Here is a 141,885-nt window from a genome sequence, read left to right as displayed (position 1 = left end):
TATTGTTTCTGAGTGCTGACATTATTCAGAGGGGATCTGAGATTGAAGACCATCACATCCCCACATGTCAAGGTTTCAGCAGCAGGCTGACAAAGTGCTCTGTGCTTTACTGCTAAAACTTAGGTCTGCTTGGAAGGGACACCCAGACAGTCTTGTTTCTTGCAGAAGGTGCCCCAAAATTGTGTGAGCCAGGAGCTCCTGGCTCAGTGCAGGGGAGGGTTTAGGTACATCCTCTGCTTCCTCTTCCAAGGCTTGTACATATACAAATGTTTATTCCAGGATGGGGGCAGAAATCAGCAAGAAAATAAAATTGACAGGAGGTTGAGGCTTCAGAGCCTCCAAAATACTGCACCATTGCTGCTGCTCTCGCAGAAGCTGGGAACACGTACAGACACATTAACCTCATAGTGCAGCTTTTGGAGAGCACACCTCCTCTCCCCATTCCACAAATCCAGAGGATTTCCACAAAGAGCCATAACACAGCAGAGCACTGACAGCAAGCACTGCCACCCAGAGCAGGAGAGCAGGGAGCTGTATCCCACCCAGCTTTGGCAATCAGGAAAACACTGCTGCATCCCAGCAGTACAGGCATTTGTCATTCCTTTTATAAACAACCCTTTCTTACACCAGGTAAAAACCAAGGGCTCACTTGCTGCAGGTGTTACTGCAGCCTGAAAGCAGAGGATTTCTGATTTCTGTATTTTTCCAGCCTTGATAGGCAATGGATGCAATCAGCAAATTAAAGCAATCACAGAGTTCTTTGTATTTACTCTGAGTGGCACTGAGCAGCTCTCCAAACCACAACTCCAATAGCACATTGCTGTACACTTATACCCTGATCAGCCCAGACTTGGATTGTGTATCTTTAGAGAAGCTTTAGAAGATATGGCAATTGCCTTACTCTTTAGGAAGTCCTTTTCAAGAATACTAATTTCTAATCAGGTCTGGGTGCAGAAGAAAGGATCCTTCCAGAGGAAAGGGCCTTCAAAAAGGCTTCCAAAATGTTCAGCAGCAAGTTTGGGAGGAAGGTGAATGGTTCATAGAATCCTCAAATGATATGGGTTGGAAGGTACCTTAAAGATCATTGTGTTCCAAACCCCTGCCACAGGCAGGGACACCTTCTACTAGACCACATTGCTCCACCTGGTCTTGAGCACTTCCAGGAATGTGGCATTCACAGCTTCTCTCAGAAACTTGCAGAAGTGCCTCACAGTAAAGAACTTCTTTCTAATATCTAACCTAAATCTACTTTCCTTCAGCTCAAAACTATTCCCCCTTGTCCAGAGAATTGCTACAAGGTTTTCCTTTGTACTCATTTTCTCTTCTTATCTCCTAGAAAGCAGACAAGAAAAACAGAGAAAATATTAATTTCTCTAAAATGACAAAACAAACCCAAACATTTTTGTAAGAAAAATAGCAAAGAAAGAAACATGTACATGTAAATTTCATGTAACTGAAAACCCTACTTGAGGTAAAGATACTTCCATAAGTTCATTCCCATGGAAGAAAAAAAAAAAAAGCCAAACATAGAACATTTGTAACACTTTTGTCAGAATGTTTTTAAACAAATGCCTTTTGTTTAAAAGAAATTCAGCTGCATCTCGAGCAGTTTAGCACATGTAAAGAAAGTGTGCAGGCTGTTGGCAAAGTTATTTCTCTGTCAGAGCAGTTGCAAGGATTTCTTATTAAAGAGAGTAGCTATGGGCTCTTTTCCTCTCCCTTAGCGTCACCAGTGTGGATGATGAATCCATGAGCTGGGTCAGTGGAAAAATCTTCATTATGCTATGCATTAGCTAAAAAAAAATATGCAAAGACTGGTTTTGCTCAATGAATGACTTGTCTTCTGATACACTTACGCAAAGCTTTCAGGTCATGTCGGGAGATCAGTGAACAAACCCCCAAAAGCTGTATTTGTACACATGGATGCACTTTCATACACCTGGTGATAAAAGAACAAGCCCGTCTACACAGAACAGAGCCACTGGCACAGGAAGATACACGCTGTTGTACACAGCTGTGGAGCAGTGGAGTTTATCAAACCCCATTTACTACGTCCTCAGACATCTGGCTTAGCCTCTCTGGTATCTGATACAAGTTGTACTCACACAGTGTTCCCCTCGATTGTGCTTTTATTTTAACCTTTTTATAAGGTCACTCATTTTTTCCAAACCCTGAGAGAAGTGAAAAGCCTTGGGGTTTTCTCCCTCCCTGCCCTTAGCTCAGGCTGAAGCCAGCCAGCGGGGAAGACACATCAGATGCCTGTGCACAGAAGTGCTGCTGTCGTAGCTCACTTCATTTCTGCAAGAAGCTGACCAAACCCATCACCAGACACAACTGTGTGTAAATACCGAGTCCCTGCTCAATTCTGCACCTACATCCAGAGGCAGAGGGATATGAGTCACAGTAGAAAACACTACCTGGGGTGCAGGAGCACACACCTCTCTCACCATCAGCCTTCTCCTCGTATAGCACGGTATCTGCCACCCTAAAAATAGGCAGCCGTCCGACAGCTGATCCCCACACAAAGGGCCCTCCATATCCCAGGAATTCCACATGGCTGACAGGCAGGGGAGCAGCCCTGCTTTGCGCCCCGAATACCGCTGTCAGCCTGTCTGTCCCTGCCTAGCACTGCAGCATCCCCACAGCTGAGCTCGCTGCAAGCCCCAGCAGCCCCACACGCCCCCACAGATGCCTCTCCCCATGCCCTGCTGCCGAAAAAGCCAGCATGGATTTACACCAGCACATAAAAACCTGCGGTTTTCTTATTCTCACAGGCCAGGCTGATTTTCCATAGAAGAGGTCTTTCCACTCCTTTTCCTTCCTCAGCTAAAACTGTTCTTTTCACCAAGTCCATTGTAGTCCTTATGATGGTGCTTTACAGCATCCATGCAAACTACTCAGGGCAGGGCATGCTCATCATAGGAGCCAAAGCCTGCCGAGTCCAACAGCAAGTTAGGAGACAAACCCAGACCCCAAACGGCACAAAGCTGCCTGAAAGGCATCAAAGTGGTGCCACGGGCAATGTTATGAAAAGGTACGGTAGTTTTGAAAATAGCCAGCAAGCTTGGAAAGGACTTGCTGCCTGCTAGGTGCACCACTCTTAGTACTTGAAATATCCTTGTACTGCTAGTGCTGCTATGGCAAAACATTGCAACACCTCGTCATAGTCTTAGCATTGTTAGGTTGGTGGTTTTGTTCCTACTCTGAGAGCAGGTAGGAAATGGAACATCTGGAGACCTGAGGGGGAAGCACAGCCCAGCCAGAGAGGGAAACAGGGGAGGAAAAGCCTAGGTGAAGCTGTCCAGAATGACCAGTGGTCAGGAGGACAAGCCAGGACCACACAAAGAGCCCAGGCACTCTGCAAGAGCAGTGGATAAGGCTGGATAAGCCTCGACTTGGGGCAGCACATGGCAGGTATCACCATAAATTACAAGGGATAGAGCTGAGACTAGCAGGGCACCTTTTTAGGACAGCAACAGCCTTGTGTAGGAGCTGTCTGAGCAGTCAAGGCAGGAGCCAGCGGCTCCAGGCTCTGGCTGGGGGGTCCATCTAAGTGCCACCTGCTATGGCCAGTCAGCACCGCAGAGCAAGCCCACCGCAGATGGACAGAGGTCCATAACAGGCTGATAAATGCCTTATCTTGTCATTACGTTATCCACATGCACTTAAATCCCAGAGCAGATTTCACTGGCTCCCCAGCTGCATTTCCCCACTTGCGCCTGCCAGGCTGGGCAGCAGAAAGGTGCGGGAGCTGCTCTGACACCAAATCTCTTTGTTGTCTATTTATACCCTGCCCTCTGGAAGCAGCTCACTAGCGGCTGTCACTTGGTGTCTTATCTCCCCTCGCTTTGCAAACCGTCTCTTGGCAGCCCATGGCACCCCTGCCACTGCCTGGGAGGCTGCTCCCTTCCAACTCACTGAATTTTTGTTAAAAAGGAAAAAAAACCCGAAAAACATCACAAGGCACTGTTTGGTTAAAAGGCAAAAATCCAGGGCTTTATTCTTCTTTGTCAAAGGCATAAGGGTTTGCCAATGATCCCAAGATCCAAGCCCTTGCCTTCATTTCATTCTTGCATGCAGAAGTTGATGCCTCCTGCTGCAGAAGTGGATACCTAAGGCAGGGCACTGAATAAAATTAATCGCAATGAACTCCAGCAGTCCCTGCTTGCATAGCCTTAGATCTCAGAACCCTTTTAAAAGAATTTCAGTATCATTATTCTCGTTTTATAAAAGGCAAAACAGAGTCACAACAGAATCAAATGACTGCACATATGCACTCAAAAGCCATGATCCCAAAGCCTTTGAGCTTGTAAGAGCACCAGGTCAGCAGTGACTGACCCATGGTTTCACATAGCACCCACCTCCCTTCATGTCCCTCGCTGTCACCGTTTGAGGCCTATTCTGTTCACATCTACAGGGACTTCCAAAGAAGCCAAACCACGTTCAGCAACCATGACACAGTATTTGACTCAGCCCAGATAAATTTCCCATTAACCATCTCACCAGCAGTGGCTGATGACACAATCTCCCTCACACAGGAGGCCCACAGCGGCACTGGAGCCCAGCACCACATGGGGATGAGTCCCAGGGAAGGACCATGGTGCACCCTGCTGGGAACCAGCCCCCAGCCCTCTGGTTAATCCCCTTTTTCCCCAGTTCAGGCAGCAGACAGGCATCCAGGCACCAGGACTGACAGGGGATTTTATGAATAGCCCATGTCTTTGGACCCCAGGGAGCCTCCAGCTGTCTCTTGACCTGCTTGCAAAGCCACAAGGCCAGAAAGTGTCAGCTGGGGCTGGGGGAGCCCTCCCTCCCCAGGTCTTGTTGCACAGTCAACCGGTGGGGAGAGAGGAGGATGAGGAGGGCAGCCCCATAGGAAGCAACAGGGCTGTTGGTACCTGCTTGTCACAGAAGAGCAAAACAGCCAAAACAGGGAGTGAGTAGGAGCAAAGCAAAATTCGGGGCTGTGGCCCAGGTGAAAGGAAGGCAATGGGGTGCCAGAGATGAATGATCCCACCACAGCAGCAGGAACATGCACAGGAAGAGTGATTATCCCCCAGGAAGAGAGAATCATCACATCATGATCAGGGTTGGCAGAGACCTTAAATATCATCTGGTTCCACTCCCCAGCCACAGGCAGGGACACCTTCCACTAGACCAGTTCACAGCCCTGTCCAGCCTGACCTTGAACACTTCTGGGATGGGGCATTCTCGGTTTGTCTGAGCAACGTGTGCCAGCGCCTCACCACTCCCACAGGGAAGGATTTCTTCCTCATATCTAATCTAAATCTCTCCTTTCTTGGTTTAAATATGTTCCTCTTTGTTCTACCACTATTTGCTCATGCAAAAAGTCATTCTCCTTCTTTTTGTAAGCCCCCTTTAAGTACTGAAAGGCAGCACTGAACACCACTGGGGACAGGCTTGCCCATCAACCCAGGAGCCCCCGCTGTCACAACAGTCACTATTGCAGCTCCCTCTTCCTTTCACCCAGCCTGGTCTTCTCTCCCCACTATTCATTCATCTGGCCTCCCAGCTGCCTATCCTCAGAAACAGGCTGGAAATGCGGTCCCAGCTCCGAAAAGCTGCTGCCATCTCCTGGAAAGAGCCTTCTTCCCTGGAGAGTGGCGACAGCGTTCTGGGACCGCCAGGACGCATGCCAGAGTCAACCTGCAGCCACCGGCACCTGCTGCTCCAGGGATGGCCTGATCCTCCCACACAATGTCACACCTCTCAGCCTGATGACCGAGCGTGATGTCAGAGAACAGGATTACAGGCTTGTACCTCAGAGAGAACAGGTGCAGTCCGTGGGGACAAGGGCTGGGGCCACCCTTGATGTCAGCACAGGCTTCAGGAACACGCTCCTTCCAGTAACCTTTAACCAGTACAACCAAGACTGAAGGCACAAGGACTTCCTTCTCCCCCTCCCAAGTGCAAAATCAGAGCTTTTGAGGAAAGGAAACAGTGCAAGATGATTCCCCCCCCACCAGGAACCCCATCACTGCCAGAAGGCTGAGGGGGAAATCATTGTGCTGCCTGGGTCTTCTTTCCTCTGCAGCACCCCGTAGGCTATGCATAGCTGCCCAAAATATAACCTGCCACTTCCACAGCTCCACACAGAGATAACTGGCAGTCCCAGAAGCCTCTCTCTGGTACTGATAAGCATTTTCATAAACACATCTGGCAAACAGTGCTGGGATGGCCTTTTTTTTCCCCTTAAAATAAAAGAAATCTAAGCCTTGTCTTCCTGATGCTGCTAGACTGAGGAGCTCAAATTGCCTTTCCTGAAGAGTGGCGCCTGCCAAGGCACAGCTGATGGCCCCACAGCAGGCTGCTTGTGCCCAGGAGCCCTGAGCTGGCCCGAGTGAACGTCAGTGCTGTATTTTTATCCTTTTATTACACTTTAAACCACTGGGGAGAAACAGGTGCAGAGCTGTCTGTGAAAGAGTGGCCAGCAACTACCCCCCCCTCAAGCCTTGAGCTGTTATATACACCAGCACAGATACACGCATGAGGGAGGACAGAGCTGGACCTTTTAAATCCCTACTGAGTGCCAAAGTAATGGATGAAATTAGCCCAGGAGGAGGACACACACCAACTCACAGTAAAGATCTGATGGATAGATCAAACACAATTAATCTGACAAGGACACCCTGCTTCAGCCCATGCAGTGGTTCAGAGGGGTCACAGTCAGCTGGAGATACCCCCAAGTGCCTAAGGGAATCTTTTCTGGCTTCTTCAGCAAATAAATCACTGCTGCCCTTCCACTGCCACTCCAGGAGTGCAGTCTTAGGGGGACCTGCTCTCTCAAAGATGCCCAGAACAGGATGGAAAGGCCATTCATGGTGTACATAGGGCTTGGGCTGTACCTCTTACCATGTTTCTCAGCCAGCAGTCCTGTGGAGGGTTGCTGGGGTGAATATGTCATTCCTCTGCAGAGAGGTAGGGATGTCTCCTTCAGGATAAAACTCTTCTGGACACAGACCAGGCTCTGCCCATTTGAGATCCTCTGAAAGCTACCCATCTTCTACCTTAGAAGGAGGTTGGTTGGCACATTTCCTCGAGGAATCTCCAAGGAAATACCCTTTTACAAACCAGAGTGGAGCCACAGCATCCTCCAGGGAACCAGAACAGAAGCGTGGCCCAGGATGGGTAGGTTATCGCCCTCACCCCAGGCAGGATGTCACCATCTAACCTGAACTAAACCTGACCCAGACCTTCCCAAGGCAAAATTAAGGGACAACTGGAAGATACCAGTAGCTTTTTAGCCTGAAGTCAGCTGGAACAAGAGTCAAGTGTCCTCACTGAGCAAATCAGCCGTGCCACAATTTGAGTTGTATCTGGGGACACGTCCCAGCCCTTTCCAGCCAAAAGCACATTGAGAGGGAGCACCAGGTAATGTCTTCAGGTTCACAGCTGGCTGGCCAACACTCACCTTTCCTTAACACAGGTGAAGGGTGGTATTAGGATTAGCAATGTAATAGCCCAGTGCCTTGAGCCTGCCTGGCCTGGGGCAGTAGCAAGCTGGGCAGCAAAATTCAGTAGAAGCACATGGATTCAACTTGCCTGGTTTTCACCGGAACGACACAGGAAGCCTTGGACTAATTGATCCAGCATTAATACTTCACTGCTAGAAATAAAAGCTGAGTTTAGCTTTGAAACTCAGCTTTTATGGATAGAGACATTACCCGGTGCTGCACCATACTGTATTACCCCAGAGCAGGATAAATCCAGGTGCCACTGTGACAACTACTATACTGAAAATGAGCCCTTTTCCTTCCCTTTCTTCCCAAGCAGGGGAGGAGCAGGGGAGATCAATGTCACAGTCCCCTGCAGAGCCAAGCACCTCATAAATCTCCCCTCTGGAAAGCAGGGCAGCCCCACTCTGCTCCCAGGGAAGAAAGCGGGTATTGTTCAGCCCAGGCCTAGGTGCGCCACAGGGAATGTCTGTGCCGAAGCCCAAGCGTGTGTGCTGTGGGCCAGGCTGCTGCAACAGCCAGGGCTGACAAAGGACTGCAGGTTTCCTCCCCGCCAGGCTCCAGAGAATTGTGCTTCCGATTCTTGCATCACACAAGAATAACGATGCACTTTGTAATGTATGAAATGGAAATACTAGGATCAAGTTCACCTCCACCATTCCCCTCCTGCACATGTGATGGGGGTATCTCTTGCTGGACAAAGCTGGGGGGTTTCATTTCCCCCAGCACCATCCCCAGCAAGACAGAGCAAAGCTTTCATAGCCCACTTACCAGCATCCTTCTCCTGGACTTCAAGGCAAAGCTCAGGGCACCTTTCCACCCCAACGGCCTGGGTTTGCGGATCTATATAACATCTGGCTCAGCAAGGGGAGACCCCAGTCCTCTGTGTCACTGCCATGGGGAAAATGCTTCCTCTCCCTCCACACACCTCCCCTGGGAAACCAAAGGTCGGGGGAGCCAGAGGGAAATTTATGGGCTTCCCCTCCTAAAAGATTTCTCCAGATGGCTCTCCAGTGGTGGATTTTTTTTCCAGGTGAAGGGAGAGAGGAGGAAGGAAGGAGAGGTGGGGAGATGGGTAAGGACAAGACCACAGGTCACACTTTTCTTCTCACAGCAAGCACATCGGGCAGAAGGACCAGCAAGCAGCCAGGCTGCTATTCCCTCTCCAGCTGTGGTGGCAGCAGATGTCAGGCTCAACAGTGTGCACAAAGCCAGCCTAGGCTCTGCACTCTCAGCTCATACTAGACCAACAGCAGAAATCCCCATGACAGCAGCCAGCAGCTGGACTTGCCCCCTGGAAAAGTTCCTTGTGCACACAGCAATATTTTGGTGATTTGAAGCAATAGCCCACACTGGGAATAAGTGGTGTTTGAGTTGCACAGAGGCACTGCACTGTGCAACACTCTACCTCTATTTCAGCCAGACCTGCAAGCACCAGCCTCACCAAACCCCTTGGGCAGCAGGGCTAGGGGTGACATTATTTCAGTGCCCCTGCTCTTCATACCCATCACCTGCAGGCAGCCAGCACAGCAGGACTGCAAGCATCATCCAGCCTCCCTGGGTTGCCTGTCAGGAAGAGGAAATGCCAGGCATTTTCCAGCTGCTTGTACCTGTGCCAAGTCTAAGTGCCACCCCTAAAAATACCCACGGGAAGGGGAGACATGTAACCGGCCGCTCACCCACTGCAGCCACACGGATATTTTCAAATGAGGCAGCAAGACGAAGTAGCTGAGCGAGACCCAGCCTGGACTTTTGCTCCTCCCCACACGGGTCAGACGGTGACAGCCCAGCATTACCCGCCACAAGGCAGCAGCAGAGCCACGGTAACACATTCAAACTGGCAGGAGTCAACATCCCAGAAGCTGTTCTCGGCATCCACGGGGCACCCCAGGGACTTTGACCTGTGCTTCTAATTAAATTAAGCTCCTGAAATGCTCCTGTCTGACCAGTGGCCAGCCCTGCATTGCTTTAGCCCAAAAAATGTTGATCTCTCTGGCAAAAGACCCCAGGCACCTTGCTGGCTTCCCCAAAAACCACAGCCTCCACTCCTCAGTAGAGATGGGGCAGTGGCATCCACACAGAGCAAAGCTGCTCTGTTTGCATCAACATCCAGCCACAAAAAGCATTTCTCAGCCCCAGACAAGTGCACCCAGTAGACCACAGCCTGGCTGGAGCAGCTCTCCTGATTTTTATTTTTTTTTTAACTGAATAGTGGTTTATTTCCAGTTCTGACTTATTCTGAATAAATCAAGATGAAACCATGCAACTCACTAAGAGTTACCTTCTTGTTTTCAGCTGCTTTCCTGCCCCTAACAGGAAGAGATGCTTGGGACCATTCAGGGAGGCATTAGACACCCCACAGCCCTGGAGGGGCACATGGAAGGGCTAAGCTGGATGTCATCTCCCTGCAGCCTGAGCCACTCCTCTGGGAGAGTTGCACCTCTCAAAAACTGGCACAATCCAGGGCTATTGCATTGCTGGCACTGGGCAGGGAGAGCTCAGCAGTGCCTCTTGCCTCCCCTCCAAAACAGATCCCTGCAGCTGGAGGTACCCACATAATTCTCCCTGACATTGCTCTAAAATGAGGAGGAGCTTTGCCATTTGCTGTTGAAGCAGTGCCACCCTCTCACCCCGGCTCCTCAAAGATCACGGTGCAATCCTTCAAGAGCACCCACACACAGCAAGATGGACGAAACACCTTGGGAGCACCCAGGGGCAAGAAAGGCAACAGCTTCAGCTCAGCAGCCTTTTTGAGGGGGTCATCTGGAAAGGCAGCAGAGCCCACCTCTGCCTGCACCCAGGATATAGAATAGGCAAAACTTTCCTGCCCAATTAATATAGATAATTTAAGGGTTTTAACTTGCAGAGCTGAAATGTCAGGCTGGCTAGGCAGGACTCCGCAGTGCTTATTTAGAGCAAAATAATGTACTTTTTTCTATGCAATGCACTCCTGTCACCTCTTTGAAGCCACCTCAAGCCTTGCTTGAATGTCTGAACTCAGCAGGCCCACCTGATGCCTGTGAGCATCCCAGGACAAAAGGCTTCTGTGAGGATGAAGCGGGTGTCCAGGGGTGGGAGTGTAGAGGCCACCAGGGGCACATGTGCAGCTGCCCAAGATGCAAAGGGATGCACCAGCATGATGGGGAAAATTGATGATGATGAGGGAAGTCCATCAGGCTGCGTGCTGGCCCCACAGATTGATGGCCTCTGCAACGAGCCACACATAATGGCCAAGTTCAGGCTGCAGTGGCCAGGAGCTGAAAGGCAACAGCCATAAATAAGCTGGGAAAAAGAGGGAAGACAGAAAGCTGGCAGGGATAAATAAATACCCATGCTGCAGCAGGGCTGGGGGTAGGCATGGGAAGAAGGGCTGCAGCACCAGAATCGGATGCAGCCTACACTGGGATGGAGATGCTGCCACAGAAATGGCTGGTTTGGAGTGAGATCTCCCCATTCAATAACACTGAGTTGTTTCCTCCCCAAACCATCTTTTCACTCAAAACCACAGCCAGCTGCCAAGTGTGGGGAGGGAGGGTGTCACATGTCCTCCCCCCAAAATATAGTGCAGGGGGACAAAAGTAACCAAAGGGGCTTGGGACAAGGGATTTTAGGGTTATAATCCCACTATTACCAAAGCTCCAACTCACTCCAAGGCTTCCAAGACCTTGGCATCTCAGCAAGTTTCTCCCTGACTGACCTGGCCAGCTGGGCTTTCCTCATCACCTTCCTCAGCCAACAGTATCAACCTCAGACTGTTTCCCCTTTCAGTTATTGCCCAACAATGAATAGGGGAGATGGGGGTAGCGGAGGGATCGGAGATGGCGTTTCCCCTCATTGTCCCCCATCTGCTTCATTCAGGACAGCTACTCTTCTCCGGCGTAAATAAGCCCTTTGCATTTTGTTGTGGTCTTTTCTCTCTTTCGCTCGTCTCCGCCGTTTTGTCAGGAAAAACCTTGCCCAAAGAGCCACTGTGATTTACTGCTGCGTTAACAAATGTCAGAGCTCAGGAGCCTTGTAGGAACCGCTCGCTGGCAGCCTGCCTGGACAAACATACTAAAAGTCAACCCTGGCGTGGATACTTGAGGAATTAGTGTCCATACAAAGATGCATTAAATACAGGGAGAAAGATGGGGGATTTTTACAACAGAGGCTTGAAAGCTTCCTCTGGGCTATTTAACATATGGTGCTTCTTCCCTGCACCTGCCCCTCACTAGAGCAGCTCCTGGATTCCAGTCCTTGTCACTGGACCCAAATGCCACTCGAGTTACCGTTCCCAGTGGGTGCTGCGGGTCTGGCAGGGGCTGAGCCACCTGCAGGGTGGGGGTTTGCACATCCATGTGTTAACAGGTAATTTTGCCCCAACCCTCTTAACCAGATGAGCTTTGCTGATAGTGGACACATCATAGAGCCCTGCTCAGCCAGGCAAAGTTCCCCACTTGCTAACAAAAATATTTTTTTTTATAATTCAACACATAGAGAGAAAAATTTTTTTAAATCCATAAATCAAACATTCTGCTCATGAAATCCTTACATCCAGCTCAGCCATAGGGGAACACAGACCCAGGGTACAGGCAGGGAGAACCATCAGGAAAACAGAGACACAGTGGCAAAAATAACAATGTTTAAAAGCTGTCAGCATTTCCTCAGTGGCTGCCAGGAGCTCCTTAGCCCTGTCTGTGTTTGGCTGGACCCTTGTTGCCTTCAGCCCAGGCCAATCATGCATCCCACACACCCCCACCACTCTGTTATTGTCATTTGCTCAAATCCCAGGTGCTGCATTAGAGAGGACTATTTTGCGTGTGCGTTGTCTGTATGTTTTAAAAGTTAATTCCTCCTCTACCACCTTCTGCTCAACAGATTTTTCCAGCATCACTGTAGAAAGCAGCCCTGTGCCAGGAGAGATACACTCAGCCTTGCAAAGCATGGCCAGGCAATGTTCCTTGGCTGATGCCAAATTTCCAAAAAACCAAAAACAGAATATAGAAAAATATCACATCCTAAAATTAAAAAATGAAGTAAAATAAATACCCCATGGGGCTCTCAATTGCACAAAACATTTTTCCCAAGCAAGTCCATTCCCATATATGCACTGTCTGGGCAGTGCATGTATGGGAATGAATTTGCTTGGGAAGCAGAGGTGGATGGGGAAGGCTCTGGAAAGGCAGTCGTAAGAACCAATGTGCTGTAAATCTCCCGCATTAAGTGGGATATCATAACCCGTGGTAATTTGGCAACTTAGGAATCATCATGTTGACCCAGCTGACGTGATGTTACCTTAGCTTACCTCTACGTTCTGCCTCCAAAGCAGAACTCCTCACCCATCAGGCAAGACCCACAGGAGCATGCAAATAACTATCCCAGGAGTCCTGTCCCTGCTGGGGTTCATCTTTGGGGGCCTCACAGAGCTGTCTGCCCCTATGCTGTGCCCCTATCACCATGCCCTGGTTAATCCTACACCCAACCCCTCGGCACTGTTGGATCCAGTGCAGGATTAGTGCACACAGACTTTCCCATCTGCAAAGCTTAGTCCAAAGCCACCCTTGCTCTGCAGAGCATTCACTGGCTGAGCCTGCTGTGATCTGTAGGGCAAGGACTCAGGGCAAAAAGCCTATTTATTTGCCCTGCCAGGCCGACAAAGCTCAGCTCGGGCATGAGCCGAGCCCTGAAGCACAGGGAAAGCTCTGGCTGCACTTCCCGCCGCAGGAAGCCCCGGCACCTCTGCGGGGCCATTGGCTCTTCCCCCAGACACTGGCAACCCAGGTGCCAGCCACATCCGGCACATCCCAGCATCACCAAAGCCACCTCTCCAGCCAGCGCGGGCTGCAGCACCTCTGACAAAGCCCAGTCTGTTCCTCGCCTTTCCACCGGTGCCGCGTATATCACCAGGCTGCCCCTCGGCTTTTCCATGGGACACGGCTCCGCGATGAATGGGTCCCTGTTCCGCCCTTGCTATGGGACAAGCGGGAAGGTTTCAGCCTCCGCAGCACTTCCTAACTCGGGATTTTATTAGCCCCCGGCCTCTCCGATTCCGAGAAGCTCTAAAAAGAGACTTTGATTTCCATGGTCTGTTTTTTCATTGGGAGTTAAAATATCTTTCATCATCACGCACAGCAGAGCAGAGTTATAGAAGAGGGGAGGGGAGGGAAATTAAAGTAATTGGGAGAAATTACTGGTATGCACAAGGCCTCTCCAGAGTCATCCCTGCCACGGGAAAGGAGCTTCCATCCCATCTCACTGTGGCAGGAGGAGCTCTGACTGTCCAATAAGCATTTCTCAGCTCATTTGAAGGACACAGAGAAGCTCCTCTGCACAGACCCAAGGCAGAGGTGTGGTAGGGAGCCCTTAGCAGAGGCTTGGGGCTGCCTGCCATGGGCTGCTTGCTCCCAAAATCCAGCTTTTCAGAGCTTTTACAAGCCCCCAGACTCACACAGAGGAGGAGCACAGCCATTTAGTCCAGGTGAAAAAAGTTTTTCAGCTGAAAAGTAAGAAAAAGAAACTTAGGAATGCTGACTGGAGTTAATATTGTCATTAAAACCATATAAACAGTAATAAGTGTTGAGAAAGGGCTCTTTAACTTCTATTTTGATACAAATATTAAACCAAAAGTATGTTGCTGTGCCTTAGTGGTTGGAGTACACCCATCAGGTTGTTCTGACAGAGGTCGTGCAGTTTGGCTCTGGAGAGATAAGCCCCATGGCCAAGGTTTTTTATTGAAACGGAATTCTTTAAAAATCTTGTAGGTATATATAAAGATATAAAAAGAACTGGGAAAACAATCTGGCTTCTAGGAATATGAAAATGCTGGGCCAGTCCATACCTGGCTGATGCCCTTCCAAGGTGTCCTACAGGGCAGAGGTGTCTTGGAGGAGCACAGGGTTCCGAGGCTGAAAGCAGGGCTTTAATCCAAAATGCCCTGTAGCAAAAATGCAGCTCCCCAGCCCCGCTTCTGCCAACTCTGTTTCCACGGGTTAGATTATCCTGGGAGGGGTTACACCAACAGTAATCAAGAAGCCACAGGGTTCCCTTATCTGTGTTTTACAGGGCTGACCTTGCCGGGGTGAAAAGTACAGGGGGAGCAGTGGGAAAGGCAGCGCAGCCCCTTCCCCTCCCAGCTGCTTGGATTTTTAATTCACTTTCTGCAAATCCCCACTTCTGCAGCAAAGCCAATTCATTGCTGTGGCCTTACCAGGGCCAGCACTGCAGATGTGACAGCGGGAGATGGGATGGAGAAGAGCAGAGAACAGGAGCAGTGCCAGTGGCAGAGGGGACAGACATGCTGCCTTCCCACAGGAATGAGAGGTGGCAAGCATTTTCAGGGCACAAACTCAGGCCACAGAAACCAAAGCTGGCCAGCGCTATAAGAAACGCATGTTTTCCCCCCTCAGACACCTCCCCAACGTTTCTCCATGCACCATTAGCAGATCTTATTTCTGCCTGGGCCAGCCTGCTTGGGAATAGTGCAAATGCAAAAATTGAGCAGTTTGATGAAATAGTAAATAACTGACAAATAAGTAGATGAAGAAATATGTGGGGAGCTGCAAACGATCTCAGCCACTCCAGCAACGAGTCTGGACAGGACAGCCATAGCCATGCCATGGCACAGACCTTCAGGCCGGGAAATGGTCTAAATCAGGCTTCTTCCCTGCAGTATCCTGGGCTGCTTCCTGAGATATTGTTGTTGTTCTTCACCCTCTTGATGTATTGTCCTGCAGCATATTTGGGGGCTCCCAGTGTGTGCCAAGAAGCCTCTGGCTGTGACGCATCAGCCTGTTTTAGGCAGCCAGCAGCCTCTCCTTCCTGCAGGAGCCGGGAAGCCAGGGTTCCCCAGGGTTCCCCCACCCTCTGGTCCAGGGAACCTGATGCATTCATTTTTAACACCATCAAGGGCTGTGGAAAATGGCAATTTGAGGGAACGAGGACTATGAGCAGCATCTCTGTGGCCCTGTGAATTGTCTGGAGCTGTCTGAAAAGCAGGGCCCATTGCGCTGCTCCAAAATGTAAGCCATCCCCTGAGTTTTCCTGGATTTGGTCAAATAAAGATAGGGAAGGAAAAAAAAATAAAAACAAGCCACACCTTTCCTCAACGTGGTTCCCAGACAATAAAAATGTCTTGGAGCAGGAGCCCTGGCTTCACAGCTTGGCCAGTGACGCAACTGTGCTGTGAGCCAAGGCAGCGGGGAGCTCACCTACATTGCTTGGCTTTGCTTTTCCATAAGGTGGATTTTGAGGATCCCAGTTCCCAGGCAGCATTGGCAGAAGTCATTTGAGTAAGGAAATTAATGGTCTTCCCTTCCTAATGCTCCCACAGACCCCTTGTCCTCCTCCCTGTCCATCACCTGCTTGGAGCACTGGTGAACCCCTGCAAAATCCCATAGCTCTCTTGGGGACCATACACCCGGGGCACATTTTTCCAAGTGTCTCTCCAAATATATATGTCAGCTGCAGAGAGGGGAGGAGAGCAAGAAAAAAAGCATTTTGTGAGTATCCGTCTGTTTGCAGATCATTAATTCACCCTGGGGAGTCCCAGAGCTCTTTCATCTGCTTTTTGCTAAGTTTAGGTCACAGAGGTTTTTGGGTGCATGTGTGGTTCAGGGAAAGGCAAAGGCACTTTGGGCTTTAACAGATCACTGAGGAAGAATTTGGGCAGGCAACAGGAAAGCTCTTTCCCCGGCTGGGAGGCATCCAGTCAGGACAGAAACAATCCTGGCTGCTGGAGGCTTTTACAAAAGTAAGAATAGATGTTTACTCGCAGGAAAGCGAGGAACGGAAAAAGTTATCAACACCATTGTTTGCCACAAATAATTTCACCTTCTCTAGTCATACGGTGCATTCAAAAAAAGCCCTGCTGTTTCTTATTTAACATCTCATACCGGGGGCAATTACGTAGCCCTTACGTAGCTGGGCTCACCCCGGCCAGCCCTGAGGGCTCAGCTCGAGCCCACCCCACGGCAGAGCCCGTTTCCCATCACCTCTACATTGCTTTCTTGCTCCCCAGCGCCTGGTGGCCAAGACGACCTGACCTGAGATCCGGTTTTATGACGAGCTGCCCCTCTGCGGCTGCATTTAGGGGGCTGACAGCTCTGTAATTGCCTTTTATGAAACACCCTTGCACAACCCCGAGTGCAAGGAACTTCTCAGTGCTCAGCTAAGAAACCGTCTCTAACACATGCTGGCTGCAGCATCGTTTGCCTGGAGTCCCTTCCCCAGACTGCAGTGGGTTTTGGGGGTTCATGAGCGAGCTTAGGCAATGTCAGAGCCGCAGGGGACCAAAAACCTCCCCAAAATACTGCTCTTCAGGCAGAAGTTGTGGTCTGTCCTTCTCTGAGGCCTCCCCGGCATGTTCCTCCTGGGGAAAGGTCCTTCCCGGTCTGAACCACAGCTCCCTGCTTTTCCATCAGGACCTTGTGGAGGGCTCCTTCCTCTCCTGCCATGACCTCCCCCGTCCCCTCGCAGCCCGATGGCTCCCTGAAAAAGGCAGCGTGCCCAAAGCCCCTGTCCGGCCAAGGCCAAGGGCGCGGGATCCCAGCACCACCTCCTGGTAAGGCACAGCCATGCACGGCCCGCAAATCCCCCAGCAAGCCTGGGGACCACCTGGAGAGATAACCCGGAGCTGCGCAGACCCCTGTCTTCCGCGTGTCTGGCCAAGCATGGGCATCTTCCCCTTTGCCTAGCACCACGTCCGGCCCCGGGTGGCTGCGGGCGCAGGACCGCCGGTTGCATCCCCCGGTGAGCGGCAGCTGCCTGCTGTGGGGTGAATAGAGGCGCGGCTCTCCCGAGAGGGGACCGAATTTAATTTGAGATGAATGGGCACCTCCCTGCAGCCCATGACATTTTCATTGCGGGCTAACAAGGGTTGAAAAATCCAATTAGGTGACAAAGACGATCCCTAATCGGCCGTGCAGCCCGGCGTGGGGCAGCCAGGACAGCACAGCATCCCACAAGCGAGCAGGGACAGACCATGGGAAAACAACAAAACACTCCAAAAGATCCCTCTTGCAATAGTGCAGAGGCCATAGTGCAGGATGGCAAGTGCACTCAAAAAATGCATTTATAGCATTGCTATTTGCACCCCCAGGGTCCCAGCTGTAAGCCTCCCAGGTCACTGAGATAAAGTGCCCCAAAGTGAGCTCGGCAAGGCAGGGACATCTCTCAGCTAGAGATTCCAAGGGCAGGGGTAAGTAACCTGCAGCCAGAAGCACGCTGCTCCTCAAAGAAAATATTAATAAAATTTGGCAGACTCCTCCCATGGCACCCACCTGCCACCAAATGTTGAACAAAACCAAGTTCCAGGAGCAGGCAAGGATGAACCACATCTGGGTTTATTACCGCGGCAGCTTTTTCAAACCACAAAAGTTTTGGATAGCCTGGATTGCAGTTTTTTCCATCAACAGGTGCCTTTTGACAGTTTGAATGCATGCAGCCAGCAGTACCATTTATCTGCAAGCTCTGGTGCCTCAAGTGGGGAGGATTGATGGTGGGACCCCCACACATGCAAAGCCCCCTCCTGCCAAAATGTGGGGGCATTGGGGCATCACAGGATGCAGCAAGGGCATAGCAGAGCACTGGGAAAGGCAAGGGGGGCACGCGCATAAATAACAGCTGGGGTTTGGAGGAAGGGTGATAAATGGGAATGCCGCAATCCCTCGGGAATTATTAACGGTGGGGGAGGCTGAAACCTTGGCTTTGCCCCAGGAGTCGGGCTGTGTGGAGAAAGCCAATGGGTGGGAGCGGGCAGGGGGAACAGATGGCTGGGGGAGGCCTGGGGGTCCAGCCGGGAGCGGGGGCTCTCCACCAGCACAGTGCAAGGAGCTGTGGTGAGGTACGGCAGCTGCATCTACCCCAGGACACAACTGGGCTGCACTGGGGGAAGGACTCCTGTGCCCTCTCCTCCCTGGAGCCCCTCAGGTGGCTCCAGCCACAGCTCCAGGTGGCCACCGCTGAGTATTGACCCAGTGCTATCTCAGCTCCCACCTTATCAGGGCAAGAGCCAGCTCTGGGCACCAGCACCTGCCCCATTAATCTTCCCCCTGTCCCGCAGGCGTGAGGTCTTGGTGCCTGAAACAACCTGCCCAGGGGGGAGCAGCCGGGCTTGGGCCCTGGTGCCCGGCACCTGGGGATGATGGATTGGTACCTGGGAGATGACAGGGAGAGAGTTTCTCTTTTCCTCTTCAGCTCATGCTATTGTCCCTGCCCTAGAGAGGGGATCACCCTTTATACCAAGGCATATTGGTGGCAACTTTTTCCACTGAAATGTGTGTACTGAAGACTGGGGATGTGGTGCCTTGTGGAAGAGAGAAAATGAGCTCCACTTGTGAACACAGGGTGGGAAGGAGGGGAGAGATAATTCCCCTGCAGTTTCGATCTGAAATAACAAGCTGAAGCTGGGCGAGCAGCCCACATTTCACCCACAGCCTTTAGGCTTAAGGTGAAGATGTGCCAGAGCTGCACAAAGTCCAGGCAAAATCACATCTGAGGCCCCAGAAAAATGAGGTAAAGCCTCACAGCTCTGGCTGAAATGAAAACAAAAGGCAGTGATTCTTCATGGCTGCAGCTGCAGAACCACTGGCTTCAAGGGTTAAATGCACTCAGAAATATCAGTGGGGACCATTAAGCACAAAACTTCTGTGTGTCCCTCAGGGAGAGAAGCCCCATGCTTTGACCAGGCAGAATCCCCAGCGATGATGGGGGGCTGAGGTCTCATCCCCAGCATTCTGCTCTCGCCTGTGCCCCAGGAAACACTGCTATGGGGGTGTATGGAGCTTAGAGGAGCCAGAAATTTCCTAGTGGGAAAACTCATACTCCTGCTTGTCCCCACATGGGTTTTCTAAGGACATTCCAGGTGCAAGTATAACCAGGGAGGCAGGGTGACCCAAGGAAAGGCAACACTGAGCTTTTGCCATAAAACCCACCAAAGGACACTGTGTGTCCAGCAGTGGAGAAAGATGCTGGGGGTGTTACCACACACCTCCTCACTGCCTCCTCTGGGAAGGAAGAGCACCACTAAATGGTCTAAGCTGGGAAGGGTCCAACTAGCCAGCCAGGAACTTGGATTCACAGGCAGACAGGACCTGCTCAGAGATTAGTTAGCACAGTCTAGCCCAGTTCAAAATACAAGTGCACATTTATCTACCCTTCTCCTGTGCACTCTGAAGCCTACAGCTCCCAAAGGGCAATGCAGAGCAGTCTTGTTAGAAAGCAATGCCATCGCATCAGCGCTGCAAAGCCTTTGAGCAGAGCAGAGCAGAGGACACTGTGGCAGAGAGGCCGTGTCAGTGGCTGCTCCTCAGGGAGCTCACTGCTTGGTCAATGCTTTTGTCCTCTCTTTAAAAGCCCCTTAAACCCTCAGGTTGTGTTTCCTTTGACACAGGAAGGCCCAGCTCTTTTGGTGAGGGCACCACATGAAGGCCAGGCAAGGCTTAAGGTGGCTTAAGGGTACTGACACCCAGTACTATACCCTCTCGTGCCCTCCCTGTCTATGCCATGCAGACGAGATGGAGTTTCCCCCTTCCTTACACAAACTTGGGATCTCTTTTCAGCCATTGCTCTTTTTTTGTATTGATTTTTAAAAGGAGGCACTGCAGCTTTAAAGAGCTTCCCAGACTTGCCTTTGTGACCGGAGGAGAGGGTGGGGTGGTGGCGGAGGTGGGGACCCAGAAGAATGAAATAAAGAGAAGTACAACAAAAAGAAGTTAAAAGTGTGAGTGACAAGTTTTCGGCAACAGGCTTCAGCCCCTGTGGGGTCGTTTGGGCGAAGAATGGCTACAAATGAACAAATGAGCTGGATTTTCATGCTTGGTGGACGGTGAATGAATAAGCATCTTTTAAAACCCTATCAGGAACTCTTTGGATTGTCATTATGGCTGGGAGGAGCGGGGGAAAGGCAGACTTTTGAAGGCTGATCATGTGAAAGAATCCCAATTCTTCGCCTTTTTCTCTGCCGGCAAGCACGGCTACACTGAAACGTGAGGATAGTGCAGCCGCAGCCAAGCATCCTGCCATAGCCCAGCACAGAAGCACTTCTGGGGGACACTGGTGTGCCTCCATGCACTTTGGAAGAGGTGAGAGGGTCTGCTTTGCTTGCAGGAGCCCCCGCTGGTTCCCAGTGTCCTGGAGAGGACAGGCAGTGGTTTGCAACCTCCTCCTCCAAGAAACCTGACTGCAGTGTCAGCGGCAAACAATGTGAGAGGGCAGGAAGCAACTCACTTAAAGCCGTATTTAGAGCACAGAGTGGAGGCCTAAGGTCAAAGGAATTGCCCCGGGATTATGGGAATCACCTTCATTTTCTTGCCAGCCTTCAGACACGAGGGAGCCGACCAGGAGCAAGGAGGAGGGGGATGAGTCTGTTGCTGAGGGAAGGACCTGGGTGTTTCCCCTTCCCTGGCCCTGACAATGAGCCTGGCCTCTCTGAACCATGCAAATAATTTACAGCCTGCGTTTTCAGCTGTTTGTTATCCTCAATCCCCCATTTTAACCTAGACTAGAACAGAGCATTGATGAGACAGTTGCAGGAGGCTTCACAGCCAGAATTTGCTGAATACCTGCAAAGCCAGAGTTCAGCAGCCACAGAGGAGAGAGAAGATTCAGAGGGAGACAGGTATAAAGTCTCCTTATTTCTGCAATAAATGATAATACCGTGTATTCAAAAGCTCATAGAATTGTAGAATTGTTAAGGTTGGAAAAGACCTTTAAAATCATCAAGTCCAACTGATATTTAGACTTTCTTGTCTAAACAAAATGGGACCTAAAACTGAATATTGAGGGCATGAAAATATGAGGTTGTAGTGAAGCATTCTCCCCTGGCTGCAAAAATAGAAGTTGAGTTCACCTGGCAACCAAACCTGGCAGGGCCCAGGTTAAGTTGGTTTTCATCCTGTCGCCTGTAAATATGTGAGGGCACAAGCCTGTGCCTCTGAAATGGTCGTGGTCCCAGCAGCCACCTGTTTCTCCCACATCAAAAAGTCCAGAGGCCATTACAGCAGCCGTGGTTATAAAAGCCGGGCACTGGCGCTGGGACTGCCCCATCAAGAGAAATGAGACCATCATGCACTAAACATAGAGAAAAGATAAATGGAAAAGGAGTCTTTCAGTCTTCATTATCAAGTTTCCATGGGTTTGCCAAAACCATAGCAACCAGTTCAAGCAATGATTAACCTAATAATGTGGAGGCAAAGAAAAAAACCGCATTCAAGCCCCTAAAGAAGAAGTCACTAGTTCTCTAGAGGTAGTAAATTCGTCCACCACCACCCCCCCCCCCCCATCCACCCCCAACCTATAGCCCCACGGCTGGAAGACCAGACACATCCTAAGTCTCCAGAAAAAAAGAATCAGCAGCACAGTAAAACCCACTAAAGTGACCACTCTCAGAAAATATAGCAGTATAGACATCTTTGTGAACTTTTGTAATACCTGCTCTTCACTGGAGGACTGTCATGCTCTTCTTGCTCCTTTTCTTGCCCATGTCCACCCTGAGCTCTCTTTTGCCATTTTTCACAAAAATTATACTTTTGCAGATAAGTGAGTGTGTTGCGATACTCCTCAGTCCCACAGTACATGCAGATAGCAAGGGCAATATGATACCTCCTGTAGGGAGATATCAGAGTGGAGCTGCCCTAGCAGGGAAAAAACATTAAATGATTTTATCACCCAAATAATGACGGTGTTTCGCCTGTGGCCACACACAGAGGCCTTGGAGCACTTTGCAGACTGTTAGAGTACGAAAACAATACACAATTCAGCCAGAAAGGGGGGGGGGGGGGGGGGGGGAAGGGGCAGGAATACTATTAGGTCTTTCATTCTGCCTATCTGATCTACGACACAGATAGATCACGTTCGGGACTATAAGAGTACACACAGAGATAGGCACACACGGCCTTTTCCTAGTCCTCAGCCTTGCCCCGTGGCCTGTGTTTCTCCAGCAATGTGGGTATTTCTTCTCAAGCAGTGAATAGGCAAAAGAGGGGCACTCTGCATAGATGGGCAGGTCCCAGAAGGCAGCAGAAAGTGCAGATCTCCAAAAAAGCTCAAGTAGTAAGTGAGATCTGTTCACCTGGTCTGTCAACACTAGCACAGTGATGCCCTTGCTCCCTTCTCACGGGTGTGTGGGACACCTGGAGCTCCTCTCCGTGGGAGTTTGTTGACCGAGGCTGGATCAAGTGCACAAGTAGAGGTCACTGCTTCTCCAAAATCCACCAAGCCCCATGTGTTTTCTGATCTGCAAAATGTCTGTCTGGTTAACACCAGGGCCATGCCGGCCTCTCCCTTCACCGCAGGACTGGGTGATGTCCCCAAACAGCCCACCTGACAGCACCCCAGCAGCTCTCGGGAGAGACGCACGGGGAGCGGCTCTGTATCACCCCGTGTCGGCTCGGGCAGACCCCAAAGGCTGAGCCCCGTCGAGCGGACAACCGCGCCGTGCCCCCGGCCCGCCTTCAGCACCATGGCCAGAGCCCGCGGCGCCGGTGCGGGACGGGGCGCCGGGGCTGCTCCGCGCACCCACCACCACCACCCAGCCCTCCCTACGCCGCTGGGTCTGCCCCACGCCAGCGCGCCCCGTGGCCCTTAGGGAGCGGGAGCAGCGCGCAGGAAGGGCAAGGGGGGGAGGAAGGAGCTCCCCGCGGTTGCCCCCCCCATCGGGAGGGGGGGTGGCAAAGCGGCGAGACAAGACCGCCGGGATGCCGTACCCGGTCAGGTTCCACTCTCGCCTCTTTTGTTGCGGTGCGGGAGGGGGAGGTTGTTGGGGGGGGGGGGGGGGGAGTGTGTTTGTGCATCTTTGTTTCCAGTAACCAAATTTCTTTTGTTCTACAAATTGCCTCAATAGCGTCTCTTTGACGCGGGCAAACGGGCTCAGCTGAGAACAATTAGCATCACAATGGGCTTTTGGCCTCGCGGGCCGCTTTGTCTAGCGGCGGCCGCCCCGCCGGGGCAGCGCGGAGCGGGGAGGCGGCCCGGCCGTAAATCTACCAGCTACAAATTGAGTCCCGGCAGGAGAGGGCCGGGAAGGGCTTACGGAATTCATGCGGGTTCTCTTCTCACCGTGTCGGGGGAGGTAACGCCCTTCCCATCTCCTGCACTTTTAGCTGGCCTGACTCTCCCCCCGCCTCCCCGCTCCAGCCCCCGCTCACGGCTTCAGGTTCCGACTGATACTCCCGGTCCCGCGCCTGCCCCGGCTAAATTCACCCCTGGGGACGATGGGGTCGGCCTGAGGCGACGCTGCCCCGGGCACCCGCACCGCTCCAGATGCTGAAGCGCTGTGCCCCAGTGACGTCTTCAAAACAGCCCCGCAGCCGGGCACACCTCACCTGGAGACGGTGGAACGGGATCGGCCGCAGCTCTGCGGGAAAAGGCACCTGCAGAGAGAGGCCGGTTTTAAATCCGAACGTGGGCTGCGATGGGCACACGCCGGCGTGCGCACAGGCGCGGGACCCCGCTGCGCCGCTCGTCTCCCGCAAGGGAGCGACCCCGCACCGGGCACACCGCCCGGGATCCCGAGGAAGCCCCCGCGGGGCGGGCGCTGCCCTCCCCGGCATTGGTGCGCGCGATTTTGAAACTCCCGGAGAGCGCTCGTTGATAAAAACACGGCGTTGCACAGGTCTGGCCGCGACACGCTTTATTTTCCTCTTCTTCTTCAGAAAACCCAAAATACAGCTGCGGGTACAGACAGCTGGACCACCGCTGCTAAAAATACTCTTATATACAAAATACATATTTGTTACAAAATATAATCAATAAATACCGATAGCGACAAATTAATATAATTTACCGTTAACGAGTACAAAACCGTGATTTGTTTTTGTCCGCCCGCTCCCGCTGCGCTTTCCAGCCGAGCGGGACGGGACGGGGCGTGGGGGAGCGGGGCTCCCACCGCCCCCCGGGGCGCAGTGCCGGGAGTCCCCGCTCCGCCCCGCCGGCTCTTTGAAGGCCGCAAGCGGGGGGACATTGGCCGGGCGGCGGGCTCAGAGGAAGGCGGGGAAGGCGGCGGGGCCGCGGCGCAGAGCGGCGGGCGGCGGGGCCGCAGGGCAGGGCGAGTCCCAGGGCCCCGGGGAGGCGGTGGCAGGGGGTGGCGGCGGCGCGGGGGGCTCGGGCAGGTTCTGCTCGGCCAGGCGGAGGCTCTGTGTAAGCGCCCAAATGTAGTTGTGGGCGAAGCGGAGCGTCTCGATCTTGGTGAGCTTGGCGTCGTCGGGAAAGGTGGGCAGGACGCTGCGGAGCGCGTCCAGGGCGGAGTTGAGGTGATGCATGCGGTTTCTCTCCCGGTCGTTTGCCTTCATGCGCCGGCTCCTCTTCTGCTTGCTGAGCAAGCCCTCGTTGCGCGCCTTGCCGCGGCCCCGCCGCGTCTTCCCCTTCCTGCGGGCCGCCGTCTCCCGCGGGGCCAGGGCGGTGCGAGCCGGTGAAGCGCCCCGGCTGCCCGCGGAGCCCCCACCGGCCGCCGAGGAGGGGTCCTCGGCGCCACCGAAATACGGCTGCCCTTCGTCCGGCGAGCGGTCGCTCTGCGGGGCCATCCTGAGAAGCCAAATCCGCGTTGGCCGGCCCGGGAGAGCCCTCTCCCCCGTGGCTGTGTCTGCTGAGCCCAGCCGAGGCTGCAGGGCAGAAGAGCGGCTCTGGCTGCGCGCCCCGCGCAGCTCCCCCCTCCCCGCAGTCTCTCGAGTGCGGGCAGAAGTTGTGCCGCCGGCACACGACTGCCGTTAAGCCCCTATATATAGGGCCGGCAGACAATGGGGATTTCCCGGCCGGGTGGCGTGTGCGCCCCCCCGCACGCACCCACCCCTTGGCACGCTTTTATCTTATCAGCCCGACGGGAGCGTGCCGGGCCCGGCACCGCCCTCTGCCCCGGCCCCGCCACGCGAGACCCCGCTGGCTTCCACGCACCGTCGTGCCGCGCCGGGACCCCCCGCCCCCGCCCGCCCCTCTCCCCCGGCCCGGCCCCGCCCGCCAGCCCTTCCCTGGACGGGACCCCGGGGCCGAGCCGCCGACCCCGGGCGGGGGGGGCTGCACCACGGCCGGGGCGGCCGCACTTTCCGGGGCTCTGTTGGGGTGCAGTGGGGGTCGGAGCGGGGTACAGAGCCCCAGCGATGACAGGAGGCTCCCCAGCACTCGGCTGCGTAGCGCAGGGAAGCGCCGGGCCCCGGAATAGCCGGGCACGCACCGCCGCACCAGGCGGTGTCTCCCCCGGTGCCAGACGTGAAGGTCCAGATGGCACCATTCCAGCTCCGTTCCCCTCGGCACAGCTACAACCACTTCCCGCTGCTCTGGCGCCGCAGGGCACTCTCGGGACATCCCCTCCGATGCCGGAGGGGAACCCCGCCGCTTCTCGTCACCCTTCTCCTCTCCCCTGCAGCGCCGGGAACATCCTCGCGCATCGACCGGCGGAGCTGTGGGCGCTGCGCTGCGGGCGGCGAGCGCCAGCACCGGAGGGGACGGGACGCCATTCTCCAGCCCTCACCCGCGTCGTGACTTTGCTCCCACAAGGGAAATAGGGGCTGGATCCCGCGGGGGAAGGGCCCTCCCAAGGGCCGAGGCCACCCCAGCCCCGTCGGCCCGGCTCTGGGCCCGGGGACAGCCGCGCTGCTGCCGGAACTCAGTGCGCAAAACGTGCCGGGGACTTTTGCGCGCTGGCTTCGGCGGGCGGCGGGGAGCGGCCCGGGCCCGGGGCACCTTTCCCCGGCGGAGGACGAGGGATCGAGGGCAATGGGGCCGGGGTCCCCCTGCACGACACGATGCCCCCGGGGGTGCGGGCAGGGCCTCCGGGACGGCGCAGCCCCTGCGGGGCGGGAGTCCCCCCTCTCCTTCACCAAAGCGGCGCGGCGGATCCCGGTCCGGGATGCCTGTGCCGGGAGCAGCCGGAGCGGCCCCGTTGGGCCGCGGCGAGGCGGGGGGCAGCTCCCCCTGCCCGGCCTGGTCCCTGGCCCCGCGGGGTGGCCTTGGCCGGCGCGATGCGCGGCGGTGTGGGGCTGTGCGCTCTGCCTCTCCAGGAGCGCGGTACGGCGGGCGGACAGCCCCGTGGGGAGGGCGGGGGAGGGTGCCGAGGGGGGCCGTCCATCGCGGCGGCTCGGGCGCCCCTTCTCGAGGGGCGGCTTGGAGGGCAGCGGAGGATGAATAGGAAGGGCCCGGCGGGGTTGGGGGGTTTTTTTTGTGCCTCTGCAATTGGATGACAAAAAAATCTGGCGAGCGAGTTTCCAAGCCTCAGACTGCCCACTTCAAACGTCCTTCAAACAAAAGCTGAAGAGGAAAAGAAAGCCCCACCTGGTACCGCTGTTTGCTAAAATAATAATAAATAGATTTCGTTTAATAAATAATTACAAGAGATTGTAAAGTGGAGTGCTTTGGGAAGCATTAATCATGGGGCTAGGGGCAGACATCACCTGCTGGCAAACAAGACAACTTTATTGTTAAATCACCTTCCCACTGCCACTTTCCGATAACTCTCTCCCGTCGCCACAAAGCCCGGCCGGGGATGTTTACTCATAGTTAGCATAACAAGCACCATATTACCACGAACGTGATAAAAACCTGCGGGGGCACTGCTGCGGGCTCCTGCTCACACCTGGCCGGGCCGCCCGGTGCGGAGCTGGCACCCAACGGCCCTTCCTGGAGGGGCCCTGCTGCCGTTTACATTGGCCTGGTTTATGCTGCTTTATAACAGGTTTACTGCAATCCCTATCTCCCGGCCCTATTTGTCTTATTTTATTGAAAACATATGGTAACCAGAGCGGCCCCGGCGCATCCCTCGCCTGCCAGGCGTCGGGAACGTTTGGCGAGCCGGGGCTCGGCCGCAGTCCGCCTGCCCGCCGGGGGCTGTTTGCTCGGGAGAGGGGAGGGCAGATAAGGCTGGGCCCGCTCTCCGTCCTGGGGGTGATCTCAGGGTCCGGGGCAGCCGGCCGCTCCGTGCCCTCCACCCAGCCCGGGGCCACCGGTGCGCGCCGGCGGGGCCGGTGATGAGGCGGTGGCAGCGGCGGGCGCACGGCGGAGGCACCTGCCCCGGCGGCCTCCCCGTCCTCCCCCCGCTCCCCCCGGCCGGGCTGCTCAGGAGGTACCGTGATTTGCGGTGCCATATGTCGGGCGGGTCGGCGGAGCAGCTGCTGCCCCGGCCCTACCTACCCGGCGCATAATACCTGGGAGCCGCAGCCCCGCGTCCCCCTTTGAGAGGGCAGCGCGGCGGGGCCGGGCCCGCGCCGCTGTTTTGTGACTTTATTGTGGCGCCCAACAGATGCACGCCGGCCCCTCCTGCCCCTCGCCCCGGTGCGAGCGCGCTGCTCGGGACACAAGGAGCACAGATGCCAGGCGCAAGGTGCACCAGATGCCCCCCTTTGTGAATTCAAACAATATTTCTCCCTTCCTCCCCCCCTTCCTCCTTTTCCTACAAGAGTGAGAGAAGAAGAGGCGCAAAAAGAAATATATATATAAAAAACAAACTGGAGAGGAAAGGCGAGCCCCGGCAAGAGGCGGCTGGAGCGCGTCCCCGGAGCCGCCCGACGGAGCGCACGGGCGGGCGCAGCGGCGCGGCCCCGGGGAGGGAGTCGGCCACGGGCAGGGACCAGGAATGCTCGCCGGGATGGAAGGAGCCGCCTCGGGAAGTCCTTCATTACCTGGTGAGCGCTGAGCTGGGCACAACAGAGCACGGTCTGTCCGTTTAATGGGCAGCTGAGGGGTGGAAGTTCCAGAGCGAGCCACTGTGACCAGTCCTCAGCACTTGTTACATTATCATGCATCCAAATGCCCCTTGGGGCCACGAAAATGCCCCAAGAGCGGGAGAACCTCTGCTGTGAGACAATCTGAGAGACCTGGGGGTGTTCAGCCTGGAGAAGGGAAGGCTCTACGGAGACAATATGTTAAGAGCCCATTCTAGTGCCTAAAGGGGCTCCAAGAAAGCTGGAGAGGCCCAGGCACAGGTTGCCCAGAGAAGTTGTGGCTGTCCCATCCCTGCAATCATGCAGGGCCAAGTTGGACAGGGCTTGGAGCAACCTGGTCTACTGGATGGCATCCCTGCCCATGGCAGTGGGGAGTGGAACTAGATGATCTTTAATATTCCTTCCATCAAAACCATTCTATAATTCTGTGCAAGGAGAAATAAGCCCTGGGATAAGGAATGCTGTCACTTCACCAGAAGAGAAGCCCTGATAGAAAGCCCAAGAGTTTTCAGTGTGCCATCCCACTCTACAATAAACCTCTCTCCATACTTATGTGCCCTTAAAACAGCCTGAAAGGAGATGCCTTCATAAGGCTGCAAGAGCAGACAGCTGTTCTGAGACATTCTGGGTCAGAATGCAACAATCTTTAGCATAGAAAAAACCTGAATTATCTCTGGATAGGAGAGAGGAAGGGAAAAGAAATACCGTGGAGAGAAAAGGCAGGGAACCAATGCCAAGTACAAAAGGGTCAGTTAGGTTCTGGTCTGTGATGCCTACAGGTGAGTCCCGTGAAACCTGTTATCTTAAAATATTTACTCAACCATCCAAGCATCTACCCAGGTAGAGAAGGATGTTCCTCACTTCTCTGGGAGCCAGTCTCTGCCAGGCTTGCTCACCTCTCCATTGTGGGCAAGTGGCTCCTTGCCCAAGCCTGTCTCACCTGCCAGAAAAAAGGGTTTCTCCTCCACCCTGATGATAGCCTGAGCAGGCAGGGTGGGTTACACATCTCCCTCACTTAGGTGTTCCAAGTTCTTTAAACTTCACACCAAGTTTGTGGTGAGATCTGGCAGAATCCAACACCAGCAGCAGCAGCACTCAGACTTCACCAGCTGGCAGTGGTCCATTTACCAGCTACCAGCTGGACAACACAGGCTTGAGGCTTCAGTATATGCTTTCATCAACTCTCCTTTGGCCATCAGTGAATAATTACAGACCATGGATATGTTGAGCTCAAACTGCCACCTTCCTGACCAGCCCTTCATTCCCATAAGGATAAAAACATAACTTCTAGCATTTTGATGCATGGTGGGGTTATAAGCACAGCAGACTGGTCATATGGGCTCTCTGAAACTCCTCACTCTGCAGCTGCCCATCAAACAGACAGATGGTGCTTCCTGACCTCCAAAAATAAATAAAGATGTGCTTTCCTCTCTTGATTTAGAGGCTCCACCTGTCAGACTTTGAACATAGCAGAATGCACCAGAGCCGGCTTTAGAGAAGCAAACAAGTTGCTAAAAGCCAGGAGTTTGGAAGGAAATACTCTGTCCAATCTGGAAAAAAGGGCAGAGGTGCCCTGATGGACTCACACATCACTCACCCCTCTACAGAGCTTCATCGAAGCCCTCAGCATGAGGCAGAGCAAGATGGGGGGGCTTTAACCCTTTCTTTGCCAACTGAATTTGGTGCCAGGCCGCTGCCACCACAGAGAGATGTGCCCAGTGTGGTGCAGGGGTCACTGCTTAAGCCAAACCCCTGCTGCCAGGAGGGATGTGACTCAAAGTTGTGGTGTGGATATTTTCCCACTGGCCTCACGTACTTACTGGTAACCCCATCGCCATTCTCAGCTGTGCCAGCCACATCTTGTAGCCTACAGTGCTGTGATGACTGGCCCACAGGGCTGAATGTCCTTGCAGCCCCCACACCAATCCCAGCAACACCCACCCTCCCGGTGCATGACCCCATCCTCTCCCTGACCAGCCCTGTGCCAGCCTGGTCTTTTCCCATCTGCTCCCTTCTTTCAGTCTCAGGAAGCATCATCCCTTCCTCTGCTCCAGCTTTGCTCCCTTCCCCACATCTTTACTCCCCTGTTCTGGTACATCTTGCCCTGGTGTCCCTGTCAGGCAGCCATGGTGCTCCATCGCAGCTTTCCCCAGACATGCCTGCCCATCTGCACACACCCTGTGCTGGTACCCCTCTCCCAACCCTTCATCCAGCACTGGGCTGCCTCTACCAAATCCCTAACCTTTGAATTGGAGCCTTCTCGTGCCCTGCGCTTCTGCAGTGCTGAGAAGACAATTTTAGATCCAGATGGGACCATTTCCTTCCCAAGTCCAGGTGTATAAATGAACCTGGGGAGCCCATAAGTAGCAGAACCCCTCCTGCTAGCTCATGCCAGGACCTCTGCAAAGGTGAGCACCCAGCCTGACTCCTGGATCTCGGTAAGAAATTATGTATTTGCAACAAAAATTAAAAAGAAAAGATCCGTGTATTTTCACACAAAACACTGCAGTTGTAAACCAGTATTTTAGCTGCAGCCCAGCTCTGCAAGACAAGTTACCACCAGCCAGTGTGTGTGATTTTGGTGAGCCACAATCTAAACTCATGCCAATAGGTTGCAGCAGGAGAAAGGCAATGATCTCAAGGCAGGTAACAGCAGGGAAACCTCGAAGCACTCGCCACCTGCGTGCGGCCAGAGCACTGTCACCATCTGCCCCAGCTGCAGGGAGGGGAGCGCAGGACCAGCCCTTCCCGCGCAGCTGGGCTTGAGCACGAGCTGGGGGGGATGCTCCAGCCCTTGTCCTCAGGGGTCCCAGCAGCTTCCTGGGTTTTATCAGCAGCCTCATAATTTTCCTTCATTGTCAGGCGCCCAGCCCCAGCTACCCCCCGCAGCTCCCGGGTACCGGTGTTTCTCGGGGTCTCTGGCTCCAGCAAAGCCCCCGTGCTCAGGGACACATTATCTGACATCCCCTCATCATCTGACATCCCCTCTCTCCGGGGGCTACACCTCCCTCCCCCAGCTCTTCACCGCAATCCCCACCATTTTCCACCATCATTTAAGTTTCTGAAGTAATTTCTTTTTTCTTTTTTTGTCCTTTTTTTTTTTTTTTAAGCAAACCATCTACCATATGTTCTCCCCTGAAAGGGGCAATTGTTAACAGATCATTAAAACACCGTGGCGAGTGCTCTGAGATTCCTTCCCTCAGTCTTACGCATTATCCCGTCTCTGTCACCCTTTCAATGCGGCTTTGAGGGCTCTGCTTTTCTAACTTCCTTCTCGGGGGGGAAAAAAAAAAAGAAGAGAGAAAGAGCCACTAAAATGACCCTCTTCACAGCTCTCCTTGCTTTTCAATGTCTTTTGCGACACCCAACAATAATTGGGGTGGGGGGCTGGCGTGCCGCTGCTGCTGTCACCAGGCTGGGGGTGGCAGGGCCACATCCTGCCCTGTTCACAAGGTGCCAGGGTTGGGATAGCAGGATGAGGGGTAACAGGGGTGCTACAGGCACCCCGTGGGTGCTGACAACCTCTCCTTCCACTGCTGGGCAAGGGGACTGCTTGTCATGGGAGGCTCAAACAGCATATCCCACCCAGCCTGGTGCTGTCCCTGTGCCTGGGGTGGGGGCTGTGGAATGACCCCGTGACACACACGTGTACTGGGCTAAGACAGGCAGTATTCCTTAGACAGCTCATTCCCTCAGGTGCATTGGATGCTTTCAGCAGCACAAATACATTTCATATGGAAATAAGCTAACAGCTGGCTGGGAACTGAGCTAAGCCCAGAGATGGAGCTGTTTTGGGGGCTTGGATATTTCACCTCCCTTTCCTGGAGAACTAACACTATTTTAGGAAACGCCAAATGATGGGAAGCTGGGGACCATCAGGAGATGGACCACTTCTGCCTCAGCTTAGTGGAGCACGGGCACAACACAGGAACCTTCCCAGGGTTGTGCCCATGCACCTCCCAGCCCCACGTGCAGGGAGAGGGACCCTGGGAGTGCTCCTTGGATGAGCCAGGAGGACTTGCAGCTTCATGGCACCTCACCACCAAAGTGGGGCAAGGAGAAGACCCAGCAGGGGCAAAGGCACATCCCAACCGCAGCATTACACAGGCCCAATTCCAACGTGAGGGCTGCCAAACTCACCATGAGCACCAGCAGCATTTGGTTGAGGGGCACTTCCTGCAGGCTCTGTACTCTTGTGATCAGGAAGGACAAGGCTTTCAGAACTCACACAGCAGTTCCTTACCTGCATCTTCTCCCCTTCTGCCATGGATTTGGCCATTCCTCCAGAGGATCATGTTCCCTGACCCATCCAGCCAAGCTCTAGGCACGGTTTGTACCTCTGCTCTGGCACAGCCACCTTTCCCAGCAACCAGCATGAGGCCCTTTGAATTTGCACTTCCCTATCCCAGCAAAGGAGTGTGCTGCATGGGACCGGAGAGAGCACAACACCCCAGCTGGCAAAGAGGGGGAGAGGTAGCTGTCCCAGTCCACAAAATCCAGTTATGTTTGAAAAACCCAGAAACTTCAGAGCCCTGCACACAGACTTCTCCCAGAACCAGTATTCCACAGCAGCTCAGCAACTTTGCCAGTGCCTGCATGTAGCTCCAGGGACCTCAGAGGGCTCCCTTCCTCACCTGGCAGCCTAGTCCATTTCCCCCAGCTCTTGCCCTTCAGCCAGGAGGTTTTCCCCAGTACCCTCCAAACCCCTCAGGGTGTTACATTTATTTTAACCCAGGAAGGTGTAGCCTCAAGCTGGGGGAAATGGTGCTGCTCCTGCTTTGCTCCAGCCGAGGGTTCTGCCCTGAACAGATTCCACTGCAGAGTCCCTGAGCATCCTGGGAACACTGCAGCAAAGCGATGCTCAGCTGCTGCCAGGAGATCCTTGTGCTTGCCCAGGCAAAACTTCCCATCCCAGCACCCGCGGTGCTGACCCACAAGGAATTTCCAAGCAGGGCTGAGCACTGTGGTGGGGGTGGGATCAGTAACCAGTACCCAATGCCCGGAAGGATGAGGCAGCTTTGTCCTGGCGTGCACATCCCAAGCAGGTCGGCTCCTCTCCCCCCCTTTCCAGGATGGCAGCTTTTAGCTCTTCATCAAGGACAAAACTTTCTACAGGAAAAAAGTACCTCCTTCAAAGAAGCACACTGGAAACGCAGAGGACTCCCACTTTCCTGAGGGGATTTAACAGCTGCCTTTGCCGAGGGCTCTTAACACTGCTGTGGGGCAAAATGTTATCCCTTAGAGCTGCAGAGACAGACTTCAGGCCAGGAGCTGAATCCAAACCCAAGCAGTACTTTCATCCGAGTGCAAAAACAGATGGAGCTGTGTCAGTTTTAAGCAGCACGATGGACTGAATGTAATTTTGACAAAACAAACAGCAGCGTGGCTCTCCCACTACAGATGAAGACGCCGCTTTCTCGCCCCCTCTTCCCCAAAAGGCACAGACATTAAATGAGGATGTAAACCCAAAACACTCTTGTCCTTGTGGTCGAGGTGATCTCCCTGGCCCAGCACAGCCCACAGGGTCCCAGCAAGTGAGAGCACCTGCCCTCTGCAGTTGAACACCCACCACATTATTTCTTAGCGAAAAGCAATTCCTGAGCCCACACAGGAACCTTTGAATAATCAGCTGGTGCAGAAAAGTTGTGAACATTGGGAAGTCCTATTGAAAAAAAGAGATTCAGGAACACAAATCCACAAAACAACTTTTAGCTAAATGGGCTTTAGATCTTAAACACTGATATTTTTACCCATCGAGGGAAATTAGCTCAACCCACCTCCGAGGCATGTTTCCCGGGTGAAGTTGTAACCAGCAGCTGTATCCCAAGTGTCCCTCTCTGCCTCACAAACAGATGATAATCACTGCAGAGGTTTGGCCCTATCGAGGGATGTCCTTGGAAGCTGTGCCTGCACAAAGGGGCTCTTGAAGCAGAGCAGGGGAAAGGGCCACTGAAGAAACCCTGGTGCCGTATGGATGTAGAGATTTAATTCCCGGCGAGCAGAGATTTAATTAGTGCCTTGCGGTATGGCATATCCACACCACCAGAGGGAGATCTGCTTGGCCTGTCTCCTCTGGATCTGTGCTAGTTAAAAGTTTTTATTAAGTAGCGGCAGCAGCATATGCAGCAGACACTGCGCACGATGCTCCAGCCGGGCACGCAGCTCACCAGCGTGCATCGCCCAGGTGCTGTGCCAAGTCTGTGCCTCTGTGGCCTCTAGTTACTTGAAATAGAGAGGTAAATCTCTTTTTCTAGCTGAATGGTGATGGAAAGCAGGAACACATGGAGCATGAACCACTGGCAGCTCACAGTTGTCAGAGCGCTTTAAAATTATACTCACAGAATAATCCACAGTTCTGGGATTTTGTGGAGTCATCTCAGTCTTTTAAACAGCAGCCAAGGACCATTTTCTTAAATCAGGTTAAGGATGCATCTGTGAGGAGCAGCCCAGCTGTGGCTGCTCCTGCCAGGAGGACAGGGATTGAATTAGATCAGCATTCTTCACCCATCTGAAGTCAATTTTCTCATCAGCTCTCTGGAGAAGGCAGCTGAGCAGAGAACTGCTGCATCTCTCTCCTCCAGCCACCTCCCAAGAGGCATCATCCCTCTCTCCAGTCACCATGGGCATGTAAAGCGAAGAGTTAATTTCCTCAGATCCGAGGGAATGGGAAGGGTCAATAGTTTTTGAATCAATCCATTATTAAACAAAATCACACAGGGCTTACTTTGTGATTGTCAGGGTGACATCACTCCCACCCAAATACTGTGAATGACAGTGAGCACTGGGGATGGCTGAAAATTCAGCACAGCCCATAAATAAAGCAAGTTGCTCCCTTGTATCCCCAAATACTCTCCCCATTACATTTAAACCACCTAAAATTTAACTATGCTTCTGTCACCTCCTGCTTACCTGGATATCTCATATTTCACACCACCACCACATTTACAAGACACTATTAGGTAAAAAAAATACTTTTGATATTTGTCATTCCCACCTTCCCAGCCCACTCTCCCCAACAAACCAACTTCAGCTTCAATTTTCCCACCCTTCCCCAGCAGTCAGCTCCGTCCTCCCAAGATGCTCCTCCTTTTCTCCTTCCTCTCTTTGTACACAAATCCACCCTTAAAACATATCTCGCTTCTTAACTTACTGGAACACATTATCCAAGACCGAGACCAGGAAAATTTGGGTGACAAGGACATGGAGCAATTAAGTAAGTAGTAGCCATGTGCAGGGCTCAACGCTAGAGTGTGCTGTGTAGGAAACGACCTCGCACTGCCCGTGCTAGACTGGGATCTCTCTTCCTAGAAACCACCAGGAACACCAAAGAACTGGATGAGTCCTTTTTTGGTTCCTGGAAGCCCATGAAGTTTGCTCAGAAATTCTTGGTGAAGGCAGTGAGTTAAGCAGCAAACGCTGAGTTTTGAAAAAAGCAGAAAAAAATGTCCAGGACAAGAACATTTTTAAAAACAACAACAACAAAAAGCAGCAAGGAGAGAATAGTATCAGATATTGCCCTGTTTTTCTTAGTGGAGTGTTCAGAAAAGCAGAGATTTAGATTCAGGATATAAATCTGCTTTATTCTCATCCTGGCTTTGGGTTAATTGAAATATTATGATAATTAAGTTTTGCATTTTGCCTGCAGGCCTGGCTGGGGCTGGAGAGGCTGCAGAGAAATGCTCAGGACAAAAGAACACCAACAAAAACCCCAGAGCTCTTGGTAGACTTAGAGAAGCAAGGGAGGCACAGATGTTCAGTGACTCTCCAAAACCCCAGGCAGGCAGCACCCAGGCCAGAATCACAGCTCCTGCTATTTCTACCTTTTGATTTAGTGTTTGAGGGACAGGCTTAACTTATCTAAAAGAATAAAAAGCATTTTAAACAAAACCTATGTGCTTTTTTTTTTTTTTAAGAAAAACAACTCATTGTTTTTATTTTGACAGTAAATTTTAGAAACATCTGACATACAGAACTCCAAAAAAATAGAAGGTCATAAATCATCTAGTTAATTTACTAACGGGGAAAAATACAGTACATCCAAGACTCAAATATCCTGTAAGTTTATACAAAAGCCAGACAGTAATAAACTGCATTAAAAAATATATCAAGCATTACCTGACCGATTTGACATTGGCATTTGCCCCATTATTAAAAGGCACAGAGGACTGAGCAATGAAAGCGATCAGCATCACATCCATTATTGTCAGTAAATTCATCATGATTAGCATAAAACTCCATTATTAAACACATTTAATATTCACCATGTAGATCGGTAAGAAATCTCTCTTCAAAGGAGTAAGAAAATAAAGTTGGAAAAGGACAAACACTTAAATACGACATCCCAAGACGCAAAGACACTTCCTAGAAATCGACGTTCATATCTTCCCAGAACAGATTTTCTGGCTGTGTTATCACTCAGCAATCACTCAAGAGGAGATTTAATGATCCACAGACCCACCCTCCGGCAGCGCCGCGATCCCGTCGGCAGCGCAGGGCCCTTCCGGTGTGTCCTGGGTCGCACCCACCGCCGGCTGCTGGCTGGTTCACCTCCCCACAGTCTGCAACAGGCAGCACGAACCAAAGCTGGTGGGTTTGCCTGGGTTTAGCTGCGTTTTGGGTTCCCCAAGTCACCCCGGGTAACACATGCAGCAGCCAGCTCCAGCTAACTCGGGGGCAGATCTGTGCCGCACATCTTCGAACAGGCTCTCGCTCAGCTTGTGCTCTGTGATGATGTCCTCCACCCGAGTGATGTACAGCAAGGACAGCAGCACTCCCAGGAACTGCGAAAGGAAGGGGCAGCCCCAGTCAGACATCACACGCAGCTTATTCCATCAGAGCATTAGAAAGTCCCAGGTGTCACAGCTAGGGGAGGACTCAAAAAAAACCCCAAGCAAAAGCAAATTACCTCACCAAATCCTGCAAAATATCACAGTGATGCTACTAAATTACCAGCGTGCCACCTCAGCTTATCAGTTACATTAAATTCTAAAAGAAAATGACAATTACAGTCAAATGAGATTTCACATACCGTAGCAACAAATCAGATGTTCCCTCTCACAGTTAACGCAGTGGCCCTCTCTTACCTGGGGCAGCAATATGCCGAGCAGCACGCCAGCCATGATGCTGTAGTTGTCCAAAAACCAAATGAGCACAGCATTCGTGCACCCTCGGACGTAGATAACATGCTGAACACTCAAGCGCTGCAAAATATCAGAGTAAGGGTTCAACAGGCAGTTCCACTGGTATGTGATACATGTGGCAACTCAAAGTTCAGGGAGGCAGATTTGCCTTCCCACCTCTAAACCCACTGAGTTTAACAAAGACCTCATCACTGATTCTTCCATCTGTTGTTAAGCTGTTCCCCACCTCAACAAATTACTCTATTTTTTTTAAGTTATTCTACACTTGAATAAGTTATTTCATTGTCTTAAACCTGTTTGTTGCAGCTATTTTTCTACAAGAAATGCACCCAATTCTCATTTAAGACCACTTGGAAAGCAGAAAAGTCTCTCTTTTAGCTTTCATCTCTGCTTCCAAGTTGAAAGTACAGCAGAGGAAAAATATAAATTGTGGACCAAGTGCTTTGCAAAAAGACCCTAAAAAGGGCAGGAACAAGAGGATCTCGGATTCAGTCCTGCAAGCTGTGTTGCTCTGTGACCCCAACCCATAATATAGAAAGCACTTGAGGCTGCAGAGGATCCTAAGCAGATGAATGGAGTAAAGTTAAGCATATGCTTAAGTGCTCCGTGCTAGAGCCCGGCTGGAGCGTTCAGATGATTAAGCCATAAATCAATGAATCTAAATGAAGATAAATTGTATTTAAAGATAACCGGTAATCCCAAAAACCAACAACCGAGGCTGGCATTGTGCTCCAAGTGCCTCAAATGAGCCGGGGGAGAGGAGCTTTTTCAGACCAGCACCGCCCCCCCCCCGCCCTGCCCCGCCCCGCCCCGCCCCGCCCCGCCCCAGCACTCCAAAGCCAGGAGTGGAGAACTCAGGGCAGATCCAATTACTGATTTCCCTTCTTAATCACTCCGCAATTATTGCCTTGAGCTAGCAGTCTCTCCTCTGGAGTCACTGGGGCTATTCCCAAAAGGGAAGGCTGAAGGAGGAGGCCCCCATCCCACTCCTGGAGGGAGGAGAAGGCAGCCAACACAACCGGGGAAGTCCCACTTCTCTTCCAGGAATAACTATTATAGGCTTAAAAATAAAACACCCACTACTGGGATATAAAATACTTAAGACACAGCTAAATTGGCTTTATCAATGCCAATTTTACTGAGAAACTTTAGCTTTTAATACTAAGAGCTTTCCCCAACTCAAGTCACTGCTTAAAATTATGAAAGCAGCTTTTTGTGCATTAATTATGCAATTAACTTGGAGAAGTTGTCAACAAACAAGGAATCGTTGAAAATGCAAAAAAGGGAAGATACAAAAATCAAACAAGATTAGTTTTTTCTCATAGATAGAAATTATTCTGGGGAAAAAAAAAACATTTTAATTGTTGATTTAACTGCATGGCAGATTTAAGCACACAGAAGACAACTTTATAACAGACCAAAAAAAATGCAGAGAAGCAGCCCTCTCTGCCATGACGGAGTGGGCACTGGCTATGTTACCTCTTGGTCGATGGTTTTGTATCCGCACATAGTGTTGATAATGTCTGTCTGAAAAGAAAACAACAAATATTAACTGCAGCAGAAAACTAAAACCACAAAAATATTATTTTTACTCCTTTGTTCACCCAGCTCATGTAACAGCAATGGCAGGGTTATTTCCCAGTCTGATACCAGTTTATCCCAGCAGCCCCAGTGTCAGATTTAGTTAGAGCTCTACACGATTTTAGAGGAACGAGTATTGTCAGCGTGTCACAACACAAGACATTTGAACCATTTCTAGCCAACAAACCCAGGGTGGCACCAGCAACCAACACGAGCTATGACAGAGCTGTGACACAGCTGTTTCCACAGAATGAACAGCTGGATTTCATTTTAAAGCCTTAATAGCTAAATATATCTTATTACTAAAATCAGGGGTTAACACGGCCTTCATGCCAATACAATGACAAATTTAAGCTCGGAAATATCTTCAGTTTCAAATAATTTCCAATATTATGAATGCTTTTTACAAGACTAAATTCATTACAATATAATTTTATATGCCATTATATATATATGAATATAAAACTCATATATTTAAAAGAGACTGAGTGCTTGCATTCACCACATATTACTAATGCATTTTCTGTAGCCATGTAATGTCTTCCATGGGTTCTACCTTGAAAGCCTGGAAAAACAAACCTCAAAATATTGTCCACTTACAAATCATCCAACATAAAACCCACCAGCATAAAAGGAAGCAGCGAACAAAGCCAAAGACATGCAGGAAAATGAGAATATGTAAATGAGGAAAATAAAGCAGAACGAACCCTGCATTATTGATATACATTCCTAGAATCCTAGAATGGTTTAGGTTGGAAAGGACCTTAAAGACCATCTAGTTCCCACCCTCCTGCCATGGGCAGGGACACCTTCCAGTAGACCAGGTTGCTCCAAGCCCCGTCCAACCTGACCTTGGACACTGCCAGGGATGGGGCAGCCACAGCTTCTCTGGACAACCAAAAACAGTCCTTCAAAATTAAAACAAAATGTAAGAATGAAGATTTCTAAATGCTGGTAGCCTCTGAGCAGTAGCCTGGGGGTCCCAGGTCACCTTCCCAAGAAGGAAGAGGAATGTTTTCCAAAGATGGAAGACGGATGGTACAAAATGGCAGGAGTATCAGTCAGGGGCAAAGTTTTAAAGACCCCGAAAAAAGCTGAGCTCTCACCTTGAACGTGCAACTGTCTGACAAACAAGGTTCAGCACATTTCTAGAAGAAAAAGCTCAGACTGTTCCACGGGGCTGTTGGGAAACTGTGTGGGGTACCTATCTGCCAACCACAGGTAATAAATACACTTGGAAGTCAGTATCAGTATTAGGCACCAGCATGCTGCGTTGGCTGTGAGTGATTTCATGTTCCCAAAACTGCTGAAGCCTGACTGACTGCCACATGGTCACTCTGAAAATATGTGACCACAAGGAATGCAGTCCCACCATTTAATCTGAAACACAGAATTTGCTAATAGGACATTGTGGCATAAGCAACTGTATGCAGAGGAGATAAATGCATTGAGAACAGAGGATTATAGGCATTTGGGACTACCTTCTATCTGCTACACTAGTGTAAGTCTTTAATAAATAATTTGACTTAAACAGTTCCTTTAGAGTCCCCCCAGTATGAGCTGGCTCATGTTAGCAAAAGGCTTTTACAGAGGATCAGAATCCAGCCACCAACATTAGCGGGAGTTTTCCATGACTACAAAACCAATGAGTAATCACAAACCGTATCTGTAGCTTTGCAGGACAGAAACCAGCCTGTATTTGGACAGATTTGTCAAACATATAAGACTGATGCATCTTCTGGTTGTTTTTCCCCCAAGGCAGCCATGCACACAGCCCTGGTGCTGGTGTCACCGTGCTGCACTGCCCGGACTCCACATGGCACAGCAACAGCATCCCCCTGCTGCAGAGCCACTAGCCCTCACACACTGCAGCATCTGGAGGAACTACACTTCAATTTGGGGCTTCTCCTTGCCTTTCAATTAACTTCTCTGAGCTTAACACTTCATGGGCTACAAGCAGCCTAATCCCCCCATCCCCAGCTGTCAATGAAGCATATGGAGAATATACTCCCCCTTTTTCCTTGAAGAAGTTTTTATTTCAGTGCTTTCCCTTTTCTGAAGGCAAAATCCTGAGTTGTTCTGCTCCATGCAGCTGCAGATCAGCAGGTACTACTTTCACACACACACACTTCTTCCTCTCAAACACCTAAGACTCAAAGCATAACTGTTTAGCTTTGGTTTCTGAGAATAAATCAAAGCTCATTGCAGATTTAAACAGACCCATTCTCACACACCAAAAATGTGTAAGCATACGTAATAAACACCCTCCTGTGATACACATTTCTCAGCAACACCTAGCAGGGTTACTGACACAACCATTGCATTTATTTTTCCTTTTTAAAAATTAAACAGCCATGCTCAAGGCAGATGTTGAAAGGGCAGCCCAAACCAGGCAGCAGCAGGATACCCATCATGAGCTCTACTCTGACATACACCGAATCTCTCTGACTCGTGTTCAGACCAAAGCCCAAAACCCAGTGAGACAGGGACTGCCCGTACTGGAGTAGTTGAGGAACAGTTGTTTATCAAATTCAGCATTATATGCACCCCTCAAATGAAGAGCAGTGAATTACAAAATTTAATTAAAACACATTTACATTAAAATCAATGCCTGCTCCTAGGTGCTGTCAGCACCAGTTAGTACCAGTTCATCACAGACTGAGAAACTGGTCCAGACTCCAGTCCTTCCAGGATTTTAGAGGCAGGTAGTTCTCAAGGATGGGTTGGGGCAGACCTGTGCCCACAAGCATGCCCTGACTCTGAGGTCAGTTGCCCACATTTTTTGATTATTCTGGAGATGACAAGGTCATTCTGTTTGGTTTTTAATTCACACAGTAGCTGGAGCACATCACTCTGACCCGCACCCACAGCAGCAATCAGGTCCCAGGCTTCTTGGCAAAGCTGGAGCAGCAAACCCTGGGGAAAACACCAGCAAAACTGAATTTTAAGCAGCTTGGGTTCAGGCAAGCCATGAGATTAGAGGAGCACCCAATATCCCTTCTGGGGCTGGGAAGTGAGTCACTAAAATGGACCACAGCCAACACATCTAATCCATTATTTTCTCCTTTGCAAACTGTCAAGACCCACAGATCCACTAGGGGAGGGAAGGACCCATTTTCCTTCACTTCTTACCCCAGACTTCCTAAGTCAGGTACCTTCTTAAGTGAACACCAGCGATGCTGAGATGCTGGGATTTACCTTATTTCTGATGCAGCAAGTGTAGGGCACCCCACAGGCCAGTGGTCCTGGAGCTGCACAGTTGTGGTACACGTTTTGGGACCAATCTCTATAATCTTCCCCACCACAGCACTTAAACTGGATTTAAAAAAAAAAAAAGATACAAAACTCAATGATCTTAAAGGTCTTCTCCAACCTAAATGGTTCTATGGTTCCAAAAGGAAAAGGAAAAAAAACTTTTATCTTAAACTCTTTGAATAAGTAGAAAACAAAGTAAGAATAAAACAATTTTAAAAACCCTGAGCTACCAAAAACTTCTTTTGTTTTATCAGCAAGGCATGTATGAATGTATATCATAAATACAATTTAAAAGAATTAAAGATATAGGTAATATTCCTCTGTCAGTCATTGAACTATAACCCAGAGTGCCAGAGCAAAGTACTTGGTGCTAAGTTCCACCTTCCATATTTTCTGAGTTGAAAAATTATCTTTCCAGGTCTGGACATCATTAAGCAATGTTTTTACATTGACTCTATCTTGACCTGTAATCTACCTCTGCAGTTGTTTTCAGGATTATGACTACATTTCCAACTGGGCCTAAAAGACAAAAGCGTTGCTATAAGGCACAAATTAATCTCACCAAAACACTGTGGGTGTAATTTAGAAGAACTGAAATCCAGCAAACAAATACTGTAAAATTACACTGACTTAATATAAATATTCTCTTTATACTTTAAACGAAGGGAAAAGGAGGAATTCATTTAATCACTAACATGTACATTCGCTGTACGTATCCATAATTTTGGGCAGTGCATGGAAACTTTAAAGCGTTATGAAGTCTAATGACAAAATTTCCTCAGGATGGTCTGCTTTTGACAGACTTTCCATGCTAACTTTGTTTTTCAAAGCAGGCTGCCATCTCCATAATGATGTCCTAGAGTATATGTATCACTTCCTAAGTCAATTTTTTTTAATAATCACTACTTGGCACGGTCACAGACATCACATGGGCCCTGACATCACATTTCTGAACACGTTTTGCTTCTTCTATGGTCTCTGAACTGCATGGCAGAGCTCTTTAATAACCCAATAAACATTTCAACAGACTAGCCTTATTAAAAAAAAAAGGCTGTGAGCCAACGCCACGTGCCATTACGTAATGCTCAGCTGGGCTCACCACAATTCCTGAATTTTAATTACAGGTAGATACTCTTCCACTGGTATTTCCTCCCAATAACCACCTCGTCGAAGAGCTCTCTGCATGCCCTCAAGCAGCCACACAATGGCCCAGGCTGTAACAGCCTAAATGCCACCTCACCTCTCTTTATCCAATGCCTCCTGTTAACAAGAGGCTTCTCAATGTCTTGGACCAGCCAGAAATGCTTAGTGCAAGGCCGTGGGTGGACTTTAGACTGAATTTGTCTGAATCCAGCTGTGGGGCCCCTATAAACCTAGAGGTTTGTAGGATCTGACCTTGAGCATCTGAATTGCACCTGCCAAGGCAAAAGCTGCATTTTGGCCCTCTCTTTTTGCAGTGAGGTAAGAGGGTTTTTAATCCAGCTGGAATGCTGGATGAGCCCTGACCTCAGCAGCAACACCATAAGAGATGACACACGAGATCTCATCCCCCTCATCAGTAACAACTTGATTGTCACATCACTGGAAAAACTCAAAGCTGTGGCTGAGTTAGTCCAAGGAAAAAAAAAAAAACAGCAAACCTGCTTTTGAACAGAATCCATGATGTTCTTGAAGTCTAAATCATCATAGTAATTCTCAATTCCTCTTCTAATGTTATCGTTCAAAAATTTGATTGTCTAAAATGCAAAAGGAAAACAAGATTTATGCATTGCACAATGGGCACATGGGCTGGAACAAAATTAGAAGAGCATGATAAAGTCACAAGTGTAACTGATGAGCACAAAAGAAAAGGTGCTTTTTTGGCCTTTTTTTTAGAGGAAAAAACAAAACACTAGTTAAAAACAAACCTTAGCACAACCCTGCAGAGACCAACCATCTGTTCTCTTTTATAGAAGCAGCCTCCCTGCTGGGTTTGGGCTGGGAAGTGCCAGCAGTGCGACTCCTCTCATTGCTGAGACTCTCCAAGCATCTCCCAGAGATGGTCCCATTATCCCCAGGCATGATCCCTCCCACTGGGCACTGGGGACCCTCACCATCTTTTGGGTGACAGAGCAGTGGGTTTGGGTGCTGGATCTTGGCACTGTGGTCTGCACCACGCCCTGAGCGACAAGGCTTGACCGTGTCACCACCATGAATTTTATTTTCCATGAATTTTCCATTAATTTGATTTTCCAAAGAGTCCATAATTGCCAGATGGAGAGCTTTATTCCACATTAAGTGGAAAAAAAGGTGTATCTGTATGTTTTACAGTGGTTGTTTTGAGAAATATGGCAGTGGGGCGATGGCAGATATAAAATGGCATCTCCTCAGCATGGCATATTAGAAATTAAATCAACAAAGTGTTTTTAAAGTCCAGAAGATGAGTGAAAAGAAAAAAAAGAGCATTTAGTTTTTAAGATCCAGCACAATCTCAGCACAGCAAAACCAGGGACTAATCATAACCAGAATGTAACAACTTTTCTTTCAATCCAGCTGCTGAAATGGACAAAGTTAAAGCCTTACAGGTCAGAAAACCTGAAATACACCCACTCACCTTCTCAGTATTACAAACTGCAACACTTACAAACTAACCAGAACAAAAAGGATTATTGCATCAGTGACAAGAAATAACACAGGACCCTCCTAACTGGTCAAGAACCTCATTTAGTCTCTACAGATTTGAAAAGGAAGTAGAGAAAGGAATGGGAAAAATGGATGAGACATGCAAAACAAATAGAACTTAAATAGAGGCTACTACCCTAGCGTCCATAAATGCTTCCTTGCCCTCCCTACACTGACCCAAACTTCTCCATTAACCTTGAAAAACAAGGAGAGAAACCTGTCCCTAAGCACAGCTGTCCAGCTATAAATCAGAGCATAGCAATCTAGTACTTGCCATAGTGAATACATTTATGTTTTAAAGCATTTCTAACTTTAAAAAATAGTCTGCTGCTTTCTGTGCAGAAAAATCAAGGATTTAACACAGTTATAGCGTGCTTGTCAGTGATGGAGTCTCCTATATAAGTTAGTTATGTTGCTTATGGATGTGGGCAGGGAAGAGCTGTCCTTTAACTGAGGCAAAACATTTTGGCCACTAACAAACATCCATCCAAGTCCATCTGGAAACTTCCCAAATCAGCAGTCAGACCCAGACGGCAAAGCAGAAGAAAGCATTTTTTCATACACGAAGAGCTGGAAACTCATTTTGCCTGTATTACACATTTGTAGTTACCAGATTTTCTCCAAGTTCTTTAATCCAGAATTCATCTCCAGAATGGTGGCAAACCCCACCATTGCTGAACCCTGAAGACTCTGTCTGGAAAGTCTGGACCTGTCTTCAGACCTCTATCAATTAGTGCTCAGGTGACAACTTGAACAGCTGTTATTTAGCATAGCTGAATGACATCAAAACCTAAAGCAAGCAGCTCACCTGGTTCCTGAAGATCAGGGCCACCACTCCGCCTGTCAGCTCGATCAGCAAGCAGATACCAAGGACGTACATGAACTGCAGGAAAACAAGTGCAAGTGAGTCATTAGACAGAACAACTCCAATTACTCTTTCAATTAGTGCTCTTACATCTAGCATTCAATTGCCAACAGACTTGGCTTTCAGCATGGCATTTTAAAGGAAAATATAAAATTATGGGGTTGTTTTTATAAAACTGTCAGTGTCACAAGAAAGCCTTTTTTCCTCACTTAAACTGTTCTGGGCTTTGCCCAATTGGCAAGCACATTATTCTTCTGCTTTGAACAGACTCAAAACCATTAGATCTAATTACCCTGCCAAGATACTCCTTTCCACAACAGCATCCCAGAGAAACACATTGATGGACTGCTACAAACCACACCAAACTTCATGATTTTATGTCCCCTACAAAACCAGTACTTACCTGTTAGCTTCCAATTAGTGGATTAAGCAGCACCTTAGGATAATCCAAACCTACCACATTGCCAGTGCTAAATCAAAGCAAAATTCCAGGCTTTGTACCTTTTAGTGCTTCCCAAATTTATTTGCCTGTGTATATACACGTGCTCACAAATGCACTCACACACAACCATGTGTGCATCCATGAGTGCCCACCAAAGCGTGTGTAAAATGTGAAAAATATGAAGAAATCCACAGCACCGTGAGAGAGCTGCAACATGCCAGTACTTTAAACGTTTTTCCAACCCTTCAGGCATAAAAGTTGGGCATTATGTGAATTCAGGTCTGCTGTGCAACAGTGAACTGCATCAGGTGTGAAGTTTTATGATCCCTCATCTGAAAATAATCCCTAATTCTCCCCTCTGAAAGCTGCTTTAACTTCCGTGTGCTCAGTGTCAGTGTCAGGAATTCACCAGACAGGTATCTTTTCTCCTGCTAAATCTGGAATCAGCCTGGGAAGCTGGCACCAGGGACTTGCTTTGTTGAATACCCAGCTGGGTTTGCTACCAGAATGGGAACAGAAAATGTTCCCGGCATCTGACACACCACCACGCTCAGTGGGAAAGGAGCCTAAGGAGGGGCTCTCAGTAAAATTCCAGTATAACTTCAAAATCCATGGTTATTTCTGGCTTTGCCCTCCATAACAAACCACGTATTTAGCACTTTGTTAGACTGAACTGACATGACAAGGCCAGGCTGGGCTGTGTCTTGAGCAACCTGATCTAGTGGAAGACGTCCCTGCTCATTGCAAGGGGGTTGGACTAGGTGGCCTTTAAAAGGTCCATCCCTTCCAGCCCAAACTCTCTGTGATTCTATGCAGGTGAAAACGAAGTTTGCACACTTTAATTTTAATTAGTCACACATGCAGCTTCCATCTGCAACCACAGCGTTACCCAGGAATTTCCCTAAAATTCACCTTTTCAGAGGCACTGGGGAGAAAAACCACGTCCCTTTCATTTCACCCTCAGGGCTCTTCTTGCAAAGGCCCGAGCTGCACATCTAACTTTGAACACACATTTCTCCATCTCCCCACTCATTCCACTTCCCAGGGGAGGACAGACAGACTCCAGCTACACCGGCCTGCCGGACGTCAGCCTGAGCCAGGCTCTCTCTCTTGAGCTACTTCCTCTGGGTTGAAACAAGAAGCCAGCATCAACTGGTACGTCAACAGCTGAGTTTGCACAAGATACACACCGACTGATAATTCACATTCCTGATTATTTTCCATAAAACCTTAACTACTGGGAAGCTGCTTTTCTCAGCACTGGGCTCGGACTCTGGCTGGTTCTGTTGCTGGCAAGACTGAATGTTGCTGCTCCCTGATGGAGGGACCACGGCCACTAAATTCAGATTTAATTAAAATGTTTTAAAAAGCAACTTCAGTAAAATATTTTTCAATGCAGACACAGTTCTGGATATGAATTCAGAGGACAGTGAAAAGCAAAAGCAACAAGCCTCAGAAAGTAGGAACAAAAATCCCAACACTTACTGCTTGCAGAAGGCATAAATTGTCTCTTAGAGAAGCCAGTACACCCACAAAGGATACCAGGAACATTATAATGCCCAAAAGTATTAAAATAATTGCTGGGGCTAGAAAGGCACTTTCTAGAGTTTTGTACTTCTGTCTTTCAATTTCTGCATAAATCCCAACAGCAAGGACGAGGGCTCCGATCACCTGGAAGAGAAACAAAGGAGAGCACGGATGTTACTCTTTCTCACAGTAAACACAGAGGTGACAGGTTGTGAGTACACAGGAACCTGTCACTGCTCACTTCAGGATTCATTATAAACAATGAAACTCCCAAAGCAGAAGTTTGGATCAAAAAAATTTTAAAAACCTCAAAGACTAAAGCAGAAAAAGAGATGAGTTGGGAAAAAAATGAAACTTGCTCATTTCAAAAACATATTTCATCATGTTTTAACATTCTGGAAGTTAAACAAATCAAAATGTACATCACTGGCTGAAATGTAATTTATTGCCACCTGAGATCACATATATTACATATATGAGCAACTGCCATGGCATTAATGACCCTCCTCTGCGTGTCTGTCTGTCTTTCTCTGTGTGTGTGTATAAACATATAGAAATATATATGTGTCTCTAAAATAACACAGTTTCTAAGCTGGTCTGCAAGCAGCCTATCTGTCCCTTCGTATTATCTCCTATTGCATTTAGGCTCAGTAAATACAGTCAGGTATTTCCTATACCTCCACTCCTCCTGCCATCAGGGGAAAGGCACCAGATAAAAAACTAAAAAAAAAAAACCAACCCAGGTTTGAAATTATGTCACTTTCTTGAGCAACTACCAGATAAAGCTGACAAGTGAAATAGGAAGAGACATATTTCATTTAAAAAGGTAAAGCTATTTCAATCAAAATAATTAATTAAGTTAAAATCATTTGGTATTAAAACTACGGTGTGCTGCAAATCACTTTGAATTATGCTGAGTTAATTAAAATTAAAAATAGCCCACAATACTTAATCACAAAAATTGCAGTGGAAAAACTTTCCTGCCAACTCCAACAGCCAGACACATCCTCAGGGAAGAGACCAGACAAAAATCAATCATTTTGGCAACCTGATAAACAACATTCCCCTTTCCTGACCTGACATTTCCACAGGAAACATGAGTCTGCTCTCTGCACACCAATGCTTCTTAATTATGCTCCTTAATTTTTAATTTCACTTCTTAGTTTTGGGTACGACACACTATAACCCGGACAAAGGGCTAGAGGGACCCATAATGTGAGTTATAAGTTCATGAGCCAAAGAGGTGAAATACTTTTTAAATTATGAGATACGTTAAAATAAATAACAACTTACTGAAAGTTCTTGATTTTCTATGGGAATGAAAAATAACACCAAAGGACAATATGGAGGGAATGCCACCAGCTTGTCATTTAAAGAGAGAAAATTCTCAGAAGGGTTCATCCATTAAAAGTAAATATACTGAAGCTATTTTAAAAGCAACTGAAAATTTGACCAAATTGAGAGGAACCCCAAAACCAGATTCTCCTGCAAACACTAAAGTGCCACTAACAACAGTAACTCTTGCCTGGTAGATCCCTTGCTTAAAAAGTAAAAAAGCCAAACACTGGACATAAACCTCAAGTATTAAAGCTTGATAGGGATGGTCAGAATTTCAGGAGAAATTCTTGTTGTTTCAAGACGAGAACTTTTTACTGAAATGTCTTTTTCTTAACCTTAGTTTTCTCATCAAAGCATTAAATTTCAAGGGGTTTTTGACTGAAAGGTGCCTGTAAGTAAAATACAAGATACTTCCTACTTTAAGAGCTTAAGATACATAAATGCATCTTTATGTACACATATCTTCACCGCTTTTCACTTCCATTTTTGCCCCCACACCCTCCAAGATTTAGGCTTTCATTACCTCCTATTTTTTTAAGCATTTAATAAAAATCTTTTAAACCTTTAATATGGTCAAACCAGCAGCAGCAATTATTTATGGCAAGCAGATGTGCTAACCCAGAAGTCATCCCTCGAAGTCTCTTCTCCGATCTGTGCTCTCCCTTCCTGTGCCTGGAGGCGGGAACACAACTCTTACAACTCTTACCCACTGACACACAGACTGTTTACATCCTGCATCCTTCACAACAGCTCCCAGCTTGGCAATTCCAGCTGCGTACACCGGAAACATCAACCGCCCTTGACTCACATTAAATGAGCATCCACCAGCAAATACCAGGGGATTTCTCAGGGGCTTTTGCATGCACAGAAGCTGCTTTCCCAAGAGAAAAGAGAAGCATTTATTTATTTATAAGCAGAGGCATTAACCCTGTATTTACAGTTCTTTTTCTTAAATAAAGCTCAACAACAGCACCTTCTGTTTAAAATGCTGGATTTTGTTTCAGCTGGGCAAGTAAATTACATTACAGCCCCATTCACCAGCAAGAGTTGTCTGGAAAAGTTACAGTGACAACTAGTTTTTTAAAAAGCCCTGGGTGACAGGGGAAGACCACAAGGCCTGTAGCAAACATCCCCTCCAACACTCCCAGCAATCCTTTAATTTTCTTTCTGCTTTGGATAAGGCTGATCTTTAGTTCCTGGTGGTTTAAAGCCATCCTGGGGCCTCAAATCTGGGCGTTCATCACTCATAACGTACCAGAGGCACAGCAACAGCAGGGAGGGAATTGAATGAACTCAGCATCCAGCAGGTCAAAGCCCCAAACAGCAGCAGAACATCACAAACCACCCAATGTTCAAGCAAGCCAATACTCCCACAGCCAAGCTTTACTTCTATTTACACTAATCAAAGAAAAAGAAACAAAAAACAACAAACTCAGCAAGAATAACAGTGCTGAAAAGAGAACGAGGCGACTGACATTTACAGCTGATGAGATCTGCTTCGCTAAGCTGGAATAAAAGAAAATTCTGAGAGCGAAGCCCACACGCCTCACACAATCCAGCGTGTGCTCGGCCCCAGCGCCAGCAGGATGCTGCCCAGCGCCAGCCTTCCCAGGGAAATTCCCCGTCATTCCCCATCCTTCCTTTCCCCTCTCGCAGCCCCCATCCTCCCCCCTCCCAGAGCAAACCATCTCCCTGGCACAGCCAACAAATGGAAGCTCTTGCTTGTAAACGAAGGCAGAGCATTGAAAATCCAGAGCAAGCAACTACAAAGAGTAAATAAAATCCTCAGGCTGCCTGAAAGAGGCTTTGTCCTCCGAGGACACTCTGAGAATGGTTTCAGAAGGGCCCTTTCTCTGCCACCAGATGAATGTTTACATCCCACCACCAAGGGCCCTTGCTGTCGGCAGAAAATGCAGAGCAGACAACGCACACGGTCCTTCAAGAAGGACATGCTGCGAAAAAGGGGTTTGAAAAATAACAAATTTGAATTTCTCTTTTCTAAAACTCACAACTGCGAAATAGCTGTGGAGGAGCACAGGGAGCGCCAGGAGCCTAAACCTAAGGGTTGGTTTGTCTGCTAAGACAGACAAAAGATAGCCAAGATCCTGAAAAGCCTGAATTACACCTGAACACTTTGCATTTCAATCTTTGTTCATAAAATCATAGGTTGAATCTGACACTCACTATCAAACTTGCAAGATCTAAGCCTCTTCTCCCACGCAGCAAAGCAAAAGCCTTATGCTCCCAACTGGTAAATACCATGTCAGACAGAAACAGACCAGCCAAACTAGAACTTAAGCAACGTTTAAAGTGAAAATGCCAGAAAGAAAAAACCCTGCCTGAGCACCTCTGACATCAGCACCACCTGAAGCCAGCATGTTCCCAATACCCTAGAGACTGAAAAAAACCACCTTTTAAAATCACGGTGCTTACAGAGAGTACATGCAAAGAGCCCCAGGGGCTCCATCCAGCCCACGGGGTGCCTGGTGTGGATTTACCACATGTCAGAAGTCGGTGGTCACAGTCTGGACCCATCATCTGGGACTTTCTGGCTTTACCAAACATCTGGATGAGGACAGCAAGTGCCACACATCTGTAAACTCTGAAGCGTGGCAGCCTCACCCTGCGAAGGCTCAGGAGAGGACATACCCAACACACCGAGGAGTGACGTTGTAGGGCAAAGGCTCTATTTTCCCACCTCCCCTGCAGGAGAGAGCTGCATTTTAATACGCACATGAATGATTTTTACCTGCCAAACTTCCAACCTCTGCAAGTCCCCATCCGCCAAAACCAGTTTGTCAGTCCCTCGGGAAGGACGGGGCGCTGCACCCACAGCCACGGGTGTGACACCCGCGACCACGGGCGTGACAGCCGCCACCTCAGCCGCGGAAACATCCATCTATTGCTACACCCCGGAGCCTTGCGCAGGGCGGACCGCGCTCCCCGCGGCACCGGGGTGTGGGACTCCCCGCTCCGAGCCGCGCCCCCCGCACCCCCGGAGCGCCGCTCACCCAGAAGGTGGTGGAGTAGGTGATGAGGGTGAGCTTGAGGCAGAGGTAGGAGAGCCGCCCGCAGTACCGCGCCTGCTCGGGGTCCCCCGCCGCCATCCTCCCGCGGCACCTGCCGCTGCCGCCGCCCCGCCGGGCCCTCCGCCCCTTCCCGGCCGCCCGGGAGCGGCCGCCCCGACGGGCGGGCCCGGGGGCGCCGCCGCTTCCGGCAGCGGGGCCGGGGAGCGGCACGCACGGACAGCGCGGGGGAAACGTCGGGAGCGACTGACGAGCTCTGGCTGCGGCTTCTCCTTTCGTCTTTTTCTCCTCTTCGCTTTTTCTCTTCTTTTCAATTTCCTCGGCAACATCCCGGCCACTCGGTCGGGATTAGCCCCGCAGCTGAGGCGTCAGGAGAAATAGATCTGGCTGCTCCAACAGGAATGTCGCAGTGCTGCCAGAGCCCTGCACGCATCCCCACACCTCTGCCATCGCCATTAAAACAGCCGGGACAAAAATACAGCCATGGGAAGCTGCTGCATGGACGCTCAGATTTTTGGTCGAGCATCCAAAACCATGGCAAAGCAGAATCCCTACACCAGCACGAGGAGGCATTACCAGGGCATTTACCTCTCTTTATGTCACCCACGCGATTGCACATGCAAAGAGGGTCACGTCCTGCCAATAACAACAGCTACTGGGCATATTGCACCGGCCACGTTTTGTGCCTACACCGACGTTCATCCACGTCCCGCTGCTGTGACAGTGGGTCGGTGTTGGATCTGACACAGCGATCATGAACTGCAAACGCCATTCATGCCTCCGAGATGAAATAAGCCCTTTCAAGCCCGCAGTACTGCACTCCTGTCCCACAAAGGGCTATTTTCCCCCGGGGAAAAAAGTCTCATTCAAAGTGGCAGACAACTGTCACAGAGTTGGTTGTTTCATCCTGGCCCAGAGCAGAGACAGATGGCATTGAAAATCAGTGTCTGGTGTCAGAGGAGATGAAGTGGGGCAGCATTTATCCTTAAGTTACCTAGCAAACAGACTGGAAAACCTCTGAGCTGTGTATGAGAACTGTGTAAATGTTCAGTCACACATCATTTCTTTAGGTCATACAATACGCCAAAACCCCGTTTATAAAGGCTAAAAACAATCCTTGGATAATTCTATTATTAAAAGTACCATTGCTATTGCATGCAGTGCTACTACATTCTGCTTCTGGAAAACAATCCAGCCCAGGACACTCCCAGCAACAGAATAGCTCTTCACCGCTAATGTCTCTGACAGTAATACAATGTACTAAAGCATTCACCCTCTAAAATATCAACAACTTCCATTTTCAAAGAGATTTGCAAATATCCCTGACACTTAGCAATGGCAGGCTGGAAATCTCATCACATATAGTTGCTGGGAATTAGAGTCTGTCACATGGTCTTCATGTCTCATGGGCATCATTCATATCCAAGCATGTTCCTGTCAGGCATCTTCCTCGTTTGAGTATTTAACTAAATTCATTGTTCTGGTTTGACTTTTTTAATACCTTACCTTGTCATTTGTGCTGATTCCTGCACATGAAATTTCAGGACGTCCTACTGGATGGGGAAGCTGAGTAAAGCTGTGCCTGTTTTCATGTTGTTTTCCCTCTGAACTGAGCCAATGTATCAAAACAGGTTCCTGTTATGAAACTGCATGAAAAAAATTGAGTAATCCCTTTCTTTTCCTGAATCCCAGACTTCGTCTACACAAACGGCAAGATTTCTGGACACAATTATAGTTTAGCAGCAAATGCTGGTTAAACTAAGATGTTATGAACTGCCTGAGGGTCCGTCATGGCTGTGTTCTCTCTCCCTCAGCCCAGTGCAGCACAGGGCTGCAGTTTTCCAACCAAGAGCCTGGCAGATTGTGCATTACAGTATCTGCTCCTGGGACCATCCAACAGCTCAACTAGCGGTGGTTTTGTTTTGTTAATATTTGTGATATTAAAGATCAGTAACCCTCACATTTCCTCACTCATCTCCAGGGGTTGTCCTAAAGACAGTCACCTAAAGCTATGGACCTCAGAGCATTTGACCCAGGGCTTTAGGGGCTCTGCAGAAAGGAAGTGAACCACAGCTAGCCGTGCACCAAACCATGTCAGAAAGACCCAAAGCCTTTCAGTGCTACCAGAGGCATTTTTGCTGCTTCCTTCCATCCCACATCTGACTGATGAAGTTGCAGGCCAGCTGCACTTTGTCCCACCCAAGGTGGATGCTCATGGTCCTCACATCCTGCTCTCAGAGCTGTTCCCTGAACAAAGGTTCTTCCTCCAAAAGCAGAGTCCAACTTGCAAAACAATTAAAGCCTCTACTGCCTACATTACCTGGTATTATGTTTCCAAAACACCCCTTAATCACCCTTCCTGACCTTGCAGACCCGCATCTTTTGTTTGCATCTCTCACCCTTTGCTCAAACCTGGGATTGGTGACTCAGCACGGTAACTTTTGGCCTTGACAATCCTGCCCGTAATAAAAGCAACAGTGAAACCAGCCAAACCCAAACCCCCTGCTCTCAGACAGTCCCTTTCTCTGGTATAACTCCAAAACCACTGGTGAGGCAGGTTTACCCACTGTCTCAGGCAAATGCGACTTCCCTGAGAAATCTGGAGCCAGCCTGTGTCAAAAATTGCTCCAGTTTTCAAGTCAAAAGTCTGATAGCACACACTAAATGGCTGGCTGGGCTCCAGGATGATAACCTTGTCAATGCACAACCAGCAAACGAATAAAAGGTGTGGGTGTGGATACAGGAAAGCAAATCCCTCCTGACTCATATGATGAAATGTTGACCAAAGGGTGGCTGCTCTTCGATTATCACCTGAGTAACAGATCAGGGACCGGGGCAGATGGTTCAGAAGAAGGTTCCTAAGAAACCTGAGCACCTTGACCATCTTCAAAGTCAGCCGAGAAAGGTTGCAGCTTCACCAGTGAAGGGTAAATAAGTGCAGCCCTTTTTCTAAGTGATTGCTTGTGTTCTACTTTCCGTAACTGATAAAGCACTTTAGTGCACTCCCAGCTGAATGTACGGAGGTTTTGCTCCTATTCTCCTTCAAATTTGCAGAGATTTGAGAGAGAAGATAAAAAAAAAATCTGAAGAACACTATTAGCTGTTGAATTCGTATTGCAAGTCATGAAAGTCACATTTGCCCTCCTGAACTGTGTGGGGAAAGTGAAAGGTCCAAAGCTGTTTAGTGAGGTGTCAGTGTAAGACTTTGAAGAAGCACCCAGAACAGCTTTGCAATGCACATCAGAAGATAGGTACAAGTGCACCTTCTCAGTTTCTGGGTAGGGAAGTGAGAGGGATTACCTGCAGGGAAGTCTCTCATGAAGAGAAGGAGACATTACATGCAGGACTACAGGTATTAATTTCTTTAAAAACACCACTTGGGCAATATTGTATCAGAGAAAACCTGTTTGAAAGAGTTGGTTAGGTGATGGGTTAACTCAAGGCTGCCTCCAGAAATTAATGAAGCAAGGAAAGATTCCAGGCTGAGCTGGTGCAAAGGATCCTGAACTGATAAACACTGCCCTGTTACAGGAGAGCCTGGCACAAGCTGCAGCTCCAGCAGCTACAGGAGCTGGAAAACTACTGCCATCCCAGCACGGCAGGCACTTCTGAATCCTGAAGGCAGGTCTTCATACCTGAAACACCTTCAGCTTCCCATAGAGCAGGCATGAGTCAGTGCCAAGTACTCTTGGAAATCTCAGCCTCAGTGTGTCCCTTATGTTTATGTCCTTAGCTTCAAAGCTGACAGCAAGCAAGAGTGCTGTGCTCTGAGCAGAGTCAGCGGTTCCTCTTTCCTGCAAGAACCTGAAATTTCTGCATGTATGCGTTCCTACAGCAGACACTGGGAAAGGGGATGCAGCCATCCAAAAGGAAGGGTCTTGCTGAATTGCACTGAATATAATTTCTCTCTTACAATGGGAGCTCACAAGAGGTCAGGCAGGGTCCTGGAAACACGAGGATTGCAGGACTGGTAAGCCTGTAAAGCCCTGATAAAGCAGCATGGCCATTTCAGAGATTATTCAAAACTAACTGAGAGTGGGGATGTGGGGGGGAAGCTTCATGTACCACTTTGCCACATTTCTTTTGATGTCAAATTGATTGTTTAGTTTCCCCTGCAAGAGACTCCGCCTCCTTTCAAAGTCCCCTTAAAACCTGCAGAGATTTTATCCCAGTGCAACTCCTGCTTCGCGCTTAATAGTTACACAGGGAAAGAGCAGCAAATGTCCTCAGTCCCACTGCAGAGGATTCAGACACCCGGTGCTTTAGAAAACTGCTGCCCTGACAAAGAATTTCTACTTGCATTGAAGTGCTTTTTGGCTCCCATTTATGTTTTCTTGACTCTAAAAATAATCTAAAGGAAGGCATCGCTTGTTGCTGGCCTGGAAAACACCTTCCTTTCCCTTTTTTTTCTTCCTTTTTTAGAGGGAAAAGAAACCTGAAGAAGAGAGTTGTTCTTTAGTTTCTGCTCTTCAAGTGTAGGTTAAAATGCCAGGCAAGAAGGAGGAGGCCCTTGGCATCGCTCATCTCCTCCTGGAACTGCATTGCATCACTCGGAAAACAGGGCGAGAGGACATGAGACAGCTCATCCCGATGTCTTTTTAACAGCTCTTGGTTAAAGGCATGGAAATTCATACCACCAGCATCTACTGCAAGAAAATGAGCAGATGCCAGAAGATTTTCTGTTACAAGGAATGAAAAGCCATGGGTGTGTTTTCTGTTTTTAACACCAGCAACATTTCGCAGGCTGACTCCCTCGAGGACAGCGGCAACTGGACGGCAGCAACCCAGTTCACCCAGCCAGGATGGAGGATTGCTCTGTGGGCCATCACCTACTCCTTCATTGTTATCACATCCATCATTGGCAATGCCACCATCATCTGGATTATTCTGGCACACAGGAGAATGAGGACAGCTACCAATTACTTCATCGTTAACTTGGCTCTTTCAGACCTGCTGATGTCCACTTTCAACACCATCTTCAATTTTATCTATGCCAGTCACAATGTCTGGTATTTTGGTGAGGAATTCTGCAGGTTTCAGAATTGGTTCCCCATCACTGCAGTGTTTGTGAGCATTTACTCCATGACAGCCGTGGCTGCAGAGAGGTAAGAGGCGAATGAAGAAGAAAAGGTCCGAAAAGATCCCCTGCAAGTCATAAAAAAATCATTGCAATAGTTTGTGCAATTGGCCCCCACTCTGTCAGATGCCTTATCAGCAAAGTGGGAGGAGGGCCAGACTGTGGGGTTTGATGCCTATTATGGCATGATCTTCTGTTTTATCCCTGGTCTGAAATCACACCTAAATCTGTAAAGAGGGGAAGTGGCTGGTATTTTGTTGTTCCCACATTATTGACCATAAATTTTTTCCCAGTCATCCTGAACACTCTTTTGTGCGTTTGTTGGGTTTTTTTAAACTGTGAGACAGATATACCCGGAAAAAGGAGAATATGCTGCAGGCTGCTGAAACTATCAGCACCCCCAATCCTGCTGTGAGTCCAGCAAACCACTAGAAATAACGGGAGTTAGATCAGAAATGGCAGAATCTGCTCCCCTGGTTCACTAGAATGACTTATTCCAAGAGGGAGGGAAGTAATTACAGTGATCCTGTTTGACTTCTGGGGTAATTTGGTATTTTCATAAAATTCACTTCCATCTGCCAAGTCACTTTTACTTGAGCTTTCATTTCTGGAGTCTGACTGTGTTTACAGCTCATTGTTAAGTAGCATGAAGCTGTTTTGCTTTTTACGAGAAAGTGACCAAAAGTCTATGGAAATTTCCTCTCTTAAAAGCGATAGTGTGTGCAAGAAGCAGAGAAGGTTATTTCCCTTTAGGCTCTCTACCCTCCTTCCTTCCATCCCTCCATTACTTCCGCTCTCCCTGCTGCAGCCTCACGGTGAAGGACTTCCCTGGGGCAGCCTGACCCGGCACCCAGGAATACCGGCAGTCCTTTATCAAAGCCCTGCTCTTGACTTTGCAGTTTCCTTCAGGTTTCCTGTGATCCTTATCAAGCGCCCATATCCACAAGGGTCCTTCCAGCTCCCTCGGGAGGGGAGCCAGCGTCCCTCTGGAGCCATCCGAAAACTGAAAAGCATTGCTCCCTGAGCCATCAGGGTCACTTCCCCAACTCCCCCCACAGCTCGCTGCTCAGATCACCCCGGCACACCCAGCCTCAGGAAGCAATCACGGACCAATCACACCAGATAAACAGGCTAGGAGAGGGAAAAGGGCTTTTCCGCACGTGTAATGCCCGCTGACACCTGTGCAGGAGCTGGGGGCACGGCACAGTACAGGACAGCTCATGAGGACAGGGCTGAGGGACGTGTTTATCAGCCTGCAGTTGTCCAGATGAAAGCAAATCCCTATTTAGAATCAATGGCAGCTCACTTTTAGACTCAAATACTCTTTTGCTGCTCCTGGCTGTAAACCAAGGGTTGTTGATAACTGCTATTTTATACATGTTGTCTGCCAAAGAATACATTTAAAAAGCCTGTCCTCATAGCTTCCTACTCTTGTTCCTTGGGGATTTTTGGTGAAAGCACCTATATAGGCAAAATCTCTTTAGTCACATGTCACGGATCAGAAAGAAAACTTGGCACCTCACTGCAAACCATATTTAGCTATTCTTTGCTTAGCCTTAAAATAGATCCTGACACAGTCTCCTGGAAACTCAACGCTTCCATTTATTGTTATGAGAACCTGTGTTCACTCCAGCTCCAATGTTTAACTTTGATAAAACAACATCTTTTGAAGTGGTTTATTGTAAGGAAGGAGGCTAAGAAGTGACAGCTCCAAGTGATTTTTGTCTGCCATGGAGAAGACCCTGGTGATATTGCTCACCATTGGAGTTTCCCCATTACCAAAGCAGCTGTTTCCACTGCAGCACTCAAGGCAGAAATGGAGTCTTCTCAATCAGCTCAAGTTTCACATTCCAGTTAACAAAGTCCCCTATGACCTGTTTGGAAAGTGCACAGGAGTGTCCAAAATTCAGCTTGTTTCGTCTACATGGATGAGGACCAGAGAAAGCATGCTAAGATTGTGGTCCCAGCATCCTGGGATGTCACACTGAGAGAGGGCACAAGGAGCACAAGCAGCAGGGGGGCAAAGGCAGTGCTGCCACACAGCATGAGGGGCCAGGAGATCTCAGCAGGTTTGGTAAATCTCCCAACTTGCAGGAGCTTGCCTTGGGGGTGCATCCCTGGCAGAGTGGGAAAGCCTCCACCCAGCCCTGAAACACCTTTGATGTCTGCAACATGGGCTGCAGTGACAGCACAGTGGCTGGCATCATTTATTCCTGGGACTTGCCATTCATTGAGGGCCACAGATCATAGTTTCAGGCACTTCTGTGGGCAAATACTCGGGAGAATATCCACCAGTGGATTCCTCCCTGACCAGACTCGAGCACTGTGTAACACTGCCTGTGGCAAGCTAAAGAAAAGTGAGGTGACATGAAAATTTTATAGCTAAATAAGGCCCTGCTGCTGTGCAGCCCTGGACTGCTCACTGTGTTGCCTGTCCTGCAGCAGTGGCTGGGCCAGAGCTCCCTACCAACAGCCTGGCCAAGAGACAGCACAGTTTGTCAGATTTTTGCTATGAAAACCAGGAGGCAATGGGCATTTTCCACTCTATTTTGCCTTTGTAACATCCATGACAAAGAATAGGGAAAGCATGACAAGAAATGCATAATTGATTATGCACTCATTACAACACTGTGCATTTCCACGCAGGGAACTTAAAACCAGAGAGCGCCCCGGGCTCATGAGTAATCCAATAGTCAGATGTGCCGTGAGGGCTCAGAGCAGGTGTGGGATGGAAAGACAGCCCTTTCCTCTGCTGCAAGCACAAGTGCTCAGGCAGTCACAGACAGAGGTAGACAGCACAAGTTTTCCACAAAAATCAGCGGGGGAAAAAGTCGAGGTAAAGGATACTCGAGACCCCAGTCTGCTCTTGTGATAATATGAAGCATCAGAGATTGACATAATTAGGAGGAAAGAGCACTCTTGGGTGGGCAATTTTTGGTAAGGCACTTTAAAAAGTAATTAACAAAAAGAGCGAGAATACTTTTTACAAGGGCCTGAAGTGACAGGACAAGGCGGAATGGCTTCCTGCTGATAGAATGTGGGATTAGATAGGATACTGGGAAGAAATTCTTCCCTGTGGGGGTGGGGAGGCCCTGGAACAGGGTGCCCAGAAAAGCTGTGCCTGTCCCATCCCTGGAAATGTCCAAGGCCAGGCTGGATGGGACTATGAGCAATCTGGTCTAGTGGAAGGTGTCCCTGCCCACGGCAAGGGGATTGGAACAAGCTGATCTTTAATGTCCCTTCCAATCCAAACCATTCTGGTATTCTGTGAAGAATGCCATAAAGGGAATGCTTGCAAAGACTATATGCAGAAGACGTAAAGGACTGCTTCCTCCTCACACCAGAAGCATGCATCCATGTGGGTTTGATGTATCCTGCCCTAAGACTTGCTATCATTCTCTTCAGAAAGAATTTAGTTCCTTATTATTTATGGCCTGGAGCCTATCAAAATGTCTGTATTGATAAAGCCCACTATGCTGTCCTGTGAGTTTTTACACTTGCTGCATTTGTTGTAAAGATTGCCAATTTCACTGTAAAAGCACTACATGTTTCTTGCAGGTACATGGCCATAATTCACCCCTTCAAGCCCAGGCTCTCTGCTGGAAGCACCAGAGTCATCATTGGGATAATCTGGCTGGTGGCATTCGGGCTCGCCTTCCCGCAGTGCTTCTACGCCGAGATCATGATGGACAATGGAACCATGAAATGCATCGTGGTCTGGCCTGATGACGTTGGATCCAAGCACCAGCTGACGTAAGAGAAGTGATAAAACTCCCAATTCAGGCAAAAGTTAACCAGGAAAATAATTTCATCTCCAAACTGTTGGTTATGAGGAGTGCTGGGAGAGAGAGCAGGGGGATGTGGGGCTGGGGCAGCCCATCTAAGCTCAATTTAAGCCAGCTGTGGAAAAAGCTGCCAGGTGATCATGGGTCAGGGTAATCCTGAACCTGCCATCCTCCCCTGCTTTGAAAACTGGTTATATTATCTAGAACCCCTACATACAGGGCTCAGGGAATTGAAAAGAAACCAGGGCAAAAAGTCTCTAAACAAGCAATAAATCCTGGTTTCAGAGATTCTGGATTTTCGTCCTCCATCAAGCAGGAGGAAACTGGGTATCTTTAATGCTGAAAAGTCACATATTAGTTAAAAATTATGCTGTTCTTTGTGGGGGTAAAAGGAAAATAAAACCCGAGAGCCGCATGTTTCAAACATCCTAAGGTTTTATAGACAGATTTATCTGGGTACACATCTGCGCTCCCGAAAGCTCCTAAGCCTCACAGCTATTTCCTCCTGCTTGAAAGCAAGATTGTTCAAACAGATGAAACAAGCCATGCACCGCATTTAGGGGATCTGCTGTGATTACTCGTTATTCAAAGCACGCGATGCAGGGAGCAGTTTGACAGCTTTATCAAGCAAAATATATTTATACAAAGTAGCAATGGAAGAACTGAGGAACAGCAACAAATCGATTAACAAAGTGGAAAAAATTTTTCAAAACCAAAACCCGTTGTGAAGGCTTTTGCCCCGCTCCATGCACGTGGGACATTTTCCCACACTCAGTCTTCATCTCTGGCAGACAGCTGGATGCCTCCTCAACTTAGCTATTACCAAACTAACTGGTTTTCACACTAATATATGCCAGTTCCATGAGCTTTGTATAATTTTGGCCAAGCTGCAGCATATTCAGCCAGTGGTTGTCAGTTGTTCCCAGTTCAGCAAAGAGTAAAATCAGGCTCGAACCTCTCATGTTGGGTGATGCTCCTCCTGGGTGTCCTTGTTGGTACCCCTTGGCACAAGCTGGGGAACAGAGTGTGCCAGGCTCCTGTCAATTGAGGAGGAGGGAGAATAGATAAACACTAATATGTGAGTCACTGATGACTATTTCATTCAGATGAAAGGTGTGAGGTTTATTTCTCCCACATCCATGGCATGGAAAGGACTCAAATGAGTTCCCCAGCATGCTGACAAAATCCCTGTGGGCTGGAAAGGCTGGTCCTGAACATGGCAAATAGCAGGGCAGATTCTTTCTGGGATGTCCAGCTGAAGAGCAGCAGCTCCTGACCAGAATACATCACTCACTAGCTCTCTCTCTCTGAACAGCCTCAGATCCACAGGTTTTCATATCTTTCTAAGAAAGGAAGTTGGAAACATCGCTCCCCAGAAATCATACTGAGTGACAGGTTTGTTGGGACAGATGCCTGCAATACAGACCATGGAGAAAAATCCATGTGCAGCCATTCATATACTAGTCCAAATAACAAGGAAAAGAAGTATTAAGAAACTCAAAGAAAAACAAAAAAAAATTGAGAACTGGGTTCCTATGTTGACTGTGGGTCCTCTGAATCCTTTGCAGTTGACTAAAACCAACTTTCAAAATTTCTAGACTTCAGAACAAAGGAAGATCTTTTTCTGCAGGAAAAATGTGTTTAATTATGACAGAAACAAGTAAAAAAAAAATTTAAAAACCCAAAGAATGCACTACTGACTGCCAGTGCCTGAAAAATATTTGATATAAAGGATATAGAAGTTTAACCAGAGTAAAGAACCTTAATCACACAAGATTGTTTTTTTTTTTTTTCTGGTAACAGGTTAACTTTGCAGCAAAGTAGTAAAGCTACAAGACTAAAAGTTTCTTTTTACATGTGCTCAAGCTTAGGCTCCCATCCTCCCTTCCTCCTCCCAGGATGGGAACCCTAAAATGGCTTTGCTGCACTCCACACACAGTATTAGACCTTCAGAAGAGGCACCACTCTGCGGACAATAAGAAAAAGTGGAAGACGGGCAGGGACAAACTCACCACATTTCACAAATACAGTATTTTTCCTTATGCAGCCACCAGTCTGGTATTTGCAGCCACCCCGAGGAGCAGATACCCCTGTGGACCCAAACACTCATTCCAACAGTGCTCTGCAAAGCAGCTGACCCCCCTCACTAATGTCAGGAGTAACCCCAGAGCCTTGTCAGACTGAGAAAGACCACTTGCACCCACCCAGCCTTTTGGGGTCACTGCCAGCAGTGTATGCCACAGCCCTCCCGCCTAATCCTGCTTTTCACACTGTTTATGTTAATTTGACAGTTGCTGTAATGGAGTGAGCAGGTTGCTCCCTTCCCATAAATGGTGGTTGCTTAAACTAATCAGCCCCCAGCATGAGGGAACCGGCAGAAGTTTGTGGGGTGACATGGAAAACTGGAAAGGGCTGAGGTAAAATACAGCTGAAGGGGATGCCAGTGCTTTCAACTGGAGCAGTAACTGCGTAGCCTGTTGGTGATACATTAACCATGTGTGCTCACACAAATAAAAACAGCCAGCTACACAAATACAGGCAACATCCCTTCCTCACTGTCTGCATCTTTGTGCACCCTGTTAGCAGCCAGATACCTTCTGCAGTCCCTGATCCAGCTTTTTTCCACTCTTGCCACTACCACATTCATCAAGTTACTCTGTAGTTTTTGGACTATTCCTTTTCCATACCTGTGATTTAAGGGCTTGTACTTTTACAGCTGTCTCTCTCTCCCGACTGCAGTGGGATAGCAAAGCTCAGTGCAGGTGGCCATGGACTGCAACCCTCTGCTAAAAGATAGGTGATGTTACCCTGTCTTGAAAGAGCAGTGAATCCAGCCCAAGGACTCCTCATCACACCACAAGAGAGAGATGAGCTTTTGCTGCTTACAGAAGTCCCTGTAGCAATAATTATAGGCAAAATTTCTTCTTTGTGGTTTTGTTACTAGAAGCCAGCATATATATCCAAAAGACATTTCCTGAAAGAGCCCTCCAAGAGCCATACTGACTGTGAAAAACTGCTTGTTCTTCTCTTTCAGGTATCACATTGCCGTGATTGTCTTGATTTATTTACTGCCTTTAATGGTGATGTTTGTTGCATACAGCATTATAGGAATTACTCTGTGGAGCAGCACGGCTCTAGGCAACCACCTGAACAGAGTCTGCTATGAACACCAAATTAATGCCAAAAAAAAGGTCAGAAGTGAAGCTTAAATATAATTAACCCCAGCACACTAGCCCTGCTAGTTCCAGTTCCAAAATGGAGTTTGTGTTTGATATGAAATCTTGTGGGATTGGGCATGAAAGGTTAACAAAATATTTTGGGTCCAGGGTAAAGGGCATCACCCTGCAAGTTTGAAAAAAATGGTCATTGCATGCACCAGCCAGCCTTCAAGGAAGAAAGACTCACAGCAACACGCTGGCTGCCAGCAGCCCTTAGAGAGTAAAGTCTGGTGTCCAGCGAATCCACAGGTTGCAGGATAAACCAGGGTAAAACTCTGGACAGGGTGGAGCAGTCTCAGTATAACAGCTGATATCTCATTTCCCTGCACATCTCTCTGATGTAGCTACAAGCAGTTCCTCTACAGAGTCCACTCAGTGCACCAGGAAACATTTGCTTTAACCCCTCCCTGTTCCCATCACCAGGGCACTCCCTCCCTGTTCCCAGTTTTCATTACCAGGGCTGGTTTCTTTGCCACAACAGTCCGGGTCTACATTCTATACACTGCACTTTGGGAGGGCAAACCAGACTCAAAGTGAAACCAGCACTTCCCATTGCCCCAGCAAGCCCAGTCACCCAGAGCCCAGCAATAACCCCTTGCTTTTGTTTTCCTAGTTTGTGAAGACGATGGTGGTAGTGGTGATCATTTTTGCTGTCTGCTGGCTGCCCTATCACATATACTTCATCCTGGGGAGCTTCAAGGCAGACATCTACCAGCAGAAGTACATTCAGCAAGTGTATCTTGCAGTCTTCCTCCTTGCCATGAGCTCGACAATGTACAACCCCATCATATACTGCTGCCTGAACCAGAGGTGAGTAGTGTGCACACATATGCACAGAGAAAACTAAAATCTCAGCCTGAAAAAATGTGAATCTCTGGAGGTGAGAACAGCTGTGAATTTCAACTACAGTTCATAGGCCGAGTAGACAATTTATCCTCTGCTAATAACATGAGGTGGGATACCCTCTGAGTGAGGTTTTGACTCAGCCCTTAAGATTTTCTGTCTCAAAAAAAAAGCACAGACAGTAGGCATAGGATCAGCACAGCCACATTTTCACCCATTTCCACATGCAGACCATCCTACTTGCAAGGGAGGAATCTTTAATCCCTGCAATGCATCTGCTGAGCTAATGCTGGGCTGGCTCAGCCACCTGCTCCTCCCAGGTCGCCCCACCAGCACAGCCGTGAGCCCCCCATGCAGCCTTGGGCTCACCCCCATGGGAAGCAGGAGCAGCCCACGGGTGACCTATGAAGGTCCCATCGGGCCGTGTCACCATGAGGGAGCAGCTAGGGGAGCACAACCCCAGCGTGCCAAGAGATGTCCCTCTTGCGCTGCGCTGAGAGGGCTGCAGGATGCAGAGCGCAGGGAGCTGCTCTGGCTGCCCCGCGGATCTCCGTGCCAAATCCTGCATCCGTAACTCCCATCTCTCTTCAGCCTCGCTGCATGCAGTGAGCTCCAAAGGTAATAAATGCTTATCAGCACATTTCCTGCGCAGTTTCACTGGGATTGCACCAGCCAAGTTTAACTCCAGAGCGGTGCTGCAAGGCTCACTCCTTTGAGCGCTTCAAACAGCATCCTTGCCTGTGAGCTTGCAAAAGAAGACAGTTTTGCAGCCTATTCACCCAAACTGCATTTAACAAGAAACACACAAACGTGTCTTCCCCCTCCTCTCTCAGAAAGCAGACAGCTTCCTCATTTAATTATTCATCGTTTTTTAAAAAGCTCCCAGTGGGTAAACACATGTATTTTCCTCAGATGCTCTGTATCTCACAAATGCTGTTACCAGCATGGTCAGCACCATCTACTGAGCACATCAAAGATCCTGCCATTTCACTGATCTTATACGTTTACTTAAAATACATGGAAATCTGATCATAAACTCCCATTGCACCTCCCTCCACTGTTTTATGCATTTAGCTTTTCACTTCATTCCTTTGATTTCAGTAGAAATATTTATTTCCATAGTCATTCATAGGTAGAACCAAATAATGAGTTTGTTCATTCTCTGTGCAATTAGAAAGATCATTTCACCATTTAATTTCTTTTCTCACTTCTACAGGTTTCGGTCTGGCTTCAAGCTAGCCTTCCGGTGGTGTCCGTGCATAAAAGCAACAGAAAAAGACAAACTTAAACTTATGTCCCCATCTCTCTATCAGACAACTCACAGGAAGTCAAGAACAACAAGTTTCAACACAGAAACTCAGCTGAATGAGAAAGAGAAGACATCATTCACCCTCACCCGATTAACACTTTGATTTCCTGCTCCTGGTTCTGGTTCTATCCCCAAACACCATGCCAAGGCAGCAAATCTGCAGAAGCCTGAGCCTCTTTTTCTCTGGAGCAACTGTTTCCTACAGGACCTCTTTAGATGCCATCAGCATGAAAGGCAGTGTGTTGATAATACTTACATCCATGTAGGTCCAAATATCACCCAGCTATAAACTCATAAGTTTAGCCCTCCCTTACATCAACAGCTGCAATACAGAAAAGACATCATGCCCAGGAGGCCAAAAAATCAGTGGAGCAGATCTGAGGCAGGACCAATCAGTAGAATATAAATTATTCTCTTCTACACTGGGATCTCCTGATTTCTGTTCCACCAAGACACTTAAATTCAGAAAAGAGGCGATGAAGTAGAAAGGCTGGGGCTCACACGGCCCAGCAGGGATGGACCCCCGGGGCTGTGTGGGCAGCTAAGTCCCATGGCTCAGCAGCCCCAAGGCAGATAACATTGTGGACCAAAGCCTGTTTACAACAAAGGCAAATACTAACACATCCAGACTGAAAAACACAGCTTGCCCTCAAAATTTCCTGAATTCTGGGATTTTCATGCCTGCAATTTCACCAGCAGAGAGAAACAATTCCTTAAGACGTTGTCATTACATGGATTTCTACAACCTTGCCCCAAAATATGTTGTCCTATTAAACTGTGCTCAAGTGACTCCTCCTTCACATTAATTGTGGTGCCTAATTTGGAGAGCAAGGCTCTCAGAAGAGTCAGTAGCCAGGGATGCCCACTGGCTTGGTCAGGGCTCATGGATCCAATCAGAATCCACCTCCTTTACCTCCTTTTAGTACTAACAGCAGTGACCCATTGCTGTCTTTTTCCAGATAGTCCCTTCATCTTCCCAGACGTACCCCATATTTACCCTCACTGCTCTTCCTAGATACGAAAATAAAAGGCTGAAATCTGTCATCTTCCCAGCCTGAGGCATTATGTGCAGGCATGAAAAACAGGAGAAGCTGAAATATAAACATTATATGAGAGTAATACAGCATTCGATAGTGGTGTGATAAGTTAGCACCTCACAATCACCTTCACCTCTCATGACAGGGTTGTAAACAGTATCACAGAGCCATTAAAAAGCTCCTGTAATGTTGACAAGATCCAGTTATTTGAAATATTCTCCTTTGCTCTGTGAAAACCAAACTACAAAGTGCTGCCAGGCTTAAATCCTGCAGTAAATCCAGAGAAAAGGTTCATGGCTTGAACCAAAACAGTACTCAGGGATGTGATTTTCCCAAGCCTGTTCCAATACAGGAACCAGATGCATGTTCCTTCTCCACTTCTCCACCTCCCTGGCTCTGTGGAGACAATTATGTTATGCAACAAACTTGTCCCACTAATGGACAAGAGAGCACAGGCCCCTCTGAAAAGGTTCATCATTTTAAATCTTTCCAGCAGGTAGTTCCTAGTCCAGATGTTACCCAGCCAGCCTTCTCCCCTGGCCAGCCTGCTCTTCCCACAGCTGCACTGCTGGTGTGTGAGCAGGGCAGAGGGAGAGCAGCAAGAGGCATTTACAGACAGCCACCACCAAGCCATTCTGCCAAAGGGATTGAGAACCGTTTGGGAGGGATATTCTGCCAGGCACACATTGCTGGGACCAGGCTAGACATGGCAAAGACTCCTGCTCTGAGGAACTGAAGGACCTTCTCACAGAGTTCAGTATTTGATATACATGAGCTGTACCTCCCCCTGCCCAGCCGGTGTGATTCTAAGGCCTTTAAACTCTGCAGCTTTCTAATGCAGAGCTTTTTAGACCAAACAGGCCTATCTTGAGCATCCCACCTTCCCCTCCCTCTTCCATCACACCTGAACAGCCACCCAGAGCCTATTCCAGATGCCCTGGTGTCACACATGTGCTGCCAGTGCATCCCCTGTGCAGTCCCTGACTGGCACTGATGTTCTCTGACAGCTCAAGGCATCTCTTTCTCTTGTTTGGAGCAGAAAGCAGAGGATGATTTCTTCATGTTGCAAAAGGAATTCTGTGTCCTGGAGGACTCACAGTGCAGATCCTGAGGTTTCATCCCATAGAAACAGCAATAGCTAAGGAAGCAGAGATGCTCTGAGCCCTTGCTATGTGGAAGAAAAGGCAGCTCAAGGCAGGCTACCTTATTCCTGTGATACATGAGGCAACAGGAACACCATGCTCCATAGTAAGTACATGAAATTCCTCATATAAATATAGACAGGACTAAATACCATGCAGCAGTAAAGACATCCAGGTCAGCAATAAATCCCTCCTCTGCATGCTTACTCGTGCTCTATGCAGCAAAGCAGTCCCTGCAGTCAGCAAAGAAAAACACTTGAAGAATCTCATTTTTATGGCAATGAAATGAACAAAAAGCACAGAACGGGGTTCAGAAGTTCAGAAACACTTTATTTTGCCTTCTGCTATTTTCTTAAGAAAACAAAACAAAACAAGGTCTGCTTATTTTAAAACCCATTCAAAAGGCTTCTGAGAGAACCCCAGAGGAGTAAGGAGCAGATGACATTACAACAGTGGTATGCAAATAGTCTTTTCCCCAGGAAATATAAGATTTTTGTGTTCATATTGCAGTAATTACAGCTTAACAGTTAAGAGGACTGTGATTTTATTCACCAAGCCTAAAAGCTTAAAGAAAGACATCTCAGTCATTGCTTGGATAACATTGGAGACATTTCTTCAGACAGTTATAGCTTGTGATTCACTTGGAACAGTTTCCTAGGGGTAAGAAGTAGTCTGGAAATGAAAATCCCACCAGCTCTCCCTTTGGAAAAGAACTGCCATGTCTTATCAAGTACATCAACTATGGTCCACGGTAGGAAAAGTTAGAAACACAAACTCACTCCCTATTTGTTATGAGCTGGATCCAATAAACAAAACGACCTATGCCAGCATCTCCAAAATTCACAGTCACCCTGAGACCAAGTTTAACTTCCACTTCTTGTTCACCCTCTATCCTGCACTGAGCCTGGCCCTCAGATGCCGAAGAGCTCCAAACCCAGGTCCCCAGGCACGGCTCACACCACCCCTACAGCACTGCCGACGGCAGGCACAAGATTTGCAAACCTTCAAGCAATTCAAATGCAACGTGTCCCCTGTGCCCAAAAGTTTCTCACCTTCTTCTGTCTCCTGTTTGGGGTCATAGCTGCACATCAAGGCTGCCAGAGATTATTCAAGCTGTAACATAAAATGGGTTATTGGAGAAGCACAGCTTCAGTGTATGAAAAAGGGGCTTTCATCTACAACTCCAACACAGGCTGTGCCAACCAGTGGTATATGAGCACCTGACACCAGGACTCTGCAGACATCAACCCTATGCACACAGGGAGCTCACAGACATGTTGTATCCATCACAAGCCTAATGTAACCACACCACCCTTGGTGCAGCGCCCCGAGGTTTTCCTGCACTGCAGATCCCCCTGCACAAGACAGGGCAGGAGGTGCACCCAGACAAGCTACAGAGCCTCTAAGATTTGGGCACTGTCAGCGCTGTGCCTCTGCTGAACTACATTAGGAAACACGAGGCATGGGGACCTGTGTGAATCTGACCCCGAATGCCCGGGAATAAAAACACACACACAAAACACAGGCACCACTGGGATTAGGTTGCAGCTCTCCCTACACAATAGCTCTTCCCAAAGCACTAAGCCACCAGCCAACAGCACCTCTTCCAGAAAGAACCACTAAACACCAGTTAACGCACATCAAAAAAGTTTAATATTTTCACAAGTATCACGTAACACTAGTACCGGAGCTACTAGTGTGCAAAGTAAAAAGACCCTCTACCTTTGCAAAACCAGTTAGGCATGCAATTTTTCAGGTAGACACACACTTAAAGCTGCAATGACTGTTTGTGACTCACAGGTTACTTTACAACATTCACTCACAGTGCACCATAATGCATATTGAAATGTTATCGATAGGTAGGGCAATCCAAATCTTAGGGGAGTGGAACGAGAACAAAGAAGAGTAGCCTGCAAATTTCCATCTACTTTCTGCAGGAAAAGGCAGCAGGGAAAACCATGCGGACATCTCAAATTCATTTTTGGTAGAAGAGTGGGAATTAAGGACTATTGTGTGGTCTCCCTCTTTGCAGAAAGCGGTGTGACTTGCAAATGTTACTCGACATGTACCTTCCTAACTGCTTCTCAATTTAAGTGATACAACTGGTATGCAGATATAATAATGGCATCGACTGGACAGAGGACAGGGTACACCATGTGTAAATGATCCTTGCTGTTGCTTTCATCCTTGGAATAAGCTGCATCCAATTTTGGCTTTGTGGGCTTTTTATGCACCCGGGTCCTCAAAGGCAAGATCAAAACGCAACCCTCCTCTTCCTTTCTGCGCACTAACTCTAGCTGAGTGTTTGTGTTCTGAGTGACTGCTGGACAGCATTAAAGATTAAAGCTCTGTGTGGAAGCAAATACCCATTTAAGGCGAGAGACGGGAGTAGGCGCATCTGAGGAACGCAGTCGAGCTCCAGGTTCGATGGAAGGGCAGCTGCAGTGCCCTGACCCAGACTAACAAGAAGAGAGAGGAAATACTTTTTGTAAGAACCTAAAGAGAAGAATACAGCACAGCCGTGTAGGGACCATAGATCTACCGATTTCACAGGTCTGGAGATTTGGATTACCCCAGTCACCAACCACTTGGCTTTACTCTTTAGGGATTTCTCGCCGAAACGTGACAGATTTCGCCCAGTAATACAACACTACTCACATAAGCAATGGGGAATACCAGTGGAACCAGATCTGTGGGACAAGGGCATTTACTTTCACCATGACAAAAGAGGCAAGAAGGAAGCGAGTAAGTCGCGGTGTCAAGTCCCACTACAGAGTTACGTGCGTGCACAGTGCTGACACACCATAATGTGTTCACAACCGCTTTAGACGAAACAACAGCAGGTAGATATGCAGGAGGGAACTGTTGCTTCCCCTTCACTTAAAAGCATCAACACCCAGGTCTGGTGGTCAGCGTGCTGGCAGTGCGCTTAACAGGGATGCTGCAAAGAGCACGTTTGGTACGATGCAACGGTAGCTCTCAATGCACATCACTTGGGGGCAATTTCGTCTCAGACAACAACTGATTTTTGACAACTGCAGAAATTATAGACTGTTTTTTCCATGACCTACAGATGGGGAAGGTACCAACAAGGTGAGTAAGAAACATGCAGATTGGGGTCCAGAAACAGGAGATATTATTAACAGCACACATTCTATCTTGTATCCTATTTTTTTATGTCATTAGTTGTAATTTTCTTTTCCCCTGATAAAGCAGTGAGTTCTGGGTTTTTACCAGTTCTGACTATGCAGTCGCTGCTTTATGAGAAACACAAGACAGAATTGGGGCCAGGATTGTGGAATTCAGTTCTGCTCAGCCTCACGAAGCCTGCATCCCACCGCTGTGATGAGCGCTGCCCCTTTCCCGCTGCCGTCCTCCGACAGCAGGAAGGTCACGTCGCAGTTGGGTGCCAGGTCTTTGACTGTTTGGTGCATGATCCTCGAAAAGCTGTGAAAGGAAACAAGGGCAGTGGGTGAGGAAGGTCCTGCAGCACCTGTGGAGTGGAGCACTGCCACGGGCATTTGCACTGCATCCCCTTTCACTAGGGTAAGAACTAAAATACTGGAAACTAGGGTGGATTTGAAGCCTGGGAGCAGTAGGAGCTAAAGGAAAAAAGCACTTGCATCCCAGCCCTGCCTGCGTGCGGTTAACTGGGATCACTGATATCACAGGAAACGGAAAAGAACAGACCACATTAGCCACCTTCTTCCCACCCATCTGCCTCCATGCACACCAGAGGTGGGCACTAGTTCTCTTCTCCTGCCCCCAGCTCTTTTAGACTCCTGCCCTCACATGCATTGCTCTGCAGCAGCTCTTCTCCGCTGGACACTGAACAGAAACATCCTCTAAAGAGGTACCGGGCATTTCAGCACTGCTCTGTCATTGCCTGTCCAGAGCCAAGAGATCCTTCCCTTGCTATACAGCTTCCAATTCACTCAGCAAGCTGTGTCCCCTTCAGTTTGTCACCACCCCAAGAATCTTTCACAAGTCATTCTTGATACTCTCATTGCCCTTCAGAAAGCTCTAAGCCCCCTGATTAAGACTTTTTTTTTTCCTGGCTCTTATCCCAGCAAGTGAGAGAGTCCAGTTTGGTGCGTCAAGAGGAAGGACGTACACGCAACACGCTACAGGCAAACAAATGCTGAGAAGGCAAATACTCACTGTGGGTGTAGTTTGTACAGAGTGCCATCCACACCAACCGTTATCTCCAGGTGCTCTAACCCTCTGTTCTCCCTGATTTTATCTACGATGGCAGCCATTCCAGCACCACACAGCTGAGCTGCTCGCCTTGACACTGCTCCGCAGACTGTCTTGACAATGATACTGTCATCACAGGTGCTGTTGAGCCCCAGCTGCTGGAGGATGGTTCGCACCTGCAGCAAGGCTAACCTGTCACTGTAGGAGGAAAACACGGTGTTACAGGTTTCCCTCAGTGAAGCCATAAACCCCACTGCACTGATGGCATGCATGGATCCATGCACCCACAGCAGGCAGCAGCCTCTACTGACAGCACAAGTGACCTCAGAGAATAAAAATTCAGTCACCCTGCACTGTGCTGCAAGCAGCAACAGAGGCTCCAAGTCCAGCTCCGCACTGTCTCCCCTTCTCTTTTTAATTACAACCTTGGGGGGTTTTTCCCCCGTGAAGCCTCAGAGATTGCTTTAAAATACAGAGTCCAAGCAATAAAAGCACAAAAACACCCAGTAAGCAGTGCTCACTCAGCTAGTGTTCATTCAATTCCACAATCGCAGCTAAATACACACAAGGGGCCCAGGAAAATGGCTTGATTTCCAAACAAGGAAATAAAATGATAGAGTGAGGGAATCCTTGACAGCCCTTCCCAGGGTTTAGAAGTGAGCATTGCTAGAAATTCAGTTGATGTTGTAAAGAATCCTCCTGCACACACAGACTGAAACAAAAATTATCTCTAGAGAAGCAAGCAATGCTCTCCAGCTGTCCCTCCCCTCCAGCAGTGTCACCAGACGAACACTACCACACTATTTCACTCCAAGCAGCCTCCCCTGCGGTGCTCTTACCTCTCAATCTGAGAAAGGAACTTGGTTTCAAAGATATGTCTGGTCTTCAGTGTCTCTGAAATCTGGCCTCGGAACAGGAAACCCCGTTTGGTGAAGTCGATCAAAATGTTGCGGACTATTTCCCCCAGGTACATCCCACTGATCATTTTCTCATACCTGCAAGGAAAGACAGCAGTCCAGCTCAGAGGGAACCTGCCCATGTTTGCAAAGGCAGCATCACAGATGTGCTATCAGCCAGGTGTCCTACCCACAGAGGGCTGCAGGTAGCAGCGCTGAGCATTGCTCCTGAGACACTCCTTATCCTGTGCTAGAAAGGTCTGCCAGTGGAAGATATTTCTTCTCTCTAGCTTGATGCAAGACAGCAAGTGGGAAACTTGGGTCCTGTGTGCAGAGTTGGGGGCTGAGAGGGCTTCAAGACAGCTTGGTTCCTCCCTGTGGTTTTGGGACTACTGGTTTCCTACTGGAAACCAGGTGCTCGAATTAAATGAAGAGCATAAACCAACCCTGGACCACCAGCTTGCCAACTTGCAGGTCAGTGGTCCTGTGAACAGGCTGGGCATGCCTTTTTCCATCCTTTATCTTGCACAGGGCTGCTTTTGCAGCACGGGACTCCCTTAAAAACACTGCATTTGCAGTGACTGTACCTTATGGCTTCCCTGGAATTTTGCTGCATGGAGCCACTGAGCTTCTTCTGTTTCAAGATCTCAGTTGTGTTTTGCACTCCCTCCCTTCCAGCATCACTCTGGTTTGAATGGAGCATTTTGGGGTCTGTGAGTTGTGTCCTTACCAACAAGAACTGAACAGTTCGATTTCTTGAGAAGGACATTCAGTGATGAATCCTTTATTTCACCTCCTGAAGCTCTACAGCAGGGTTTGTGCCCTGGGTTGAGCAGAGCCCAGCGCGCCATCCCGCTGGAAGCAGGCCACGCAGTCCATTTAATACCATGAACTCTCTCAGGCTTGTACCCAGCAAGTGTCCTCCCTCTTGAGTACCTAACTATCTCTGGAACAAATTATTCCCCCTGGCAGTCTTCACTACTGCCTTTGGCTGCTTACTCCATGCCAACCCTGCTGCTGCATCAGGTTTGCTCCGCGTCTGCCTCTCTGGGTCTGTTTGAGCCTCAGCTTCTATAGAGCTTCCCGTGGGACTTGCCAACTTGTCTGTATTCCTCAGGTTTTTGTGGACAGATTTACTCTAGTCACAAAATCTTTTTAAAGGCTCCTGGCATCAAAGCACTGCTGCAAAGAAATGGTGAAAAACTCTAGTCCTAGCAAGCAACAATCTCAGCCCAGTTTTATCAGTGCTGGGTACACACCTCCCTGTCAGCCTTTTCTTGAAGGGGACAGGGAAGCACTTGCCCAAACGCTGAGCCCAAAAAAGGGGACCAAACTCCAGGAGCAAGAAAGGCAGGTCCTCTAACATGACCTAGTCCATCCAGAAAATTGTCTGAAACAAGAGCTGGCGGCAACTTCTAGAGAGCTCCTGACTGCTTTACAGTGAGCAGTTCCAAGCTTTAACCAGCTGGTGTATGTTCAGGATTTCTACAGGCACAGTCCTCTAAAAAGAGCATTCAGCTAAAAGAGATTAACCTGAGACCCTGAGCAAAAGAATGACCAGCCATCTTATCCCCCCTCAGTACAGCACAGGATGAGAAAAAGGGTCTCTTCATAATTTCAAGACTTTTGAAGCCCTCACCAAAAGCCCTGCTGTGGAGTCCCATGGCAGCAAATAAGTCACAAAAAAGCAGCGACCAGGAAAACCACAGAAAGAGGAGATCCCACAGGATAGCAGGACTGCAGTAATTTTCTACTCTTAACCTCTCCTTTCTCAACTGGGAGAAATCCAGTTCTCTCTTAAAAGCACTTAAGGCAGCCTGGCTTATATGCATAGCACACCATTTATCCTGCAGTACCTTTGCTTTCCAGCATTCAGTGAGAAGTCATCAACTGCTTTGTCATATATTGTCCTGATGTCGTCCAGGCACCCGTTATCCCCGAACGCTCCCCACTCCGTGTTCACACACATCCGCCCTTGCTCACCATCCACCATCTCTATGTTTCTCATCTCTTCCATGTAACAAGCATTGCTGCCCGTTCCTGAAAGAAACACACACTGAAATTATTCTTTGGTTGCAACAAAACAACACTAGAGCCAGCACCACAGCCCTGATAAACCTTCTGAGAGATCTCAAATGTGGTTTTTTTCTGAAAGAAGTAGCTGAATCATCATTTGAAACATCAGAAAAAAACCCAAACCCCCACTCTTCAATAATCCTAAACTGAAGGAGAACATTACTGCTGTGGTGCATTGCTCAGGGTGGCTCAGAGAGGAAGCTCACCCAGGCCAGCTGGCTGAGGGTCCCACACAAAACATCACATGCTTCTGACCCCAAAACTGCAGGAAGCAGACAGCTGGGTTTTGCAGCTCGGAACCACCTTCCACAAAGCCCATGGACCCACAGAATTCAGGGGAAAATGTGCTGAACTGAAAACCTCAGCAAGTTCTGAGGCAGCAGAGGTTTTACCAGCTGATTGCTTGGGGGGTTTTTCTGATTTTAACTGCTTATTTTCTCTGGTAGAAAGGTTACTCCCATGTTGAGATGAGGCAATATCTGATACTTCTTACAGGGGATCCTAAGGAATGTGGCTAAATGCTCCATGTACACAGAGGTCTTGTGGAGCAAAGCTTTATTAGCAAAGAGAGGCAGCTTTAGCTGCTAATCAGGGCAAAAGTTCTCTTGGAGTTACTTGAACTCATTTAATCCTGCATCCCATACTCTGTACCAGTTGCTACAGCAAGTCTGTTTTCTTCTGCCATTTTTTAGGGAATTATATCAATACAGTCTGAGCTAAAATAGATCCTCCCACAGTACGCCCCTGCTGCAGGAGAGCTAAGCCACAGCACAGGGTTTGGCGGGGGGAATGTCTGGGTTTGCAGACTGAGAGCCAGGTTTGCAGGAACAAACCTGATCAAATCCAACTGCGGATTGCCACCAGCATCCAACCTCCCTCAGGTGCCATCAGCCAGGCAATCCAGGCAGGGCAGAGGGAGCTGTCAGAGCCCCGGAGCTTTCATTCCCATTATCCTAGATGTACCCAGGCCACCTCTGACCCCCTGCTCTGCACACAGACATGCTGGCTGCACAGCATATCTGGCAGGGCTGCAGCAGACGGTCCCCAGGGGATGTTCTCAGCACCCCAAGGACACGTTGTCCTTCCTGTAGGGAACTCTGATTCCTGAAAATGCCACCGATGGAGCTGCGCAGACACGGCTTCCTACCCACACTGCACTGTGCTGATTCATCCTGGACATTTTCCAACTGTCTGGAGGAGAAATTGGTGGCGTTTTGTTTTCCTATAAGCCACCTCACAACTGAAAGCATTCTTAAAGCTTGCAGGTTCCTTGTCCCCTTCTCTCCCATGGAAAACTCATTTCTCTGGAGAGCTCTGGGAATTCACACTGCCCCGTGACTCAGGCTCCCCAAGCGTGGCATTTGCAAGGGCATCGGCAGTCGCCTGTGGAATTACTTCAGCTGTCTCACTGCCGGGAAGGGAGCTCTGCGTCACTGCACTCAGTCTATCAGAGCTCTCCACCACATGCCATTTGGGAATTGTGGCTGCACTTTGCACGTTTACTCTGAGAGACCACATGCTTGAGGGAAGCTGTGGACCACCAGAACACCCCAGCAGGGAAACTCTTACAGGCTAAACTAACAGCAGCTCCAGGAGCCCACATCTGCTCTCCTCCCAAGCAGCACCATGACTTTACCAAATAAAACAGGCAGAATTTATTGAGCATCACAGCCTCTGCTTATCTCAACTGATTGTGGACAGAACCAAGTTGGCTGTTGAATTCCGCTCTCTTTTCCTCCTGGATATCCTAGGTTTATTTTCAGTTAGCCACAGGGATGCCTCCATGAGAATAGAGACAGATGTGTGGATGTGCTGTTTAATAAAATGCAGCTCTAACACATACCCACAATGAGTCCAATCTCACAGTTTGGATCTTCATAAGCACAAGTCATCATTGTGCCCACTGTATCATTCACCACAGCCACCACATCCAAGTCAAATTCCTTTGGGAGAGAGAAAATAGTAGTGAGAACTCTGGGCTAGGGGCAGTCCGTCACACCAAAGGGGACACGAAAGGAGCACACCAAAGGGGAGGCTGCCAAAACACCCTGGAAACAAACAACTGAAATTACCAGCCTGATTTCACACATGCAAAAATAGGAACCTTGTCTACCAGCAGGCAGCTAAGGTACATGCTCTACCTATGACAGACTGTCTTCAGAATGAAGTATATTCCTGGCTGTTCTCCTTGGCTTAGGTGTGTTTAAGCACACATCTTTTACACAGGCACATGGTATAAACATTCAATATCACAACAATTTTGTAGCAATTCCAGTAACAAAGGTTTTAAGACTTCCTTTTCACTGGCTGGTAAAAACTGTGCAAAAGTAACATCCTCCTCAAGCTATTTTTCTTCCCTTCCTAGAAAGTTTTGGCTAGACTGGTTGAGGCTTTTTCAAGGTCAAGAAGAGGAGGAGAAAATTGTCCTTTAGGGTGCACTGAGGTGCATTCCTACAGTCACCATTTTGAAAACTCCTGCTTTCTCCATGTGTGTCACAATTGCCACAGAGTTTGAAAGAAGCCTTGAAAGTTCAAGCAAATGTGAAAAGCTAGAAGCCTCTGGGGGAAAAAACAACCGTCTGTGCAAGACAGGAGACAGCCCATGTCTACAAGGCACACAAATCCTGTGAGAGGGAGCCAGCTTGACCCACAAGGTCTGTCCATTCTGGAGAGGAGCAGAATGAGGAAAAAAAAAAAGAAAAGAAAAAATCACCTCTCTTCTTTTAATTCCCTCTCTAAGCAAATATACCACATCTTCTCCCTCACAGTCTGTAGCTTTGAAGCCTTTTGTCCAATTGAGAAGGATACCCTAAAAAGCAAGAAAATAGGTTATCAAGTTGCTAGGACTCAGATGTTATTCTGTACACTTAACATTTCAAATGCTTTAGTGCGATGTTTTACGGAAGAGTCCCTGTGGAAAGGAATATCTCTTTAGTACGTGGAATTGTCATCTAAAACAACTAATTGTGATCGGGCTCTAAATTTCCAGAGCAATGCAACAAACTAAAAGAAATAAAAAAAGTGTGACAGGAACTCAAAAACCCAAAAGTGTTACAGAAATTATGCCTTTCATTAAAAAAATCCCAGCTAATAGGAAACTATTAACAGCTGCAGAGGTTGGGCTGGTGTAAATATGTGACAGTGAAGTTAAACATGTAAGTGAAAAGAACACAAGTCTATTTGTCAGGGATGTGCTTCAGGCCACACTGTCACCCTTAGGGTGACACAGCCCACAGATTCTGGTGCAACCACTCCATCCAGTGAGACAAGATCAGCTGGGAATAGGCGCTGGCAGCAGGGTTGGACTTTTGCTTACTGCTTGCAAAACCAGGGAAGTGTCACACACCAGCAGGTTTATACAGTTGGAAAAAACACAATGTCTTAAAAAAGGGATATGACCACCATGGAAAATTTAAATGCTCTTATCTGTCACAGTCACGGGCTGAGCAGCATTTGCATTACTACCCTTAAAGGAACTATTTATAGGAGCAGCTGCACTGGTCAGGGTCAGAGCATGAACCTTCCCCTTGTATGACCTTCCTGTAAGTGTCACGTGGATGACATGAAGGCAGAGAAATCAGGCCTGGCATAAGCACAAAAGCAGATTCAAAAGGTACTAAGGAACTTACAGCATCCAGACTGGTCTGCTTGCAAGGGAAGGAAAAGGTGAAGCCAAGAGGAAGACGTGCGCCTTTTATCCCCATATAATCCAGGAAGTCAGAAATGCAGGTAACGATGTGATCAAACAGCTTTAAAGAGAAAAGTCATAATATTTGAAGTTGTACATGTTATGTGCTCTTAAGGAGCTATTTAAAAAGCAGCAGTGCAGCCAAAGAGAAACACAAATACCTCTTCTCCTGTTCCCTGCATCACCTCTATGGGAATGGCATAGATCTTGTTGTGCATCTCAACTGTTCTCCTTTTACCGCTGCGGATTTTCACCAGCAAAACTCTGAAGTTTGTCCCTCCAAGGTCAAGTGCCAGAAAGTCTCCATTCTCTGTAAAAAAATATGTGTGTATATTTGAAGAACCACAAGTAAAATCTGAATAAATGCTTCTCTCAAAGTATTTTGATAGAAAATCTTCTAAAAACTCAGTTGGGAAGATCTTCATCAAAAGAGGACTTTAGATGCGGCTCTGATTATTCCAGCTTTTTTTTTTGTTTGTTTTATTTTTTGTTTTGTCTTCCTTTAAACCAACAAGCAAAAAAGGACCCACACGACTGTTCCAAGAGAAAGCTGAAATTTGGCCAGCCACCCTGAAATGTAAAGTACCCAAGTAGTGTGAACAGGGTTTATGATCTCAGTTGTGGTTTTATGATCCCAGCTGTGCTTTTCTCAGCTCAAGCTGTGACTTTGCTTGCACCCTGAGGCAAGGACAGGGGGCCAGGCTGCCAGCAACCAGCACAGGCCAGCAGGGCCAGTGCTCAGCTCTCCTCCTTTGCACAGCTCAGGTTCTTCTTTGGTCGCACCAGATCTGCTCACCCTCCACCAAACCCCACACTGGGAGCCCGTTTCAGCGCCCTGTAGCTGAGCCAGTGTCCCCACTCCAGCAAAGGCACGCTCTACCTGTCCCATCCGGCGTGCTGCGGACGAAGGTGGGCAGCATCTTCACTTTGGCAGTCTCGTGAGTCTTCTTCTTCAGCCCCGCTTCCATCTCCGCCCTCATTCTCTTCTTCACCTGCAGCAGCTGCTCGTGGGTGAGCTTGAACTCAGCCAGGGTCTCGTCGATGAGGCGGTGCTGCTCCGACAGCCGGTACGCCACGGCTGTCACCATGGCCGCTCCCTTCCCGCTGCCGCTCTCCGACAGCAGGAACCGCACCTCCGAGTCAGGCACCAGGCGCCGCGTGGTTTTGTGCAAGCGCCGGGCGTACCTGTGGGGAGGAGAGGCTGCAAGCCCGGCCTCTGCACTGCCCACGCCCCAAAATCTGCACTGCACCCCCCCAAAATCTGCCCTGCCCACACCGACCCACTGCAAGGGGAATGGGGAGACTCACCATGCCCAAACTAGCTACAGCCTCCCAAGCAGAAAAACTAACAGGGAAGAGCAGTTCTTCCCTACAGCCTCCTTCCTCCTGAACTTCTAAGCAAAGCCAGAAAAATGCAGGGGAGAGCATCAGTCTCATCCCCTGAACCTGATCCTGGATGGGAGAAACTCCCTGGCTGCAATGCTGCTCCAACTCCTTCTCCTGGGGTCCTCTCCTGAACTTGTTGGTTTAGATGGTGTGGGTAGCAGTTAAGAAACCAACAGTGCCCAGTGTTTATTATCTTAACAATCCCCAGACCTTGCCCCGTCTGGAAGAGCGAGTCAAAACAGCATTCTCGGAAATTTTTTTGTTTGCTGAAATTTTATGGGTTTTTAAACGAAGGAAAATATCTTTTTCAATAAATAATGAGAAACTGGAAAAGAAACATTAGGCATATTTCTCCTTTCAGAAGTTCACCCACAAACATAATTTTCTGATTTCTACAAAAATCTATACAGCTGCTTCACTAAAAATGTAACTTTCAAGATGGGGGAAAACAAGACAAAGTCAGTTTGTTACAGGCCATGGAAATCTAAGCACCATTTCTTCCCCTCACCCCAGTTTTCAAGCATATCTTCAGAAAAGACTGGCAAAAATAGGGTTCAGCATGGGCATTAAACTGGAAATGGAGATGAAGGTGAATTAATTTCCTCAGGTCTCCTCACAGCCCAATCAATGGGCACAAAGCAATGTTTTGTACAAAGAAACTCTCCTTCCAAGAGGTCTCTTGAGGATCCCTTAAGTTACCTATTCAGACCACCCTAGTTTTCCCTGACATTGCAGTATCCAGTTACTCAGAGGTTTGGTTCTTTTCTGTGTGGTTTTGTCGGGTTTTTAGAATCTGACACAAATTTTTCACTTAAAAGACGTCTCCTTTCCCCCCTAAGCTCCCCAGCTCAGACCTAAACCCCCATGCCCATGCTTTGGGTTCATCATCTCACAGCCTGCCTGGGTGACGTCTTGGGATGACATGCTCACCATGCTCACCCCTTTGCAAACCAGAGCCCGTGGCAGGTGAAGTGTTAGTGGCAGGAGCAGAGGGACTCACTGTGGATGCATCTTGTAGAGGGACCCATCCACCCCCACGGTGGTCCGGAGGCGGCCGACCCCCTTGTTATCCCGCAGCTGGTTGAGGATGGCACCCAGGGTGGAGGCCACCAGGTTGGCTGAGCGGAAGGACACAATGGTGCAGACGTGCTGGACAGCGATGCAGTCCTCGTGGGACGGCTCCACCCCCAGCCGGGTCAGGATTTCTTTGGCTTTGTTCAAACCTTCTTTGCTCCTGCAAAGTAAAGGGGACTCCTTAGTGGGGATGTACTGGACTGCAGGACTGAGGTGCATCCAAACATAGGTGTCCCTGCCTGGGGTTTGAGAAGGTTAGAAAGAAAATTTCTTAGAGATCTGGACTAGAAAGCTTCATGAGGCTTGAAATAAAATGCTCTAAACATGCATTCATTCACAGATGGAAAAGCTTTCCATTAAAGCCTGGTGCAAACATGCCACCTACAAACAATGCAATTCCAGGTACTACAGCAGCCGCACTACAAGGAGGAACTGGAGAAATTAAAATGCTTTTTCATTACAGTGATGCTTTAAACTGCAAACAGCTTCTCTTGAGCATGAAGCATCAGCCCCACAATTCAGCACGGGCCTGAGCACACACCTAATCCCACACTCATTCCCTCGCATGTCTCCATAAATTAAGCCCAGGGCAAAAAACAAAACCCTGAGCTAAGGTTGCCTAAGCAATTTCATGCTAACGGGTCTCTTTTCAGGCTTTTACAACCCCACTGAATCCCTGCCTCTTGCATTGCTTTTTTCCTCATTAGCACCCAGCCTGAGAGCAAAGCTTCTGGCAAAACTTCTCCTTGTCCAGCTCAGTCATTTCCCAGACAAAAACACAAGGAGTATATCTTGTCATCCCTAACTATACTCCATACATCTTTTTAAGGACTCTTGCATCTTGCTAGCACTAGCCAGAAATTTGAGGCTGCACAGGCATGTTCCCCCTACTTATAACCAAAGTTAGGTTCAGGAAGCAAGGTGGGATTTCAGGGCAAATTTTTCCTCTTAATAACTGAATTTCTCAACAATTGCATTTTTCTCACTGCTGTTCAACATTACCTTGGTCCACGACACAGACCTCTGTGGTTAAGACAAATGAACACACACATTTAATGGAAAGTTGTTCAGATAACATGGTCTGCAGGGACAGGAGTAAAATGTGGCAGGAGGAACAGGCATTACAGAAGTTACTGGCTGTTCCCCTAGTGTTGTACTTGCCATTTCAAAAAGAAAATCCAGCCCAATGACTATGGTACAAACTATCCCAGTGATGTGAATTTTAAAAACACGGGGGGAAGAGCCTGTAAGTACTGACCAAAGAGGTGATGACACTCCAAGAAACCAACTGGCACATAGCTCAGAGGTCACCGTGCAGCACCCGGCACTGCCTATGGGACTGAATGCTCTGCCTTGTCATGCTTGTTTTCTTTCTGCCCAGCAATCCCAGGGAAACAGCAAAGAGCAACACAAGTATTTGCTAGGAGGCACTAAGCCAATTCATTCTGTGAGCAGCGAGAGAGGTACTACAGCTCATACCCTGAAAGCTGCATGGACTGGCAGACTTTATAGTTCCTCCCAACACAGAAGAAGGGAGAAATCTTGGGGTGGAGGGCACAGACTGTCTGCTGAGGGTCCCCACACGCCAGCTCTGCACGGGCAGTAGAGGATGGCAGCCACCTCCAATGCAGCATGCCTTCCCACAATGCAAAGAGAGCAGGAAAATTAACATTCAGAGTTGCTGTGAAGTCCAAGGAGTGAAAAGGGATAGATTACTCACTTTTCAATGGCAGAAACATGCTTCGTCTCAAACTTCCCTTTGGTGAGAAGCTCAGGGGTGATTCTCCCCTCAAAGAGCAGCCCCTCCTTGGCCATCTTCACCAGGATGAGCCTTACAAGCTCCCCCATGTATAGCCCACTGACCATCTTCTCAAACCTGCAGGAGAGGACAGCAGTCACCCACAAATCCATGGACAACACTGGGAAGCAGGGCCCATCTGTGCCACCATAAAGCCTGGCCCAGCCAGAGATTTGCTTCACCACAGGCAAAGCTTTATTGAACTGCAGAATCCCTAACACAAGTGGGAAATGGAGCACAGAGCAGAAGACAACAGAACAGTTCACAAATAACTGCCTCACTCACAGCTGCTTCCCAGGATTAAGGGATCCACGGTCGATCTCTCGATCAAACTCGGTCCTGATGTCTTCCAGCGAGCCGTCATCTCCAAAGGCCCCCCACTCCGTGTTAATGCACATCCTGCCCTCATCCCCTTCCACCAGGTCGATGTGCCGCATCTCCTCCATGTAACAGGCATTGGTGCCAGTGCCTTGGGAAAAAGGACAGCAGAAGGTACTGACCAAGCTGGCCAGGCAAAGGCAGACAAGCCCCACGCCCGCCACAGCCGCAACGAGCGTTACCAATGATCAAGCCAACTTCACAGCGCTGGTCATCGAAGCCACAGGTCATCATGGTCCCGACAGTGTCGTTCACAACAGCCATGATATCCGCATCATAGTCCTGGGGAGGAACAAAGCATTACTTGGACCTCTGGAAAACGCTGCTCCTGTTCATCCCAGCCTGCTTTTAGCAAATAGTTTCACAAGGAACAGGAGATAAATAATCTGTCTGAATACCACAGCTCATCTTTTTAAATATTCCCTGTTCTGTCTGCCAGTTCCCCATCCCACGCGCCCAAGAAGGCAATGAGAGCAGACTAATGCAAGCAATGAAACAGCACTAGGATCACTCTAGAGAGCACAGGCCTGCTCTCACATAAGCGCATTTAGGCAGGAAAGAAAAGGGCTATACATGAGGGAGAAGGAACTTTGCACTGAAACATCATGGAACGATTTAGAGCAGTTGCTTGAGGAGTCAATCTAGAAAATACTTCTTACAGAATTCACTTAAACAATCTATGTGTTTTATATGAAGTGAAGATTTTAATACAAAAATAATGCGATTAAATAAATAACATGCAGACATTCCTTTCTGGGTGGAAATTCACTGTGTGGTTCTACCAAGTCTAATGATAGTAACTGACTCTAGTAATGTTGTTTGGTGACAGCAAAATTCAGGTTTCCTTAAGAGTCCACAACTGCCCAAAGAAAGCAAATACTGCCCAGTTTCCAATGAATTTTTGGAGGCTGAGTAATCAACATATCACCAGGCTGCAAGCATTATGCAAACCCTCTCATGCTCAGTGCCTTTTTATTTGTTTATATCAGCAACCTGGTCACCTTAATTCTCTATAAAGTCAACAGTGAGAAACTCAGGGAGCAACAGCTCGCTGAGCCTGAAATCCCCTTCTCTTCTACTCTGCTCCTCTCCTGCTCCCAAGCACAGCAGGTGCACAAGTGAGCTGAGCCCAGTCCATGAGACCAACTTTCTCAGGAATGGGACATGTTGGCGTCACTGAAAGGCCCCAGCACTGCCACATAGCACTTTTTCAGTTTTTGGAGAATGATAAAAATCACTGAAGGTTGCCAGTGAAAAGCCACAACACAGCAACTCAGTTCTCTGCTGTGAGGAAAATCACAGCTTCCACACAACAACTCTGACACTGCTTCATTTTTCCAGCAAACCCACACATTTCATGCAAGAAAGCAGAGTTCCACCACCACTCAGACCATCTGCTCAATGAGTGACATGAAGAGTGGTCCCTGGCAAAGCTGAGATACAGCTAAAAAAGAAAAAGAAGTGCAATTTACCCCACGTTTCTTGATGGCCTTGTTAAGCAGCCTCACGACATCTGCTCCCTCCACTCCGCTCGCTTTGAAGCGCTTTGTCCAGGTTATCAGAATACCCTGATAAAACAAGACAGCAACATTCAACAGGATGCAACCATAAGATACACACTGATCATTTCTTTTCCTTAAAAACGAGATTTTATACTTCAAATGAATCTTCAGACCTCTGTTCTTACATGACCTTAACAGCCCAACCTGAGACAATTGGTGGTCTTAAGAGTCTAATTACAGTGAGCTGAAAGATAGAAAATTCTTTTCCCCTCCCTTGCTAGAAAATGGTGTGTTTGCATTTTGTATTTTCAGCCTACTCTTCTCCCTGCTACTCCTCGACAGTTTTTCTTGGAAAACCATTTAATCGTTTTGGGCATGGAAATAGACTGCTTTCAGAAAAAGCTGACTCTACAGGACTGACTACAGAGCAGGGATATGATATTGGTAGGTCCAGGATTTGGCTGCAGTGGGGATCAGGCTGCTGCACATTTACTGCCTGGAGTCCCATCTGTCTGGGCTTGTTTAACTGTGGGATCGTGTTTATGGGTTGAGGCAAATGAAAATACTGGAGATGTAACAATGCATGTCCCTATTTTACAGCACAGATCAGAAAGAAAATCCTGGTATTGAATTCCTTGTCTGCAAACTTTCATAAAGAGCCTGCAAATACCCCAGGGTAACGACTACACTTATTTATTTGCTATTTACATAATGCCTGGCTGAATCAGAGCATTCAGTGTACAGGTAAATAATAACAAAAGAAAGAAAAGAGCATTGACAGTAATCAACTGACAGAAAGACAACTCAGACCAGCTCAGCTTTCCATACCCACCACAATATTCACATCTGTCACAACAGGAGTCCAAGAAGCTAAAAACCAGAAAAGCTGAAGCCTGTAGGCACAAGCAGCCATTGCCCAGGTGTGCGTTTGCCCATATCTCAGCTTAAAAATCAAATTTGCCCTCCAAACTGAGATAGCTACAGGGAACAGAAGGTCAGGGCAGCTCTTTCCAGACCAGGAGATACTCTCCTACCCCTCGACCACAAACTCAGTTTGTGTAAGTTTTGCCAATGTGCTGCCCTCATGGGCATCATTCAGAAGCCCATCAAAGCCCCATGCTGCTGTGCAGGGAAACTGTGGGCAAAGCCTGCTCTGCTGGCACAGCTTTCATGGGCAAAAGGGCGCCATGCTTCACAAAACTTTTATAAGAAACTGGTCAAACCACAGTGGCAAAGAGCAGCTCCTCTCAGCATGACTGGCCACTGTGCTGGAAGGAATTTTTCCTTCACCAGCAAGGCCTTGGCAGCAGGAAGGAGCCCTTGGAATGCAGCAGGGTTGAGTGGGGCCCAACCATGTAGTGCCCATCTTATCACCCTTGGAGAAAACAGGGACTACCCTGCCTCCTTCTGCTTACCAAGCACAAGAAAACAGCACCCAGGCAAGCACAGCCTCACAGAAGCAGCAATCCAGGAACAAACCTGGCCCACAGAATCCAGAAAAAATGTATTTTTAAAACACTCAAAACACATCACCAAAACTGTCAATATTTTTTTGTTGTTGTTGGCTTTTTTTTTTAAGAGACAGCCTCCCTTGTCTCTTTACTATCCCATTCCACTCTGCCACTGCTCAGGTGTCCCCAGGGCACCCCACATGCTGCCTGCCCCACACAAGCACAATTCCATCCCAGCTGGTTGGAGCAAACCAGCCCACAAACAAGCACCTTTCATCATGCAGCTAAGCAAACCTTCCCAAGGGCAACTCAACTTCACAACCACATCCCCAGCACGGCTCTGCTGTGGTCAGGAGCCTGAGCCTTACCATGCACGATGGCCAGATGGGAGAGCTGCCCCAAGATCAACTCATCTCTTCTGATGTGATGCACTTAAAGGCAGCTCTCTGCTCTGAACCGCTTTCAGACCCTGAGTTAGTCAGCACCCCTGGGTTCAGCTCTCAGCACTGCTCAAGAAGTATGAAATGTAATAAAAATCATGCCTCACCTGGCCCTCCTCAGCACCAGCATCTGAGGGGCTGTTGCACCAGGCAAACCTAGAGACCTGCAAGCTGGAGAAGCAGGTCGTGCTTTAACAGGGCAACCTCTCCGTGTTTTGTGCAGATTTAACTTTCCGCATTCATTTGCTACACTGTTGCCATGGCAATGCTGTACCGGGAGGCTGCTGAGTCATTTGTGGTACAACGAGCAAAAGGAGGAAAATACCACAGCATCCTTGGCATGGGAATCTCTCCAAGGCTGGTTATCCCCATCCCTTTGTAAAGCAGGCTGGTTCCAGGGGACCTGTCCGACTGCCCTCAGTGCCCAGCCAGTGGCACGGCTCAGGACTGTTGCTTGGCAGGGACACCTGGATCCGGATCTGTGTGCACTTGCGAGGGTCAGCAAAACCCGAGCAAACCCTGCTGGGCTGGGTCCTTCCCAACCCCACCCTCTGCAGAGGTGAAAAAGGCTGCACAGGAGGCACGGAAAACCACTGTCATGTTTAGAGGGTAAACCATAACAGCAAGGAGCTCACGCAGAGGCAGCACAAAACATCAGGTGCCTCCTCCTCATTTGTTACCCAGCTCTTTCAGGCAGAAACATAAACATAAACACGGTCTGACAGTGAAATATAATATTCATTTATCCCCAAAATGAGACCTTTCTGGGACACTGCTTTCATGGCAATGTTTTAATAACATGGCAGCTCTTATGCATATTAAGAAAATTGTGAAATCTTCTTACCTCATCTAACTTAGATTGTCGACAAGGGAAGGAAAATGTAAACCCAACTGGCAGTTTCTTGTCTTTGATTTGTTGTTTCTCCATAAAGTCTCCCAGGCATTCAGCAACATGATCAAAAAGCTGTAAGAAAAGTATAAAACCACCACGAATATAGATACAGCTTGAGGGAGAAATTGTTTCAAACTCCATATGAAAACTGCTCTGAGTGAGAAGAAAGGAGAAAATAGCTCTCCATATTTTAAAGGATATATAAGTGGCATAGCTATGAAAATACTCTGAAGCAGGGTATATTAACACCTTAATAACTAATACATTATGAAATACACTGTCCTTTTACACACCTAATTCTGCAGGCATATTTTACACCCATAAAAAACACTTCCTGAAACAAGAGGCTCAAGGCTCTTGAGTCTGCTGTAACCCTTCCACTTAACATTTGATGAGAACAAAAATGTTCTTTTAACCTTTCAATAACAGGAAGGAGCAAGTCAAAAGAACATTTGGGATCCAGTCCCACAGGAGGTTGAGCACTTTTACAGTGATGTAGAGAAGATAACATCTGCTTCACTCAAGCATTGCTGAGACCAAAGAACCCAGCACTTTGCAGGAGCCACCCAAAAGAACATCATCTCTCAAATCTATTCCTAAAGCACACAACAAACAAACAAAAGGAAACCCAAGGGATTCATCTAAATATTTTCCATGCTACGAGAAACAACCCAAAACGGGGACATTTTTTGCGTTTTCTGAAAGGTCAGCTATGCAGGCAGCCTGCACCAGGCTTGGGGGTACCAACTCCCACCCAGCTGCCTCAATGGCACCTGTGACCATGGCACTATGTGTCCCTGCCAGCCAGGCCAGGAACCAGGGAGGCGCAAAGGCCTCTCACACTGAGCCATTTGGAAAGTCCCTCAGGTAGAGTGCAACGCTCAAAGCTGAAATCAAGCCTGAGCAACTGAAGCAACAAAAATACACATTTGTATTTACCAGCACCAGAAAGCCAGACATGCCTTCAACTGACCCATACCACAAATGGATGGCAAACTATTAACAAGTCACTGCCTGCCCCAGGAGATAACAGTGCTTCACATTTTAACTCCCTGAAAAACAAAGGCCCAAACAAAATAAATCCAATCCTATCTGCAGCATTGTTGGGATGAGAGAACATAATCTGCCCAGAAGACTGGGGATAACTGGGAGGGAGTACAAAAAGACATCTGTTGGTTCCAATTAGCCCACACAGCTTTATTAAGAACAGTTAAGAGTCTTGGAGAGACAGGAATGTACTACAGACAGACTGCAGCAATTACAGATGATGAATATTTTGTCCTTCAAAGCAGGTCAAGAAGCAGTGTGTGTAATATTACAATTAAAGTGAACACCTTAAACTCATGCCCTAAATGAGGTCAGATTTGATTAAGGAAAAGTACAGTGGTTTCCCAGGGAGAATGTTGCCATTCATTGTCCTGGGCAAATCAAGGACATTTTTCTGAACCCACACAGAGAAACAACATGGGAATGCAATGTACACTGCTGCACTTCTGGAAGACAATTTTCAACTGTCCAGATGAGGGATGGAGGAAGAGGAGTTACGAAAAGAACTACAGTTAAGTAATAAAATATGGCAACTTCTCCAGGAGGAATACAGAAATAGCAGGAGTGTGTTCTGATCATGTTTTCCATCTGAAAGTATCTTGCTGAATACTCAATCCTACTAAACTTTCAGCTGCTTCCAGGATTACAAACAAAAAACCAGGGGCCAACCTCAAACCCCTCGGGAGTTCAGAAAGCAGGAAGCAGAAATGTTGACTGTGTATGTTGTTACAAAAATCCCTCTCATGCAACAAACTACGAATGCATAGAGAAAAGACGGGATCTGCTTTGTAAGTCTAAATGCAAAAAATTCCTGGGCATTCCCAATAGACTCCAAAAAGTCCGTGCACCTGCTGCGTTTGCCCACACAGTCCTGGCAGGACCTGCTGAAGCCCACCTATGTGAGTTAGCACTACACTGTAAGGGCAGACAAATGCAGTTAACTATTAGCCACAATTTGGACACTACAGGAGCTGTGTCTAGTCAGTGATGCACGGTCTGGCTGTGCTACTGCTGTTCATAAACCACAGAGGGAAGGCATGGCTCAAAAGCAGAAAAAAGACAGGCATTTATTAGTTTTGCTGCCACTGACACTGGTAAGATTTTTCCTAAAGAGACTCAAGGAAGCGTCTGTGTGTGCCCATGCCCATATTGACATCCAAACCTTACCAGTGCCAAATGACTCTGACTGGATAGTAGAGGCAACATATAAAGTTCCAGTAGAATTTCATTAAAGTAGGGACGGTGCACTGAGGAAAAATCCAAATCTTCTTTTACCCACAGATTTGCAGTAGGGAACAGTGTGAGCCAAATATTTTATCATATGTCAGAGAGATGGACAGAGTGAATGCCACAGACGAGAGGAAAGGACCTGTCTGATTTATAGAGCAACAGACCAGGCTTAATTCCCCTGACCAGGAAGTTGCCTGCTCAAGCTGGGCTCCAAGAGGTCTCCACAAGGATGCATTTGGCCAGCAGACAGAAGACTTTGACAAGCAACTGAAGATCCAAGCTCAGGCTCAAGCCCCTCAATGGGGATGATTTAAGGAGCAAGGAAACCACAGTTTCAGATCAAGAGAACAGCCAAATCCATAAGCTACCCCCAGTGGTGGCAGAACACAAAGAGCAGCACCAAACTCAAGTCTCAGGCACATTCCCATTCACTGAGCTGACACAGGAGACAGGCTTCTTACAAATTTTAGACCTGCTATGACACTGCTGAAATCAACAAGAGTTTTGCCCTTGACTTTGATAGGGAACTGTCCCTGACTGGCAAAGCTGTCAGCCCATGCCTGACAGATGAACAAAAATGGAAGTCTGAATGCCATGAAGTAGAAAATATCAAAACGAGCCATGCTAGTGAGACATGAAGCCATAAATCACAATCCTTCAATAAGCTGATTATGCACTAAGCTTTAGGAGTGTAACTCAGCAAAGTTAATGGCACAGCTTGCTGGAAATCATTAGTAGCCTACCCCACACAGGCAGTTCAGTCCAAGTATTCCACAAATCTGGCTCAGACATTTCAGAAAACCTCAAGCATATACATCAGTCATTAGCACCCAATCATCAGCTGCCTGTCTGCCTCCTGGGCATCCCCCATGCTTCCCTGTGAAGTCACACAGCAAGCACTAGATATTGTCATGGAACAACTTCAAATCCGGATGCTATTCTGATGACACTTCCGAGTTCTCCTCTTATTTTCCTGGTACTTAAATACTGTGCCCATGGGGTCAGGGGAAGCCTTGTTCTCCTTTCTTTCAGCTTAAAAGCCATGACAAAGACTATCAGCCTGAGCTCCACACTGCTGCTTCCCAACAGCCAAATGGCCTTTGGATATTGAAAAATGAAAACACAGATATGACAAAGACATGGAAAGAAAGCAGACCTGATGTCTCCCCTCCTGGCTTCTCCTTACCACCCTTATCATGTCTCCATCAAGAACCCCCTTAAGCCAGCTTGCCTTGCCTCCCCAGCACAGACACTTGGGTGTGCAGACAGCCCTGCTGCCTGTCAGTCTCCAGCTTCTGATACCCATTCATGGACAAGCAACCCTCTGCTCCCAACCTGCCTCTGAGCACCCCTGCCCTCACCAGCCACAGGCAGCTCAGCTCAGCTCCCCTCCAAAAACACCCTGTGGGAAAGCCACTGCGTGACCTTTTGGCCCAAATACAAAGCAATAAGGTTAGGAAAAGTCCTTCCAGGAAGGTTATTTTACTGCTGTGGTCCAGATATCACTGGAATGATAAAAGCAATGCTTTTATCAGTTCTATTGACAAGCACTAATTGCCATCTTACACTCACGGCTGCATGAGAATGCAGCAGCACTTATTACATACAGACAATAAAGGTATCAAGGTAACTACAGAAAATATATTAAAGGTAGAAATGCTGTTCCCATAATTTTTCTTTTTCTCCTCTTTTGTTTATTCTTCTGAAACAAACTTTAAGTTTCCTGCAGGTCTCATACTCCTAAACAGCACCTCATTCTACTTAAAAGTGTGAAAACCTTGCTGTTTCCAACAATGAAAATTACTTGTTTTGCCTTATGCTGACACCAAGACAAATCTGCCAGTGTAATCCACTTCCTGATCATAAAAAAAAAAAAAAAATTCTTCCAAAGAACTCAATTTGAAGTCCAAGTGAATGGCTGGAAATATTTTCTATTCTTGGAACAGGGAAGACTGAAAAAAAAAAAGCCTTCCAATTATTCAGCAAAACTTACGTTGAAGCTGTGCCAAAACATTCTATCAGCTTCCCGTTATTTTTCTAATGTACTTGTACTTTTCATGAATGCTGAGTTGCTCAGACTGCCAGCACAGATATGTGGCTGTCATGGGGATTTCTATCCCTCATCTAACACTACAATTGCAGGGTTTGGTCATGTTTGTTGCTTACAAAGACTAAGTTGTTTTCCTGCTCTCCATTTGTATTCATGGAAAGTAAGTTCACTATAAAAGTCAGAATTTTTATTTCTAAGCCATCTTTTCCCTAACTTATCCAGAAGTCTCCCACATGATGACAGCAGGTCTGCAGCACCTGTGCATGCTCTGTTAAACTAAGTACTGCTTATTCATTTTCAGTATTAACACTGAAGTTCAGTTTGCATGCTGCAGGTACAACTGTTAAGATGTTAAGCTTATTCTTGTGGGAGGTTTCTAAAATCTAAGCAGCTAATCTTCAGAGACACACCAAGGAAGAGATGCTTACCCGTGTTCCACTCCCGTGCATGATGTCTTCTGGGGTATTATAAATTTCACTTTCCATCTGCACCGTCTGCTTTTTTTCATGCGATACCTTTACCCGAAGAATTCGGAAGTAAGAACCACCAAGGTCCAGTGCAATGAAATCTCCTTTCTCTATGTGGAAAACAAGACACAAGTGATTAAAAATTGTATGCAACATAAATCTGGGAAACATCAAGCTCGGTTAAGTGCACCACCAAAGCAAATGCCCAGTCCCTACAGCAAGGAAGTTCCAGCTGCAGGACATCCACATGGATCTGATTCCATTGATCTGATTCCCCACAACTTAACATGAGCTTGTTGCAATGGCAATGCCAACCACCATTGATAGACAGGCAACTGCAATGAGGGTTTACCCGAAAAGAATCCAAAACAGTGGACAGTCTGTATCCAGATCTCATGATGAAGCTGGCAGAGCAAAGATCTCAGGAGAAAGACAAAAGAGATGCTGAAAATAGAGACAGTAAAATGAAGGGATGCCAGACCACTGACAAGCAGCCTTTTGCTGTAAATAAACCTGTGTCACTTTGGCAAATAGCATTGAGTGGTGGCTGCTCTAAAATCAACAAATTAAACACAGATATAATTAAAGTAGGAACCACCCCTTATCTCATGTCCAGAAAAGCTGAGAGTCACTGCAAACTGCAGACAGGTAAGAGAAGTCAGAGAAACAACAGCCTAAGAAACCAGCCCTGTACTGCTGCAGGAGTTACTCAGAAGTTGTGATGCCTTGCACAGAGCTCCTAATATCTGCCCAGGTGCCAGGGAAAGAGTGGGGGTACCTCCATCTCCCTCTGTGGTGGAGAGACATGAAGTCAAAGCAGTACCCTCCAATCTCCACAGACTCCAGAGCACAGCTCAGGCAACAGAGGCGCGTGGCCTGGCTATCTGAGGAATGACACCTTCAGCACCCCTGGAGACATATTTGACTGACCTGCTCATGCTATCTCACCTTATCAATGAGGGAGCAAAGACAGCGATTGTCAAAGTCTGCGAAAGGATAGTATTTAGGGAAGCAGTGTGCACAACTTTCTCACACAGGAGTGTGTGTCCAGGCTGCAGTTAATCACCAGGGCTCTTTGCAAGCATTTGTGTCTGTGCACAGCACCCCTGGGCTCACCGAGGCTGCTCAGAGGGCAGCAAAGCAGAGGCACATGGTGTTCTCTCATCCTGCTTCCTCATCAGCTGTGACTTTCAGAAGGCCATTCCTAACATCTCCATTTTTCCATTCCTACCTAAATTCAAACTGGAACAACCTCTAGCAGCTGGGAAGATTGTTTTGACATGTTACCTAAAACACACTCAGCTCCCAGAGCCTTTTGACCCCAGACTGTCACCAAAATACCAGGTATGCAATTTATCTATGAGGATCTCCAGAGCCAGACTTGCCTCTGAGATTACTCTGTCCAATCTCATATCAAAACTCCTAAAGTCTGACCTAATGATCTGTTCCTCTTCATCACCCCATGCACCTCTGGGAGCCTCATCCCACTCAGAAAAGCTGATGAACTGGACAAGGTGTCCCTCAGGACAGGATCTTTAACAGAAACAGATCAAGAGAGGCAAAAACACACTGCAAATGTCCTTATGGTTTTCCAAGGTTACAGTGTAATAGAGAAGCAAAACACTGTCATGTGAGAAACCACAAACAATAAACTCCATACACAAAAACATAGCAAAATGACAGTGGGAGCCCACAACTTCTAATACACCTCTAATTTTACTGCACTGCAATGCAACTTCTCCTCCTTGCTGCTCAAGACATGGGCAAACCCAGTTTGCCAAAACACAGATCCTGCAGTGCTTCCCTACCTGTTTCTGAGCAGCGTGGCATTAAACACTGCTTTGCACCAGTACAAATGTCATTTAAAGCATGAACATAGACAAGCTGGAGATGCAGTTCCTTTTATTTGGCTCAGCATAAAAAATTCATAACCCCCTTCACTGCAGCAAGTCCAGAAGTCAAACACGGACCACAAGTTTCTCATTAAGCCAAATACCCAAATAAGCTTTATCTTATGGGTATCATCTGTTGAGTGCAAGCCATTACCTCCAATCACTAATGGGAAAATCAACATTGGACCAGATGGCCCTTTTTCAAGCCTAAGTGCATACCTCAAACAAACACTACACTTCAGAAATATCTTCCCTGTAAATAAATTAACAGGTTAGGGTGTTTGATTTCCAGCACCATCAAGCTCATCGCAAGGTAAAAAATTATTAAGAATCATCCTTCACACTTTAAAGGATCTCTGAACTAGTGTAAAGCTTTCTGCATACAACTAGAGTTTTCTTTTAGAGTACTTAAGGAATTAAACCCAAAGTAGCAGCATTTAATCTGTGCTTTGTAACACCAAGGTGCAATCAAACCTGCTGTGAATTTATTTAGCGTTTGAAAGCATTTTGAGTTAGCTTGAGGTACCATTCTGGGCACTGTGGACAGAAAATTCTTATGGCTTTTGTGAATTAAACAACTCTGAATGAAGGGGGGAAAAAAACATGTTAACATCAACACCTCCAGAGTCTCCAGAATTACTGCTCACAAATTTCTTGTTGAAAAAGTACACAAGCAGAGATCTGAATCTAAACAACAGTATTTTTCTGAACAGTCAGCTCCCATAATAATAATTGAACTCAGAGGAAAGAGCTTACAAGGCAGTAATTAGAGACAGGCCAGAGAAAAGGGCAGGCTTTCAGCCTCTGGCTTTTACGGAGGGACAGCTGAAGGCAGAAATTGCCATCTTTGGACACATCAACACAGCCGCATCCGTGAGGGGCCCCCGGAACCCTTTGCAGGAAGAGGTAAGGGGGCTCTGCGTCTGTCCTGGCTGCATCTGTGCGACGGCCAGGCCAGACACGACAGGCACACACGGGTGAGTCAGGGAAAGAAATGCCACGACACCCCCTCACAGCAAATATTGCTCATACCTGGGGTGAGAACATAACCTTTCAGAGAAAGAATGGAATGGCTCTGCCTGCTTTTCTAACACCTATCCAAAGAGGCTCTCGCCACCTACACATACAGATCACCACTGAGTTCTATAGAAATTGTCTGGGGCAAAGCACTGCCTTGCTCTAATCCATACTGCAGAGCACTGCCAGCAGGGTGCCCAACCCGGACAGGCTAGCAGGAGCCAGGCGGGCACAGGATCAAGAACTGAGAGCTCTGTACACAATACATGAGGTTCTTTTTTAAGTAGGTGCGTAATGCATGATCTGAAATTAATGCCTTGACATACAGACATGCCTATGCTCAACCAGGGCTACTCACTGCTCTGGCTCATCCTCGGTCCCAGCAGTGTTCAGCAATCTCTCACATCTCTCCTGACCATGTGCAGATCCCTGTTCTCCTGTGCCATCTCTAAGTCTTCCCAGTTCATACAATGTAACAATTTTCAAAATTATTTGACTCACTGCAAGCAGCTCAGATTTGATACCCTGCAGAGCCTGACGAAGCAGGGAACTGGGGACAAGTCGCTACTCAACTGAACCCAAAACAAACATGAATGAAAAAAAAGGGATTTTGGAGCCAGTAGAAATGCTGGGATTCCACTCAAAAGCCCTCAAGTCACCTCACGTGCAAACCCTTAGTGCAACCTCTGCTGGTGACCCAGCTGTGCGTGGCAGCTTCTGGCTTTCTCAATAGGCTGCAAATTTCAACACAACATTTCAACATAACAGCCAGCAGTGCTAAATTAAGGGAAACACAGGATTCAAATACATTGTCCCTTTGGGTTTTTTTCAGACAGCAAATCACATCTCAATGAAATAGCTTAAGATGGCAGAAAGCAACAGCAAAGCAGAGCTATCAAAGAATTCCACCTGCCAGACGGCAGCACAAAGTTATACAAAGCATCTGGCCTCATGTTCTTTCACCAGTAAATTCTCATTTTTAACTCAAAAAAAGAAAGCCTCAAAATAGGTAATAACTCTGTTATGCAGTTCTTGCAATTTCTGCACACAGGTAGGCACCAAACTAGTTAGTTTGTGGTAGGCACGACAGTAGTTAAACAGCTACATGAGAGGGAAATCCAGTGTTACTACTAAATAATAAACACTATCATATAATGTTTATAAATATATTTAGATACACTATATATGGTATTTTTTATAAACATCTAGTATTTTATAAGTAATAACAATAAGTAAGAGAGGCAATCCTGGCCTCAATTACCAACACAACACCTTTTTGGTGTCTGGTAGCAGTTTGTGCCGCTTTTATCTGGTACAGTGGGCATGGAAAAAACAAGTCCTGCATTTAGATGGAAAAAGCTTAGCACACCAGAGCAGCAGCTCTGGAGCCACATGCTACAGCCTCCTCAAGGTCTGTGAGCTTTCCCCCAAGACAATCTGGAAGAGGAAGCTACAAAATGCAAAATGAATGCCAGGAAACTCAAATTCAGCCTGTAATGGTTCACACTTCCACTGGGGAAAAAGTAAGGAGAAGAGATGTTGAAGGAAACAGCAAATGACTAAATGACTTTAAGACTCTAGGTCACATGAGTGACGCATGAATCAAAAATCATTCTATGCGAAGTATTGATTGTTGGCAGACAGGCCCCAGAGTAAATGTACTGACTGACAGTGAATTGACTGCTAGAAGGGCCCTTCCATTGTCATCAAAACAGCTTTGACAAAAGAATCACAAAATCTTCCAGCATCTGCGGGAGCAGACCTGCACGCAAAGGGGAGACTGCCTTCGAAATGCTGTCTGGGCTTGCCAGGAAGTAAATCTCTCTTGTTCTTGGTCGCACATTGTGTATTTCTAACAGGTTTCCACAAAGCATACCATGTTTAATATGGAAAACACTCAGCTCCTTACCTGAACCATCAGGAATGGACCTCACAAACGTGGGAAGCATCTTCACTACGGCTGTTGGGTTAAAATCCCTGGAGAGGCCGTTCTTCATCTCTCTCCTGAAGCGAGCCATAACGTCCAACAGCGTTTCATCAGAGAGCCTCATGGCATAGAGGTACTTATCAATCTGAGAAAGACACACACCACCACGGAGTGAAAGGCTGCCCTGAGGTGCCCAAGCAGGGCTATATCTCTCCTTAATTGCAAGGATAGTGTATAGCCCCAGCATGGCCCCAGGGCTCTGGCCAAGCTGACAACACAGCCACACGCTTCATGCCTTATCTTCTCACTGAAATCATGGAAAATGTACAAGTCTAGGATCTACTGAGGTGAGCTCCATCCTACTGTTTTCCCAAGGCACCATCCAGTCCCACATCACTTTGCCTCCTCTTTTCCACACAAAACCATCTGCTCACAGCCTCAGACTACTACCTCCAGCCCTTGCCCCACTTCTCAGCTCTCCTGACTGTCCATGAGCTAAACAGCTGGAGCTAAAATCCCCTCTTTTGGCACCTTGTCCCAGCTGGGGTGATGCGGGTATCAGAGGTGCTTAGTGTTTAAAGCCTTATATTGGGAAGGACTTGCCACAGTAGTTTTGGGGCTACATCCCAGGCTGAGAAATTATTTTTATGTAGCAGACCATTTTCCCGATCCCACTCCAAAGCTGCAACAACCAGACGGTCTGGAAAGACAGAACTTGACTGTGGGCAGGTGGCACCTTCCTTCTCAAGACAAAATATCAAATTAAAAGTTGTTGACTTCTCCCCTGTGGCTTCCAATGACAGAGGCTTTCTTTACCTCCGTGGAAAAAGGAGGCAGCTCTAGTTTTCCAACAATATTGCTTTCCATAATTATTACAATCACCTTCACTGTCAGGAAGACTGAGAGATGCTTTGATGCCTGAAAAATACAACATAGCCTTGAGGGGTTCTTGCCAAACACACCTCCCACCGTTTTAACCTCAGTAGCTGGTCTATTCTTGCCTTGTTTCTTTACCTGCCTTGGAAATTTGGTTCTGCAAATGGCTCAGATCAAAACCACACCTTTGGGATCACTTTTGCTTGCAGCTTAGCAAGACTGAAAACATAAAGCCCTGCCCATGTTTTCTGTCCTCAGCAAAACTGGAAAAGCCACCTCATTTTAAAATCCAGGCCAGCTCTGTGCCAAGGCTCTGTGTGTCTCCTTGGCTGCTCTGGAAGCCTTGAGAGCAGCTCATCTCCAAGCTGGCATCACGTCTTACAAGACCAAGGCCACAATAAAACACTTTATGTGAAACATACATACACAAGTGCTCCATATACCAGGGACTTTGAGACGGAAGTGATGAATAACGCCCTTCACAAAGGAAATGCAATCAAAAGGTCATTAAACCCTAAACTGACCATAAAACCGGCACCAATTTAATTGCTCGTACAGAAAGTACTCCTGCCCATCTACTCAAGGTCTCACCAAAGATAGCATCTCCCCGAGCCAGACACCCTCGGCCATGACCCAGCACTTATTTATACAGACAAGGAAGAAGGCATGGATAGTGCTGCTGGGCACAGCTACCCAGCCCGACCCTGAACCACAGGGCTGGGGGTCCCCCTGCACCACAGGGGACACAGTCGGAGGCTGCACAAGCTGTGAACTTTTCAATGTCATTGCTTGCAGAGGAACAATACCATGATTGATAATACCACGATGAAATGAGACCATGCATTTTCCCCACAAACCGGTGACGTGACGGTGCAGGCGTACAGCTGAAGGGCAGAAGAGCTGAGCTCAGGTTCTCTGCAACAGAGGCCAAATGCAAGACCCAGGGCAGCATCCCCACATCCCAGCTGTGTCCTGTGCCACCCTCATGGACCGACAGCCCCTTCAGAGCAACAACCACAGCCAGTCACTGACATCATTTCCCTCCAAGAATAAAAACCTGGATGGGATGTGCCCTCCCTGCAGCCCCAAACGCTGTGGGGATAGATGCAGAAGCTGGTGTCTGGCTAAGCAAAAAGGTCTCTCCTTCGTGGCAAACCCTGCTACGGTTTTTTTTAGCAGAGTGTGTAAAGCCATGATGTCAGAGCATGAGGATATTCCCTTTTAAAGGAGGGAGGGAACCAACCTCTTTTTCAGGCTGAGCTTTCAGCAGCCCACGCTGTCGCTCAGAGGGATGATTCCCCAGATCTCCCAGAGAAAGCTACAGTAAACATCACTCACAGTCAGACCTCACCGTGCAATTAATACACCCCTCTACAAAGCCCCACTGCTGCATCCTCCTCCCAAAACCAGGGCGGAAGGATTCCCGCTCACCGAAAGCCCTGTTGTGAACGCAGGCTGTGGCGTTTGCACAGTCAGGACTGACGAGCCCATTCTCCCCACCTCTGCCCCTGTGCTGCCCTCAGCAGCGAGGGAAAACGGGAGGGAGGGCTCTTTCTGCTCCCGTGAAAGACCAATGAGCGCTGTCAGCGCCCTTACATAATTGGGCTGGACCCTCCTGCACGCAGGGAGCATCGCGTTTCATGGCACCGAGGCCATCCATCTCCACCGCCGAGATTCCCGGGGCGGGGACACTGAACCCCTGCTTGAAAAAAAATCACTCCTATGTGTTACAGCTTCCAAAACCAGGAAAAATGGGGGGGGGGGGGGGAGGTAAGGGGGAATAAAGGCCCGGTTTTTTCTCCCAGGTGCGAAGAGGGTTAGTCATTCCAGCGGTGTGGCAGCGAGGGAGTAAGCGCAGCCCTCCAAGGGAAAACTCCCAGCAAATAGCCATAAATAACTTGAGGCGGGGGGAGTCGGAGGCTGGATTATGGGATGGAGGTTTAATAACTCCCTGCTCTGCCTGCAATAAAAGCCGATCACAAAGCAAATCTCAGCCGTATGCACAGGGAAGCTGTGGAAAGAGTGGCCAGGACAGACAGGAGCTGCCGGCACCACCCAGGCAGACCCAAAGCCCCGCTGAGGCTCCCACGGGAGACTGGTGCCAGCCCTTCCCAGGGGATGGCAGAGGGCAGGAACAATTTCAGGCAAGCAGTTGTGTGGGCAAGGAGCAGAAAACACTCCTTTATTTAGCTGCCACCTTTAGATGCCCGAGGAAGGGCATCTTCCCAGAGTGCCACTATGGGAGTCCTCCAAGAGCTCAATCACTTTATTTTCCTCTTTTTCTTAAAAAAAAAAAAAACCAAACCAGAGACAGAATCTGTGAGCAATTTTTTAAAAATAGGATTTCATAATCTGAACCACATTCACATAGGAAAGACAGAGTTTGTACTTGGGGAAAAGAAGTTTCTGAAAATCCAGCCACTGCAGCAGTTATAAATAATTATAATGAAACAGGCAGCACAAAAGGCTTAAACCTACTGGCCGTCCCTTAAACACATGCCTCATTCCCCGGACACTGACAACAGTCAGTGGTATCCAAGAAGAGAGAACTCCCACAATTTCAGAAATCATTAGCACCTATTTTACTGACACAGCCTTCATACCAAAACCCTTCACCATGAAAACATTCTTCTGCAGAGCTAATCATACTCCTTTCAACATAAGGAAGATTCATCAGGAGGCAAAGCATGTTAAAACAAGTAGTTTAGACATTTTGAAATTGTTCGCGCTTACTTGAGATTTATCAGATTGGTTCCTAAAAAACCTCCATCGGGGCGGGTCACCAACACAGGGCTCTTCTTGATACTAGTTATTACATTTTATACTCCATTCCATCACGTTTTTTTCAAGGTTAAACAACATCTGAATGTCACTCCTGGACTGCAAGATCTTTTTCTTCACTCAGGTAAGACAACAAAAACATACTGTTCCCCTAACAGACAGAAACCAGGCAACACCTAGAGGCTCCCTTTGCTGGGGCCAGCTACTGCAGGTACAAACCTGTTGGAAACAAAAGACAGTTTTACAAAGCTCTCCTGCACACAAGCCAGTGGCACAGATGCCAGGGACGCTCCATGACTCTTATCCCTCAAGATGGGAGTCAGCTCTTCAGAAATTGGGGCCTCAGTTCAGTTTGGGCCAAGTCCCCTGTCTGAGCAAGGATACTGAGCTACTGCTGTCCCCAGAATGTCACAAGCATTCAGGGAACAGATGTTTGCAAAAACAGCTGGATAATTTAAGCTGCTTGGACCATATGTGTATTTATGCAGTACAGGGCATCACACATGGCCAGCTTGCTGCTGCACACTAGGGTGACATGGAAGTGCCATTATGAGTGGTTTCACTGGAAAATGCTCCCTTGCAGAGGCCACAGGGTTTGTGCAATGAACAACCCCTTCCTTCAATGCTACATATCCACCCTGCCTACTCCTCCTGCTTGCCACGACTCATCTTGAGAAACATTCCAAAAATTACAAATTTGAAAAAAATCACACTGAAACTTAAGGGAGTACATACAAATCCAACAGAACCAGTACAGAAGCACTAGTTCCTAGATGCAGGGTATCCCCAGGGCCTGAAACCACCAGTCCCATTCATGGACCTCGCCAGGCTTCTCACTGTAGAAAGGCAGCTGCAGAGCATTAGTGCTACACAGAGACGGGAATCAAAAACAAGAGAAAAGAAGGTCACAAGAGAAGAAGAATGTTCAGCCTTGGCTCATCAGTACTTTTCACACCCCTCCTGTGACCCACAGCAGCATCCTGAAGGTGACCTGCCACCTGTGCCACCAAACACTGAGCCGACAGCCGTGATGGACCAGCAAGGCAGAGGAGCAACCACGGCATTCAGGAGCCCCACGGGGCAGCATGGAGAGCAGGGACAACGCCTTGGTTGGCAGCCCTCAGCCACAGCACGTACCAGCAGAAAGTGCTGCTCTTCCGGAAGCGGGGAGGAGAGGGAGGGACCTGAAATGAAGCCATGCAGACATGTATCCTAGGAGCAGCATACTGATGGAGCACAAACCTCACAAGCAGCACACTGAGATGGAGCAAGAGCACTTTTGCCCCACGGGGAACCAGGGAGTGGAGCCCACCAGCTCCCCGCAGCTGCAGGCAGCAGAGCCTCTGGCTGCCACAGACACCCTCCCCTACAGGACAGCCAAAAGTGAGGAGGACGGAGTCAATATCCGTTCCAAAAGGATACAAAGAGGAAAAGATGTCTTACATCCTCTAAAAACAGTAGCCTGCTTTCTTGACTTGTCAAATGGGTATTATTTTTTTCTTTACTTTTCCAGACAAAACCAGATTGATCCATAAGAACGCTTTACAGCTCCCTGGCCAAACGGTTTCCCATGCTGTCAGACAATAGCAGCCCCACAGTGCCAAACCAGCCTGCAATAAATAACCTCCAGAACACCGCAGAGTTTCCCTGTGCCTGCATGCTCCTCCTGTGCCTTCCCCACAGCCTTTCTGCCGCTCCTTGGCCACCACACACACTTGTGCTTATCTTGGCTTTCTAAATATAACACACACAGCAAGGCAGAGAAGGCCTTACCCAGGCATGCACGCCTGGCACCAGCAGCAGCACTCACAGATCCTCCAGGAAAAGGAACATAGTGGGTCTGGGGAGCAGGGAGAGCCACGTACGTGTGGCCAGGAGGTGCAGAACGCTGCAGGCTGAGCGCAGCCTCCGGCTCCTCGCGAGAGCCGCTGGGCGGAAAAGCAAAAGACCTGAAGCACGGAAGGAGATGCGGAAACCATGGGGAGCCGGCTCAGGTTTTCTCCGAGGGAAGAGTGGGCATGGGTGAGCGTGTGTCCAGTAGGGCAGGATGGGTCACCCACACACTGGAGCTGAGGTCTCCCCAGGAACAGTCAGAAGCCCAAAGGAATGAGGTGCTCTCCTCCTGCTGGGGAGATTCTCAAGTCCCAAGAGCACTACAAATCAGTACTACTAATGCTGTCATTGAGGCTTTCCCAAAATATTTTAGGGATGCCTTCAGCCACACGCCCAGGTGGGTCACACGGCACCGCCGGAGGTGGCAGAGGGGAAGCCTCTGCTTCCTGACGTCAGCCCGGCTCATTGACATTTGCAATTATTTTCCCAATTTGTGTCCCCACATCCTAGCCCCAGGCTCTCCGCTCCCTACAGCTCTGCAGTATGCTCAGCCAGGACCTAACTGCCATGTTTTTATTTATCCTGTGCTCCGCACCCTTTTCCTTGTGGCAGTGCTCGATCCCAGGGCTGCACCAACCACACCGCAGGAACCACCTAATGCTGAAGGAAAAGAAGCCTATGGAAATGCTTCTTTTTAAGCACAACTGACAACCATTTCCTGTAAATTGCGATCCTGCAGCGGCACATAATTCAAAAACTACCTGCTCCTCGCCTGCTGAAGTAGCAATGCTCACAGGTACCCTTGGAAAGAAGGGGAAATCCCCTCTCCAGAGATGCTGGTGCCTACGAAAACCAGGAAAAGCCAGCACCTCCACCCCTCACTGCCAAACCCCCCCCAGGTCCTGCCTGACCGGCCGCTGTGCATCTATCACCCACACCCCACTCCCAGCTCCACCGGCGATGCTCTGGAGCGCTTAAACCCGGGGTTATCTCTCCTTTCTCCCGCAGCTGGGTGGCTCTGGGGACAAAGCAACAAAACCAACGTACGGATAAAAAAAAAAATTTAAAATATTTTTTTAAACAATTCAAAAAATAAATAAATAAAGAGTGTGGGCGGGCGGCGGCCCTCGGCCGGGGGATGTCCATCTAACCTTTTTGACCTGGTCCTCCTTCAGCTCCGTGAAGTAGTAGGCCAGGAGCTGGGCGGCGATCATCCTGCCGGCTGCAGCGGCGGCTCCGCGCACGCAGCGATGCGGGGCCCGGGGATGGCCGCGCCGAGCCGAGCCGAGCCGAGCGCCGCCCCTTCCTCCTCCTCCTCCTCCTCCGGGCTGGCCGCGGCCCCGCCCGGCGGGACGTGCCGGCTGCGCGGCGCGGCGCGGCGCGGAGCACCTCGGCACTGTTCCCGGCCCGGAGGAGCAGGAGGGCAGTGCCCTGCCGTACCCCAGAGGGGCTCTACAGCAGCCATGGAGACGGGCTGATGAAGGTTCCCTGGGGAAAAAAAAAGAAAAGGAAAAAAACAAACAAAAAACCTTCTTGGTGGCCAAGGCCAATGGCATCCTGGCCTGTGCCAGGAATAGTGTGGGCAGCAGGACCAGGGAAGTGATTCTTCCCCGGTATGCAGCACTGGTGAGGCTGCACCTCGAGTGCAATGTCCAGTTCTGGGACCCTGAATTCTAGAAAGGTCACTGAGGTGCTGGAGCATGTCCAGAGAAGGACAAAGGAGCTGAGGAAGGGTCTGAAGCCCAAATCTGATGATGAGCAGCTGGGGGAGTTGCGGTGTTAAGTCTGGAGAAAAGGAGGCTCTGGGATACCTTCTCACTCTACAACTCCCTGACAGGAGGGTGTGGCCACGTGGGGGTCAGGCGACGGGACGAGAGGACATAGCTTTAAACTGTGCCAGCGGAGGTTTAGATTGGACTTTAGGAGGAATTTCTTCATGGAAAGGGTGGTCAGACATTGGAATGGGCTGCCCAGGGAGGTGGTGGAGTCACCTTCCCTGGAGGCATCTAAGGAAAGACTGGACCTGACACTTCATACCATGGTTTGGTTGACATGGTAGTGTTAGGCCTAGGTGGTCTCAGGCACACAGTGTGATTCTTGCAGCAATCCTGAGCAGAGCCAGGAATCAGACTCAATGATCCTTGTGGGTCCCTTCCAACTAAGGATATCCTATGATTCTGTGATAATACACTGACAGAGAGGGCCTCTCCTCCCCACGTGTGCTGCTCACAATTTTGCCATGTTGGAGCACATGTCAGCAGCCCATGGGGCTCCTGGCTGCACCCTGTCCATCCACAGGGACAGGAACACACACCCATGCAGAGTGGTGATGCTGGAGGCGTGATTTGCATACAGATTGTCTACCACAGTCTAAGTGATTAAAAATCTGTTTCTTGAGTTTCCGGCTTCCTTTTCAGTGCTGCTTTAATTAAATGGTTTCACTGGCCAAAATCAAGAGCTGCTTTGGCAGACACGTCCTCCTTCAGACTGCCCTAGTCACTGCAGGCGGGGTGGGCAGGATTTCCTTCTCAGGCTCCAAGCTCAGAGAGATTTTCATCAAGTGTTTCACTGCTCTGCACGTGTCACTCCTGCTCATTTTCTTGGCAAACTAAGGAGCAAACCCTCCCGTGGTCCCCGGTGTAGCCAGGCTGCCTCTCTGCAGAACAGCGGCAGCGCCCTGCCACCAGCACAGCTGGAGCTCACGGGTGGCACAGGGACATGGCGCTGAGCTGAATCATCCCAGTGTCCAGCAACGTCACCCAATCCCTTACACAGACTGACCAAACTCTCCCTCAGATATAATTCACTGCTCAGTCACGCTCCTCCTCTTCTGCTCGTCAGAAACTATCTTTAATTCCCAGCCAGGCTTGCTCCTGTTTTCAATCCATCTGCCATCTGCTAAGCCTTGTCTTTCATCTGAAATCACTCTCCTCACTCTCGGGTGTTCGCTTTCTATAAATACACTGAAAGTAACCCTACACATTCTCAGCTTTTGCTTCACTAGGTAAGACAGTCTTAGCTCTTTTTGGTCTGAATGCTGCCTGATCCTGCTCAATTCCCACAGGTTTTATGTTAGTGGAGCTGCCTCTGCGTGAGGTTTACAAGTGCTACTATCTTCCCCCTCCAGCTCAGACACCCTAAACACCACCTACATATACAACACTCCCCTCAGTTACCTTGCTGCAGGAATGCTTATTCATTTAAAACACTTGGACACAAGCTCAAGTTGTTTTCAACTAATCTTTGACCAAATGAAAGGAATTCAAAGCATCCCCTCTGGCTCTCAAGGAAGGAATTTGAATCAGACAACTAAAATATTCACAAGTGGTCTTCTCTTTAACATGACACCTGTTGTAAAAACAGGCAAGAGGAGGACATTTGTTTTCTTTGTCTGCCAAAATTGTGACTTGGAAGTGAATTGAGAAAGTCATAGATCACAAAAGTGGCCTTTGGCTCCCCGATCATTTGTATTATAACATATTTCCAAACTCAGAAACAACAGTCTCAGGTTTCCTTTAAGAAGCAAAAAGGAAGTTCAAAACATCACTAGACAAGCCCTCTTGGTTCTGTGCAATGAAAATAAAACCTGCACACATCACAACCCCCCAGATAAATTAAACAATTAAGTATACACTGAAGCAGGAGGGGGTTCACGTGACAAAGTCTAAAGCAATTAGGGGATGGTAAAACAAGTATTGCAAATAATTGGGTTTGTCTTCAGTTGTTGAGCATGGCATTCAGGAACAATGAACTTGACAGAGTGAAAGCCACTAGAGAAAATGTAACAGTCCATCCAAGGCAAAACAGCTGCAATATTTAAATGTGTGGTATTTTTAAACTGCTCCGTACAAGGATAAGAGCACATGACCAGCTTTGATGCTGTAACCAGCACTGGGGTGAATGAGCTTTCCTCCTGCCAGAGAGCCGGAAGGAAATGTCCCTATGGACACCCCAACCCTTGGCAAGCCCTCCTTGCACTGCCAGGCCAGCAGTGAGGCACAGGTGTTATTTTTGGGGGGCCTGGGAGGAGCTGTGCACGGGCTGCCAGGCAGGAGCAACCAGCTCTTCACCTCTGCCTCCCTGAGTCTCGTGCTGCCATAGCATCGAGCCCTGGGTTTTCCCTTCCGCTTTACTGGAAGGGATCAGCTCAGCAGCCAATTAATTACCAGCACCTCACATACTCTGCCAAGCATCCAGCAGGCTGCTTTGAAAGCCAGTGTCCTTTAAGACAAATTACTGGAGGCTGAACGTGGCACCTGATGACTTGCAGCTATTTTGATTGCGCTCTAATCTTATTGGTCATGTTTAACGCTACCCAAGTGTTTCAACTGACTGAAGTAATTCTGTGAATCAGCTCTCCTGGATGTGGGTAAGATTTTTCCCCCCTTTGCCTATTTCTTCATTAAGCATACACTGCCCCTATACAAGTCTACATTCCAATTGAACTATACGAGGAGATTTTTTTGTTTAAATCTTATCACATAGTTTTGATGTACATAGCTGATAGATGCTTCCTACTTTTGTAAGAAAAAAATAAAGTTGTAGTTGTGTTTGCTGGGGTGTTTTTTAGGTGTCTGGAAAATGCTTGATCCCCTTTTCTCCCAAATTGCATTTTCCTTTCACGGTTCTCAAAGCAAAGTGAAAGAAAGCAGCATCTCTCTAATAAACAGTAAGTTCCCAGTTCATGACAGCAGCTCTGAGTAACGAAGGAAAGCTCCCATTCCAGGGTAGGAAACCAAGTGCTTGCACAGAAGAAATCACCATTCCTTTGTGCTGAACTTAGTGCAGAAGCTGCTAAGAAAATCTAAAAGCAGCAGATATATCAGTTTGATGAGCAATTCAGTCGAACCCACATTATGCAATTTCACCTTGCCAGGAGGCACGGCGAGCAGGCACTACCATACAGTCAGTCAGGATGCTCTCTCTCATGTTTTGCCCATGAAGAAACCAAGTTAGCTAGGAATGCCTTGAGGGGAGCTCATTCCATGCACAGGAAAGGCCACTCCATGTGCGGACAGAGCAGTGCACACTTAGAAAATGGTTTTTATGCTCCTGGTACAGCATTGCAGGAGTATGTTTCCAAAAGATGTTTTGGGCACAAAGACTAACAAGGGGTTCTGGCCTGGGTTTGGCCCATTCTTCTGCAGATGCTCCAGGGGAAGGGTGAGCTACTTTTTAATGAAGTGCCTTTGGAAAGGTTTTAGAACTACTCACCGCGCTGAGCATTTGAGGGCTGAAGACACTACACAGGGCTGTGGGTTTCGAGAATTAAATCCGTCCAAAGACAAGGCAGTATTTCTGTAAGGTGTGTACTAAGCAATTAAGGATCACAAACAGCCATGTCTAGACTCTAGACTGCGGCCGTGACGAGAGCACAGTGGAGGAGGAAGCATATCCAGCAAAGGAGGGGTATTGTCTACTGGTTCACATGGGAACAGACACTCCTGGGGCAGATGGAAATGCTCTGTGCCTCAACTCCCCATACCTGTGCCTCAGTCAGCTGTGTTGGCCTTTATTTCTTTAAACCAGGTACTGTTCTTCAGCATCAGAGGGATGCAAAGAACATAACCCCCACAAAACCAAGAAAACCAGAAAGCAGATAAACACAAGCCCCAAACTCATGGCTTACAATTAAGCCCCATTATTTGGAAGACCTGGATGATGATTTCTTTCTCAGCCTCTTAGTGATTGCAAGGTTCATCAAGCTGGGGACAAACCCAACTATTCCATCTTTAGTTAACTGCTGCTTCCAAAAGCTATGGGCTGCATGAGCAATCCTGCAAAGGACTTCCCACGTCTGCACGTATGTGGGGAAAAGAGGAAATTGCTCCCTGGAGTAACACCACCACAAAACTTGACCTCTAGCTCCTGTGTTGCACAGCAGAGCTATTCTATGCTGCTTTCCAACCCACTGAGGTTTTCCAACACAGGTCCAGCCTGCTGGCATCCCTTGGAACTGTGCATGCAAGTCCACTCACTTTGCTATTCCCTTACACACCAAAAGTGAAACACAAGTGCAATCCATCCAAACTCATCTCTTTTTTTTTCCCCTCCTGTCCCAGATATTCACCACTGCACCTTCTCTCTCTCCAGTGTCAGAAATACAACTGATTTTACATCTCTGCAAAGGAAAGCAATAACTATTCCAGTTTTCTGACTCGGCTTGGACCCTGCACTAGTTAAACATTTTTTCCATTGAGGTGAGAACTGCTGCATCAAGCAAGTATTTTTTATAGTGCATTGGTAGTAAGTCATTATTGCAGCTCATATGCCTATAAAGCAGACCATACACACACACATTTATATGCACACAGAAGCATATCAACAAACTCAGCTTGTAAGGCAATGCAAGGGCATTGGTGTTAGGGGGATGAACCCAATGTCAATGAACTGCCTTTCCTGACCAAAAGGTGAAACGTTTGCTTCATTTCATAAAACACTTCTTGACTCCAGCAAACTGAAATGAGCACAAGTGCAGATTTCTTACATCTACTAAATGTCCAGTGCTAGTAAACAATGTTAAAAGGAATGATGCTGAAGAAAGGGCAAAATACAGAGTGCAAACAGGTTTGAAATTTCAAAAGGGGATAAGTTTGAAGTATTTTCAGTTGTTCAATTCAAATCTATTATCTTCAGAAGAGGCAGTTCAATACCAATTAAAGGATGGCTGCATAACCAGCAACTCAAATAAGCAATAAGGCAGTTACAAAGATTTAAACAAAGAAAGAAAATATAACCTAATTCATTGTACTATATGGAGACAGCTTTCCTAAATCTGCTTTCAGCTCCTCACAGATCACTGAGCTCATTTGTCAAAGTTTAGCTCTAACATACCCACTATGTGGGAAGACTTGCAAAAACAAAGCCAGTCCTTCAGCCCTGCAAAAAGCAGTTAACCTCGGCAGACAGCTGGTTGCTGTGCACTGCTGTGCACTATCCCAAGAAGGCTTGAATGGCAGGGTCCAAACCAGTGTCCTTTAACGACAGTGCACGTTTGCTATGTGAGCAGTAAATCCATAACCAAGAGCTTGTACTTCCAGCGTAGGGAACACAAACTGCCCCTCTTTTTTGGCTTTCCACTAACACCAAGCAAGGTGACACCTCTCAACCCAGGCTAAGAGGCCAGTTTTCGTGAAGGATACACATTTCTCCTTGATCCAGCAATTGATGCTAGCAAAAATCAGTTTGTATCACAAGTCCCAGACTGACAGATGTTCCAGCCTTAATTGCCAAGACTTCAGGTTTGTGCTCCTTTTCCAGCAAGACCCAGTGTAAGGGACTCTCCTCCAAGGCCAGTTAATATTCTCACAACATGGGGCTCTCCCCAGTAAGTCAAGGACCTCCACCCTTTAGCCCAGAAGGGGTGTAAAGCAGGTACTTACTTGACACAATGGGGAGCAGCAGGAGCCAGGTACATCCACAGCATTTGGCTCCTTCCGTGTGGCCATAGCAGGAGCACCATTTGCTATGTCACATGGTCATCACAGGGGACTGTCAACAAGAAAAGAGGCAGGATTGTAGGTTTTCACATCTCCCTCCACAGCCTGGAGATGTCTGTGAAAGCCATACACCCCCACAGACAGGTGCTCTCTTAAAGACCCATCCAGTAGCTGGGATACAGCAGACGCACACTCACTGTTAGCATCACCCTAAGGGAGACAAGAAACTGGGGACATTTGGGCTATGGACCACAGAAGAATGGTGGAAATGGAGAACGTGTTGGCTAAGGACTGGGCCTCACATAGCCCCAAGATACAATGGTGCCCTGAGATTCCTGCTGCACACAGAGAAGGAGGACTTAGCAAGCAAATGTGCAATAAAACACCTGAGTTCTGTTAACAGTTTGTTATTCTAATTAAAAGAACCCACAAAGCCTTGAAAAAAACAAAATATTCACATTAAAAATCAGTACAAGAAGACTGTCACAGATGGGCTTGCAGCTAAGAATCATTCAGGAGCAACCACAGACTTTGAGCTGCTTTGTGATAAACTTGTGATACTTTTTTTTTGTTGTTTTGCTAAGGTCCAAAGCTGTCTCAACAGAGGCTGGAGGCAGATGCAAACAGCACCTCTGAGCAAAATTTTGTCTTCTTCAACTTTACAGGCTGCTGTCACAAAACATTTTAGAGTGGAATCAGAAACCCAGTGGAGTCAGTCCCAGCCAGGTCCTTGGGCATCTATGTGGCCTATTTGGGGTTTTCCTCTCTCCCCACACCATTTCTTCCCTCAAGCCACTCTGGCTCTCTCAGGTTTTTTGGGGTGGCAGTGGGACTGAAGGCTCTCTGTGAGGAAAAGTGGGAACTGCCCCAAGCTGGACTCTCCTGCTGCTGGAGTTCCATGGGAAGACTGCAGTGGCACAGGTATCCATACTGGTGGATACTGGTGCACACTAGTAACACTTCTGCAGTGGGAAAGGTGTTGCATTAATTTTGTCTTTGTTTCTTGCCATCCAAATCCATTTTAATTAATATTCCCCAAGTGGAGTCAGTTTTGCCTGTGGTGAAAATTGGTGACCCTTCTCCCACCCTTATATCCAGCCAAGAGATTCTTCCTCCTATTTTGTCCCCCGTCTTGCTCAGGAAGAGACCGCAGACAGGCTGGGTGGGTGTCAGGCAGCCAGATCCAGTCAACCTGCCACACCAGGTCAAATACAAATCCAGAAGAGATTCTGAACCCCTATCTTTGTTCTCAGATTTTCAGACACAAAAAGAAAAGTAGAGATGGAATAAACCATTTTCAATAAATAAAACCTCATGTATGTGTCAGAAAGCAAGTTCTTCTTTTAGTTGAATAGGTTTCTCCATCCCTCTGACCCATTCCTGGTAGGAAACCTTAGAGTATGGCTTCACAATATAGCTACAAAGGATGGGTGATAGAGACTTTTTTTTTTAGTATCAAAAATTAAGCTTTTCTTGTCATCTCAGTGCTTTAAATAGGAAACCCACCTCTACTGACTTCCTGGTCAACAGCTCTGCCCCCACATTTCAGCTGCCGTCCCAGTACTTGCTGCAGCAAGAGATAACCCCATCCTGCTTGTCCTTCCCTTCCTTTCTTGAAGATGATACAATTTTTAGGAAAGCAGAAGTTGCCTCACAGGAGCGCCTATATCTTAGTCCACTACAACTCATCCCTGCTGGCTCTTTTGACAGCTGCTGAGTTCACCAGTCCCGTCTGGGACCTGACCCAGCATCGCCAGACCCATGGGCGACCCTGTCTTCCAGTAGGATATTTCTACTCTGACATTTGACGTCGATACAAACAAATGTTTTAATCACAAGTTTTTTCTATAACCTTGTTTTGGACAGATAACAGCAACAACACCCTGGGGCTATCAGTCAACATTTAGACTCAGAATATACCCTCAGCCATTTTATCTCCTGCCCTCAGCATCAGATGCTGCGGATTCAGGTTGCCAGCACGAAACTGCCGGGATACAGGTGTGGCACAGGTGAGGAGCTCTCATGCTTTACAGGACCAGCCTGGTCAGCCCCTTCCCTCCCCTCACAGCAGTGTCATTGCACGTGGTTTAACAGATGCTCCCCTGGCTGGTGGGATGAGCACCCTCCTTGCAGAGATTTGTCAGCACCCCAAGGGGACTTTTCCTCACTCTGCAGCACTGCATATTTGGAACAGCAGCATTTGACTTGGGCTCTTAAACTTTGACCAGAGCTGGGACAGTAAATCCAAACGACTTCCAACTGCACAAGAGGAATTTGCTTTAAAAAAACCCCAAATTTTTCACATACCCTTGGCTTTATCTGGAGAGCAGTCTGGACAGTAAGACACAACCACCAGCACAAACAGGATCCCAAATATATTTGAAAAGCAAAAGAACCTTTCTGCAGTCGAATGATGATGATGCTTCATTTGGATCTGCTTTCCAAACACTTCCACAGCACCCCCTTCCAATCACAACATGCCACTTTGAAATGCCAGTACCACTTAGCTCCTGAGCCTATTAGACCATGAAGCAATAAACCCAGAGAAACAAAAATAACCCAGATACCTACTTTAGCAGCCAGTTGAGTAGACAGGTGTTATCCCGAGGGTTCCATGGCAAAAGCATCCTCAGAAATGCCATACCTTGACCTTTGCACAATGGATGGCATGAAGCTGGTCTCCAAAAGCCGTAGTGTCTTCCCAAAAGGTGCTAATATTAACTATAGCCCTTTGTTTCTTTGCACTCAAGGTTTCTCCCTGTCAGCTTTCTGGCATTTGTCAGCGTGGTGCACGCTTTACTGGGCAGATATTGAGCTGCAAATTCCTTCATACTTCTCTATCCACAGCATTCTGCAGCTAAAGCTCTAGCCGGCCAGCAGATGAAAATGCCACTTACTGCTTATTCCTGCTGCAGTTTGTTGAATTAAAACCTCTTTGTTTGCAAGCTGTAAACAAATTCTTCTTATCTTTCAATAAAAAATGTCAATTATGCTCTCTAACAATGTAACTTCATTGTGATGAAAGAAGGCATTGCTATTGCTCTAATCGTGATAACATATCAGCTGCTTTTAGAGTCAATTCCTTTTTGTGCAAAATTTAATGACCAGGCAATTATTCAAATTTCAGACTAACAGACTGGGCTTTAGACCTACAGCTCTGAAAACCCTTTAGACCTTGCTCTGAAAACACACAGGCTCTAGAGCAGAGTTTCTGAGTTCAGAACAAAAAACACCTTTACAATTCCTTCAGCACAGCCAGACTTGGGCCCACATTAAACACAGCTACTTCATTGGAGAGCCAGGGAAAGAAAGCCAAATTCTCTGCACGCTATCACAGGCACTTCCCAGGCCCTTGGCTTTCATTTGGCTTCACTGGGAGCTGTGGTTATGTCCAGTTTCCTCGACTCTCTCTGGCTTCAGTGCATTTCCTGCAGAATCGCTGGCCACAGCAGCTGTGCCCTTCAGGCATTTCAACTTTTTTTTTTCCCTCATGCCAGTATTTATCCCATTTGCTTCCAGAATCAGCTGCTGCTCCCAAATCAGCGTCCATAACTTTCCCCTTTGAAGTATTCAGGACGTGCCTGCTGGGAAAGCACCTTCCTTATTTCCCTCCTCAGACCCTCACAGACTTTCCCTCCATGCCCTTCTGCCACCCATTTTCTCCTCCTGCTGAGAGCTCCCCTCTTCGACCAAGTTGTCCATCACTGGTGGCCTGCTCCATTAACCGTTTACATCCCAATCCTAGTCATGCTTTATTTATGCTTTCGTGCAGCCACGGCCAGAGGTGGCTGCTGCCCCAGGATCTCAGCTCACCCCCACAGCTGAGCACTGAAGGGAATGCCTGGGCTAAGCTCAGCCCCACGGGTCTCATCCCCTCCACATCTCCCTGCTCTCCAACTCTTGTGACAACACAGAACAGCCTTTTTTTAGCTCCCAATAGGGGACAAAGCCTGACACGATGAGGACAGTCCTCCACAATGGCCTGGCGGGCAGCAGTCCCAGTCCCACAGCTACACAGATGGCCCAGCATCCCCAGCCAAGCCAGCCCTATAAGAAGGGGGGCTTTCCAGGTGCACAGAAGCCTTTGGCAAGCTGAACATCCAAGCAGCAAATTGAGAACAACAGAAACAGCCCTCGGAAAAGCAATTTGAATCAGTAACACCGGTGGGTCTGAGAACAGAACCCTGTTCTGAAATGCTTGAGGCTGGGAGCTACATCTCACCTCCAAGTCCAAACAAAATGGATGCCAGTACAGTAACAACCCCACTGCCTCCCCCCCTTCTATCCTGCCCACAAAACAGTAAACACATTAACCGCTTAACTCAGTTAACTCCCTTGAATAGTCCTTGTAATTAACAGCTCTTAACACCTTGCATTGCTGTCATCCCTTTGCTCCACTATTCAGACTTAAACTTGTTCTGATATGCAATAACGAATTTATGGGGAAGCTTTGATTGTCGATGTGCCATACTCTTCACACATCTCTCCCCTCTTCTACAAACAGCCTTTCTCCTTTCCAGCAAAAGAAGAAAATAAAACACAGTGGCAGTGAAACAGACTCAGTCTCCCCTCATCTCTTTCGTTTTTTTGGGTTTTTTTGTTTTTTTTTTTTTTAATATAGCTTTGGTTTGGTTTTTGTCTGGTTTTAACTTAGAATTTTCTAGATAAAAATAAGAATTTGGGTTGTTTTGGGAGGGTTGGGTTGTTTTGAGTTTGGGATATTTTTTATTAAGCAGTCAGGAAAGATCAAGACTGGAAGGACCTTCTTCCACTCCTCCCAGCAAGCTCCTGCTTGCCAAGATTCCCCCCCAACCTTTGGTTCTTCAACTCCTGCACAGGAAACCTCCCACCTGGAGCCCTTTGTCAACTTTCCTGCAGCCAATTCCTTCTGCTGGGGGAAGGGCGTTCTGGAGGAACCCATGTTTACCAGGTTTCTTACCAAATCTGTTCTGTCTTCACAGAACACAGCTTTTACTGACTCTAGAGGTCTAGAGGCTGTGGGAGGCCCCCGGACACAGAGTGCTGATGAAGTGTAATGGTGAGTAGGAAAGGGGCTGGCATCTGGAGGGTGTTAAAAAAGCACATAACAAGATCAAAATTATTTTGGCATTCCCCTCTCAGACAGACATGACCCATCACATTTATAGCACATTCAGTGTGCACATGCAAGGTGATAGTATCAATGAGAGAAAGGAAAACATTACTTAAAGTTTTGGCGGTTTTATATCTTGCTTTCCTCATTAGCTTTACAGAGTGGATTCAGTGCTGGGACAAAGAAGATATCTACCTTATTCCCCTTCCTCCTCTCACCTCAACAGGCCACCTGTGTACAGGAATAGGTCCCTTACATTATTATTTTATATCTATATATGTATTTATCACTTGACAAGCTACTGACTTGACAAGTCTGAGAAATGCTTTGGATAAGCCCCCGATGACAGTTCAAGGCAGTGGTGGTCCTTTCTATAGAAACTGTAAGTTTACCTAGAACAGGACAAAATTCAGTCTCCTGCTCTCCCTGCCTCGCTCCCCCTCCATCTAATTCCTATGGTGACCTCAAACCAAAGCCAGCTCATTTCACCGAACACAAAGAAACAAATCAAGAAAGATCGAAGAAACAATACTTTCATTTTGGTATTACCTACATTTTGGCCTCAAACTCCTTTACACTAATCTGCTAATCCTGTATAATATTGACTTCTCAAGAAGGGAGATCCTGCTAATCAGGATTTCTGAAGGATTTCCACATGATCCTATATTTAATTTTGAACGTTGTCAGAGTGACAAAGGGGATATGTCACCACCAAGTTGCTACTGCATTTTCTCTGGGTTACAAGTCAAGGGCCAGCGCTGTCCAAATCTACAGCTACTAAAATGTGTCTCTAGCAGGCAAAACAACATATTTAGGATTATTTTTCCCCCATGGATGAAAGGGTAACTGCAACCATCTACCGGGAATTTCTGAAAGGCACAAACCTTATTTCCTCCACCCAGTAATACTTCTATCACACCTGTGATTTAAAGATCTTTCAACTTTCCAAATCATATGTGTGACCTAGATGTTAAAAAAATGTTCATGTCTTCAAGAAGCATCAAAAAAATTGATAAATTCAAGCCCTAAATGTATTAACTGCAGGGAAAGCAGGCAGAAATGAAGCATCACAAAGCTACCCAAGAAGCAGTAGAAAAGTAAAAGTAGGAAAATAAAAATCTAATATGTGAAACTGGAACAATCCCATTTTATTTTATATTGCCTAACAATGTCATGTGATGAACTGCAGCACATGCTGTGTTACATTTAATAGAAGGCCTCTACTTTTATTGTGATCTAGGGCTTTAAACTGAATCACCAAATATGATGGTAGAGATGGCAGAGAAATGTTTTGCTTCAGCAGTTTAATATCTATACAAGGGAGAATGCAAGTTTGCACCAGTCATTGAGTTTCCACATGTCGACATAATCAGGAACTTGATGCTGCATCATTATCCAGATGGAGAATGTTCTGGTTTAGAGAAAGGCGAAGCATCGTGTGGTTATGGGATGCCTGCGAAACCACAAGTGAAGTTTGTATCCCTGGTAAAACCCCAGAGGGGCCAATCCTGCCCTTCTCCAGGGCTGCCCAGCAAACCTCTGCTCACTCCCTTTCAGACAGCAGCCGCCCTCCCAGCGCAGCAGATGTGTATCGGAGCCGTGTGGGAGCTGCCCGGCTCCAGAGCAAGGCAGCTGCCTGCAGGAAAAGCAAGAGCAGTGTGTCCTGGGCCTCAGGGACCTCAGCAAGAGCCACTGAGCACTTTGTGAGCAGTTTCAGGTCCATGTGATCGGATTCCACAACACCCACAGACTCACTAGAAAAAAAAACCTGCACATGCGAAAAAATATTATTGTGTGGGCCTAATCTACTGCAGAAAAGGAATAACTGCAGCTGAGGTGTAAACTGACTTTGTGTGAGTATTTCATTTCCCAAAAAGACTTGAAGGAAAAATCAAAGCAAGATACGATTTCTTTCTAAATGTGAGGAGTTTACCTTGTTTTCTTACTGATTTGCATTCCAATTGTGCAGAACAGGTTTTAGAATAAAAGTACAAAAGGTATTCTGCCCCGTACCCACCTGGCCATCCTGGGGCATCTGCATCACCTCATTCCAGATGTACAGGGACATACTTCATTCACAGGTGCACTTTTGCAGATTAGCAGAATCCATTCCCCCAAAAAGGCCCAAAACTACACAGATAGTACAAGATTTCAGGTGCCAAAGGAAGAAACAGTCCCTGTTTTTGCCTCTGGTCCCTAGAACAGCCTAGGCCCCACATAGCCTCAATACTTGTTTGTTTTTTTCTTCTACACCCAGCCCCTCCAAATTAAACCTGTTCATCACCAACAACAAACTTCCATTCCAGATAACTGCCCTTACTGCACAGGAAGCTTTGGTTTCAGCAGCTCTGTGGACTCTGAAATATAAAGAAAAAGTAAACTACTAAGTTTCTTGACAAAAGGAGAAAAATATTAAACGTAATATGACTTCACAACTTGTCTTTTCCCAACTGCTCAGTACAGTGAGCTCAGCACTATGAGGAATTCCTTCAGAAGTGAAAATCATTTGCAAGTATCTTTTACCCATCCAGTAACTCTGACACAGAGCTGTTGACACATTTTGGTTTTTTTAAAAACTACAAAACAGGAAAAGTCTGTAGCTTCCAATCTGGTATTTGTGATTGCTAAATTTAAACCCAGAGGTGGCCTTGTTACTGATTATTACATAAACCCAACTGCTTATTCCCCTGCACCATAGTTACTTTTGACCTAACTAGGCTTAAAGCACATTTCTTGGCCCCACTTTCTGCTGTCAGCCTGCAAGGAAGCAAATACCCACAAAGAGAGGCTTAAAGGAGATACAGGAATACTTGAGAACAGAGAATAGGCAGGATACAGATTTGCTGCTTCTCTGTACCATATTATTGTTTTGGTTTGTTCTGGGTAAATCAGGTGAGGGACATTTGGTCACACAAGGCCATGAGCTCTATCCACAAATGGCCTTCACAATCACTGAAGTGCTGCTGAGTTTAAATTTAGATTTAAAGAAGGCTTTAGGTTTAAAGATTGATGTTTTAAGAAAGCTCCCACTTTCCTGCATGTTCTTCCCACAACGCAGAAGATGCACTAGACAGAGAAGCAAAGGCTCACAGCACCACAGGTTTATTTACAAACAGACTACAAATAGGCAGAGCAGCAGGCAACAGAAAATGAAAACCAAGGATAAGCTCCTTTGCACAAATGGAAAGAATTCTCTCAGGAACAGGCAAGAAGATAACAAAGGGAAAACAAAGAGGAGGCTTTCAGATACTCAGGTGATTTTTTTTTTCTCTCTACACAGCTGTTTTGGTGGCCTCTTTGATACCCCCTATGTAGCCCTGACACAGACATAGCTCAGACTCTGGAGCTCCTTCTACATTCTCTCTTTCCTTCAGTATCAAAGGAATCAGTCACAGTCAGAATTCATCCAGCATTGGTTTAGCTTTATGTGACTCAGATGCACTGACGTATTTTGACACAAACTCATATTCTGTGGAATCACATTTTTTTCCTTTACATTCATCTATTAAACATGCCTGCTGTACTCAGGGAAGTATTACATTACACTTGCAACCAGTGCAGCAGCGGGGGGAGCATCATTGACCAAAGTCCATTAATTTATTTCACCTGCAAATTTATTGTAAAACCTGTGAAGCATTGAGAAAAGATATGTCCACTAGAGAAGATGCAACATCAGAATCTCAATATTCCTTGAGCCAGGCCAAGAGAAAACGAAGCTCAGAAATCCTAAGAAACGTGATAAACTCAGTTGTGGTGCGGTAGCTTAATTAGGATGTTGTAAAAAGACACATTTGGGTTGATTTTGTTTGTTTGTTTTGTTTTCACTCTCCCATGTGCATTATAGATGCACTGCAGGAAGTACAGAGCTCAGTAGACTGTGGTTTGCCAAGACATAATGCCAGTGGGGAGCAGAAACACCTAATCCAAGTTACCAAAGGACAAAAATCCACAATCCTGGTTGGTCAAAACCAGCTGCTCTCCAAAAACAGGTACCTGTGTACTGCTGTTTGGCAAAGCTATCTTGAATCACCACTCAGCAAATCCCTACTGCACACGCTTGGCAGTGCTGAAATTACTTGACCGCTCATTTCTACTTCTGTCCAACATTATGCAATCTTTTTGCAACTGCAGTAATAAGGGCAGCTCCCTTCCCACTTCCATCTTCAGAAAGCATGAAAGTCACATCACACTGAGGTGCCAGTTCCTTCACTGTTTCCCGCAAGACCCTAGAAAAACTGAAAGGGAAGGGAGAGAAGAACAGAACATTTTAGCAGCTGCTTTCTGATCTGATATCTTTGTATTCACCTATAAGCAAGGAGCCATAACCTCAGCCAACATCTTCCACAGCATTGCTTTCTTTTGCTTTTCCTCCTAATCATGAAAGATACAAATTTCTGTACACAATCAGACTCTAATTTTTATTTCTCCATTTGAATTTTGTTCAGCATGATGCCACACACTGCCCGCGTCTTCAGAGATCATGAAGGAGGTTCTCTTAGCCCAGCTCAAAAGCTAATGCATCTATTTGTAGGCCTTGCTCACAAAATACTGACCCAACTCCAAAAACTCAAGACAGCTTTTCATCTGGGAGATTCAGATATTGCAGAAATATGCCGAAACACTGCAAAATAAGCATTAGGTTCATTCAACATTCCACAGAAAAGAGCCTCCCAGTGGCAACTGGACTTGCCTTTGCAATTTTTGATCCTTTGGCTAGGCAAGGGAAATGACAAAATGCAGGGAAATGTGTTAGATTCTTACCCCCTCTCAGGATTTTAATTACCTCAGCAGAAAGCTGGTACAGTTTGGTATGTTCTCACAGTGAAAACAAGCAAACAGCAAAGGGAAGTGGTGCCGAGGTACTCACTGTGGATGGAGCTTGTACAGAGTCCCATCTACTCCAACAGTGATTTGCAAGCGCCCCACACCTTGGTTCTCCCTCTTCTTCTCCACAATAGCAGCCAGCCCTGCCCCACAGAGCTGGGCAGCTCTTCTTGACACAACGCCACACACCTCCTTCACAATGATGCTGTCATCACAGGTGCTGTCCAGGCCGAGCTGCTGCAGGATGCGCCGCACTTGGAGGAGAGCGAGCCGGTCACTGTGCACAGGGAAGCACACAGAGCAGCAAGGCATTAGGGAAAGCTCCAGCAGCTGAGACAGATGTGATTCAAATGAAACAGGACCACTTCAACTCTAACACTCTGCAGCTCTTTTAAGGCAGATTTCTGTCTGAATTCAGATTGAAAACTTGCTCCTGCCATGCCCTTTGCCATGTTAAGCTGTATCTCCAGAAAGCACAAACTGTAGTCATTCATCTAACTCCCAAAGTCATGAGGGAGCAGAGCCAGATCAGCCACCTGACTGTTACTTTAGATCTCAAGGCTGAGACACTTCTTTCAAGGCTTTCCACAGCAGAAAGAGTTTCAAATAGCCTGGAGACCATTGCAGTCACGCACAGATTTATAGGTAAGCACATATTCATGTATCACTGACTTCCTACTTTCTTAAATAAGTACTATTCTAAGTCTCACAAGAAACATTTAGCTTGATGGCTAAGGCATCCAAGATAACCCATTGTGTGGACAGGAAATAATATTTCATATAATTACAGAATAATTCTGTAACTCCCCCAGTTTCTCATTTTTAACTTTTATTCTGGAGGTGGGGGGGTGCACAAAGAAGAAAACTGTAACTGACTTAATTGACTTCTTGAAGGAAAGGGCTCCACACACTAGCAAAAGACTGTTTTCTAGGTGTCCCAGAAGACTTTAAGGATTTAAACCATGTAAATCTAACAACTTTACCTCTCAATTTGAGACAGGAATTTTGTTTCAAATATGCCTCTTTTCCTGAGTGATTCCGAAATGTGTCCTCTGAACAGCAGCCCTTGTTTGGTTAAGTCAATCAAAATTTGCCTTACTATTTCACCTAGGTACATTCCACTGGTCATTTTTTCATACCTGTTGGGTCAAAAGAGGAATAAAAATGTTCATTTAAAGAGATGGCTCTGTTTAGCTTGAGTGGTATGTACATGCCCTGTGAACTCCAAAAAAGCAGCCCAAGCTTGCAGAGCAATAGTCATTGAACTCCATCTTTCAATCACCAAAAATCTGTTGCAGTGACTTCAAGTGCAAACATTAATTATGATATATTTACCTGTGCCAAATGGTAACAGAAGTAGAAAAAAACTCTTGCAATATTAAGCAGAATATAGTGTTAAAGCCAAAGTCCACACTGAAGTGAAACTCTTCCCTGTCCCCCCATGCATTCACCAGTGAGTCACACCTAACCAATACTGTCTTTACCCAACAAAGAACAGTCACGTTCAGCTTATCCTCTTGCTTGAGTTGTATTCTACCTTTGAAAAATCACCCTAAGAGGAGGAACAAAGCACAGCCTAGACTTTGCAGGGAAATCTTAAAAGCTGCACTGTTTGGTAACTGCTTCAAGATGAAAACAGTGCTGTGGTAACAATGTACATCTTCGTTTTTTCCTTTGGGGGTTTGTTGTTTTTTTGGTATCTAGGTTACTTACCAAGCAACAACAAAAAAAAATGCAATATTAAAATTTCCTTCCTGATTATTCATTCATTAAGCACATTTTAAAAAGCAGCCAGTGTCTCTCAAAGACTGACTTCATCAGGCTCTTGGCATCAGGACCATCACATTTACCTCTGTTTCCCTGGGTTTAGTGAGCCTTCATCTACTTCTTTATCATATTTTGTCCTGATGTTGTCAATACAGCCATTGTCACCAAATGCTCCCCATTCTGTATTAATACACATTTTTCCTTCATTCCCTTCCACTATTTCTATGTTTTTCATGTCCTCCATGTAGCAAACATTGCTGCCTGTTCCTAGAAGGAAAGAAATAACAAGACTTCAGCTGGAAAAGTGAAGCAGCACCAGGAACTCATAGAAGATGACTGCAGTGTTTATCTTAAAGTTCTCTTTGCCATAGCTCAAATTTCGAGGTCACTTCCAACACAGGCCATTCTATGATTCTATGCTTAGATGTATTTCTGGATCAAAACTTGGAGGAACCTATTGGGGGAACCATCTAAAAAGCCCAACAAGAATTCATTCAGATTTTTAAAAATATTTGCTTGTTCCATGGTCTGTAACCTGGCCACACAGTAAATATGAATACGCTTTCCGAAACAAGAATTCATGCTCTTATCTGCTTATATCCTTTTACCCTGCATACACTTGCTAGGCACCATCAGAGATACGATCAGAAGTCCAACAGGTCCAGGAACTTACCTGCTACAGATGTTGTTAAGTTTCCTGCTGAATACCACACAAATCTGCCAAGAACCCCAAGCAACTAGTAACACCATATATCAAACTCAAATAAAAGATGCTGGTTTACAGATTCCAAAGCCCAGCATTACATAGGTGCTTTCTTCTCACAGTGGTCACCTGGCCACCACTGTACCTGCAATAAGGCCAATCTCACAGTTTGGATCCTCATATCCGCAAGTCATCATGGTCCCAACAGTGTCATTCACCACTGCTACAATGTCCAAGTCAAACTCCTAAAACACAAGTCACGATCAGTAGTGGAATGCCAGAGGAAGAGTGAGGGTGCATTAAGTACACCAAAATGAGCAGAAAAAAATAGCTCACATTTCTTCTTTTGATGGCCTCTCTCAGCATATCAACAACATCTTCCCCCTCACAGTCTGTTGCCTTGAATCCTTTTGTCCATCCCACAAGTGTTCCCTGAAACAGAAGAGAAAGAAAGTCATAAGTGAAGAAAAAGTGCAGACTGTACATTGCAAGCATCAGCTTTTTCTTGCCTCCCACCCCAATGTTTTGGGTTTTTTTTTCCAAATAATGTATTTCCCTGGATAGGTTACTGAGAGTGACTAGTGCAGGCTGTGCACATGTATCTTTATTACCCAGCTGCTGATGGTAGTGACTCCAGGTTTACTCAGCTATTTATCAAGGCACTGCACTCAGTGCCTTCTAAATCTCATTTGGAAAACCTCATCTCATCTCATCTCTTGTGCACACAGCCATTGTATTACCTGCGAGGGAAAGACTGCAAAAAATATTTTTGCCATAAATTATTAAACACCCATCAAACATTAATGAACATCTACTGTTAATTTTTTGGTCGTTTACTGAAGGACATTTCACAACTTCAGGCAACACTAATTTGTTTCTTTTCAGACAACAAACTGGCCTGACAGAAGTTGATTTCCAGGTTACCTGAAGTAATTAGCCTTACACTTCCTAAGTGGCTCTGGACTGTGTGTCCAAATAAGAAAAAAAGAAAAAAAAAAAAAATAGATGGCAACTGGGAGAAAAAGCTGCTACTGAGAAACACCCTCAAGTTCTAACAACAATAAAAGACCAAACACACAGAGCAACATATTATGACCCTGACATATGTGTCTCACTCAGTTTGCCTCCAATACTGTGGAATTTGCTTCCTAATCATTTGTCAAGACCTAAATGCTATGCTGTAGGTTGAGAAGGCATATGAATTAATGTCTCCACAAAAGGCTAAGTCCTATTGCTACTCTCTCAGCTGAGCTGAAAACTGAGACAGGGCAGACTAGCTTCCAGGCTTAGAAGCTATTGTAAAACCCACCAGGACATAAAAACATGCAATAAAATAGCAGTCTCTTATTTCCCCAATATCCTACACATTTGACTGGAACTAAGCAGTACAACATCCCCTGCCCCTCTCGGAAATTAATAAAAATAATCTTTTCTTACATAAGATCTGAAAAGATAAAAGATAAGGTATCTGTCAAAAATCCAACTCTTCCAAGCTGGACAAGAAAACCCAGGTCTATCCACTGACACTCAACAAAAATAAGCTAATGTAGTGCGGAAGTTAAAACAGTCAGAGCTGTGCAGCACAGCTTGGAAAACAACCTGGGACTGTAGCTGAGCAAGCAGAAGGAGCCATTTATTATCCCTTGCCACTGAAGAGTTAAGGCAGCCAGTAAGATTCCTGGGTTATTAAAAATATGCAGTTCATTTTGCTGTCATGAGGGCTTAGCTTTATAAAACAAAAGCAAGTCATGTCCACCACTTACCACAGACAAGAAGTGAAAATTCAGATTCCCACAGGCAGATGGATAACATAGGATGATAACTTTCTTGTGAAACACAACTAATTTGCAAAATAAAGTAATAACATTCTCCAAACCAACAAGTCACCCTTGCCCAAAATGATATGATTTACCAAGCAGATGCAGAGCTGCCATTTGACCCATTTTGTGCTGCAGTTCTTACCTTGTCAATGCTGGCTTGCCTGCAGGGGAAAGAGAAGGTGAAGCCCAGAGGAAGCCGAGCACCTTTAATCCCCATATACTCCAGAAAGTCTGCTATGCACTGGACAATATGGTCAAAGAGCTGGAGGGAAAGGAAAAGTATATAAATCTCACAACTAATCCCATACAATGGGCCTTGGCTGGATCGGTTAAACAGTCACTTAAGATTACCTCTTCTCCTGTTCCTTGCATGATCTCCAAAGGAATGGCAAAAATTTTGTTATACATTTGCACTGATCTTCTTCTCCCACTTTTGATTTTGACCAGCAGAACCCTGAAATTTGTGCCACCAAGATCAAGGGCAAGGAACTTTCCTTTCTCTGAAGGAAAAGAAAGGTATTTCATTTTGGTGCTTCTCATAGCACATTTGCCAGTTAGAATGACATACCAATGATAGCACACTGCTCCCTACGGCATTTATCCCATCAAGTCTTTTAGCATGGGGCTGAAGATAACAGATAACATAGCAGGAAGCACCGGTTTAACAACATAAATCCCCCTGGCATTTGCCAGGTTAATTAGCATATTCCCTCTCCCCAGAAAACAGACAAACAGCTTTCCTGAACCACCTTCAGGTGATCAGGAACTAACTTCACCTGTTCCATCTGGTGTCCCACAGACGTACGTCGGCAGCATCTTCACTGTGGCATTGGCTTGTGTCTCTCTCTTCAGCCCGTACTCCAGCTCAGCCCTCATTTTGTCCATAACTTCTCTGAGGATGCCCAGGGGCAGCAGGAAGGGTGCAAGCGTGGCATCAATGCACTGGCGCTGGGCGGCCAGTCTGTGTGCCACCGCCGTGACCATGGCAGCCCCCCTGCCGCTGCCGCTCACTGACAGCAGGAACCGCACGTCACAGGTGGGCACCAGCCTTCTCACCACCTTGTGCAGACGTTTGGCATATCTAGCAGGGACAGAGATTTGCTTTAGGCTCTCACAGGCCTTTTGGGCATGGTTTACTTCATCTCTGCCTGGAATCAGACCTTCAACCAGTTTGGGAGAATAGTTGGAGAAAGTTCCCGGTTTGGGAAAGCACGTGTTCAAAAACAGGGAGGTAGTGGAGGAAGGGAGAAAGAAAGAAAGAAAAGAAAAAATGTGCAGTGAACTGCAAATGTCCCGGAGACCCAGGAGTCACTTGAGAAATCAACTGCATTTCCCCAGACACTGTTATCCCAGGTATCATGTTCTTCCCACCCCACCCCAAATTCTAAAGCTCCTGGGACAGCTTTGCAATAACTAATCCAGTTAGATGTCACCCCAAAGCTGAAGCAAAACTGGCAGTTCTCTGAAAAGCCACACACACATGCAAATGGAGACTCTTGGCAACATTAATATGCAGCCAGCAATTATCAAATCCTCTCTAGTTACTTACTGGGGGTGGGTTTTATAGAGTCCCCCATCAATCCCAACAGTGGTTCGCATCCTCAGCAGCTTTTTATTCTCCCTGAGCCGGGTCAGGATAGCTGCCAAGGCAGCAGCACAGAGGTTGGCTGAGCGGAAGGAAACGATAGTGCAGACATGCTGAACAGCAACACAGTCCTCCTCAGAGGGAAACAGGTTCAGGTCTGTAAGGATCTCTTTTGTGTTGCTCAGACCTTCCTTGTACCTAACCCCAAAACAAAAGAATACATCACCAAATGCAAAGGCAACACATAAATCAATACCTTGGCTTAAAAAGAAATGAGAGGAGACCAGGACACAACCTATCAGGCAGTATCATGATTGGTTCCCATAAACCAGTAATGTCTTTTCCACAGTATTCCCAAAAGTACCCAGGGAAGAGAGTCTGCTTCCTGGGATTCAGCACTTGGTGAGACCAATTGGCTGTTCAAGAAGAGAACGGGATAAAATAGTCCATACAAGGAGAGCACATGAATAGATGTACAGCTTCACTCAATACAACAAAGAAAATAATTCCTGGACTGACAGTGAGGATCAGGATTCCTCTCAAAACACCAGAATCCAAGTTTTCCATGCAGTCATCCATTAGCTAATCTAGAATCTGTACTACATCTCCACAGCCCCAGTATTCCCACATCAGAGAGGCTGAAAACTGCAGCAATCATCCCACACACAGGTCTCCAGAGAGGTTATTTAAACAACCTGCATCTGTGATGTTTAGCAATATATTTGCTACTGTGGTACTTTGCTAAAACTATCTTACACCAATTCCCACTTACAGAAAGGTCAACTTTTCTCCTAGCCAAAAGCAAAATCAAGCTGTACCCTTCAGGATTGTTCCCAGCACTCACAGATTATACCTACACATTCATTATCAGTGCTGTGCTTGTGACAGACTGACTTTGAGAGTGGCTACTCTCAAACACAGTATTACAGGTTCTTACTTTTCCATTGCAGACACGTGTTTCATTTCAATCTTGCCCTTAGTAAGCAGAGCTGTTGACACTTTCCCATTGAAGAGCAGACCTTCCTTTGTCATTTTTAGGAGAATGAGTCTTACAAGTTCCCCCAAATACAGGCTGCTGATCATCTTCTCAAACCTGGAATGGAGCACAGGAAGGATTACAGGTTGTTCACCTATTTTTAACAACACATGAGCAACTGTAGCAGCAATCCCCTGGCCTGAAGCAGGGAGGTGTGAAAGGTACCCACCCTTCCTAGAAGGGAAAGATCTGGCTAAGACAGAACCAGGATCATGCCATCTCAGGTTCACTTAAGCCAATTCCTGTTTCAAAGGGGCTCTTGACATACACTGGAAAAGCACTCTGGGAACTCGGACTGCAAGTCAGTCAGGGAATCACTTACAATTGTTTTCCAGGATTGAGAGATCCCAGATCCAGCTCCCGATCAAACTCCGTGCGGAGGTCATCCAAAGCACCATCATCTCCAAAGGCCCCCCACTCTGTGTTAATGCACATCCTCCCTTCATCCCCTTCCACCAGGTCAATGTGCCTCATCTCCTCCATGTAGCATGCGTTGGTGCCAGTCCCTGTGGGTATTGGATAAACTACTGTTTGTTCTAGGTGTGCTCTTTGTTTAACTCCACATGTTTGGGAATAAGTCAGTATATTGACTTTGGAAGAAAATACAAACACATAACCCTGTGGCATAGGATGCTAATATAGGCCACCTGCACCTGTGAAATCATCATTTCACAATGAATGAAAAAACCCTGAAATTATTCTAAGGCTTGTCTTGTTTAAAAATAGTTTTTCCTTTTTTCAAATGTACTTCTATGTGCCTAATAAAAGCCACCATGGTGCATGAAATGGACAAACTGTGGAAAGCATAGCTGGTACTAACTACCAGACATGAGGGGAATTCAGCCTTCTCTGGACAGACACAGTAATTTTCTATACGGTCAGCAGAAAAGTTTAGTATGCTGGTCACAACTGAGCCCAGACAAAATGGGGACTGTGGTATTTGATGGCAATGTGATCAGCATAAAAACAGCTGCTTTAGAGAAGGCAGCCAGGCTTGAAAATCCAATCATTGTTTTTTCCATTTTCTTTCTGCTCTTTCCTGTATTGTGAAACTCTCTCCTACTCCAGATTTGTAGTAATTCAACAGATGAGAGGGGAAAAAACCCTTCATGGTGAACAGAAAAAATTACCAATTATGAGCCCAACTTCACAGCGCTGGTCATCATATCCACAAGTCATCATGGTTCCCACGGTGTCATTGACCAGTGCCAAAACATCAACATCTACGTCCTAATAGCATAAAGATGAGTGATTAACAGGGACAAAAGCTTAGAAAGCCTCCTGTGTGATAAAGCACTGGCATGCAGACATACTCCCCAGGTTGCATTTTGAAGGCCTCATTCAGGAAAACTCTTTGATTGAAACACACTACTTCCTTTTACAACACTCTTCCCACAACCCTGTAAAGTTACAAGTATCTCTGAATTCTCAAGTGTTTCACCAGCCTCTTTGCTTGAAGGATTTGTTTTTCCTGAATACCACCTCATTTGCCAGAAAAATGACATGATATTGGTGTGAATATTGTGATACTGTGCTTACGGACTGTGTGAAAGGATAACATCCTACCACCTGAGCAGATCCCACCAAATAGGACAGAACATAAATGCAGCTATGGCTGTGCAGCAACACCACACTCAAGCAGAAAGTCCTTCCATCAAGGCTGTGCAGTTTTCCCTTCACATTTCTCAAAGGATTGTTGTAACTCAGATGCCAATGCTAGGAGGAGGCCACACTTCACCCATGAAGCCCCAGATCTTTCGTTACCAATAACTACAAGACTGATGCAGATAAAGAAGTGAACCAAAATCAAGGCTGGATTTTTACCACGTGAGAAAACAGAAGAATTTCCTCTTTACTATGAATTCATCAAGATATGGAAAGATGCCTTGTATTTCTTAGCTGTTGTTACCAATAGCACCAAACATGAAAAGCAAGGCTTTCCAAAGTATTAAAACACAGTGTTATTCAAAGGCTATATGCTAGTTCAAGGGCAGATTTAATCATGTCTTACTGCTGACCTTAAAAATTACAATCACTCTGTTCCACAGACTGAAGTGGACAGGCAAACCCTGATAGAGTCAGGTGTGCCAATTTGAGATGACAGTTGCCCCCTACCAAACTTCATCCCACAAGCCAGGCTGTGAAACACAGTATGTGAAACTATTGAGTGTTTCATGTCTCACTCAGTAGGTTCACAAGAGATTCCCTTGGGCTGAGACAGTGGGGCCATACTGGTATGCTGTCACAGCCAGCCTGGGTTACCAGTGTGCAGATGCCCTTGCTGTTACTGGGGAAGCCTGAGTTACAGCTGCGAGAGAGATTCAGATCCACCAGATGTACAGCCATGCTGAACACTTGCTACTGACCATCCCTTAAGGATGTCTGACAGCTCTCAAAAGAACCCACACAAGAAGAGCTGATTTCCCAGGAGGATATTCTGAGGCCACTCAGGTTCAGCTCCTGCAGGTACGAAACTTGCCTTACGCTTCTGGAGGGCCTTGCGCAGAGAGCTGACCACATCTGTGTCCTGAACTCCTCGGACCTTGAAGTGTTTTGTCCACGCAAGAAGAACCCCCTGAAAAGTAACAGTGCAGTGGCCCGAAAGCACACAAACTTTAGCATACAAACCACAAAGCCCGCCAAGACTAAAGTGTGTGGAGAAGTCCACTATGTCTCTCCACACATTAAAACTGAGCCAAAATCAGTCAGAGCAGAACATCTTACCTTGGGGCACCTGTAAGTACCAACACAACCAAACAGGTACAGTCAAAGACACAATCCTGCAAATGCTTCTCCCTGTGCTTCATTTAAAGCACATGTGGCTTTCCTGATGCTCATCACAATCTAATAGCATTAAGCAAAAAGCATTCGCAGGACTAGGACCCAGAGCACAAACTCTTAGAAATAAGAGAGGCTAGAATGAGAGAACACAAAATAATTGCAACCAGCCCTTTGTTTCCCCAAGAGGTGTCTCAAACAGCTCTGCTACAGGTATTTCCTATTCAGAATCAACTGTAAATAAAAAAAATTGAGAGTGATTAAAAAAGTAAAGACGCTTCAAGACACAAAAGTACATATCTATTTCTAACAGTGTTAATACTGGGGCACGTGGTTCCTATGGAATTGGGTGCTGATTAAGCAATGTAATAGCTTTAGCTTAAATATCATGGTGCCTTGAGATGAGCAATGAATGGTTAAATGGTAGTCAAGTCTAGTTAGATGCTAATGGTCATCTATGCCTTCTTCAGAGAGCTACGTAAACATGACCCCACATAAAAGCCACAGGGTAACACCCCCATTCAACAGCTTCTCCAGATTCTGCAAGGAGCTCAGCTTGGCAAGAGTATTTCTTTATGCATCTTACCTCTTCCAATTTGGTCTGTTTGCATGGAAAAGAAAATGTAAAGCCAAGAGGTAACTTCTTATGCTTCAGGTTTTTGGTTTCCATGAAGTCTAACAGACAGTCAGCAACATAATCAAAGAGCTGCACAAAAGGAGAGGACAGTTGGGCTGTGTCCTGCAGGCAGGTGCTCCAGCACAGCACCACCACAGCAGTGCCCTACCTCGGCTCCGTTCCCCTGTATGACCTCCTTGGGTGTGGGGTAAAACTTGCTCTCCAGCTGGCTGCTCTGCTTCCCATCATCAAACACCTTCACCTGGTGGGCACGAAACTGGGAACCACCCAGGTCAACAGCAAGGAAGTCACCCTTCTCTGCAACACAAGTGGGCAACCATCACTGGGGATGGCCACGAAGTGTGGCTCAGATGCCATGCTGAAGTCCACAGCCACAGACTCTCCTGCCCCGTCATGGCAGATCCTTATCCTATGGGCCTGGGTGCATCAGAAAGACTGAGAGTTGGAAACCCTAAGCAAGGCTATCAGGTCTCTCCTGTTAGCTTGGTATGTAATAGCTAATTTAATTTTTATTTGGCAGTTTGGGTTTGTCCAACCCTGCTCCTTCCACAGCAGCATATTTTCAAGCTGCAAAAGGATGAGCTTTTCAGCAATAAAGGCCCAAAGCAACTGCAAAGCCAACCAGAGCACACAGGGGCTGCAAAACTGTCACCTGAAATGTGGGAGAATCAGAATGTTACCTGTAGCCAGTAAAGGACACAGGATTTGCAGGCATATGTTAAGACTCAGCTCTAGTGCAGAAGTCAACTTCCAAGTGGGGCAAAACTAATTTGCTACCTAAAGTCAACCAACACAATCCTTTTCAAATGCCTTTTGGTGTTTCTGTAAAAGTACCATTTTGTTTCACAGGCTTGCTCAAACACATACTTCTCCAGCAGCAGCCTCAGATGGAAGGACAGTTTGGCCTTACTGCTACAATAAAACAACTGTTTATCCCACACACAGGAAAAGGCCCTTCCCAAAAGGAAAACACAATGGTATGTGCCCAGCCTTGCATGATCTTTGTTCCACAGTCCAAACACCTGATTAAACTTTATCAAATCTGGTCCTGAAAGGGAAGGAAGAAGGAAATTCTACCTGTAATATCATGGTCAGCTATTAAAGGTGAGGAGGCAGATTGGGTTACTCAGTAAACTGTGACCTTAGTGAGACCATTAATCCCTAAACAACGAAAACCTGATAATGCTCCATGTGAGACATTTCAGGCAGCAACACTGAGGGCACCAAAAAAATCTTAAAGTTGAATGCTCTTGCAAATGGGGAATAACCATCCAAGTCTGAGCTGTTTAAACCTGCTGGAAGTTTTGTCTAGAAGCAAAAAAACCAACAAGGATTTTTCAAGAGAGCAAAAATAGAAAAATCAATGTGATACTTAGAGTAGGCAGCGTGTCAATAAGATACAGCCCAGCTTGATGCTGCAGCATGTCCTTGACACATTGGAATGGCCACGCAGGCCAGGAGAGCACTGTCCAACCTTGGCCTTGAGGAACAGGAACTCTTGCAACAGTGATGACACTACATGAAATTTTCCAAGTCTGCTGGCCTCAGGGGCCCCCTGCTGTTTCAGGACAGCATCAGAGACATGTGAGACCTCAGGACCAGTGACTGTCACAGAGATTGCAAGGGTTAAAAAAGTACTTCTTTCTCTATGACAAAGGTAGCAGCAAAGGAAGAGTGCCCCCTTCCATCCAGGCAGCTTGTGTATAATTTCTCTCAGACATGCCTCATTTCAAGAGACTTACCTTCAAATACCTTCTTTATGCCATTAAAGCTGTTATTCCTCATTTAACTGCAGGGAAATTACCTTCAGAAGGAATAAAGTCACATGGAAATAAGGTACAAAGCTAACATTACATTTTTCTGCACAGCTAGTTTACACGGAGTCCTGACCTAGGCCACACACAGAATCCTGCAAAAATTTACTTGATTAAACCTGGGAAAAATGTAATTTTCTGTCAGCCTGCACTGCCAGGAGCCAGCTGAGGTGTTATTTTGGATGTGCATACTTCTCCAAACAAGACGGGCTTTTACTTCCTATCTCGCATCACATCCTCCCAGACGACACTACTGCACTTTCTCCCTCTCTGTTCAAGTCTCAGGTGAAGGAGAGCAGACAGTTTCCTGGCAGATCCCACCCAGAAGCAGATCTTCCCAATGCAGAAGGCAAGAAAGGGCAGAAGGGATCACTTTTTGAGGAATTAGAAAAAGCAGTGCAGAGTTTGGGGATCACAGCTCTGAGGATGCCACGTTGCTGTCACTTGGCAATTTGAGGGGTTTCACTGCAGCATCCTGCCCTCCCTGTAGCTCCAAGAAGGCCAGGCCACACATCCCACAGCCTCAGTACACTGCAGTGCAGGCTCTGAGCTATAGAGGCTGCCCTTGCCGTGTCCAGCCACAGCTCCAACAGCAAGGCCTGCACTAGGAACAGGTGGGAGAGGCTGTTCCTGAGCACTTACTAGGTCCTTTCCCCAAACAAGCAGCACTAGGTCAAAATCCACCCAGTGCAAGGAAAAAAACTCTCTGCCAGCATTTTCCCAGGCTCAATATACACACCTGCTTTCTCAATGAGATAGGCAGTAACCCAGAGTCACTGGGTGCCCTGTGTCTCTGCTGTGCTATCCTGGAGTATTGGCAGCAACTCATCTTGCTACAGCAGCCGTGCTGTGCTGGAGCAGGGCGACTCACCTGAGCCGTCGGGCAGCGAGCGCACGAACGACGGCAGCATTTTCACTGTTGCCGTGGGGTTCGTGTCTCTGCCCAGGCCCTTCATCATCTCGGCCTGGAATCGAGCCATCACATCCAGCAAGACATCGTCGGAGAGGCGCATGTGGTACAGGTACCTGTCAACCTGCAAAGATGGAAGGTGTTACTCAGAGGCATGCAGGCCCCTTAGTGCTCAGCAGCTACTGATTGTTCATTTCATTTTTGACCTCAGCACCTAAGTTTTCAAGACTGCCAGTGCAAGCAAGCTCCAGGTCATCATCAGGACAGTCACTCTTCTAAAAACTTTGTTTTGAAAATGTTTAATGTAGCCCTGGTGAATTACTGCCCAAAAGTTGGCCATCTTTTCTGATGGCTCAGTAACTTGACAATCTACGTAAGCCCATGAGATTGCTTGAGAGCCTGACAAGCTGTTTTCACACCGTCCACTCCTCCTACAGATGTAACGAACTAGAACTACAAAGTATCTCAATCTCATGAGAATTTGACCTCTCTGAGGCAGATCCAGAAAATGCCATCAGTACCCAAGCGTGTCAGCCACAACCTGAAAACATCCATTCAGCTACTGCTTCACTCCATGGACAATTAACTTTGTTGGCATGCCAGGCTAGAACGCAAAGCCTTTTTCTCACTCCAGCTCTGCTCTCCATTCTCTTGTGATTCTAGGATTACATCTAAAACACATTTTTGGGTGCAATCAATACCCTTTGTTAAAGGTCTGTAACTCACGGAACACATCAAAATAGAAGCCAGTCGAATATAAAGGAATTCAAAAGTATCTATGAAGCAGCTCATTTAGATAAACTGGCAGAGAAGCTAATCAGTGTTTTATATACAGCTTCATCAGGGCAAAGTGATAGGTTTTTTCCTTGAGGACCACGCGCTGCTGGACCGACACGTACCTGCAGGGCTATAACTAGGGTGGCCTAGAAACTACATAGCTGGGTACAACAAAGGATTAACACAGGAAAATAAGAATCTGTCCACATCCAGAAGCTTTTCCACTGGGGAGCCAGATTTTGGTGCTGTATGAACATGATACAGGCATAATAATTGTGTGCTCCAAATAGCTGGATGTCCCCTGAAGGGTAATTCTTGTTCACATCCCACTCCCCACCACATGAGACTCTGGGCCAGAGGAGGTGGGCAGGGGAGAGAGGTGAGACAGCTTCCAATGCTTTGCTACTACAGACACTCAGCTCTTGCACCACAGGATATGTTGTTACGGTGCTTTATCTGTTGAGAGCATTTCATCAGTCCAATTTACATAGGGAGGTCTGGAAGGTTGGAAGGACACAAACCAAGTCCCACCAGCACTAAGGCAGGATTTAAAAGGCTGCATTGTCTAAACAGAGGGCAATGCAGGTTGTAGATAAATTGGTCTCTGCCACAGTTTGGACTGGCCACCTATTTCAATGAGGCACAAAGTTAGTTACCTATTCACAGTCCCATTTTAAACTGATGGTCAGCAATGACCCACCTGAAAGAGCCAGGACCCTGAAAGTCACTCCAGCACTTACATAACACACACAGAGGAGCAAGTGTTAAACTAGAAGATACAATTGTCCTAGAGCAGCAGCTGCCTTTGGATACAGCTGTGCCTTGAAAAGGCCATTATTCAGATTTGTCTTCGTAGCCCTCATTTACACAGGTACTTGATTTTCTCCAAGGGTTTTTGAGGCCCCACCACTGCATAGGATCCATCATCTCAGCCCACGCACCCGTGGTGCAGATCTATGCACCAGTACTGCTTTTTTGGAGAAAATACCATGATGGGAGACATACAGCACTCATGCACTCTGACACAGACCCAAATAGCCTTGTGACAGAAAACCCTGTGGGGAAAAAAACCCTCAAGAATAATAAAAATTACTATGACTGTTTGCAGAGAACATGCACTAGCTCCCTGCTGCCCACAGACATCGCATTCCCCACCCTGTTTACCTACAACCACAGGAGCAGACAGTCCTCTCCAAGGAATTAGATACGGCAGAGCCCAGGAAAGCCTGCTGGCTCTCCAGCCTGACTTACAACCAGAGCAAGGCCCTGCTCACATAGCCATTTACTTGTCAACACAGGAATGGCCAGGCTGTGCTAAACCAAACTTGTTGCCTCCCTACCATGGCACCGGAACAGTGCCTTGCCTCATTTATGGAAATAGCACTGTTTTCCTGGCAGCCAGGCTCTTGGTTTTGCCACCACAGAGTAAATAAGCCTGGGGAGGTAGAGGTGGGAAGACATTCCTTCTTTCTAATTAGGGACAAATCAGTTCTGTTCTGTACAGCCTACCCTAGGCTCCTTAAAAGAGAAGTCTGAGAAGCATGTGGTTTCTTGCCTTCAGGAAGGGCTAGTTTGCACCTAGCAGAAAGACTTCGATATTTTTAATGGCTTTGTCAGAATTCCTCTGCCCCCTTGTCTCCATTGTCCTCACTCAACTACAAGCTGGATGTTTCTCTGAAAAGCCCAATATACCCGAGCACTGCTCCACAAGGTCTCTCTCTTTCTTAGTAAAAAGAAAGAAGAAATAGTACTGTCTAGATGTGAGATCAGCTCCTCACACAGGGGAGGGGCATCGAGGCCTTTTTCTGATCACATTAAATCCTAGGGGCAAAAGGGCTATGACTGAGTCAGAGACATCTGATTGTTGAGATACCAGTACCTCTCCTGGAATGCCTCTCCCCAAAATAGAATCAGTGGAAGAAACCCTCCTTGGAACAAGCCACGCCATGTTTTGGGCACAGAAAAGAGAACCCAGAATTGCTCAGTTTGCTGATGAGCTCAGTGATGCAAGTGGATCTATGCACCAGGACCCTGGATCTCCCACCATGCATCCACAGACAGCCCCACCTCCCACTGGTTGGAAAACCAGAGGACAGAGCCTGACAGCAATGGCCACCAGACTGCACTCAATGAAGACATCAGGAATACAGAGGGGCTGCAGGGGACATGCCGACAAACCAGAGGACCTCTGACCCATGAAGCTTACAGGTCTCACATGGTCTTATGACAGACATATGCCCAAAAACCCATTTCAGCATGGCCATGAAAGTAGATTAGGGAGGAGCAACCATTAGGCAGCTCACTCCCAGTACTGATAGCTTCCTATCTGAGCCATCCTGAGCTTTTCCAACTGTAATTAAAGTCACACCTATAAAGATCAGAGTGATTAGCCAGTTTTAGATAACCAGAGAGGAGGCACAGGCACACCAACACCAACTGGAAATCTCTCCCGGATCTCAGCAGACCCAGACCAAACACCACAGAGGTTTCTCCTATCCCTGCTATGTGACTGACTCCTGATTCCTACTCAGATTGAGAAATCCCATCATTCACGCTACACTTGCAAAGCGACTCAGCAAGAGTCATCCTTTCTGTCCTCTGGGCTCTACTACACCATGCCAGATAAAGCTCAAGCGGTTTCCCTTAATGAAGAGAATTTGTTCCATTACTGGGAGAGCACTTTTAACAGTGCAGGAAAAACCACAAAACAGACCTGTTTTCATACTTGTCAGGTGGTTTAGGGTTTAAATACCTCTTACCCCATTTGGCTGAATGGTTTTAGTGGATAATGTCATTATATGGTCTGCATTACATACTGCAGACCCCTCCGTATCTGAGTAACACAGTTCTCAAAATAGCAATCAGTCAATGCTACATCTTACCTTTTTTATTTGATCCTCTTTTAGCTTTGTGAAGTGGAAAGCTAGCAAGTGGACAGCAAACATTTTCTTGAAGCAGATGGATGAGTCAGTAGTGACAGAGCTGCTGTGAATAACTCCAAAGCGACAGGTCTTTATTCACGGAGCTGGAGCTAGAGAAACTTCAGCAGAGGCATTTTCCCCAGTGTGGAACAGTGGAGTTCCTGGGAAATTGAGTCCAGAAATAAATCCATCCAGTGTGATCGGGTCAGTGATTAAACTTCTGCCTCTTTGTATCACACCCCCCCCCCCCACCCCCAACCACCAACCCAAAGTCCCTCCCTCCCCAGCTACACACTTCATTGTGCCAGAGCAGGCACCTGGAGAGCTGCCAAGCTGAAGAGGAGAAAAATCGATTTTGTTACTGCCCCACTTGGGAATTGTTACCACTTCTCAATGCAGTTGCTACGCAGCCTGCCCCGCTTCATTCCGGGGGCTGACAGGCTCCCACCACTGCTGCGTGCAGCAGAGTGCTGCCGGGAATCTGGAAAGTTAGAGGGTTTGAGGAGGTTTCTTCCCTCTGTTCAGTGCTCCCACTTGTGAGACAAGCTCTTCTGCATGAATTAACTTCACTCTAGTTCTGCACATTGCACCCTTATCTGCAGCTTTGTACCAATTAAGCTTCAGCTGTGCAAAAGAGCAAAGAGACACACAGACCCCTGCCCCCAGCTGGAATACCTCTTGTGCAATTCCCAGCAGAGAGGCTTTGGACTGATTCTTCTCCCTTCACCCAAAGTTTCAGACCAGTGAAGATCCTCAGTACTGCAAAACCCAGGGAGAGGACAGATTTACCTGGCAGGCAGCAGTGTGGGTATCAGACTGCCCCACTGGAAGGATGCCTTTAACTGGTAGCACAGAGCACCTACAGCAAGAGCAGCATCCTTACACCATCAGATTTTGACACAGCCTTTAACCATTACTCTCAAATTCATTCTGAATACACAAGTGTTTCCAGGATTTTGTCACTGTATCAAATGATATGGACTATGGAAACATCATCCAAAGAAAACAGTGAAATGCTGACACAAAGGAGAGAAAAAAAATAAAAGGCATTCTCTTGGGGTAATCAGAGGCTCACTCTCAAACTACACCTACACACAGTGTGTTTGCCCCCAGTTACTGTTCACCTGAACTGAGCACAGTTACCACAGACAATTGTCACCCTAAATTTTGCAGAGCAAGATAACAATTAAAAATTATTTTGATAGATTGGAAAAATAGCAGGGGGAGAAGAGGAAAGGGGGAGGGGAATGCCAAGTAATGCGAGGAAACACAAAGAACTACTGAGCAGTAGAAAATTGTCTAGAGATCCAGAGAAAAGCAGAGGCAGCCTGTCAGTAGAAAGGATGTCTGGCTACATCAGTTCATAGCCTAGAGTGCACCCAACAATCTCATGCTATTGTAAAAAGAAAAAAGTACAACTCATCATGGTGGGCTGTATATACAGGAGTATAATCCACAGACACACAAACCAACACTCAATTCCATACTCAGCACCAGTCTCAGAAAGAGGACTCTGACCAGTCCTGTCAGCTATGGCACATCAAGAAGGCATGGATCAGAAGGAGTTTGCTCTGCTGAACATCAGGAGCAGTCCAGGTCACATTTTTTCAGCTTCTGATCACGAGGAAAGATTGAAAGAGCTGAGGGAGGGGAACTCCTTCTGCAAAGACAAATTATACAGAACCTCTGCTAGGAAAGGTCTTTTTCTCTCCTCCTGCCCTGCATCAGGGATGAGCTCTGGACACTGGGAGATCCTGCCAGCTCTATTTATTCTTCATTATTCTAGAACAAGAGTAAAGCAGACAGAGTGGCTGAGCACTCCATAAATAGGACTTGTTCTAAAATTAGGCTTATGATCTTCGAGAGAAAGGGAGAAAAGAAAGAAGAAAATAAGCCACACTACCAGCCACAAAGCACGGTTCACTTCTCCTCTATTCATCTTTTAATAACTGCTGTCTCGTTAAGTCAGACACTGACTCCCAAAGGGACTGTCTCTCTCCTCATTGTTTACCCATGCCATCCGAGTCACAACCCCTCTGGCCAGCAAAATTGAAAACATCACCTTTCAAGCTCCATCCCATTTTGATCCAGAGCTCATTGTGTCTGTAATACAGTAGATTTATTTTTCATTCTCTCCTTTCTTTCTCTGACGGATGCCACTGGAAAAAGGTCTCAAAGATCTAAATGTTCCTAAACTGGCAGCAGGCTCTGTGAAATACCTGACATGTCAGAATCACTGCGTAACTTGTTCACTCATCCCTGGTGCATCCCAGCTTCCGGCAGGCTGTTGTGCAAGAAAAGACAAGACATTATCTCATTTCCACACAGACAACAGTTCAGTGTACCAAGGGCCCAACACCCAGAAGTGTTACAGCCATTTAGTACATATCCTGGCCAGGACAGGGGAACTAATCCACTCCCAAGAGAACAGATCAGCTCCAACTGCATGCAGTTTGGAAGCTTGAGGCGATGTTGGTTTTCCCGATTTTTAGAGCTGCATCCAGTAAAAGTTATTCACAAACCTTCCCTCCCCACTTTGCAAGGGCCAACAAAACTTCCAAATTCTAACACCCCTCTCTCTACTTTCTTCTCCTGCAGTTCTGCCTCCAAACCCCATCTTAAGGCACAATGGAGAATCCTGAAGAGTCTGGTGTTCATCTGCCTCCCACAGCCTTGCAGTCAAAGGCCTGCAGAGAAAAGGAGCTCATAGCTACAATGGGGAAGTGCACAAAAATGTCTTGAGTACATCAGCTACACGTGCCCTGGTTACCTCCAGAAAGAGGTACCGTATCAATATTTTATTGCAAGATAAAACTCATCTATCTTTGGTGAAGTATCAAAGGCAGTGGCAATACTGGCTGCTGAATTTGGTACCCAGGTTAACAAGGACATAGTGGACAAGGCTACTAGCAAGTCATCAGGCAAAATCCTTCTTCCTTATAGCTTATGATTCCAAGACCAACCCTTAGAACACATTCCCCCCTTCCCTGCAGTTGCACCTGGTTCATTCCCCATTATATTCCCACAAGTTCATCAAAGCTCAGAAGAGAAAGGGATCTCTGTATTCTTCCTGCATATGCCCCTCCTTGAGCAACATCAGGATATAAAGTAAGGCAGAACACCTGAAGGGACTAAATGGAAAAATCAGAAGAGATGGAAACAGCACAGACAGAACAGAGCACACTGGGCTTAAAAGACAGAAGGATTTTACCAAGCAGTGCTGTTACAATCAGCATTTTACACTTAAAGGACAGCAAATAAACAATTAATGAAAAACTTCCAAACATCTTTAATTTCAATGCCTGAAATTAATCTGGAAATCTGAAAACCTGAAATAGTTTTGCAAATGTGATTCCCAGATCAAGTTGTTGTTGCTCAAAAATAAAGCTTCAGCACAGCCCCACAAGGAAGGCTAAAAGTGGGTAGTTGGGGTAACTCTGCATCACACCAGTCCAGACTGTACCACATGGGACCAATTTGGCAGCCATTCTAATGGGAGTCAATGACAGCCACACCATTAGCTCCAAAGAAAAGAAAACTTTCATAAAGTCAGCCTGGAAACGCCTGAATAAACTTCAGAGCTTCTAAAACAGTTACTATGGAGTCACTATGGAAACAAGCAGAGTTAAGCAAAGCGCTAATCTCAGCAAAATACAAAAAAGAATGCTTATAGTCATTTAGCTTCTTTATTGCAAGGCTTGGTGCTGAAACACAAGGCTGGCTTACACCCTGAAGTCCCAGACACTCTTTCCTTGCTCAAAAATATACTCTAGTACTCAGCTTACTGTACGATTAAAGGATAAATTCAACCTAACAGACTAGAAACAAAGCACAATAGCAGTGTGGGTCTCCTGCAACCCAACCTCACACACACTGGGCAGAGAAAACAGAGTTGTCCATGGTGGACAGCCAAGGTGGTTTCAAGTTGTCCCAGGGGTAAGTGGGACAACACATGTGGTCAAAACGTGCCTGCAGGCTTGAGCAACTTCAACTTCCCTTCCAGTGAGTACCAAGGAACAAGGAGGCAATTGATACCACTCCATCACACAACCCACATCACACAAGCTGTGTGAATAGTGGCAAATGCAACACATTTGTAAGGGTTAATGCAAGCTCACACTGTGCAAGTCGTGCTGCTGTTCAGCAGGACTCTGGGACAGCAAAGCTGAATTACTCATCCACGAAGCAGAAAATCCACAACACTCACATGGCCAGTGCCACACACATAGAGCTGCTTGGTTTTTCTTGGGGGAGGAAAAAAAGATGTAGCTTTGCAGAGGAAGGGCCTAAAACTTTCTCTTCCCACCAGTACTGTACTGAAACCAGCAGGAGATCATGTGGACTAGAAACATTTACGCACTGCTTGCTTTTTAGTAAACAGTGAGGAAAGAGTACATTAACTACCTGAAAACAGCTGTAAAAACATTTTTCAAACTGCTGCAGATTTGTTTCTGAACAGCAGCATAAAGGATTGATACCAGGAGAAAGAAAAGGGGATTCAGAGCAAACTTTCAGCCTGCAGAGAAACACAGTTGATCACTT

At 47.4% G+C, this 141,885-nt stretch overlaps 5 protein-coding genes across 11 annotated transcripts; 1 reads left to right on the top strand and 4 right to left on the bottom strand.

Annotated features, from left to right (window-relative positions):
• Positions 1-24,427: 24,427 nt before the first annotated feature.
• Positions 24,428-24,970, bottom strand: NEUROG3 (neurogenin 3). The gene has a single exon (XM_048312144.1). The coding sequence runs from the start codon at positions 24,968-24,970 to the stop codon at positions 24,428-24,430; it is 543 nt and encodes a 180-aa protein (XP_048168101.1).
• Positions 24,971-35,688: 10,718 nt separating this feature from the next.
• On the bottom strand, positions 35,689-52,064 carry TSPAN15 (tetraspanin 15). Of its 3 annotated transcripts, none has more exons than XM_048311836.1 (8): positions 51,655-51,859; positions 47,526-47,711; positions 45,542-45,616; positions 43,713-43,808; positions 42,016-42,132; positions 38,716-38,763; positions 37,180-37,296; positions 35,689-36,876 (listed from the first exon to the last, which is right to left on the bottom strand). In XM_048311836.1, the coding sequence occupies exons 1-8, from the start codon at positions 51,802-51,804 to the stop codon at positions 36,724-36,726; spliced, it is 942 nt and encodes a 313-aa protein (XP_048167793.1). In that variant the 5' UTR covers positions 51,805-51,859; the 3' UTR covers positions 35,689-36,723. The 3 variants fall into 3 exon arrangements, with proteins under 3 accessions (XP_048167793.1, XP_048167794.1, XP_048167795.1); XM_048311837.1 differs by lacking the exon at positions 51,655-51,859 and adding an exon at positions 51,917-52,064 and having other exon boundaries at positions 35,692-36,876; XM_048311838.1 differs by lacking the exons at positions 35,689-36,876; positions 37,180-37,296; positions 38,716-38,763 and adding an exon at positions 39,684-40,963 and having other exon boundaries at positions 51,655-51,877.
• Positions 52,065-56,222: 4,158 nt separating this feature from the next.
• Positions 56,223-66,952, top strand: TACR2 (tachykinin receptor 2). 2 transcript variants are annotated; one of them, XM_048310856.1, is made up of 5 exons: positions 56,230-57,036; positions 60,567-60,761; positions 63,828-63,984; positions 64,625-64,821; positions 66,071-66,952. In XM_048310856.1, the coding sequence occupies exons 1-5, from the start codon at positions 56,633-56,635 to the stop codon at positions 66,264-66,266; spliced, it is 1,149 nt and encodes a 382-aa protein (XP_048166813.1). In that variant the 5' UTR covers positions 56,230-56,632; the 3' UTR covers positions 66,267-66,952. The 2 variants fall into 2 exon arrangements, with proteins under 2 accessions (XP_048166814.1, XP_048166813.1); XM_048310857.1 differs by lacking the exon at positions 66,071-66,952 and having other exon boundaries at positions 56,223-57,036; positions 64,625-64,825.
• Positions 66,953-68,651: 1,699 nt separating this feature from the next.
• HK1 (hexokinase 1) lies at positions 68,652-104,528 on the bottom strand. Of its 2 annotated transcripts, XM_048310854.1 has the most exons (18): positions 104,392-104,528; positions 97,733-97,895; positions 92,876-93,024; positions 88,073-88,192; positions 85,308-85,403; positions 84,018-84,117; positions 83,743-83,926; positions 83,380-83,535; positions 81,586-81,819; positions 80,080-80,384; positions 79,361-79,509; positions 79,141-79,260; positions 78,225-78,320; positions 77,355-77,454; positions 75,292-75,475; positions 73,379-73,534; positions 72,504-72,737; positions 68,652-71,789 (listed from the first exon to the last, which is right to left on the bottom strand). In XM_048310854.1, the coding sequence occupies exons 1-18, from the start codon at positions 104,452-104,454 to the stop codon at positions 71,645-71,647; spliced, it is 2,754 nt and encodes a 917-aa protein (XP_048166811.1). In that variant the 5' UTR covers positions 104,455-104,528; the 3' UTR covers positions 68,652-71,644. The 2 variants fall into 2 exon arrangements, with proteins under 2 accessions (XP_048166811.1, XP_048166812.1); XM_048310855.1 differs by lacking the exon at positions 97,733-97,895 and having other exon boundaries at positions 104,392-104,464.
• A 14,329-nt stretch (positions 104,529-118,857) lies between these two features.
• On the bottom strand, positions 118,858-137,731 carry LOC125329200 (hexokinase HKDC1-like). 3 transcript variants are annotated; one of them, XM_048310781.1, is made up of 19 exons: positions 137,661-137,731; positions 137,305-137,504; positions 133,607-133,769; positions 131,070-131,218; positions 130,871-130,990; positions 129,986-130,081; positions 128,637-128,736; positions 127,829-128,012; positions 127,408-127,563; positions 126,435-126,668; positions 125,662-125,966; positions 125,237-125,385; positions 125,028-125,147; positions 123,402-123,497; positions 123,211-123,310; positions 122,446-122,629; positions 121,579-121,734; positions 120,639-120,872; positions 118,858-120,006 (listed from the first exon to the last, which is right to left on the bottom strand). In XM_048310781.1, the coding sequence occupies exons 2-19, from the start codon at positions 137,365-137,367 to the stop codon at positions 119,862-119,864; spliced, it is 2,754 nt and encodes a 917-aa protein (XP_048166738.1). In that variant the 5' UTR covers positions 137,368-137,504; positions 137,661-137,731; the 3' UTR covers positions 118,858-119,861. The 3 variants fall into 3 exon arrangements, with proteins under 3 accessions (XP_048166738.1, XP_048166737.1, XP_048166739.1); XM_048310780.1 differs by lacking the exon at positions 137,661-137,731 and having other exon boundaries at positions 137,305-137,570; XM_048310782.1 differs by lacking the exons at positions 129,986-130,081; positions 137,661-137,731 and having other exon boundaries at positions 137,305-137,570.
• Between the last annotated feature and the right edge of the window lie 4,154 nt (positions 137,732-141,885).

This window comes from Corvus hawaiiensis, chromosome 8 (assembly GCF_020740725.1).
Source record: "Corvus hawaiiensis isolate bCorHaw1 chromosome 8, bCorHaw1.pri.cur, whole genome shotgun sequence".
Classification (NCBI taxonomy): Eukaryota; Metazoa; Chordata; class Aves; order Passeriformes; family Corvidae; genus Corvus; species Corvus hawaiiensis.
The sequence above is the reverse complement of the archived record's forward strand: the minus strand, read 5'-3'. Positions and strand labels throughout refer to the sequence as shown.

Bases quoted from the DNA above. Each gene is read 5' to 3' on its own strand.
- NEUROG3 (XM_048312144.1), bottom strand. From the start codon at position 24,970: ATGGCCCCGCAGAGCGACCGCTCGCCGGACGAAGGGCAGCCGTATTTC.
- TSPAN15 (XM_048311836.1), bottom strand. From the start codon at position 51,804: ATGGATGTTTCCGCGGCTGAGGTGGCGGCTGTCACGCCCGTGGTCGCG. The intron at 47,712-51,654 runs GTAAAAATCATT...TTTCTCTTCCAG, and splicing joins AGAGGTTGGAAGTTTGGCAG to GTGATCGGAGCCCTCGTCCT. The intron at 37,297-38,715 runs GTAACATAGCCA...GATATTTTGCAG, and splicing joins ACAAAACCATCGACCAAGAG to CGCTTGAGTGTTCAGCATGT.
- TACR2 (XM_048310856.1), top strand. From the start codon at position 56,633: ATGGGTGTGTTTTCTGTTTTTAACACCAGCAACATTTCGCAGGCTGAC. The intron at 60,762-63,827 runs GTAAGAGAAGTG...CTTCTCTTTCAG, and splicing joins GGATCCAAGCACCAGCTGAC to GTATCACATTGCCGTGATTG. The intron at 64,822-66,070 runs GTGAGTAGTGTG...TCACTTCTACAG, and splicing joins TACTGCTGCCTGAACCAGAG to GTTTCGGTCTGGCTTCAAGC.
- HK1 (XM_048310854.1), bottom strand. From the start codon at position 104,454: ATGATCGCCGCCCAGCTCCTGGCCTACTACTTCACGGAGCTGAAGGAG. The intron at 93,025-97,732 runs GTAAGGAGCTGA...TTTTCCACATAG, and splicing joins GTCCATTCCTGATGGTTCAG to AGAAAGGAGATTTCATTGCA. The intron at 78,321-79,140 runs GTAAGTTCCTTA...CTTGCTTTTTAG, and splicing joins AGCAGACCAGTCTGGATGCT to GGTATCCTTCTCAATTGGAC.
- LOC125329200 (XM_048310781.1), bottom strand. From the start codon at position 137,367: ATGTTTGCTGTCCACTTGCTAGCTTTCCACTTCACAAAGCTAAAAGAG. The intron at 131,219-133,606 runs GTGAGTCGCCCT...CTTGTGTTGCAG, and splicing joins CTCGCTGCCCGACGGCTCAG to AGAAGGGTGACTTCCTTGCT. The intron at 123,311-123,401 runs GTGAGCTATTTT...CTTGTGTTTTAG, and splicing joins AGGCCATCAAAAGAAGAAAT to GAGTTTGACTTGGACATTGT.